General features: G+C 39.3%; 7 protein-coding genes across 12 annotated transcripts; 2 read left to right on the forward strand and 5 right to left on the reverse strand.

Moving 5' to 3' along the window:
- Positions 1-732: 732 nt before the first annotated feature.
- Positions 733-18,863, reverse strand: eif3c (eukaryotic translation initiation factor 3, subunit C). 2 transcript variants are annotated; one of them, XM_084434455.1, is made up of 23 exons: positions 18,682-18,863; positions 17,173-17,288; positions 16,011-16,076; positions 15,737-15,926; positions 13,759-13,884; positions 12,735-12,786; positions 12,481-12,608; positions 12,241-12,365; positions 10,959-11,204; positions 9,935-10,076; positions 9,038-9,163; positions 8,548-8,641; positions 8,280-8,467; positions 6,488-6,712; positions 6,215-6,406; positions 5,088-5,259; positions 4,839-4,998; positions 4,689-4,754; positions 4,463-4,550; positions 4,211-4,376; positions 3,242-3,283; positions 1,420-1,470; positions 733-1,156 (listed from the first exon to the last, which is right to left on the reverse strand). In XM_084434455.1, exons 2-23 carry the CDS (start codon positions 17,268-17,270, stop codon positions 1,080-1,082), a joined length of 2,820 nt encoding a protein of 939 aa, XP_084290581.1. In that variant the 5' UTR covers positions 17,271-17,288; positions 18,682-18,863; the 3' UTR covers positions 733-1,079. The 2 variants fall into 2 exon arrangements, with proteins under 2 accessions (XP_084290581.1, XP_084290582.1); XM_084434456.1 differs by lacking the exon at positions 1,420-1,470 and having other exon boundaries at positions 18,682-18,838.
- A 782-nt stretch (positions 18,864-19,645) lies between these two features.
- On the reverse strand, positions 19,646-29,987 carry ppp4cb (protein phosphatase 4, catalytic subunit b). The gene is made up of 9 exons (XM_084434469.1): positions 29,835-29,987; positions 27,437-27,718; positions 27,284-27,335; positions 26,833-26,883; positions 22,932-23,033; positions 22,657-22,830; positions 22,416-22,542; positions 22,146-22,335; positions 19,646-20,533 (listed from the first exon to the last, which is right to left on the reverse strand). Exons 2-9 carry the CDS (start codon positions 27,532-27,534, stop codon positions 20,404-20,406), a joined length of 924 nt encoding a protein of 307 aa, XP_084290595.1. The 5' UTR covers positions 27,535-27,718; positions 29,835-29,987; the 3' UTR covers positions 19,646-20,403.
- A 2,803-nt stretch (positions 29,988-32,790) lies between these two features.
- LOC311306181 (uncharacterized protein) lies at positions 32,791-39,630 on the reverse strand. The gene is made up of 6 exons (XM_084434442.1): positions 39,094-39,630; positions 34,783-38,898; positions 34,316-34,505; positions 34,146-34,234; positions 33,220-33,305; positions 32,791-33,124 (listed from the first exon to the last, which is right to left on the reverse strand). The coding sequence occupies exons 1-6, from the start codon at positions 39,148-39,150 to the stop codon at positions 33,061-33,063; spliced, it is 4,602 nt and encodes a 1,533-aa protein (XP_084290568.1). The 5' UTR covers positions 39,151-39,630; the 3' UTR covers positions 32,791-33,060.
- Positions 39,631-40,053: 423 nt separating this feature from the next.
- Positions 40,054-59,889, reverse strand: LOC311306191 (uncharacterized protein). Of its 4 annotated transcripts, none has more exons than XM_084434458.1 (13): positions 59,722-59,889; positions 56,758-57,054; positions 56,297-56,596; positions 53,859-54,164; positions 52,945-53,055; positions 52,251-52,412; positions 51,530-51,820; positions 50,385-50,435; positions 50,042-50,296; positions 47,395-47,742; positions 41,158-41,415; positions 40,803-41,057; positions 40,054-40,286 (listed from the first exon to the last, which is right to left on the reverse strand). In XM_084434458.1, the coding sequence occupies exons 1-13, from the start codon at positions 59,771-59,773 to the stop codon at positions 40,261-40,263; spliced, it is 2,712 nt and encodes a 903-aa protein (XP_084290584.1). In that variant the 5' UTR covers positions 59,774-59,889; the 3' UTR covers positions 40,054-40,260. The 4 variants fall into 4 exon arrangements, with proteins under 4 accessions (XP_084290584.1, XP_084290583.1, XP_084290585.1 ...); XM_084434457.1 differs by having other exon boundaries at positions 50,042-50,299; XM_084434459.1 differs by lacking the exon at positions 51,530-51,820 and having other exon boundaries at positions 50,042-50,299.
- A 2,376-nt stretch (positions 59,890-62,265) lies between these two features.
- LOC311306197 (chymotrypsin-like protease CTRL-1) lies at positions 62,266-82,168 on the forward strand. Its single transcript, XM_084434466.1, has 6 exons — positions 62,266-62,435; positions 62,688-62,711; positions 63,062-63,224; positions 68,144-68,424; positions 69,934-70,082; positions 81,604-82,168. The coding sequence occupies exons 1-6, from the start codon at positions 62,384-62,386 to the stop codon at positions 81,913-81,915; spliced, it is 981 nt and encodes a 326-aa protein (XP_084290592.1). The 5' UTR covers positions 62,266-62,383; the 3' UTR covers positions 81,916-82,168.
- A 278-nt stretch (positions 82,169-82,446) lies between these two features.
- On the reverse strand, positions 82,447-90,794 carry aldoab (aldolase a, fructose-bisphosphate, b). Its single transcript, XM_084434463.1, has 7 exons — positions 90,510-90,794; positions 87,715-87,831; positions 87,360-87,626; positions 87,113-87,273; positions 86,212-86,470; positions 85,668-85,867; positions 82,447-82,845 (listed from the first exon to the last, which is right to left on the reverse strand). Exons 2-7 carry the CDS (start codon positions 87,824-87,826, stop codon positions 82,750-82,752), a joined length of 1,095 nt encoding a protein of 364 aa, XP_084290589.1. The 5' UTR covers positions 87,827-87,831; positions 90,510-90,794; the 3' UTR covers positions 82,447-82,749.
- A 13,715-nt stretch (positions 90,795-104,509) lies between these two features.
- Positions 104,510-126,105, forward strand: LOC311306188 (integrin alpha-X). Of its 2 annotated transcripts, XM_084434452.1 has the most exons (30): positions 104,510-104,629; positions 108,154-108,262; positions 108,398-108,501; positions 108,590-108,660; positions 109,416-109,530; positions 109,619-109,746; positions 109,875-110,020; positions 110,714-110,864; positions 115,250-115,397; positions 115,634-115,707; positions 116,123-116,240; positions 116,546-116,682; positions 116,875-117,021; positions 117,116-117,316; positions 117,454-117,587; positions 118,067-118,209; positions 118,299-118,447; positions 118,760-118,888; positions 122,039-122,112; positions 122,264-122,405; positions 122,622-122,723; positions 123,856-123,935; positions 124,068-124,154; positions 124,253-124,331; positions 124,424-124,519; positions 124,770-124,850; positions 124,970-125,080; positions 125,165-125,272; positions 125,398-125,508; positions 125,593-126,105. In XM_084434452.1, exons 1-30 carry the CDS (start codon positions 104,584-104,586, stop codon positions 125,629-125,631), a joined length of 3,360 nt encoding a protein of 1,119 aa, XP_084290578.1. In that variant the 5' UTR covers positions 104,510-104,583; the 3' UTR covers positions 125,632-126,105. The 2 variants fall into 2 exon arrangements, with proteins under 2 accessions (XP_084290578.1, XP_084290579.1); XM_084434453.1 differs by lacking the exons at positions 104,510-104,629; positions 108,154-108,262 and having other exon boundaries at positions 108,637-108,660.
- The last annotated feature ends 7,286 nt before the right edge of the window (positions 126,106-133,391 follow it).

A 133,391-nucleotide genomic window follows, 5' to 3' on the forward strand; every position in this document is an offset into this window, starting at 1 on the left:
GTGGATTTTGTGTGGGACAGTGTTATACACAGAAAATGTGTTTGTTTGAACACCTGCCTTCAGAAAACAGATTTCCCACAAAGCCTGCCACGATCATGAGTTTTGCGCTGATGATTGTCATGCAAATAATTGCAATTAATTTTATTCTGTTGCATTCACGTTACTTGCAGTGTAAGCCTAAGTCAAAATTGAGATAAAAAGTCCACATAATGACATCGCAATTTTGTCAATTTGACTTAATCTCATAAATATGACTTTGTATGTCGACTACAATTTACAAATGCATTTTTTTTTTCTTGTGGCAGAAATGGACTTCCATAGACTGACAGGTGACTTTTTCAAGCAACGGTAGAGTGGTTTCTTCCAATACTTCATGTTTGCTTTATCAAAGCATTTATTGCAAATGAACATTCTTAAACAGGTTTACAGATCATTTTCATCTGAAACGGTACACACGATGCTTGAAATATATGCCAATGTTCTGTGAATATTTGCATGCGAAATCCAGTCATTTCAACAGGAATCATCGCATTGACCAACATTAAACTGCTTGGCTTGAAAGTGAATTCTGTGCGAGCTGTGCTTCATATATAGCTACACATATACAAGAGACCTTTCATGCTAATGTGACGCACCTTAATTCAGCATACTGAAGAATGAAAGATAATATTGTTGCAATAAACCAGTGCATGAGATTGAAACCTCAACACAAATGACTGACGGAAACTCTACTTCGTTTTGACTGAATAATGTTTATTAATTCAACAATTCACCACAAAAAAACTTGATATTTCATATTATCTCCATAACTGCTACTCCAGAACCCTCGACACTGTAAACTCAAGTACTCAAATAATACTCAAGTACACAGAAAAACATGGTAATTGTGGTGCCACTTTATGCGCTGACAATAAAAGCGGGTTTATATGTTTTGGTGTTATCTGCACTGTAAAACAAGTCTGAGGCTGCAATAAGGCTGATGTAATGCAACAGATCTGGAGTTGTGGATGAAGAGCAAAGCAGAGGAACCCGCAGTCTGGTTCTGGAATGAAGCCGTGTTTGAACAGGCTGCACTGGGATCAGTATGAGCTCTGGTTCTGGTTCCTGTATCCTCCTCGCTGGTAGTTCTGTTTCTGCTGGTAACCTCCTTTCTGATCTATAGCAGTGACAGAGAGCAGAAAGAGACGGCGATATTGAACTTCAGAAGTGATATATGTGGCATTTACTGTTCATATCACTTGTTTACACTAAAGCTGCTTTGAGTTTCTCAAGGAAGAACAAGATAGTGAGCAAGAAAAAGTAAAGGGGGCCTTAGAACAACCAGATGGAGAGTTGCCACCGCATTCATTGGTGAAGGTAGAAATGAGTGAACAGGTGAGTAAGATGAAGAGATTAATGATTTAACATGTTCATAACCACCTCGTTGGTAACCACCTTGCTTCTGTTGGTAACCTCCCCTCTGGTCTCCAGCTGCATAGTGAAAAGTGTTTAGAGGACAAGCACTTTCACCCACAAAAGCACTTCAACACACTTTTTCAGCAACATTTCACAGCAGCCGCGTCAAGTGACCACAATCGACAAGCACGAGTGTGTATGGATTGTCATTAGGGGTGTAACGGTACACAAGTCACAAGACCTTTTGGGGTCACATGTTTGATAAGAGTTTGGTACAAGAAAAAGCAACAAATACCCAATGCTAGGTTTCTTTTTGCAAATCACAGTTTGTCCAACTACAGGCATTACATCTCCCCTGAGGTAGTTGCTACAGAACAGCCTTTAGTGTATTAAACGTACAGTATGTAATCTTTTTCGTCGCTAACCTCTTACAATAACAAAGGCGTAGTTTGATGACGCGACATTTGCTAAGAATTATGGATCTTGTCGTCAACGTCAAGCCGACCGATCTAATAATGTTTATGGATGAGTGAATGTTTTTATCATGACTGTGATATGAAGCAGGTCGGGATTGCTAAATGACAGCTATCAGCTCCACACGCGACGCGAGTCCCGCGGATATAAAAGGAATAAGGACATTTCATTCTACCGAACTACACGCAAGTGCAGAATTACTACTCACAGGTCAGTTTATTAGACAAATTAAACTTGTGAGGTAACGCAGCGCTGTTTCACTTGGTGTTAGTTTGTCTGTATGAGACTAGCAGTAAGCTAGATCAACATTAGAATAACATACAGATCATATTCTAACATTTTAACATTGTTGAACTATATAACATTGATTAGTTTTATGTAAATGTGCTCACCTGTTTAATAAAGTACATGTAGGAGCGGTCGAAGTCTCGGACGTGGAGCTCTCGTTTATATACTGTCTATGGGAGCTCTCGGCATCTCGAAAACACCGCGCTGACACTGATTCTCGTTTTAGTTATCCAAAGTCTGCTTGCCATGGTCCATAATGTTTGAACGAAACAACAGCGTGCAAATAGACATTGCGAACTACACAGTTGTCCACGTCAGTCGCCTTGGTTACTATCAGAGGGCTCTGGTTGCTATGGCAGTACGAGCGGAAAGCAGGGACAACGCAGATATGCCGCCATTGACGGCGACAAAACGGAAATAAAGAAACGTGACGTGTCTTCGAATTAAATTACAAATTTCTCCTGGTTTGAAAGTTGTTGGAAACAGTCGGGATAATGTAAGTACACAACTAAAAAAACATATATAACATAGATATAGTGATTTTTGCTATTTTTAAAGCAAAAAAAGTTGCATATTGTACCTTTAAGCACTAAGCAGTAAACAGAATGTGTGCACTCTTGCTTAGGTCATATTTTTGTTATTTGGTCACGATCAGCTTCAAAACTGAAAAGCATCACGTGTTATAAAATTACAAAGTTTAGTTTAGTTTTTGCACACTTGTCGTCTTTTTCTGCCTAGCTCCAGTGACTGGCACATTTGGATGATGTCCACCACCCCCCCTCATTATAACAGCAGAAATCAGCGTGTAGACTACTAGCAAGCTCTCGCGTGTCATCTGAACTCTAGTTTTGTGTTGGTGAGTAGATCGTCTCTTCTTCTCTTGCTCTTATTTCTGTTGTGGCGGTTAGCAAACAGCGTTGCATTTCTGCGGGCACCTGCTTCTGGATTGTAGTGTGGATCACCTGTGACTGACTGTATTCATCGCCTGACTGTATGCCCCAAACTGTGACGGTACCGTTACACCCCTAAACTGACATATTCTTTCATGGTTGAGTGTTCAAATGGCTTCGTAAATGATAATTACCTCTCTGGTAGCCTTGTTTCTGTTGGTAACCACCTTTCTGATCTGTGTGCGAGAAAGAGAGGTTTAAGTCATGTGAAATTATGGTGGGATAAATATATATATATATATATATATATATCAAAAATGTTTCAACATATTTAATATATTTCAAAATGTAATTTATTTATTTGATGGTGAAGCTGAATTTTTAGCATCATTACTCTGATTAAAAATTCAGTCTATTTGAATATATTTATTAAAGGCAGCCATTGTGAGCACAAGAGGCTTTTTTCAAAACAAAACAAATCTTAATTTATTAAACCTGAATAAACCCTAATTAAATATTATATTATTATGTACAAATAATAAAAATTCCTTATAATTATCAGTAAATAATATATTATTTTTCTATAATTCATCGACTGTTTACATGTGGACCAATAATGCGTTTTAAATCATTTTTACAATAAACATTCCTGTTTACATGCAATTTTCATAATTCTGATGATTTGCCAAGAAGTGTGGTTATTGTTACCGCCATTATTCGCATACCCCAAAGCACAAAAGATACAGTAGGTGTTACTGGCCAGTTTTAATCCACTTAAATCAAATGCAAAACACATTTCTATGGACGTATTGGATATTATTCTGCGCTCTGATAAACATGGCAAACACAGCAAATAACATAGGCGTACGCCACATGGTTTGATGCGATTATTGATATACGATTATGAGCTTAATCACATTAGTGTTGTTTACACGAGGTAAAGTTTAATCTCAATATTGCCAAAATCCCATTATAATCGCATTATGAGGACGCATGTAAATGTAGTCATCATTACTAATTAAATTATAACAAAATTACATTAAATTTAAAGAAATAAGTTGTCACTTATTCCTTACATATGGTAATTTTAACATAAAATGATCTTTATATGAACATGATCTTTAATCAAGTCTTGTTTTTCCTGAAACGAGCATGTCATGTACCTCTGTTGAAGTAGCCTCCATAGACGCCCTGTTTGAGGTCGAAGACACGCTCGTTGTTCTCCATCAAGCCGCCCAGCTTCTCGGCGAGCTGCAGGGCCATGTTCTGCAGGGATGTGGGCTCCGTCCTGTGCATCACCACTGTCTGAGTCGGCTGGTCTAGAGATGCCTGACAGACGACACACATATGAATAAAGGTGCCAGTATGGATAGCGGATGGAATAGTGAGGGTGAAACTGGTTGTTTTTCTTTTACCATGAGTTCTTCATTGATGATCATCTTGCTGATAATGCTGTGCACTGTGGGTAACTCCAACTCAAACATCTCTGACAGAGTCGCCATACTGTAGAACAGAGAGAAAGAAAGTGATGAAGAGCTGCAAAATCAGTTCAGGCAGAAATAAAAAAACTGACATCTTTTGTAAATGATAGCCAATACTGGTCATGAATATAGCACTAGGCTGTGTGTTGATCACATGTACCTGATTGAGTCATACACACTACTGTAGGTGAAAAGGTAAGTGCGCAGCGACTCCTCCTGGATCTTCCTGTAGGTTCAGAAAACACAACCAAAAGTTAATTGAGTTTAAATGTGAATGATGCTAAAATGACGTCAAGCATCAAGTCTGTACCTGACGAGCATTTCCCGCACACACTGGGTTTCTGGGAACAGATCCCACACTTTGCTGTTCATCTTCTCGTTGATGATGAAGGAATGGCAGGTTTTCCAGTCGCCCATCTTCATGGCCTTGCTGGCGGCCACAACGTGCTCCCTCATGCTCTCAGGGGGACCTGAGGAGGACATGGAGATAGAGAGGTTATTCGCATTACTGAGATTAAAAGCTGATTCCCATCTCTCCTCTCTTCTTTCTCTCACTCACCCAGCAGTGGCTGTCTCTCGCCCACCCTCAGCTGGTGGTGGAACTGTTTGCTGATCATCCTGCGGCGGGCATCAAACTCGTGCGCCGCCATGTAAGGGATCTCCAGCAGCATGGCTGACACCAGGTACACACACTCCAAGAGCTCCAGATTAATGTGCATGTGGAACGGCACCTTAAAAAAAAACAATACGACAAACATTGAAGTCACAGTTCATCCATAAATGAAAACTTTAATCACTTGGTAACCCTCATATCCATTTTCCATATTTGATGTGCTCCATGCATGTGTATTGATGAATGTCCATTTGTGAATAAAACTTGAAACTTGGATTATTATTATTATTTTGCAAAGTCTTTAGGTACTTTTTGAAGACTGAATATATCAATTATTTGGATTTTCAATTGATGTACAAACCTATCCTCCAACATAACCTCGATCTCATCAAATTTACCCAGCTACAAGCATCAAAATTGGGGATGAATGATATTGGTAAGTTTGATTATTTTGATGAGTTTAATACGTCTAAAAGAATTTTGGTTATAATGGAATTTTGACAATAATTACTTACATAAATGTATACTTCAGGTGTTTTGCCATTTTAGGGCAGTGTTGTGGGCTTTTTAAGCAGGCAAAATGGTATATAATATATGTTCATAATATCAGCCACAACCAAAGAGCATATTTTCACTACAGCTACTAAATTTAATTACTGGCTAAACTTTCTATATAGAACCTAGAGCTGGTTATTGTCTGGTTTCACAAACCGATTTGGAAGATCTTGATTCGATTATATTCCAAACTTGATGCAATATTGATTTGTTTTCTCAGGTACAGCACAATTTTTCTAAAGAAAGAAAATCCCAACTAAAACTTTACTCTATACAGGGAACCCTGTCAGTTTGTACATTATTATACATGTTAAAATTAACAGTCCAAACTATTAAATACAAAATGTTACAGCCCTTGTAGAAACCCTTACAACTGCCCTTACAAAAAAAGAAAAAAAAAAGTCAGCCCTTGTAGGATGTCAGGCATTAAAGTAAACAAATTCAATCATATATTGACCATGAGCCACTGCAGTGATTGATTTCATAAGAGCGAACTGTCAGGTGTGATGTGGCAGTACCTGTCGCCTCTTCTCGATCTTCTCCTGCTCAGCGTTTCTCTCCTGCATGTTCCTCATGAGGAGTCCCTGTCCCAGCAGCTCCTTGGCTCTGCCGCTGGACTGGATGTCCAGGAGGGCGTTGTGGGCGTCTTTGATCATGCCCTGACGGAAAGCACAGATGCCCAGCTGCACCATGGTCCTGTTGTACAGGATCTAAGAGATGAGACAAGTTCAGTGAGGAAACTCTCAAATCACACAAACCAACTGTTCTTCAGAGAGAAAGCGTGTGTGAACCTGGACAGGAGGGTCGGCGTGCTGGATGTTGTCCTGTAAGTGGCTCATGAGCATGAGGTCTCTGGCCTGGTACCAGCGGCTGTGCAGGGCATGATGGTAGATGTGGCACAGGATGGCGCAGGTACGGATGCGGTCCGTGCGGTCTTTGGAGTAGATAAACTTACACAAACGGTCCATGATGATTGCACTGTCCTCTCCCTCGCTCTCCTCCTGATCCTGCTCAGACTAATGGACAAAGAGACCTGAGGTTAGGAGTCTGAATGAGTGGACCAGTTAGCTGGAACCATCTGGTTCCTAGGGGTGTGTGATACTGACAAAATAAATCTCTATTTCTGGGCTTTTGTCTATAGCGAGACTCCTGAGGCTTGTCATATTCTTTCTATTCTGTGCGGTGGTCAGTTCCCAGCACTGACAGAAACATAGTTTTTTATTACTGTCACCTTAAATTTATTTCCAGGGGCATTTTTATAAGAGCAATGCTCTTAGACATATGCATAATCTAATGTGTTCAATTCTTACAATTAATCAAATTCATATAGAATAAGACACTATAGGTTGTTACCAATCAAATAAAACAAAAAAGTGGCAGAGAAGCTGCTTCTAAAGCAGTATTTAGATGTTTTTACACTGCAAGTACAATAATATTTTGAATACTGAAAAGGATTTTTTTTTTAAATTAAAGGATCACTGTAATTTATTCAACCTATTAGTTCAAACACCTGATTAATTTGAGGAACAAAGCAAGTGACTTGCTGAATTCGGAGCCGCATACTAGCGTATTACTGCCATAGAAAGATAGGGTAAATGTTGTGCGAGTAGTATACTAATGCCGTTCTGAATTCAGGAACTGTGAATCATACAATTTGTTCAAAAATGCTGATTCATTCTGTAACAATGATATAATGATAATGATAAGCAAACACAATAAATACCAGTTTGCAATAAAAAGCAGCATTTGCACAAGTAACATGGAAGTGAATGGTACCCAGAGTGAAGTTGCAAATGTCCACGCATGCCTACATCAAAAATAAGATGGATTTCACATAGAAGTAGGGGTGTAACAATATATCGTGTCACAATATATTGCAATACAAAAATGCAACAATATGTATTGTGGATAGTTCACCCAAAATAAAAATTACCCTGTGAGAAAAAAATTGAAGTTTTCAGAGTCAGTACTACATTAAACTACAATATATTATGTTGAATATAATGTATAATAATGGGGGAATATTAGTGGGTCCTGATAAGTCTTATGTTACCAGTAAAAGTGACCTACATTATTTTAAATATATCTAGTCAGTGACAGAGTGCAAGCATATTCGTGTAAAATAATTCTGTATTTTCAGGTTCAGAATCATGAATATATTTATTCTGGTGTCTCTATTGTCCAAACCTACTCATTTACACCCACAATGTTATATCAACTGTAGCATTTAATCAACAGTAAAAAATTTCTTAACCTTTTATTATATGTCTTGGAGTATCGCAATAATATCGTATCGTGAGTTCAGTATCGTGATATGTATCGAATCGTGAAATTAGGGTATCGTTACACCCCTACATAGAAGTATAAAACGAAAACTCATAAACGGACATTATTGCTGTATCTTTGTAACGGCATTCTTCTAGGCTACATAATGTTTTTGTTTGTTTTTTGCAGGTGCGAGACATACACAACATTGTCATCCTCCACATTGTTAAAACAACAATTATGATATTATCTTAGATGATACATATCACACACCCCTACTGGCTCCACATCTTTCTCCATCGATGGCGTGACACTCACCTTTGTCTCTCCCTGTAGGCCCAGGCTTCGACGGTGGGCTTTGTAGTCGAACTTGTAGTACGTGTGCATGATTCTGCGCAGGTAGACGCGACACACTTCCTCCGTGCTGCCTTTAGTCTCCAGATACTGCAGCAGGCGGTCAATGATGCCACACACACGGCCCTCGTCCTTCAGGTTATCAACATACTCTGCAAGAGTGTGAGAGGAAGCTTTATCACGACACACGCGGTCCTAAGGAGCGCAGAGGTTGAAATCTGTCTGTACTCACCCTGAGAGTGAGGGTCTGTGTTCTGCATGATTTTGGTGAACTCCTCATCCATCCGCTCCACCAGAGTCAGGATACAGCCACGTACTCGGAACGGCTGAAGAGAGGAAACGCAGTTCATAAACAGCCTTACTGGTCACATCAACTAAATTACACAAGCTAAAAAGGCCCATTGTCAAAAGTGTAGCAGTGTATAAAGCACTGCTTGAAATGTGGGGAAAACATTCTCCCTCATGTGAAAGTCCCAATTAGGGCTGCAAAATTAATCGAAATAAAACCAAAATAGTGACATGGCTTAGTGCAATTATCAAACCGCAAATGCTGCGATAGGTTAAAGTTTGAAAATGAAGAAATTAAAGACTAAAATTACAAAAATTAAAATTATTTTTTACCAATTGCAAAAGTAATGTAAACTAAAATATTAGTTTACATTACATTTGTAATTGGTAAAAAATTTGCATGAAATTCTGTTCATGTGACATGTAATACTAACCTGGTCAGAAATGGCCAGGTTCTCGCTGTCCTCGATGATGTTTTCTCCGATGAAGATGTTGTTGTTGTTGAACAGGATGTCCAGCAGCTCGTCGATGCAGTCCAGACACTTCTTCCACATATCCACCTAAAGAAGGGTGAAACGGGGCATAATGTAAAGACTGGAATACACTAGGCCACTTTTGCACATATTCTTGCCCCGATTTGCAGTCAGTCTGCAGATTTTGGCCACATTTCGCATAAAATCGTGTAGTGTATGATGGGCACATACTCTGATTTTTACGTACTGCTGATATTTACGCTACACCATGACGCGCTACGCTACTTCCGACATCACAAGTTGCGCTTTAGGCGCAAGTAGACTGCGTACAGACGTAAGCTGGAATTTCACTTTGTAACGTGTTAAATATGAATATTTTTCTTACAAAAACTCCATCGCTTCGCTTCAGAAGGGTTTTATTAACCCCGTAGAGCCCTGTGGAGTTTGTTTATGATGGATGGATGCACTTTTTTTTAGCTTAAAACTGATGGTTGCAATCCACTGCCATTATAAAGCTCGGAAGCGTCAGGGTGTTTATTAATATAACTCCGATTGTATTCGTCTGAAAGAAGAAAGTCATATACACCTAGGATGGCTTGAGGGCGAGTAAATCATGGGCTAATTTTAATTTTAAAGTGAATTACTCCTTTAAAGTTGAAAAAAAAAACATTTTCCCACATATATTGCAGCACCTCTCTTCACAGTCTGTCAGGATCGCTCTGTTTAGTTCCTGTCTCTATGAAGCTCCTCATCCCTAAAAGCGCAGTGTACTTTTTCATGTTCAAAGAGCAACATCACACACTAAAGAAATCAGAAAATTCTAATGTAATACCGTCAGCACGCCAGAGAGCTTCTCACCTTCATGAAGGCGGCTAGGTTTGGGTTGTAGTCGTATAGGGAGGCGATGATGTTGAACTTAATCTTGACGAGGATGCCTTCACCGAGGTTATTCTCATTAGAAATGCCAGCTAAAGCATGAAGGAGCTCGATCTGAGCAGCTCTGCATGACAAGAGAACAAATACATTTTTGTTGTGTTTATGTCCGTTAATTTTTTTACCATGTAAAAATGACAAGCTGAGGAGCTAAACGACCTTTCAAAAGTTTGCGGTCAGTAAGAATTTCTTTCCAAAGAAAAACACACTTTTATGCAACAAGGACACATTCAATTGATCAGAAGTGAGAGTAAATTATTTATAATGTTACAAAATATTTATATATCAAATTAAAGCTATTCTTTTGAACTTTCGATTAAAAGAATCCAAAGGAAAAAAATTGTGAAGCAGCACAACATTTTTAACATTCATAATAATAAGAAATGTTTCTTGAGCAACAAATCAGCATATTAATGAATTCTGAAGGATCATGTGACCCTGAAGACTGGAGTTATTAAGTTTTGCATCACAGGAATAAATTACATTTTAAAATATACTAATATAAAAAACGGTTATGTTTCAAAATATTACTGTTTTTACTGTATTTTTGATAAAAATCAATGCAGCCTCTGTGGGCATAAGATACTTTTTAAAAACACACAGAAAAAAAATTCTTACCAGCCGTCATTCTTTTGAACAGTCGCGTATATTAAAAGTTCTATATATTTAAAATGAGTTCTTAGAAATTTACTTTTATTATATAAAATAATATAAAATATAAAATTTCTCTTGAATGCACGAGTGCATAAACTTGATAAAACTGTACTTTTTAGAACATGATTATTTCATTAATCATGAATATTGAGTGGTCCTACCATCTGAAAACTTTGGAGTCCACGTAAAAGATTAAATTATATGATTGTTTTCAATATGAAATGATTACTGACCTGGACACTGACATGAGGGTCTAGCAGCTCAACTCATTAACAGACTGATGATGTTTTCATACCTGTCTGTTCCTTTCTTTCCTCTGGCCTGCAGGATCTCGCTGAGCTTCTTGACCACGACAGCAGTGTTGATCTCTGTGCCTTTGGCGAACATCTTGGGCTTCTCCTTCACAAGCGGCGCGCCACCCTTCACAGTCTCCCATCCTCCTTCCTCTCCATCTCCCTCCTCCTCTGCTCGCTCCTTAATCTTGTGTCTCTTCTTTCTTTCCTCCCTTTTGGTGTCGGCCGGCTTGTCGCCGTCTTGAGCTCTGTGCGGGCAAATGATTATGAAGTCTCGGTGGAGTTTAAAAGACACTTGATGCCATTAAGGCACAAAGAGAAAAACAGTACAGGTGTGTGATAGACAATTTTTTTTTTTTATCTCGATTCCGTCAAGGATTTTGGCAATAACTATAACATGCCCAGTGTGTTTAGTGATATTAGATAAATAAGACACTGTTACCAATCAAATTAAATCAGTATGTACAGAATCCATAAGTGGCACAGAACCTGCATCTGAAGTGAGATTTAGATGTATTTACACAGACCGTTTAATATAGCTCAGAGGTTACTTCAATGGATTTACACTGCATTTTCAAAAGATTTTTTTTTTTTAAATTGAACAATTATGAAATTATTTGTTAAAAATAAAATGATATTTTAAATATGAAACTAAAACAACAGTTGGTATCGGTAAAGGAATAATTCACCCATAATTTACTCACCCTCAAGTTATCATAAAAGTATATAACTTTCTTCTTTCAATCGAACAAAATTGGAGAAATTTAAATAATATCCTGGCTCTTCCCAGCTTTGCAATGCCATTGAATAGAGCAATAGAGCCATTGAATAGAGCGAAAGCACACCCACCAGGGCTCCAGACTAACTTTTCCACTGGTTGCACGATTTGGTCACAATCTTTTTTTGTTGCTATGACAGAATTAATCAGTGTATGCTGATGAATAGTTGTCTTAATCTGCATACCCTAGTTTTGCACTGATGTAAAAATAATGACCGTGACACGAGACCTCATGTTCGCAAAATGTTTTCATCATTTAACTATCAATTAAAAACCATTAAAAAAAAGTCTTAATTTGCACGTGTTCATGACTTATAATAGGGACTTTAAGCAGCAGCTGATGATGATGATGATGATGCAAAGACGTTCAGATGCGAATCTCAAATTTTTCACTTCAAATTTTAACTCGTACATTCTCAAAAAATGGTTGCCTATGTCCACCATTTTGGTTGCAGTCTAGAGGATACACATCACACACCCCTACTCAACAGCTCTGAAGCACATACTTTTTGAGGAAAACCGTAGCCAGTGATGCTGCAGTTCCTTCATTGTCTTCACTCTCACTGCCACTGTCCACTGTTTCAGAGGCCCAGTCTTCAGTGTCATTATCTTCACTGTCTGACTCTTCATCCTGATACAAAGACAAAGTGGTGAATCGTAAACACATGTTCATGCTAGTCACACAGAACATTTCAAAAAGTCGTTTTGGAGTAACTGATTGACAAACGTGGAGTGTTTGGACTTACAGGAGCACCCTTGAGGAACTTGCTGGCCTCTGGTGCTTTCTTCTCCTCTTCTTGAGGCTTCTTCTTCATAAAGCTCTTGGCAGTGACATCATCATCGTCATCATCATCATCATCACTGTCCGAGGATCCTACACGTCACAGGAGAAAAAAAAAGAGTAAATGAACAAAGACATAAGACACACCATTATACACTATTTCATAATACAACTTTATGGAAACTTGACGGCAGCTCAAGGATAAACAAGAAGGCTAACCACTGCCAATGTCATCCTTCTCCTCCTCTTCTTCAGCTGACTGCTCAGGGTTCTGCAATAAAAACAAAGCAAACATGAGACTGACAGCAAAGTGTTATTTTAACATCAGTGTAATCCACGGGGTTTAGGGTTTTAGGTTATCCTACATTAGGTTTATTTCACAACAGAAACTGAATAATCAATAATCAAATGTAAAACTAAAACATTCGTTTTCACTGTATGAATTAAATATATATTGATTCTTATTAAAGCTACAAAAGTTATTCAGCCAAGAGCAGTGAATGATTTTCTCTTTGTCTTTTGTACATGACCCCAGTTATTGCAAGCCGTCGACATTTCGATATACATTTGCGATATTTCGATATATTGTGCAGCCCTACTCCAAACAATCTCAAAGTAAATCATATATCTCAGATTATTTTACCTAATTATATAGGCTGGTAATTCACATTCAACTGCAAATCAAGTTTCAAAAACTCAAGACGTTTTAGTCAATACATTCATAAAATTGGTTCATGCACTAATATATTAATGCGCACCAATTAGAGGTTGATCAATATAGTATTTTGCTGATAAATCAAGAAAAACAGATTTAGACAAAAAGACTAACTGTGTTGAGCTATAGAACAATGATTCGTTTTCTGTCGATGAATGTATACAAACAGTTGCTCACCCGTCTAAAAAAACACATAATATATTAAAGCGTCTTTGGTGTTTCCATGGTTTCTACAAAATAAAACCAGAAATCGAGGGTAACGCGGGTATGATGTCATTGATTGGCGACGCACGGTCCGTGTCCTGGTTAAAACTGCTTATTTCTCTGGATTTAAACTTTCTTAGAAACATTTAGGATAATGGAAGTACACAAATCAACAAAATATATAACATTGTTCTAGTGGTTTTTGAATATTTTGATCTAAGAGTCCTACATAGTGTGCCTTTAAGACTTAAGGACCGGCTGAAACCCAGTAAAAATTCATAAACATGCTCATATACAAATAACATTTTGGCTACAGTTCAGTACCTCTTTATAGCTGACAATCTCGGTTTCAAAGTCCCTGTTGTATTTGCGGATCTTCTGGCGCAGTGTGCTCAAGGCTTTGGCATTGTTTTTGTTCATCTTCTTCTTCCCCTCCTTGTCCTCCCATAGCTATAATGAAAGCAAACACTGTTGAATGCTCATGGAGAAGCATTAAAGGGATAGTTCACCCACAAATGAAAGCTCTGTCATCATTTACTCATCCTCAAGTTGTTCCAAACCTGTATGAATTTCTCTCTTCTGCTGAACACAAAAGAAGATGAAGAATGTCAGTAACCAAACTAGGGCTGTAGTCAAGACCACCTTTGTCGAGTCCAAGACAAGTCCAAGACCAGGACTAGACGAGTCCAAGTCAAGACCAAGACCAGGACTAGTCGAGTCCAAGTCAAGACCAAGACCAAAGAGGTTTGAGTCCAAGACAAGACCGAGTCCAAAAAGGTTAGAGTCCGAGTCAAGACCAAGTCCAGGAAAAAAAAAAAGTCTGCTAAAAAATATAGCCTATAGAAATTAAATCATTATGTAATAAAGAAATAATGAATGATTTTAATTTTATTTAAAATAATTGACTAATTCAAAGAACAACAAAATTTTTATTATATAGGCCTAAAGGAGCACACACATTCGTTTCGACTGTCTGATCAGCCTCACATTCTGTTTAAACTGCATGAGGGAGGGCCGAGCCAACTCACACACACACACACACACACACACTAGAGATGCGGATAACCCGCGGATCGGGCAGATGACGTGACGAAAAATAATATTTTATTTTTTTCTAGGGCGGGTGGCGGTTGAACCAATCAAATGAAAAAAGTTTGCCACTAAGAAAACCTGCAAGCTATGAGCCCAGCTGTCAGTAGGCTACTATTGGAGGAGGCCTAAACGTCTCGTAGATGAGACTGCCTGGATTATTTTGTTTCGATATTAGCTATATTTTAAAACAGCCAGTCATTGGAGCCTACCACTCGTGGAATAGGCATTTAGGTACTATGCGGTTATCCGGACCATATGTGATAACCTACCCCAACCCCGCCCCTAAACCTACCCGTCACTGGGGTTACGACCAACCAAGAGCAGTTGTGGTCAACGTGTGGTCAGGCAGATTATGGAGATTATGGAGTCAGAAATTACACCGGGCAATGTTCAGATGTCATTCAGCGAGATGTTCTGAAGAACGCAAGAGCTAAACTTCTACAAGCTCAATAACATCCACACACACACACACACACACACACACACACACACACACACACACAAAAAAAGGTACGAAAAAAAAGTCGGAAAACTTTGCCCATTAATTAGATGTGCAAGGCAAGCAGGCAAGTTTTTGGGTTGTTATGGACAATTAAAAATGTGAATATTCACGTTGCACTAGCGGTGGACTTTCAGCGAGTTTATTTAAACATTTATTTTTTAAAGAGCCGTTTGTGAGTCAAAAGAGCCGGCTCTTTTCAGTGAGCTGAGTCAAACGAGCCGGCTCACGAAAAAGAGCCGAAATGCCCATCGCTAGTTATTAGGTGGCCACTGGTCAGTGTTTCACTTTCCCTCCAATAATATTTTGTTTTAATATCGCGGCGACGTATGTGTGCTTACTGGGAACATAATAAAGACACCTGGACTCGGTCAAGACCAAAAGCCATATTTGGCAAGACCAGTGGCCGAGACCGAGACATGTCCGAGTCCGAATGCCAGCGAGTCCGAGTCAAGTCCGAGACCGTTTTCCTATTCTAGTCCGGACTACAGCCCTAAACCAAACAGTGGATGGAGCGCATTAACTATGGAAGTCAATGGAGCGCATCAACTTTTTGGTTACCGAGATTCTTTCAAATATCTTCCTTTGTGTTCAGCAAAAGAAAGAAATGTACACAGGTTTGGAACAAGTAAATGATGACAGAAATTATATTTCTGGGCCTTTAATCATGTGACTTTAGATTTCCTGCTGGCTCCAGTATGATCTACAGACCTGGTTGAGATAGTCCTCCAGATCCGCTAGCAGGCGGATGTAAAACTGCGGCACGCCCTCTTTGTCCACGATGGCTTTGCTTTTGATGAACGCTCGACACAGCTGCTCAAATTCCTCCAGACATTTGGATATGTCTCGGATCTTCATGGCATTGCGGATCGTCTTGATAAAGTTGGTGAGCTCCTCAAACCTGAAATGCGTTTATAAATGAGGTCAGTGTGAACGCTCCTTAAGTCTCGAGTCTTGACGTTGTACGTTGGCATCCCACACTCACCTCTTGTCCTTGGCACTGCGTACCACTCTTTTGGTGTCCTCCTCATCATCGCTCAGCAACAGGGACCTAAAGAGACACCAGCAGAGTCACTACTGCGTCACAACTGATCACACAACGACCCCTTTTCACATTTCCTTGCTTTTCAGACCCAGAAGACATCATTGGTGGGTAAACTTGTATAGCGGGAAAGCGGAGAGTACGACAAACTTGTTTTTTCAATGCTATTTGTCCATCGTAATGAAAACATTCCATGATTGCGCATTAGAAGTTTTGTTTTTTACCGATTAATCGGCACCAATAACAGTTGCTTTGTGGAACTATCGGCAATAGTTTTTAATAAATCCATTGAAGACAATTACTTTGTTTATAACTAATTGCGGCACTTTAGAATTGCAATGATGAATTCTGCGCTGATGATCATAAAAATAAGTAATTATTTCAATCTGTTTTGCTCTCGTCAAAGTTAGATTTTTTTCTTGGAATTTTGTAATATATAACAATTTATACTAAAAAAATAGGTCAACGTGATTTACTTTAACAGTGTGTGAAAATATAGAGAATAATTATGTAAATATAATTTCCCTTGTTTGGATAGGAAAATGTGGCTGAAATTTATACAGCACAATTATTGCAGTTCTCTCAAGCAATTGTGAAGAGATTGAATAACCGCAATCAGACGATTAATCAATAACTACGAAACCAAAACCAAAATAAAGTCATCTTTGTTATGATACTTAGCAATTTTTTTATGCATTTGAATTGCCACATCATCTCAATATATGTTTTAAATGTCAAAAAAATTCAATAAAATAAGGTAGTCAAGTGGTCAGTAGTGATAATCCTTAGATAATGTTTTTGTATTTTAATTTATTTTTGGTAACTACAAAACATTCTTAAAGTTAGTAGTCAACACTGTTCATTTGCACTATCTAATATTAAGAGATTATTTATTTATTCATATTTATTTTTAAAGCTACCAGCCAAACAATAGGTTATCTGACATATTTTACCATTTTAGTTACTGGTATCAGCAAATCAAAAACAGACAATCTCTAGTTTCCACAACTTTACAAAAAGAAGAAGAAGAAAAAAAAGAGATGGAAGTCAGATACTACTATATATTCAGTGTGTGAAAAGGGTCCGTAAAGAAACGCAGACTCACTGCTTATTGAAAGCAGTCCCGGTGGCTTTGGGGGTGATCTCATCGGCGGACGAGGATTCCTCCGACTCACTGTCGGATTTAGCGAAGAAACGTGACATAACAGACGGCTGCTAAAACTGAAATGAGAAATACAGAAATGAGAGAGTGGTCAATAATACTTTCTCAAACCTACAACAAGGCTTTGTTTAGAAGCAATTAGGCTAACCCTATAATAAAGCCTACAGTTTCATATTTGATACATGAATTGCAAAGGGCTCTAAATGATCAAAACCATCAAAATTATGGTGAAAAACCTGTCGCACACAATGTTGTCCGTGCCTAATTTAGTCTGATTGATAGTTTACACAAATAAAAGGCCTTTTAGTATGATTGTAAACATGTCTTTCTGCTGGGAAATGTGTACTGATTTTTCTAAAGTAAATGTAAGAATAACTTTTATAATGTAATTAAAACTTGAGTTGACTTCATCCATCAGGCTTTTGAGGAAGGTTTATTTGTACATGATCTCAATAATCCTCCTTGTATTGAATTGTATAATATAACAAACCACAGAGCTTTGATCATATAAAACTAAGCATTTAGATATAATCTGACTAAGACATATTGTTGACAGAAATAGCGACGACTTAAATGTATATGCATATTACGCAAGTAGTTTGTTTAATATAAATATAATAACATCAAAATCCGCATCACATTGGATATTTAAGCAAATGAGGTGTTTTTTTTTCTCATCGAGATTGAGCTCCATATTTTTACTGTATCATAAAAGTCACAATTATATGTATCAAATATAATACAAAACACATACAGAATTAAAGTTTCACTTCATTTCAATAAACTGGAAGAGAAATTATTACTTATTCTTCAGGCTTTACAGGTTTAACGGCATAAATTACAAAATGACTAGGAAGTTTAAAACAAAATCCTTATGTAGTTGCTAAAATAAAAAATGAATATTTAATAAAAACTCTAATCCAGAAACATAAAGTCAGAATTGCGTGTTATAAAGTCAGAATTCTGACTTTTTTTCTCGCAATTGCGTGTTATAGAGTCAGAATTGCCTGATGTAAAGTCGCAATTGCGAGAAAAAAAGTCAGAATTCTGACTTTACAAGACGCAATTGCGACTTTATTTCACGCAATTCTGACTTCATATCTAAAAATTCTGAGAAATAAAGTCAGAATTGCGAGATGTAAACTCGCAATTGTGAGATAAAAAGTCGTAATTATCTCTTAAAATGTTTTATTCTGTGGCGGAAACAAGCTTCCATAGATTAAAGACCAAATATCTGAGCATTAATGGAAATAAACTATAACCAATAGGTCATTTAGTGCGAAAAGAAACATATGTGGCGGATAATAAACGATTGCCGTGTAGTTACATCAGTAATCGTGTGGACATCGAGGAAAGCGTGTCGCGACCGGCTGTTTGAGGCCTAAAAGGACCGCAACTGCATGTGTACGCAAGTCCTACAGAACCGACAGATCAAGTAATGACAGACCGTACCTGTTACGTGCTAGAAACGTAAGATTCCTCGTTTGTAATGTCCCTTTGTGTAGATTTTAGATCCAGATTTGCAATTTAGTCAGCACAATTGACGGCGTGCGTCAAAGCCCTGTACTTCCAGAGAGAGAGGAAGCGAATCGATAGACGCGCCAAACCTACAGGTCACGTGCTCGACCGCCACCGGGTGGCCTGGAGCAGAACTACACCTACTATACCTCACCATCTACTGATGTATTCCACAGAATTAATGAAGCTACGTGGGATATTTCGCGGTAAAATATTTTCATATTTTTAAATGGTTTTATTACTTGACCCTTCAGACATCGTTATAATACTATCATTCTATATATATGGTGCTCAAGAAACATTTAAAAGTTGTGCTGCTTAATGTTTGTGGAAACCTTTTGTTTTTTAAAAAAAATACAGAATATATCTGACTTGTACCACGTGACCGCTGCAATATAATAGAACACCACGTGCTGACATCTCGAAATTACAGTAATGACGACATGGCGTGAACACAGCAAAAGTTTAACGTACAGCATTTACTTAAAATAGAATTTTTAGTAACATTATAAATGTCTTTACTGTCACTTTTAATCAATTTCATGCATCCTTGCTGATTAAAAGTAACGTTAAGTATTACTTAAATTCTTACCAATCTCAAACTTTTGAAACATAGTATTGAATATGCTACACAAATGCATAAACTATATAGCATCTTTAAGGTTCATTAACTAATAGCAGAATAACACAGACGCCGTTTTTAATTAACTTGTCACTTTTGGCACATTTGCTTAAGTTGTGTCCCAAAGTGATCTAAAACTAATTATTTTTTTACACACATTGTGTAACTCCTAATTTTGAATTAGAAAAATATTTGATAGAGTGGATGAAATAAGTGGACGAGTTGATCAGGCAGAACATCTGACAAATTGATGAGGAAAACCAGAAAAATCACATCTTAAATTCATACAAAAGTACATTTTATTTTCACAAATTAAAAATAAAAATCAACAATAAGTCCTATAGAGAAAACAGTCAAGAGGGGAAAAGCAAATTTTCTAAATCCAGTTTGGTTTGTGTGTTTGTGTCGTGTTCATGTTTTCCAGTGTAGTTAATGTCCATATATATACTGCAGTGTTGGGAGCTCAGCATCTGCAGTCGTTTCCTTCACAAAACTCAAAAGCTGTGAAACTGTGATGACTCGGTGAAAACAGATAACTGTAAACTATAATCAAAGCAGGAAATGTGTCATACCCCATTCTCTTACACATTTACAACTTGCGTGAGAAGAGAACGTACAGGAAGAAAATGAATAAAAAGTAAAATGTCCAACAACCTGTTTTAACCTGCCGTTTCAAAACGCAGCTTTCTGAGGAACACGTGAAACGCCACCTTCCACCTTCCCTTACTGCTATTCACATACATAATAAACGTCTACATCTACAGCATACAATGAGTCTGAGAGCAAGAGATTTCACAGCAGTGGGTGAGAATAAAATGCCAATGTGTGTCTTGATGGCAAAGTTGAAGAATGTGAAAGTGGATGGAAAGTAGAAAAAGAAACGGAATATTATAGAGAAAGTAAAAAAAAAAAGAAAAAAAAGGAAGCACAATTAAGACAGTTGGGCAGGGAAAGGGAAACAGAAAGAGAAATACAAGTACACACAGGGCACCACTTCCTGTTGAGAGTGCTTGCATCCTAAGGACACAGGAAGCTCACAGGAAGTAGTCAGCAACTGGCTTTTTGGAGGGAATGCCTCTCGTTTCTTGTGGAGCAGCTTCGAATATGATGAATTCTTTCTGCAGGTGCTCGTCAAGCTCCAAGATTGCCGCCACATTACCACATCTGTGACAAAGAAAAGGGGACATCACTATGTTAAATAATTACCAATAATATTTTTTGTGAATTATTAGTCATTTTTCTTAATAATATCTCTTACAGCAAAGGTGCGCGCTCTTACGTTTGCTGGCGCTGAGCCAGAGACAGGCGCGCTCAGTGCTGTTCATACACAACTATTCAGTGTTTTTAGCCACATAATGTTTATTTGAGGTTTCAGAGATTTAAATGAAGTACTATATCTATATATCTATATCTATATCTATCTGTCTATCTATCTATCTATCTATATCTATATCTATCTATATATATATATATATATATATATATATATAGTAAAAAAGACATTTATAGTTTAATTCAAATTCCAAACAATGATGTCTGTGGAAACTGCAATAGTAATCCTTTCAATTATAATTTGATGTGTTTTATTCATATCAGATGCACATTGTGTATGAAACAAAGTTTATTCTTCTCCCATGTTCACTGGCCACTTATGCATTTCGGGAAAAATGGATGAATTTTCATGATATAAATCCATCAGATCCTCTGAATTGCGGTGCAAACTCATCATGCTTTATATCAACTAACATTATTAAGGTGTTTAAACGATAAAACATTCACTTCCACAAATTTGACAATAGGAATATATCATAATTCATGATATGGTAAACAAGTTTGTGAATATTTTGAATAAACAAGGAAAAACAAACGCGATACATGTGTGGCTTCATGACGCTTCGACACGGAAATAGTATGTTCTAGTATGGTCCCTCTGCCATAGTTAATCGAGTGTGTACAGTAGAAGCCTCCGTGTCTCTGAGAAACACGGCACAACTTTGTTTTCGTTTTGTGCAAGTTGCAACAGTTCCGTTCCGTGCAACAGAAACACACGGTGCAGTGGAGCCTTTACGATTAATTAACCGTGACGTTTTAAAATCACTGTTAATAGTGGAATCGGTTAATCGCTGCATCCCTAATGTAGACTAGATTTAAAATAATTGATGTTTATTGTTTGTAACTGAAGTAAAATATAAAAAACATGTTTTATTTCAGCTATAACATTACTCAAACTTCATCTTCTTTAGTTTAACTTGCTGTCAAAAAAACAAAAAACTTGAAATAAAAAATAAAACCACAAAAAACACTGAGAGAGACTCAAAAACAGTACTTATTTTCAAGGATTTCATTAATGTACTAAAAGTCAATAAATAAAATAAAACAAAAACTATAGCGAAAAAGACATTAGAAAAAAACAAAAAAAATGATTGAATTAAAAAATAATTTGTTTTTTTGCAATAAAATAAAAGTTAACATTTAAATACAGTAAAAAAAAAATACTTTTTCATTTCAGCAAGTAGCCTAGAAAATGTTTCTCATTTTCAGTTAGTTTAACTTGATGTACAAAAAAAAATAATTTTTTTTTAACTATTTACTATGAAACAATTACTAAAACTTTAAAATAAAACTTTAAAATAAAAACTAATTCAAAATATCAATAAACACTGTAATGGTAACTTAGATACTAAAAATACCGATAGTTCCAACAATAACAATGACTATACTTTTCTTTTTCTACATGGACCCATCTCGTAACCCAGCAGCTGTGACACAAACCCACCTGTAGCAGTAATTCGGAGCGGACCACACAGTGAGGACAGTCTCGTTGAAGTGCCACTTGTAACCTTCCATGACAAGCTGGTGCGCCCTGCAAATCATGTCGATGTCGTTGGCGGCGTTGAACTGGGCCACGACGTCACTGCCGAACAGATATCCAGCACCTCGCGGACTAACGCCCCAGCCGGTGGTGTCTGAGTCAGACAGGGGGTACATTCATATGAGATACTGATGATGAAGAACATATCTGCGGTATTCCAGAAATCAGAATTACCTTCAGGATCAGACCACAAAAGATCACACATGGGCCCGTCATGAGGCACTTCCTGTTTCCTGTCGATGGTTCTGATCTGGTCCAGAGTCTGGATTGAGGGCGACAGGCCTCCATGTACACAGAAGATCTGAAAAACAAATCCAAGTCAGGCCAGTGTTGAGGAAACAAGAGATAAAGGGCTAGTTTACCCAAAAATTCAATTCTATTAGAATTTTTTGGTTAAACAAACAAACAGACTCACTTTTCCGTCAATGATGGCGGAGAGGGACAGGTAGTCGAAGATCTCCGTGCAGTACCTCCATACCGTGACCGAGCCGTATTTTCTCAAACACTCATCGTAAAAGCCGTACACCTGCGTGATCTGTCTGGACTCGTGATTTCCCCGAATCAGGGTGATTCTGTCTGGATAACGCACCTGCGAGGAGCCATTAACCATACGTTAATTATGTCCAATTATAACAACGACAAGCGTCACATTTCATTACAGACGTCCTATGAATAACACAATGACAGTACCTTGAGGGCAAGAAGCAGCAGAAAGGTCTCGACACTGTAAAACCCTCTGTCCACAAAATCTCCCATGAAGAGGTAGTTTGTTTCTGGAACATCGCCTCCCACCTGAAGGAGAACAGATTTTTAAACACTCATTTATGAATCAATTACTAATAGATTAGTCAGTATATTCCAGTTAAATAACCAGTACGCTTGTTTCCTAAATATGCAGCTCAATAACACATCTAGCATGTATTTAAGTAAATAACTGCAACACTGTTTTGATTCCAACTAAGGGTACATTTACACAACAACGATGTACTAAAAACTGAAAAAAATTGTCTTTTGTATTTTTTGACAATGCTGTCAAAATGATCCCGTTCACACGGATTCGTGAAAACAACTACAACCGCTGTATTTTGCTGCCAGGCCAGTAGTTGGCACTGTCCCTTTGCAAAGAAATGCTTGGGGACTTAGGTGCTGAACATGCTGATTGGTTGAGTTCATGCCGCATTTTGATTGGTTGAGTCCACGCAGCATTTCATCTGCAGTTTGCTATTCAAATCAACAATGGAGTTTAAAAAATACGACCGATGGACCGATGATGAGGTTCAGGCTTTATTACGCTTAAATTCAGAGGATGAAATCCAGTGGGAACTGTAAAGTAGCACACAGTCCTACGTCACCGGACTATTTGCCTGATCTTCACGGTACTTTAGGACAGCAACAGGTCTGGGGGAAAAAAGGTCCTGGGACAAATTGTTCCGGGTAATTCCTGTGGAAACCGAAGGCAGCGTTTGCACACAGAGGTACTGAAACTGATTTTGGACAGACTTCTGGGGCAGCGTATTAAACGGTTTAAAGATCTACAGCAAAATAGAGCGAGCTTTGATGAAAACTAAGCAAATATTTAATAATTAATATTTAATGAGATCATTAGTGGAAAACGTTGGTCTAAAACATACAATTACACACAAATCGCAACTTTTAGACGCCATCTTTATTTTTCTAGCTCAACCGTCACAGAATGGAACGCACAGGATTGTGGGATATCAAAGACAGTGAAGGATACATCTCTGCTGCCTTCAAAAATCCATCAGATGAAGGCATCTCAGGAGGCAGGAAGAGTAGCCAACACTGGATTCAGACGCGTCTTGATGCCTTCCTACCTTGAAATGCATCCTCAGAAGGCAGCATTAAAGGGACAATGTGTAACTTTTTAGGTATTTTATTATCTAAAATGAATATTTTTATTCATAAATATGTCCTCAATGGTGTACAAATACCTCTAATTATCAGACTAATCCTCGTAAACGAAGAATTTATTATCTTTATATACATGGGACGGGTAGGTCCCATAGACAGTAAAAGAAAGGTAGGTCCACGGAGGCTTCCATGTAGTTCCGCCATCTTGAAAAACTATAATAGCAGAGAGGGACAAAAAGAACTAGGCCAACGCGTTTCCACAACGCGTTTTCAGAGCCAGCGTCACATGACTGAAACCAGCAGAAGCGGAGGCGCAGAGCAGTGAGAGGCGCTTGTCACTGCCCCGGCAAGTTTAAAAGGCTGCACTGCACGGTTATTTATAATGGAGGAGTCCATCCATACATATGCTGAGTCACAGGATAAGGAGTCCTCGTCGTTGAAAAAGTCCAAAATAGACCGTAAAAGGAAACGTGAACGGAGATAACAAAAAAACAAAAAACAAGGGTTAATGTCGGGATAGCTTTTTCCAGGTGGACAGAGCTAATGCAGGAGAAAGCTTTCAAAAGAGACGCTGAAGTTGCCTGCTTTCTTCTCGACAGGCAAGTCAATGTTACGTTAATTACAAGCTTTTTTTCATTGCTTGGTTGTGTACTTTATTATATAATACAGGGCCGCGGGAAGTGGGGTGCAGCACTCCCTGTTTTCACAGAATTGTAAACGCAACGCATATGTTTGTTCATTAACATTTATTCATTTTTAGCATTTAGTCATTTATTTGTATTTAACACTTTAAGTGGGCTATTTAAAAAGTGTGAATTTATATGTTAGATTATGTTTTTAAAACATACGCGCAGAGTGTTACGTAATATTGTGTGTGCGTCGAAAGAATTTGTCCGCAGCTGCTCAAAAAAAAAAACAAACAAACCCAGAGCTATGAGCGCAAGTCCACTGCCAGCGTTGTGTAAGGTTAGCACTAGGCAGTTTTTGTGTTCATTTCTATTTCCTGTAGCCGTGTAGCCTCTTTTATTGTATATGACACTGTAAACAGCCCAATAACCCTTTTCTTTAAACTAAAGGATTAATTTATGTCCCGTTGACCGGTCCATTGCATTACGAATAAAAGCAGAATCAATAAAGTCAAAAAATGTGATGTGAAGTTTGAGTGTGTACGCTGTTTGAACGAGTGTTCTCACTGATAGGGATGGGATTTGTTTGAACAAGTGTTCTCACTGATAGGGATGGGATTTTGTCAAGTGATGTGAACTTAAACAGATATATCGTGCTCAGGGAGTAGGAAGCAGTGAACACTTCATAGGGACCGTCAACTGGAACGCACCCGGTTCACAGAGCTCTCGTCTAACAAGCTGTTGATCTGTCAGATAAGAGAGACATTAGGGGTGGGAATCTCTAGGCACCTCACGATTCGATTACGATTCAGAGGGTAACGATTATCAATGCATCTTTTTTTTTGTGACGACTTGGTACTTTTAAAGCAAAGTATTTATGATGACCCATAAAGAATTTACTTCCAATATTTCCTATATTAATTTTATTAATAAAACAAATGGAAGTGATTTGGCAAGTCAACTGTAAGGTTACATTTGCCAGCATATGTCCCAACATTGCAAAGAACCAACAGGAAAATAAATGTGTGCCTGTACTAGCAGTATACTTCAATGAATACAAACTTCAGCATATTCTGAATCTCTAGCATTTAACAATAGACTTCTAACCAACATTCTCTTGTTATTTCCAATGAACATTTTGCTGTAGCAAAATCACAAACAGTTTTCGTTCAAAAATGTAGAATGATGTACCAGCAGCTCTCATACTAACATAATGCTTGTGGACTTGCGCATATTCTGAATAATCAGTAACATACAAAGCCGCTCTTATACACAACTAAATAATAAAGAGTTATGACTTGAAATGTTTGCTGTATACCACAATCAAAAAATACAAAAAAAGTAAATGAACATCTGCAGAGAGCACAGTCAAAATGTAACTTTTTGTGACTGGCATTGCGCTGATACACATTACACACTGTAACTGGAGGGCAGTATAACGTACGTATAAAAGATCGGTTTACAGCATATTGATCTGAAAACTAAACAATACAGAAAGCAGCTCTCATACAAAAAAGAAAAAAGCCAAATAGGTCACAATGAAATTGCCAATTTTCCATACGTTGGCTTTTAACGAAGAGGGTGCCGTTCGAATTTGGCGCTCAGCCATCATGCGTCTCTATTATATACGCATCTCTGTTGTGTGCACACCACAGACTGAGTGTCCGCGCACTGCACGTCCGCTTTAGAGTTCCGTCAATATTACGTTTTTTTTTTTTTTTTTATCGATTTTTTACATTTGTGAATCGATTCAGAATCGTCCACGTCCGCATCGCGATGCATCTAAGAATCTATTTTTTCCCCCACCCCTAAGAGACATACAAACTTTGCAGAGCAGGGAGACTTGAGGACTGGAATAGGGAACTTTAGAACTATATTAATCACCCAACTCTAATCTGCTAAATCAACACAACTCATAAACAATAACACCAGGATTTTCTGTAAAGCTGCTTTCAAATAATGTGAATTGCCAAAGCGCTCTGCAAATAATACTGACTTGACATTCGGTGTGAAGCACTGCTCATTATATAAGAAATCCTTTCCATGCACCGCTTTACCAGTTTGTATTTACTTTCCATGAAAAAATAACTTACCCTAAACAATTCTTTCAGGTCATAAAACTGCCCATGGATGTCACCACACACCTGAAGAGAAGAAAGCGCTTTTTACTTCTCATTTTTAATCTTGAAGAAATGACTTGCTTTCTTGTGTGAAACATTAAAGAAGATACTTTGAGAAATATCCCTGTGTTTGTTTTGTGGAAGTCAATAGTCACCAAAACGGTTAGGTTACTAACATTACTCAAAATATCTTCTTTCGAGTTTTGCAGAAGAAAGCTTGGTACAATGAGCAATATATTTGTTATAGGCATGTGACCGTAACAAATCTTTTGATTTGAATAATGTATTAGTAAGTGTTGAAATTAACATTAAATGTTGATAAATGCCTTAGAAGTACTTTTCATTGTTAGTTAATGTTAACAAAAGGAAACCTGCTGTAAAGTGTTACCGGAAGCTCCTCTAAGCACCGTTTGCGGATACTTACTGTTACAGGCGAGTCCACCCTCTGTACGTTACTCTCTTCTACAAGAATCTCTCTGGAACACACACACACACACATCGGTGTTGTATGAGCTTCTGATCAACATTAAAATGCTTTTTAAAGCGACTGATTTAGTTTTCTACTGGTTGTAATCACCTGGCTTTGGCACACAGGGCTTTGACCTCATTTTCCTTGATGAGCTCACACCTCCTCAGCTGGTCGATCTGTCTGTCCAGATCACTCATGTCACCCATGGTGGATCGCCGAGAGCGTCTAGCTGTTTCCCCCTCACACGAGACCCGTGAATACAGCTACTGTAGGACTAACAGTGTCTCTCTGTGCAATCCAAACACAGACACATGCAAACAGACACACACACACACACACACCAGATGAAGAGACGTGGAGAGGTGGCGGGACCAATCTGGGCACAGCAACCTGTAAGGAGTAAAGAAAACAGAACAGAAAAAACTATTTTAATACGGTCAATTTAACTATCCTATATATTTCTCTTATTCCAGTGATGAAAAGACTGATGTAGTGATGAAGTTCATTCAAAATTTTTAAATATTAAAACAGCCTTAGAAGCTTTTTCAATGGGCTTGGTTTCAGAAGTATTCATTTTAAAAGTTTAAAGAGTTGTAAGCCATGAACCAAACCAACCAGCTACGAGGAGGATCTCTACATTATAAACTTTGATTTGAAGCAACAACAAAAAAAAAGAAAAGAAAATTGGACAAAAAAGACAAAGGTGAACAAGACTGTGAACTTAATGAGGGGAAAGAACTACAATACCATGAAGCAAGGCAAATGGCAATTGAAGGATGGAGAAATATAAAACTATTGATTTAAAGATGTTGGCTATATTGAAAAAAAAAATTGTGCAGAATCATGGGTAATGTAGTTTTTCCAGAAATTCTGCTGTCATGTAGTAGTATTTGAGTTTATTTCCATATCAGCATCACCGGCTATTACATTACATATTAAACATTTAACAACATAATGTCATTATACAGCATACTGAAAACAAACATTTTATGAAATTCAACTAAGCCAAAAAACGAACAAACAAACATTAGTACGTACAATCCTATAAAATATTCTTTAGATGTACTTGTGCAAAAAAAGTAGCCTAAAAGTTTTTCTGGATCCATAAGTCCTTAAAAGTTTGTCCTGATAAAAAGCGCCGTCTCATAATATAAAAAATTGGGCAGTCCAAAAGTATACGTTTTATAGACAAGCTGCTGGTATTTGGTACAGTCCTGACATTTTGGTGCTTCTTCATCCTTCAATAAATGCCAATGGGTCAGTGGAGTATGACCTATCCCACACCTTGGAATGCCATTCATTCTGACATTCTAACCATTGTGCTCGTCATTTTTCTAATAAATAGCCTATTGGTTGATTAAGGGATTTATGTCCGAGGGTGGGATTTAATTCTGCTCTCAAAAAAATAAAATAATAATGCGCACTGACGGCTTCAACACAAGCTACACCATTGGTTAACAAACTCGTAGATCACATTTTAACTGTTGCGATCGATTGCTTAAACCAATCGCGTGCGTTGGAGGCGGGACTAACTTGTTTGTTCGACCAATAGCAAACGGGGGACTGTTTGAAAACGTGTCTAGTTATTTTGCCATTCCGTCCGTGTGGTGATAGTAGTGACGCAGAAATTGCACACTTGTTTTAGCTTTAATTGGCTTCTAACCGCGAGTAAAACATTAGTCAACGCAAACGACGTCACAGTATGACGTCATGATGAGGAGAGGCCAACAAAACGCTGTTTACAGTCATTTTAGGCTCTCTGAAAACAGTCACAAATGTTTAATGAGGATGTAAAATCTGAATATTGTATGGCAGTAAGCATCGTAATGAACAACGTCATGAGAGGAACAATTATTAGCGAATGAGGTCAATGGCCTTTGGTAAAGAACCTGCTGACTATGCAGCACAACTCAAGTTAAACAAGTTCTCATTTCAGACATACACGACCTTAATTTAAAAGTCAAACGAGTAAAACTAATCTAAAACGGGTAACGTTGCATTCAAATCACAATAGGATGACAGTTCAGTTTGGTTTCTAATTTAGCCGAGCGTAATTGAGACAGCTCTGTTTAAAATAAAAGCAGAAACATCATTTTAAAAAATCGAAAGCCTTTCTCTTCGTTGTCAAAATTATTATAGGGTCTAACTTACATAACATGTAATAACTACTTGGCTTGGTTCGCTTACCCAATGTGACGGTGAATTAGACTGGCACAACTTTCCTGAAAACTCCCTGATTAATTAAAAAGCCTCTAGACAAACATGATAAACACACCAGCGATAATTATTAGTCATCACGATGTTCTAATGTCAAACTCGACCTCAGTTTCCAGCAGCAGGCGAATCAATCCGGAATTAGCTGAGCTAACTAGCCTGAGCAGCTAACGTTAAAGGCCTGAGAAAATGAGCTCATCTGCCTAGACATCTGCTCAAATACACGGCCAGCTTATGCTTCTTTACCGCTTAAACCACAACAGAGTTCAAGAAATACACGAGTGTGACCTACCTTTAATCACTCCGAACAGACCTGTAAAAAATAGAGCAATCAAAGGAATATAACGTCAGTTCGCTTTTTAGGGCTTCCACCCGGCTCGTCGGTCTTTTTCTTCCACCACCCGGCGTCAAGCGCCTCCCTTTTGGAAAGCCACACATATGTGACGTCTGCTGCTCCTAGTGGCGTACTTACATATATTACAGCTAATGACTCTCTGCTGCCTTCTAGTGGCGTACTTACATAATTACAGCTAAAGACTCTCTGCTGCGCTCTAGTGGCGTACTTACATATATTACAGCTAATGACTCTCTGCTGCCTTCTAGTGGCGTACTTACATAATTACAGCTAAAGACTCTCTACTGCGCTCTAGTGGCGTACTTACATATATTACAGCTAAAGGCTCTCTGCTGCGCTCTAGTGGCGTACTTACATATATTACAGCTAAAGACTCTCTACTGCGCTCTAGTGGCGTACTTACATATATTACAGCTAAAGGCTCTCTGCTGCGCTCTAGTGGCGTACTTACATATATTACAGCTAATGACTCTCTGCTGCCTTCTAGTGGCGTACTTACATAATTACAGCTAATGACTCTCTGCTGCTCCTAGTGGCGTACTTACATAATTACAGCTAAAGACTCTCTGCTGCTCTCTAGTGGCGTACTTTCATAATTACAGCTAATGACTCTCTGCTGCTCCTAGTGGCGTACTTACATAATTACAGCTAAAGACTCTCTGCTGCGCTCTAGTGGCGTACTTTCATAATTACAGCTAATGACTCTCTGCTGCTCCTTGTGGCGTACTTACATAATTACAGCTAATGACTCTCTGCTGCTCCTTGTGGCGTACTTACATAATTACAGCTAAAGACTCTCTGCTGCGCTCTAGTGGCGTACTTACATAATTACAGCTAATGACTCTCTGCTGCCTTCTAGTGGCGTACTTATATATATATTGCAGCTAATGACTCTTTGCTGCCTTCTAGTGGCATACTTATTACAGCTAATGACTCTTTGCTGCCTTCTAGTGGCGTACTTACATATATTGCAGCTAAAGAGAGCTGCTGCGCTCTAGTGACAGAGTTATATATGGCAGCTAATCAATGACTCTATGCTGTCCTCTGGTGGCACACTGACATACTACTGTTTATGACAGCCAATGACTCTTCTTTTTATTAGAGCTTTCAACATTTAACAATAGCCAGGTGGTATATAAAGACAGTAAAAAAAAAAATAAAAAAAAAAAACTACAATAAAAATTTTTTTTAGATTACAACAATAAAAATAGTGCTTCATGACCACCATACTTACATTTATGTCAACTAAATTTTGCCATCCGAAGTAACAAATTAATCAAATAATATTTCTTCTGGACAGACATGTCATAAGTAAAAAAAGAAAAGAAAAAAAGAAGCCAAATAAAACATTTTCAAAACAAAGTTGAAAGCTGGGCATGATAGGATCTCTAACAAATGAGCAGAAATCTGTTTGAATAAGGACAACTCCAAAATAAGTAAAAAATGTTTATGCATGTAGATCACAAAATGTACAAAGTATATCAATATCACAACTGAATCCAATGACTCTCTGCTGCCCTCTAGTGGCGGCGTGATGTATATAACAGCCAGAGACTTTCATTCCAAAAAACAACTTCTGCCTTGATCAACATAATCAAAGACCATAACTGTACACATATTAAAGCATTTTTTTCTTCATGTTTTTATTATTCCACACAAACACACACACACATATACATATATATATATTACATTTTTTAAATCTTATTTTATGAATAACTTTGCAGCTTATTCTTGTACTATTTTTATTGTTATTCGTTATACTGTACATTTTGTATTATTTGTTTTGTGTATAATGCTTTGGTAATACTGCACGTTAACACAATCATGCCAATTAAGTAAGTACTTTAAAGGGATACTCCACTTTTTTCGGAAATAAGCTCATTTTACATCTCCCCCAGAGTTAAACAGTTGAGTTTTACCGTTTTAGAATCCATTCAGCCGAACTCCGGGTCTGACGGTACCACTTTTAGCATAGCTTAGCACAGATCATTGATTCTGATTAGTCCAGTAGCATTTCTTTCAAAATGACCAAAGAGTTTCAATATTTTTCCTATTTAAAACTTGACTCTTCTGTAGTTAAACCGTGTACTAAGATCGACGGGAAATGAAAAGTTGCGATTTTCTAAGCCTATATGACTAGGAACTACTCTCATTCCGGCGTAATAATCAAGGAACTGTGCGGCTGTACCATGAGTGCAGCAGGCGTAGTGATATGACGCAGCGCCTGAAAATAGGTCTAATAGGTTAGACAAACTTAGTCCCGGTCACGTTGGAAGAAGTTACCGAGCTGGGGACTATTTTCAGGCGCTGCGTCATATCATTACGCCTGCTGCACCCATGGTACAGACACACAGTTCCTTGATTATTACGCTGGAATGAGAGTAGTTCCTAGCCATATCAGCCTAGAAAATCGCAACTTTTCATTTTCCGTCGATCTTAGTACACGGTTTAACTACAGAAGAGTCAAGTTTTAAATAGGAAAAATATTGAAACTTTTTGGTCATTTTGAAAGAAATGCTACTGGACTAATCAGAATCAATGATCTGTGCTAAGCTATGCTAAAAGTGGTACCGTCAGAACCGGAGTTCGGCTGAATGGATTCTAAAACGGTAAAACTCAACTGTTTAACTCTGGGGGAGATGTAAAATGAGCTTATTTCCGAAAAAAGTGGAGTATCCCTTTAAATTAAAATATTTAAATGGACTCTTCTGCCCTCTAGTGGCATTGTGATGAATAACCAGCGGCTCTCCTCTGCCCTCTAGTGGCAAACAGATATTCGTGACCGGCAGAGGCTCTCTCACTCCCACCTTATTATGAGGGCTGACAGTTTTTTGTACAACTCTCACAGAAACTAAATGCTGAAATGAAAAAGTGTATGCTTTTTTTTTTTGTATGCTTACAACATTTTTTTCCTCATACTTGTTTTTCTTCCAATATAAATAAATACAGACACAAATAAAGAGTTACAAGCTCAGTTAAACGGTTGAGAAAAATAAATGAAATGAAGTAAAATGAAACGTTGTGCTACAGCTGCATACTTGTGTAATATAATAATTTCATACAATATTTACCAGGCTGCATAGTGCTTGAATACGACAACAGCTGACAAATAAAGAATAGATGAAGAATGCCTTTGAAAATCATGAAGTAATGAAATGTATTACTCCTTCACAGGCTTTTTGAGTTTGTTTTTGAGTTCCGCCATCATCAAGGGACTCCCCATGCTGCACAAAACAAAATAAAGAAAAAAACATTAGTTCTTTATTTGTGAACAAAATAAAATAAAATTAAGAATTCAGATTGATATTTCAGGCCATACCCAGGAAGCTTCGGGGGTGTCCATTTGGGTTTAGCTGACGCCTGCTCTTGTTTGACAGAATCCTCTGTTACTGCGACTGACTTTTGCTGAGAAAGACACAGTTAAAATACTACAAATCAACACCTAAAATAACCACCTGGATACAAACATTTTAGGCCTAAATTTAATATTTATGCAATTGAATTGTATAAATAATGTCCACTCATTTGGATAAAAATGTAATGCACAATACAAATAACAAACTAATACACTTAATATGACACATGTTTGTCAGTCATACATACATGAAACGGGTAAGATTTCTGTAGTAGTACTAATAAATTAAATGCGTTTCAAATACACAATAACCAGGTTTACATATTTATCATCAATAAATCCAATTTCTTTCAATCTCATACATTTTAACTAACTAAATGTTGCTTGTTCCACAGCTAGCCATATTTTACCCATGTTCATACTTTTTAACTTAATAATTTGAATAAATAAATTTTGAAAATTGTATCATTTAAATAAAATCAAATAGATAATAAACTATGCAATCATTGTTTTTGCACGCAGAAATCTTGCGGTTTCTTACTTGTTTCATTTATCTACGACTGGCAAATATGCATCACATTAAGTTTCTCACTTTTTGTTAAAAACTGTGTAATCCAAATGGGCAGAAATTTTATATGCAATTCAAATACATAAATCTTAAATATAATCTTGCTGTTTCTTACTTGTTTCATTTATCTACGACTGGCAAATATGCATCACATTAAGTTTCTCACTTTATGTTAAAAACTGTGTAATCCAAATGGGCAGACATTTAATATGCAATTCAAATACATAAATCTTAAATATAGGCCTAAATATTTTTGAGTGTAATACTGTGCTTAGATCCTACAGTAACATCGGCATGTTTCCACGAGGACTCTGTTATGTACCTGTGGATGTAGTGTGCGCTCTGCTTCTCCTGCTCTCACTTGCTTCCCAAATTCAGTTTTTCTCAGAGCCGGCAGCCCTGCGCCCAGTCCTAAAAATATATAATGGACTGATTTAATGCACTGATAAAATTGTAATGCACTTCTCATGAAGGTTTTATTGAGGTAAATACCTGGGAGTTTAAATCCAACCCCCCCTTTACTTGGAACAGAGACTTCACATGGTGGAGGCTTTGGGAGAAGCGGTTCGACGGAGATCTTGTAAAGGAGCTTTCTGGGGTCTTTGGGTGGCCGAACTAGGGGATTCTTCACAGCAATTCTAGACTTCTGAACGGTAAAGTCCAAAGATGAGTCCTCAAATGCCTGTGGATAAAAAGTCATGATAGGTTTAACTTTATTGATGTAGGATCAGACTTTAACTTCTATAATATAAATGCAGTAATCCTTATGTCTGCTTAACTGAATAGATGATGTTTACGAACCACATAACTTGTATTATCTTATCACTGCCATATAAACATTACTATGACTGATTCCTGATCGTAACATTGAAAACATGCATTGAAACAAAAAGTATTGTGAAAAGCACAAAAAAAATGAATATAATAGTAGAGCTTTTACTCAAAATATTTAATATTACCTGTAGATCCAAATCAAATGTTCCTTTTATCTTCACCACTGGAAGGTCTTTGCTCACACTATCAAATCCTCTTTTCATCCCAGGTCTGCTGATTTCCATGAAGTCTTCATGACCGCTCGACTCTGTTTCTCCAGCAATGGCTTTCGGTATCTGATCATGACGTCCATCAGCTTCATTTGTTTCACACTCTGGTGAACTTTGTGGCTGGATTTGTTTAACAGCTTCACGACTTGCATTTTCCACCTCCATTGTCTCACCTAATAACTTCCTTCCTTCTTCAAAGACAAATGCATCAGCTGGCACTTGTAATTCAGGTCCTTGGTCTTCATTAATCTCAGTTTTCTCTTGATCATTCTGGTCAACAATATTTTTCTCCTTTTCATCAATAAGATGTTCAGCTGCATGTCTAAAACCTCCACTGCTTTCTGTCTCTCCATGGTCCATCGTGTTCATCTGCTTTCCCTGTTCTGCGTTATCTGGATCTTCGCTCTTCATTTCACGCTTTTCATCCTCATGATTCTGATCACATTCTTTGTCGTTATCATCTTTTTGTTCAATCTGCCCAGTTTTATCTAACTCTAGTGCCGTTTCACTCTCCTTACATTCACTGTTTGCATGTACCCTTTCAGTCTGACCCTCATTGGATGAAACTGCTTCATTCTCAACATGTGTGTCGCTTTCTGTGTCACATGAACTGCTCCCTCCATGATCTGTCCGAGCACAAAGATAAGTTTGTTGATCAGCTTCAGTTGTTTCACACTCTGGTGAACTTTGTAGCTCAATTTGTTTAACAGCTTCACGACTTGCATTTTCCACCTCCATTGTCTCACCGAATAACTTCCTTCCTTCAAGGACAAATGCATCAGCTGGCACTTGTAATTCAGATCCTTGGTCTTCATAAATCTCAGTTTTCTCTTGATCATTCTGGTCAACAATATTTTTCTCCTTTTCATCAATAAGATGTTCAGCTGCATGTCTAAAACCTCCACTGCTTTCTGTCTCTCCATGGTCCATCATGTTCATCTGCTTTCCCTGTTCTACATCTTGTCCATAAAGCTCAGATTGGACAATTACTTCTGCGTTATCTGGATCTTCGCTCTTCATTCCACATGTTTCATCCTCATGATTCTGATCACGTTCTTCATCCTTATCATCTTTTTGTTCAATCTGCCCAGTTTTATCTAACTCTAGTGCCGTTTCACTCTCCTTACATTCACTGTTTGCATGCACTCTTTCAGTCTGACCCTCATTGGATGAAACTGCTTCATTCTCAACATGTGTGTCGCTTTCTGTGTCACATGAACTGCTCCCTCCATGATCTGTCCGAGCACAAAGATAAGTTTGTTGATCAGCTTCAGTTGTTTCACACTCTGGTGAACTTTGTAGCTCAATTTGTTTAACAGCTTCACGACTTGCATTTTCCACCTCCATTGTCTCACCTAATAACTTCCTTCCTTTTTCAAGGACAAATGCATCAGCTGGGACTTGTAATTCAGATCCTTGGTCTTCATCAATCTCAGTTTTCTCGTGATCATTCTGGTCAACAATATTTTTCTCCTTTTCATCAATAAGATGTTCAGCTGCATGTCTAAAACCTCTACTGCTTTCTGTCTCTCCATGGTCCATCATGTTCATCTGCTTTCCCTGTTCTACATCTTGTCCATAAAGCTCAGATTGGACAATTACTTCTGCGTTATCTGGATCTTCGCTCTTCATTCCACATGTTTCATCCTCATGATTCTGATCACGTTCTTCATCCTTATCATCTTTTTGTTCAATCTGCCCAGTTTTATCTAACTCTAGTGCCGTTTCACTCTCCTTACATCCACTGTCTGCATGCACTCTTTCAGTCTGACCCTCATTGGATGAAACTGCTTCATTCTCAACATGTGTGTCACATGAACTGCTCCCTCCATGATCTGTCCCAGCACTAAGATGAGTTTGTTGATCAGCTTCATTTGTTTCACACTCTTGTGAAATAATATCTTGCTCATTTTGTTTAGCAACTTCCCTGCTTGTGGGTTCCACCTCCATTATACTTCCCATTGTTTCACCCAATAACTTCCCTTCTTCTTCCAGAACAAATGCACCAACTGACACACAATCTTCAGGTCCTTGATATTCTGCATCACCAAGTTCTTCTGTTGAAAGTCCTTCCAAAGTTTCTGTTTCTTTTACCAAGTTCATTTCCATTTCTGTCATTTCCTTCAAGACTTGATTCGTTATTTCTTCTACATACTGTAAAGCGATCTTCGCCACATCTGTGTCCAGAGTCTCCTGCTCCTCAATGCATTGCTCTGATTCACCTTGCAGATGTGCAAGGTGGGCTGGGCTCAAAGTCCTTGTTAATACAGGTTTGGCATCTGTTTGGTCCTCTGCAACATGTTGTATCTCTGCAGTTCCAGTGATTTCAGAAACACTTGAATTTCCCAGTGATTCACTGAAAGTGTCCATTGTTTCTTGAGATGATTTGCTTTCTCTTTCTGTGAACTCAAGAAGCTCATGTGTCTGTGAAGTGATATTTCTGATGTTTGATGATTGACTTTGTGTCTCAAATGGCTCTGCTTCCTCGTCTTCGGAACTGATCTTTATTTCTGTTGTTTCAACAATCAGCTCAGTTTTTAATTCAACGTGTTTTTTAAGAGAGAACTTGGTGTCGTCTATTTCCTGATGTGTCTGACTTTCTGTTGCACTCAAGGATTCGATTGGAGTTTCAATGGCTTGTTCAATCTCCACAGCTTCCTCACCTGCTTTCGGTGTCTCGGGATGCTCAACAAAGCGTGCGATAAAAGTTTCTTTTTCTGTTTGCTCTTCTGCAAGACTTTGAGGCTCAGTTTTGATCTCCTCAAAACATCCCAAGGCAGTCTCTGGCCTTTTCCTCGATTCTCCAGGGAACTCACAAACAATAGGATTTGAAAACATGCCTTCAGTTTTTATGGCCACCACAGGCAAGCCAGTTCCTGTTTCTGAAGTATTTTCTGGAGTATCCTGTTTTGAATCTAACTGCAGGGAGTCTTCTGTTGTATTAACGGTTTCAAAAAACTCATCCAATACTGAAGTCATTTTCAGTTCGGTTTCAATGTTTAATATATGTTTTTCTTTGGACACTTTTTGCAGTGTTTCTGCTGACTCCTGTAACTCAGATTTAATCGTGTCTTGTTCACTCTCGGTTGCACCCCTATTTTCTGTTATCATCTCCTCAACCTCATCTTTACAGAATTCTGCAATTTCATCATAATATTTTTCCAGTACTTTCAGCCTTTCAGGCTTTGAAAGGCCATCAGCTTCCTCTGCAGAATATTCCAACTCTGGTAGCAAATCTTGCACTGCAAGGACAAATGCATCAGCCGGCACTTGTAAGTCAGGTCCTTGGTCTTCATCAATCTCAGTTTCCACCCGATCCTTCAGGCCAACAGGTTTTTTCTCCATTTCATCAATAAAATCTTCATGTTTCAAACCTCCAAAGCATTCTGTCTCTCCATGGTCCATCATGTTCATCTCCATTTCCTGTTCTACATCTTGTCTATGAAGCTCAGATCGGAAAGTTACATCTGCACTATCTGGATCCTCTCTCTTCTTTGAACACTTTTCATCCTCATATTTCTGATCATATTCTTCATTTTTACCATCCTTTTGTTCAATCCGCCCAGTTTCATCCAACTCCTGAACAATTTCACTGTCCTTACTGTAATGTACTCTTTCAGCCTGACCCTCATTGGATGAAACTGCTTCTTTCTCAACATGCATACCACTCTTGCATCCTCTGCTTTCTGAATCACCTGAAATGCTCCCTTCATGATCGGTCTCAGCTGACCACGTTGCACAATGGTAAGTTTGTTTTCTTGCAGTGTCAACATTCTTGTCGTCTTTGACCACATCAGTGTTTTCCCACTGTACCGAGGCCACTTGCACTCTGACTTCAGGCAGGGAACACTTGACCTCCCCAGTGCTTTTGTCATTATAATTTGATTTATTCTCTTCCTTCTCACTACTATTTGCCTTTACTTCTCTGTTGATCTTTTTTGCTGCACTCAAGTCAATCTCATCTGATCTTTGGTTTCCTACATCTGTGACTTCCGGTCTCAGATATTTTGCAACAGCCCCTGACAGATAACCCTAAATCAGCAAAACATAAAACATATATTTTTTTTTAATTACTCATTAAGATACAAATATATAGAATTGTCTGATACATACAGACTAAGCATTCTATACATTACAAACTGATCGTGATCACACAGATTAGTCATCATTATTCATAACTCAATCAGTGAAACTCGTTGATTGTAAAAGGGTGCTGCATTTACTCACCCAAACAGTCCAAATAGTGCGACCAATGCGGTTCCCCGAGGATTCAGGCGCATCCATAGCCGATTAAATGAAAAATTATGAAGTGCTGACAGATCAATGAAGCTCCTTCGTAGTTTGATTTGATTGCGAATGTTTCTTCACAACATTCAGACCATTACAAGCACATGTCCTTTTTGTAAGTTAAGTTCTTTAAAAGAAGTTATATGGTGACTGACTGACGGAGTTCGCATTTGTTTAGTTCGTGATGCTCATATGTCCGGCGTTTAAATGAGGAAGACGCGTAGTGTGAAGCTGCATTAACACCAGCCAACGCGCAAGCACAAACACTCACACGGAGTTGGTTTGTGGTGAGAAAAACATAAGAGTCATTGAGCCAGTCATGTCCAACCACACATCATTTCTGTGAACACTTCTCTAAAGTTTACCGGCTGCGTGTCAAATCCTAGTGAGCTGCCTAAATAGACGGCATTTTGGGCTGGCGCGTTGTGCACTTTTTGGCGCTACAGGCGCGCCTATTTTAGACGCGTACAGCATTCGTACGTCATGGTTGAAATCATAATATTTAAGCACCTCGGACTCGAGTCAGAAAGCACCAAAATGCTGTCTATGAAGGAATCTCATTAGATCTTGAAACACAAACGTAGTTTTCTGATGCAACAGTTATAGCTGTGCAACAAGTGCAAGTAGCTCCCAAAACTTCCGTCAAGATAGTTCATCATATTAGCTTTAAAATGTAGCAAATTATGTGTTTGGACAATTATGAATTAAAAACGAAAGCATTAAGTGAAGGTTTAATACAATTTCATGTGCACTGTTTGAATATGCACAAGTGTTGTGGTTGAGGTTTGACAGGCTAGCCTATATGCTTCTTTGGACAGAATTAGTCACAGTGGTGCAGTCATTCTTTCTTTCTCACATACAGTTTCTTTTTTCTTTTTAAACAAACACATAGCTTAGGCCTAATTTTAAAGAGTTTATTTAATGAAAATGGATGGTAATTCAAAAGTGTGAAGTGAATGCTAAAAATTCTTGTTTTATGCCTCATATTAGTAGTAAAAGAAATACTTTTTTTTTCAAAGAAAAAATAAATATAACAACAAAAGTATAAAGAAAGAGTTGGGTGAACGTCCAGAAAAGATGTAGATTTCTTAATAATCTCGATGGCTATCAAGATGACACTTCCTCTGCAGGCTCTGCAAAACACAACACTGAGAAGTAAAATTCATCTTCTAATCTCGGCCACAGATTGCAGCCTTCATCTCATGACAGTGGACATAATTTTAAACATATTTGTCAACAACAGTGCATGCACTGGAGTTCAAATGTGTGGAATAATTATGTTTTTTTTTATGTTTTTGAAAGGAGTCTATTCAGTTTTTGCTGCATGCTTAATATTATTTTAGATTTTTAAAATAGAAATATTTTGTAACATTATACATGTCTTTACTGTCACTTGAAATGCATCCTTGTTGAATACATTTAAAACATTTTTTAAAAATGGTATTTCTGAAGGATCATGTGACACTGAAGACTGGAGTAATAGGCTATATAATATGTATTATATATAATTGAGTCTTTATACAAAAGTGGAAATGCTAAACATATTTAGGATATTTGTGACTTAATTTGACAGTATCCTGTAAAATTACTAACTTTACACATGCACAACATCTTGTACCTCAACAACAAGCAAGAAACACATTATTCACCTGTCCAGGTAAGGTACGCTGGCGAGCTTAGTGCAGGATGGGTAATCTCCACAGTAACTCTCAGACGCTCTCTCTTCTCTTTCCTCAATCTAACAGTGTTTATAAATGATGGATCTATGTCCTCATCCTCATCGTTCTCTTCCACGTGCTCATTCGGCTCAGGCTGTTTTTCCTCTTGCACTGATTTCATTCCTTCCACGCTTTCATTTATCTTTTCATTTTCTGCATTATGGTCCACACTAGGTGGCTTGATTTCTGTAGAATAAGCCACAACTTTATTTTCAAGGTTGTTCTAGATGCTGAGAATTTTTCAGTCTACTCACCATATTATTCTAAGAAATATAGGCATACTTACTGCGTGCATGTCCTCCTCTGCGACTGCCACTTTCCTGTCGTCCTGTAGTCCTCACCAAAGCACAAACGCTCTTGAGCACGAGTTTTCCCTCACTGTTTTCTCTCTCTCTCTCTTTTGACAAAAGCTTGGAGAGAGTTGTGCCACCAGCTGCCCAGAGCAGTTCAGCCACAGGCTTTCCTCCAGAGAGAAGAACAGAGAATATTCCCACACCATCTCTGCTCCAGTGAACCGACAAAGAACGAGGGATTGAGGGAGCAACTGAGAAAAAAAGACAGAGAAAGAAAGAGGTGTGAACAACAAAATGTGTGCAGTGCTTGCATGTGCAAAACTCAGATGCTCTAAGTCATTGTGGGTGGTTGTCAGAGTGTTGCTTAATGGTTAAGGGGTTTTCTTAGTTGTTTTGAGTATGTTGCTTTGTGGTTGCTAGAGCTTTGCTAGGTGATTGTGTCAAAAGTCTCTATGATATTCTGGTCTTTAGATATGGTCTTCCTTAGTTTTATCATCCAGGAGGTGAAAGTCTGATTATTCGAAAGTTAAAGGTCCCGTATTATGCCCCTTTTCACAAGATGTAAAATAAGTCTCTGATGTCCCCAGAGTGTGTATGTGAAGTTTGAGCTCAAAATACCCAACAGATCATTTTTTACAGCATGTTTAAATTGACATTTTTTGGGGCTCAGAAAAACGAGCTGTTTCAGTGTGTGCCCTTTAAATGCAAATGAGGTGCTGCTGGACGACACAGGGGGCGGAGCTTCATGAGCTCGCGCTCAGTCTCTCAGGACAATTTCATCTCACGGAATGATGATAATATCAGAAACTCTCAGTAACGGCGTTCATTTCGAGTCGGACAATAATGCCTACAGAGTCAGAGTGCTGTATAGAGATGAAACAGGTATGGTTTAGTAGTTTAATTACGGTTATTATAACGTATTTGTCATCTGCTTGTAGGCTAGGCTATGTATCCATTATTTATTAATAGCCTACAAGTCTGCTGTCTGAATGATGATCAAACATGTGAGTTTAATAAAGTTTATTGTACATCACACAAAAGATGAAGCGTCAGTTTTACTTCAGAAAATCACCGTAAGAGCTGAGTAAACACAGTAGCCTAAGTTATAAGAAGTGCGCAAGTAGCCAGTAGAGTTGAGGGAGCATTCCTGTGGGCGGAGGTTAGTCAAGAAACGGTTCTGGTGATGTCACTAATGCAGGATGTAGAGGGGTGTAGTCCAATCGAGCCGTTTTTTGTAGTCAACTTCTGTTAAATAAAATATCTCGCTTGGCATTGAACTTTGAGCTTTATAATTTTACAGATATTATTTATGCTCTAACAGCAACATTACACACTAACTAAAGTTTGAAACATGGGATCACGTAGAACGGGACCTTTAAAGGTAGTAAGAGATTTCTGAGAAACGCTGTTGCGGATTGGACAGAGCAGCACAAGACACTTGTAGCCAATCAGCAGTAGGGGGCGTATCCACTTATGATGGGGGAGGAGAGAGAGAGAGAAAGAAGGAGATTTGAAGAAAGACTGTAGAAAGAGAGATGGCTGAGAGACATTACAAAATAGAAAAGCTCAGAGTAATATCACTGGAAAAAGTAGGGTTATGATCAGGCAAGAGGTTTAGGACCTACGTTAATATTATAAAAGCTTTCCAGCGCTGGAGAGAACTAAGCAGGAAGGCCTGAAAACAAAGATTGTGTTGTTTCTGCTCCATGCGGGAGTAACATTGGTTTTGCTGTGTTTCACAGAATCAAGCTTTGCTGTTGTTGTAATGTAAGCTATAGTAACAGGACAGTTCTGAGTGTCATTGTTTGTCTGGCGCTGCTGGCGACTAACAACCAACTTCTGCTTGTACAGTGGTGGACAGAATTAATGGCACCACTGGTAAATATGATCAAAAATGGCTGTAAAAAAATTAATCTGCATTGTATATCCTTTTGAAATCCTTTTGCAAAAAATTTGCAAAAATCTAACCTTTCATTGAAGTAAAAGAAAAAAGGGGGGGGGGGGGGGGGGGGGGGGGAAATCACATTATGAAATAAATGTTTTTCTCCAAAACACGTCGGCCACAATTATTGGCACCCCTAGAATTTTTTACGAGTAAAATATCTCTGAAGTAAATTCCCATTAATATTTACCTGTATTTAGCACACCAGGGTGACTAGGAACATGAAATTGTCTAGCTATGACTTCTTGTTTCACAGGAGTTTAAATATGAGGAAACACAAAGGCCAAATTCCCTTGCTCATCCATCACAATGAGCAAAACCAAAGAATATAGTTCTGATGTGCAGCAAAATATTGTTGAGCATCACAAAATAGAAAGTGGCTGTAAGAAAATAGCTAAAGAATTGAAAATCCCCATTTTGACAATCAGGGTTTATAATTAAGAAGTTCCAATCACCTAAATATGTTATGAATCTGCCAGGAAGAGGACGTGTGTCTATATTGTCTTAATGGACGGTGAGGATGAAAGTTTGAGTGCCCAAAGACTCTCCAAGGATCACAGATGGAAAATTGCAGAGATTACTTGAGTCTTGGGGGTCAGAAAGCCAAAAAAAAAAAAAAAATCAAATAACCCTTACACAACCACATGTTGTTTGGGAGGGTTTCAAGAAAAATCCTCCTCGCTCCTCCAAAAATAAACTCCAGCATATTCAGTTGTCAGACATGACTGGATCTTCAAAAGGGACCGGATTCTGTGGTCAGATGAAACAAAAAAAGGACTTTTTGGCAGCAAACCCACCAGATGAGTTTGGTGCAAACAGGGATAAAAAAAGTACCCCATGCCTACGGTTAAATATACTGTTTGATCTTATATGTTTTGGGCCTATTTTTTTGCTGGACGTCCTGGACATCTTGTTCAGATACATGGTATCATGGATTCTAGCAAATACCAACAGATAAAAAATCAAAACCTGACGGCCTCTGCTAGAAATCTTATAATGGGCCGTGGTTGAATCTTCCATCAGGACAACGGTCCAAAACAAACATCAAAATCAACACAAAAATGGGCAACTGAGCACAAAATGAAGCTTCTGCCATGACCGTCCCAGTCCCCTAAACTGAACCCTATAGAAAATGAGTGGGGTGAACTGAAGAGAAGAAGCCCCAACATGAACTTGTGAGTGTGACGTGATAACTAAGAAAACTAAGTGAAGACTCAAGTGCAGAAAGAATGATTTATTAACAAAAGAACAAAGTAAAACAAACACCCACGAGGGGGAAAACCATATATAAACACCACAACAACTACAAAATGAACATACCACTGGGTCACAGGAGAACAGGAGACGTAAACAATACAACGATCCGACAAAGACTGCAAACACAAAGGAGCTTATAAAAGGGACAAATCAGGCAGATAATGAGGGAACAACAGGTGGGACAAATAAAACCAATAATGAGATAACAAGGAGGGTGGGGTCAAAACAGAGACAGGAACACAAACACCACATGTGCTACACGAGACAGGACAGGCATGTGACATTACCCCCTCCTTAAGGAGTGGCTACCAGACGCTCCACTAGGGACGGGAGGGACAGACCAGGGAGGGACGGGAGGGACGGGAGGGACGGGAGGGACGGGAGGGACGGACCAGGACGGGACAGGAGGGACAGACCAGGGCGGGGCAGGGGAAATGGACAGTTCGGGAGGCCAGGGCGGAAATGTCAGTCCATCTGGCGGCCAGGGCGGAGACTTTCCCTCGGGCGGCCAGGGCGGAGATGACCCGTCGGGCGGCCAGGGCGGAGACGACCCCTCGGGTGGCCACGACCGTTCGGGCGACCACGGCGGAGACGACCCCTCGGGCGGCCAAGGAACAGGCACCGGCTCAGGAACAGACACCACTGGCTCAGACGCCACCGGCTCAGGAACAGATACCACCGGCTCAGGAACAGACACCACCGGCTCAGACGCCACCGGCTCAGGAACAGACGCCACCGGCCACCGGCTCAGGAACAGACGCCACCGGCCACTGGTTCAGGAACAGACGCCACCGGCTCAGGAACAGACGCCACCAGCTCAGGAACAGACGCCACCGGCTCAGGAACAGACGCCGGCTTGGTGGTGGCCATCTTGTCCGAAGACACAGGTTCGGCGGTGGCCATTTTGTCCGAAGACACAGGCTCAGCAGACGTGACGTGAACAGGCTCGGCGGCGGCCATCTTGTCCGAAGACACAGGCTCGGCAGACGTGACGTGAATAGTCTCTGTGGCGGCCATCTTGTCCGAAGACACAGGCTTGGCAGACGTGACGTGAACAGTCTCTGGATCAGCAGACGTGACGCGAACAGCCCCCGGATCGGCAGACGCGACGCGAACAGTCTCTGGATCGGCAGACGTGACCGGTCGCTGGGGTGGCGCCGGCAGGGCGAGCAGCTTGGGCGGGGCCGGCAGGGCGGGCGGCGCGGGCAGAGCAGGACGCCTGGGCGGCGCGGGCAGAGCAGGACGCCTGGGCGGTGCGTCAGTGACGGCAGTCACCTCCGGGATGGTCTCCGTGTTAGGAGCCACCGGACAATCAGCTGAAGAGGCCCTTTTCCTCCTCCGTCTCCGGACCACCGGAGTCGAACTGGGACCACCGGACTCGAACTGGGACCACCGGACTCGGGACCACTGGACTCGGGACCACCGGACTCGGGACCACCGGAACTGGGACCACTGGACTCGGGACCACCGGAACTGGGACAACTGGACTCGGGACCACCGGAACTGAGGCCACCGGAACTGGGACCACCGGGACAGTCACGGAGGGAGTCTTCCTTCTCCTCCTCCGTTTCGGGACCACTGGACTCGGGACCACCGGACTCGGGACCACCGGAACTGGGACCACTGGACTCGGGACCACCGGAACTGGGACAACTGGACTCGGGACCACCGGAACTGAGGCCACCGGAACTGGGACCACCGGGACAGTCACGGAGGGAGTCTTCCTTCTCCTCCTCCGTTTCGGGACCACCGGAACTGGGTCCACCGGAACAGGGACCACTGGACTCGGGACCACCGGAACTGGGACCACCGGAACTGGGACCACTGGAACTGGGACCACCGGAACTGAGGCCACCGGAACTGGGACCACCGGGACAGTCACGGAGGGAGTCTTCCTTCTCCTCCTCCGTTTCGGGACCACCGGAACTGGGGCCACCGGAACTGGGACCACTGGACTCAGGACCACCGGAACAGGGACCACCGGAACTGGGACCCTCTTCCTGGACTCTCGCTCCTGAAAGCGAGCGAGACCCTCCACCATAGCCACAAAAGTACTCCTGTCATATGCCCTTCTGAGCACCCAATCCATGGGCTCGTCAAGGGCGTAAAAGAAAAGGTCCTTGAGAGGCTCTTCATTTAGTTACTCTTGTGTTCTGTTTGTTCATTTTTTGTTCTTTCTTGTTGATCATTAGTCATCTTTGCTTTATTTTTCGTGAAGCATTATTTTGCTTTGCTTTTGCTATGATAAAGGGACATCCACTCTTGCATTGTGTGTTCGTGCATTTTGGGGGCGGAGCAATGAAGGGAGGGCTGTGCTTGTTTGGGTTGGTTTCAAATATCAACAGTGTTTCTCAGAAATCGCTTACTGCACCTTTAATAACACTCACTTATATAGCATAGAGTCCTTAACAAGCCACACGATTGGCATACCTTAGCAAGTCATATTAAACATAAGACGTATTAAACATAAAAATTGACATAAATCAATTTATCTCTACGTATAATATGCATTTACATTTCTTTTTAAAATTAGAAACATCCTTATTTCTTTCTTAGTGATGATGGACAGTTAAATATTTACACACTACCGTTCAAAACTTTGCGGTCAGTAAGATAAAAAAAAAAAAGAATAGATTATTATTTTTAAATTGATTCAAATGACAGTAAATACATTTATAATGTTCCAAAAGATTTCTGTTTCAAATAAATGCTGTTCTTTGAACTTTCTATTCATATATTTCTTTATATAAAAAAAAATCCCCGTTTCCTCAAAAATATGAAGCAGCGCAACTGTTTTCAACATAGCCAATGATAAGAAATGTTTCTTTAGCAGCAAATCAGCATATTATAATGATTTCTGAAGGATCATGTGACACTGAAGACTGGAGTAATGGAATTTTAAATTGTAATAATAATGATATACTGTATTTGATCAAATAAATGCACTGGTGAGCATACAAGACTTCTTTCAAAACCATGAAAAAGATTATTAATTTTCAGAAATCTATTATTTTTGAGTGTGTCCTTTTACCTATATGATCATTTCTCCAGAATCTCTCAACAGGCTTCAGGAGGGAGCAGTGTGCCACTCTGCAGACGATCTCCCCTCCTCTCGCTGGATCATCCAGCGCTTTAAGTAATGCTTTTGCTCGAAATGTCCTCGGCAGAGTTTGCAAAGGGCCCCAAAGCTCAGCTCCCTCTTTGATTTCCCCTTCGCTGTCCTCTCCCTCCTCAATCTCATTTCCTTTTAGATGCAGCCATTTAACAGAGATTTCAGGGGGGTAGAAACCAGTTATGTCACAGGCCAGGGTCAAAGGTCCCTCCTCAGCAGATGGAAGGGGAGAGATGATTTCTGAAACGGTGGGCTTTTTTATGAATCCTAAAAAAGAAAAAAGTCAGTTATTTGATCAAACATTTGTTTTTGTTGTTAATGTACTTCCAGCATTGGAATGGACTGCTATGATACTGCTTACTACATATTATCACTTTACGTGATTGATTGTACTGTATGTTTGCAAATAAAGTTCGATATAATATATATATAACTATATATAAAGAGCTTGGCGATAATATAATAAAATTTTGCGACAATATAAACAATCGCAGCTGAGATTTGCTTTAAAGTATACATTGCTTTATGTGAGTATACTGTAAGTATGCAAGTAGAATGTATGTTACACTTTATGTACAAAAAAACAACAGTATTATGGGTATTTTGCTTCAAGTTTGTTGTTTAAATGTCTCAACTCTTGGCATTCTGGATAAAATATTCCATACAGTGTGCTCTGGTTGTGCTGTATACTGAACATTTTGGTTAATGAAGTAGGCCATCCAGCTATTTAAAAAAATTCACATACTGTGCTAAGTATATACTCCAGAAATACTGTAGTATGTGTGTAATATGGAAGTTTCCTATATAGACCTTATGTAGCTCCGCCCCTTTTCAGCGCTGCGCTCTTTGTCTTTTGACTTCCGGTCTGTTGACTTTTCACAGCGATCTTGCGTATAATGAATGAACGGCTCGTTTTAAAATCTTCCCGGACTACTGACATTTGTTAAGACATCTGCTTTAAACATACAATCCTCATGATAACTTTCGTTAACTTTACATTAAGTAAATCCACTTCAAGAGCTAATTGCTCCTGGACAGCAATGCCATAGGAATATACAGAGCGACCGCAAAAACGGAAGTTCAAAGACAATATTCTTAAGATGGCGGCGCTCTCGTTTCTCTGGCGCATAAGAATGCAACAGTTGTGTCCGGAAGTAAAAAATACACATTCATTTTCTCCATAGGGAAATACATTTTTAATAATAACATATAAACTTTTAAAGATAGACCTGACCGAGGTTGTTATGGTATATGCTTTTGTTGAAGCTGTCAGTCTGCATGATTTCAACTTATTTTTTAAAGGATTATGTTTAACAGCAGAAGTCCTGGTGAAGACTACATTATGCTGTAGGCTAAGTAGACAAAGTTCCACCAATCAGAGAGTTATCCTTTCAAAATACCTACATTTTATTTATACCATAGTCTGTCTTAATACTTGAATGGCTGGAAGGTGTGCATATACCATATTTTTTTATTTCGACTATGTCGTCCGCAATGCTTCATGGGATTGTAGTTCTTTCCTTCACTATAGCTGTTAGGTTCACAGTCTTGTCTTTCTGTATGATTTTCAAATACTTGTTTGCTTCTAATCAAACCCAATTGTGATTCTCCTCGTAGCTGTTTGGTTTGTTTCATTGCTTATAACTCTTAAATGAAGACTTTTTAAAAATCCCTATGGAAAAAATTAATGGGAAAAATATTGCGGAAGCAAGACTGCTGAAAAAGTGGGTGGCCACTAATGCACTCTAAACACAGCCTTAAAGGGATAGTTTACCCCAAATTTTTTATTCTGTAGGCTAATTAATTACTCACCCTCTCGTCGTTTCAAACCCATTAGACTTTCGTTCATCTTCAGAACACAATTGAAGATTTCTTTGTGAAATCTGAGAGCTTTCTGTCCCTCCATTGACAGCTACACAACTACTTTCAAGCCCCAGAAAGGTAGTAAAGACATTATTAAAGGTTGTATCAGTGATTTCAGGCCCCCCCCAAAAAAGATCACATTCATCTAATCTTTCCTAACGATCCGCTAGCTGCCCGCCCCATAAGCATGCCGTAAAAAAACCTCACAACAGGTTTTGTGCTCCTGCACGGCTGCATGCGAAGTCGGAGCTGAAGAAGAAGCTGGCTCAAAACCTCACAACACCCTCCCCCTGTCGGTGATTGGTTGGAACACTATTTGTTTTGGTTTTGAGTGGTTGGTGAAACCAATTGTTTTTGTGTGCAGATCTCAGAGCCTAGGCTGCCTACAGAGACGCGGTTTTTTGACGGCATGCTTATGGGGCGGGCAGCTAGCGGATCGTTAGGAAAGATTAGATGAATGTGATCTTTTTTTTGGGGGGCCTGAAATCACTGATACAACCTTTAAAGTAATCCATGTGACGGTTTAACCTCAATTTTATAATCAGCCATCACAAAATAATAGTCTCCAACATGCATTCTCGCAACAACATCCGAAGATGAACAAAAGTGAGGGTGAGTAATTAATGCCAGAATTTAAATTTTTGTGTGAACTAATCCTTTAATCTTATTCACAAGAATTCAGTTATTTCAATCCAGTGTTCACCTCGGGTTTCTCGTGTGATGGGTTGTTTTAGGGCCATGTGGTGAATGGTGACCCACACCCTGGCTTCTCCTCGCTCCAGCTCTGCTTTGGGCAGCCTGCACTGGCTCATGGCTGAGAAGAAGCCTTCAGCATCAGGCCGAGGAGCTGCCAGCGCTGGCGGGACGGACACCGGGCTCAGCTCGCCTCCCTCACAGAACCAGCGGAAGGTGATGACGTCCGGATGAAAGTGAGAGGCCTGGGCTACCATTGTCACAACTCCTGGGGAGAGGGTCCGTTACTGACAGCCTTTCATGCTGCATTTAAATAGTTTGAAATATTTTAATGTGTGTGCTGTATGTTATACCTCCTTCCTCATTTGGCTCTGAGAACTGGATCTCTGAAACTTCCGGTGGTGCTAAACCAAAAAAACCAATACTAATGTCAACAAATGTTAACATGATGATATGAAAATAGATGTAAACCTGCATCTTGTTTTATATGTTAAAAGAGAACAAAAATTAAACAGGAACCAGTAGCTGAAACCAACTGGAAGTGAACCTCGCCAAGCCTGGGTCAACATGTCTGGGTCATATTTCACTCTAAAATCAATCTACAAATAACCTTTTTTTAATTCGATTCTCATAACTGTAATGTAAAAAAAAAGGAAAAAAAAGAAAGAAATATATATATATATTTTTTATTTTTTTATTTTTTTATTTAATAGCCTATATATTTATAGAAATATTTATAATTCATTGTAGAATTTGCATTTATTATATTATATTTAAAAAAAATATTGAATTATTAATAAATCACCCTTTTAGAATAATTGGAGTTAAAAATTTAAATAAATAAAAAAAACGTCAAAAGCGCATGTCTAAACACATTACAATAATGATATTGAGGGAAAATGTGATTAATTGTCATGAAAATAATGTCTACTGCAAAAATCTTAACTTTGATAAACAGGCTTGAATTTCTTTGTGCAAAATATATTTTCTTCCAATTCTTCATTTTGGGGTGATATGAGACCTGGACATGTTTTTTTTTTTAGATTTCCCCAATAGCTTCGAAGAAAATCAAGCAAGCTGCAGGTAAATCATGAGGTTAATGCATGGTGCGTTGAAGTCACATAGGAAAGATCATATTTATGAGTTGAACGCAAATTCAACGTCACCACAAAGTCGTAATTACGAGTGGGAAACTCAGAATTTTTGAGGTGGGGGTGTGTCAGTGACAAAACATGTTGAATGCAATGGATGCAGCTTCTATAATGGTAGATTTGTTAAAATTTGTGACTTTCTCATTAACATTAAAACTAAAAAAGCAAAAAAACCTGATGCACTTTTTTATTCATCATTTAGTAGATGCAGATTTTTTAAATCTTTAAATTTTATGTAGAAACGGTATCACTATATTTGTATCACATAATTACGACTTCCCAACTTGTAAATACCAACTTCCCAGGAGGACTTGAACGCATCAATACACCTCAACATGCCCTCTGACCTAGAATAGTAAACTTGTCGGACACTCTCTCGGCCACAATCTTGTCTTTCCCCTTATACGAGATGTGGCATTTGAAGACTGCGCCCTTGTGAATGGACAGGTTGGGTATAAATGTGACAGAGGAGAACAGTTGTTTGTTTAGGCTGGAGGACGAGCGCGGTGGCATCTGTGTGTGTATCTTGTAATATCCTGAGGCAGTAGAGGGCAGCAGAGGGCCTTTCTCTGACACCACAGACACACGAGAGTTACGAGGCGTGTAGGATGCTGAGTGAAAAGGACCATATTTTTTCTCTGTGTGTGAGAGAACGAGAGGATGAAACACTTATACAGACAAACAGCCAGTTTGAATTAATAATGCACGTTAATAATTTGAATAAGTTAAGAAATATCTCATGTGAAAATCCACCACTTTCATCTCAACTTCATTTCAACTACTTCTTTTGTCCATTTGACTTAATAAAAGCAGTGTGAAAACAATGCATTTAAATGTCAGTTTCAAACATCATGGAGGTTTCGTTTCTACTATTCTGTGGTGGCTAGTTCCGAATAACATGACTTAATTTGCAATTGTTTTATACAAATTCACAGCAAAATTCCTCTATCCATAATCATTTTATGTGTCATTAGATTTGATTAATAAACTGTAATGGCCAAATATATAATGGACCGCTTGATAGTAAAGGATGAAGGTGAATAAGTTGTGGTCTTAGTTGGCGGATACCTTTGTATGCAGTGTCTATGATGGGCACGTCATTCAGAAACCATGTCGTTTGCACTCTCTCTGCCAACCTGCCTTCCACACTGACAGTGACTCTGCCTTTCTTACCCACAATCACCCTGGGTGGCAGAACAATCGCTGAGATGTTCAGAGACTTCAGCTTCTCTGAGAAAAAGGGGGTTAAATGTGTTAGCATTTCCATTTAGCTCACTAGCATTCTGCCATCATTTGTTCATAGTCACTAGTAACTATCCTGACCTGTTACATTAAACATGAAATGGACTTTTTTCATGCTTTTAAGGGCTTGAACAAATCTAGTATACTATGATGAAATATTTGCAATTTTTATGTCGCTTTCCACAAATTTTATTTCATCAGAATGCACAGCTTCTTTTGAATACCCGCCAATGGAGAAATATGCTTTTTTTTGCTCCAGAATAGTGCAGATTAAGCTTTTACATCCAGGGCTAGCACTAGCCGGCCCATGCTAACAAAGAAAAGCTTGATACCTTGCTTCTATAGAGACAAGTCACATTTACAGCTTAGTTTATTGGCTCAAAATGTTTCCAGATTGGCAAAGATGTCACATACTTTTTAGGTATGAATCAAGCAACTCCCATTAGCCTAAAATCAATGGGATTGCTAACAGAAAGCTTTGTAATCATATTTTAATTCATTGGTGTGTTACCAGTCTTACCATCCCTTCTCTTCCAAGAAAATCCCAAGCAGAGCAATAAAACAAGGGTGAGTGAAATGACCATCATCGCTACCGAAGCCTTGGCTGACTTATTCAGACCTGGGTTTTGCACTGAAAGAGATTAGAGCAGTAAATGTATAAAATATATTTTTCTCCATGTACTTGTTTTCTATAACATTTAACACACTTCACCTTTAATCCAATTAAAACACAACACTAGTCGAATGATGTGTTCAAGTCATGCCGGAAAGATTATATTTACGAGTTGAACACACTTGAATGTCAACACAAGTTCATAATTGGGAGTGGAAAATGTAGGATTTTCTTTAAGCCCAGAAGGTTTAAGGTGTGGGTGAGTCAGTCTCGGACATAATGGATGCATCATCTGTATTAATGGCAAATTTGTTAAAAAATGTTTTTTTTCATTTCTCATAAAATGCCATGGGATTGTACATTACAACATAATCTATAATGATTCAATTTACCACTTTCAGAAACTGAATAAAAACATAACAAAACGCACCCAGTGCACATTCTTCACCATTTGCTAGATGTAGCGTTAAAAAAATCTTGTTAAATTTTATGTAGAAATGGTACATCGCCATATTGCTCTGACCAAAGTGATTTCAATACAGCTGACATCATAATTATGACTTCAACTCACAAATATAAACTTCTCACGAGAACTTGATTGCAACAAAAGTAGGCTAATGGTGTCCAATCCTCCTCCTGAAGGGCCACATTCCAGCAGAAATCAAGTCTAGCCCTAAATAAGCACACCTTAACCAGCTAATCAAGGTATTCCAGATCACTAAAACTTCCAGGCAGGTGTGTTGTGAGATATGCTCTGCAGGAATGTGGTCCTCCAGGAGCAGTGAAGTGCAAGAAGGCAAGTGAAGTCCTTTCTCCCATACCACGTGGGTCATCAGTGGAAAGGTCAATGGTTCCATAGGCAGGTTCTTGCACATTGTGTTGCTGGGCCACACATTTCACCTCTCCTCCTCTGCTCCTCTCCTCCACGCTCAAGGTGTGATACTGATGTGTCATATACATTCCATCCTCATTCTGGATGGACAAGGGAAGCTCAGGAAGAACCTTTCCATTCTGGATCCATAGAATGGAAAGGTTGTTAGGGTAGAATCCACTGATGTCACAGGAGAGGGTGAGTGGAGATGAGTGGGAAGATGAGGGAACAGTTGAGAGAGTGACCTTCGGGAGAACTAAAAAAGAGATAAAAAAGAATGAAATATACTACAAGTACCAGTAATCAAGCGTAGCGTTAGTTCTGGCAGGTCACGTTAGTCAAGCTTGCATCAGCTGACTCTCAGCTGATCCACATCTACCTATAGGAATACGACGCCTATCACCATATACATATATAAGCTCCTTCAGTATTATCAGCAGCTATCACGTTTCTCAGGCGCTAATGAGCCTCGTCCCTCCCCAGCTCCTCTCGTTTCTCAGGAGCGAATTACCCTCCTCCCTCCCCAGCTCCTCTCGTTTCTCAGGAGCGAATTACCCTCCTCCATCCCCAGCTCCTCCTCTCGCCCAGTCAGGATTTGACGTTCTGATTCCCCTTGAATCAGAATAAATTCTCGAATTATGTTGTACTTAAAAATCTTGAATTAAATATATTTGCAAACATTCATGTTGGTTCTGTTCTGTTTACCCCAAGGGGGGTTATTGCTGCTCTCCCTGCTCTTATCCATGCTAGGCCAATCCAAACTGTATGCTAATTGTCAATTGTATATGACGGTAGTGGTCCTGACAGAAATTAATCTTAACCACATATTATCAGTAGTCCATTAAAACCACATTATCTTTATATGAGTATGTTGCTTTCCCAGATGAATAAACGTCCATGAATGAGTAGTAAAATTTCGGCCTTGAATGGCCTGCAAGATTTTGGAAAGCAACGATTGCCTAGTCTAGGGGTGTCCAATCCTGCTCCTGAAGGGCCACTGTCCTGCAGAGTTAATCTCCAAACTTAATTAAACAGCCCTAATGATCCAGCTAACCATTGTGTTCACGATTATTACAAATTCCCAAGCAGGTAAGCTGGAGCAGGTTGGAGTCAAACTCGGCTGAAGCAGGAGTGGACACTTCTGGCCTAGTCTGACTTCAGTCAATGAACATGTATTTGCAAAGTATTCTTAGACATCAGAGAATGAAACAACTGCTTCATAGGCATAAGGGCCAGCACAGATGAGTGAACCATCTTGAGACAGCATTGCATACTTGCATTCTGTCCCAAATGATTCCAATTGATGTTCATGAAGTCTACAATACAATAGGGCAGAGTTCTTCAACTCTAATCCTGTGGGCCTATGTCCTGCAGACTTTAGTACCAATCCCAATTTAACCCACCTTTAATTTGCAAGTAATTCTGAACATCTTGATTAGCTTGTTTGAGTGTGAGTGCTAAACTCAGCAAAACACTGACCATCCAGGACTGGAGTTGAAGTGCCCTACCATAGGTTGTCCCATTTGTCAATTTATGATTCAGGAGGATGCTTATGAGCACCCACTTTAAGCCCTCAATGCATCCTTTTACAGAAAGCACTGATGTAGACTTCTACCCGACAATCTTTAGGGCTTCTCACACTGTCCTTAACCCGGTTTATTGTCATTCAAAATCCTGCTTTTAACCCCGGGTAAAGGAACGCTTCACACCCTGCTCCGGAGCAGGGTTAGCACTTTTGCGGTGTTAGCCCCGCATTGCGGTGCCAAACATGTACAGTGTGAAACAAAGTGGTGTTAGAATATAACAGCTCGATGCATGCTTTCTTTTAGAGCCTTATATGTTAACAGGTTGCGTGCTGTGTTCGTCCAATCAATGACACTGACATCGCAAATACTTTGTATTTAGTATAATACATGGCAAATACCCTTAGAATAAAGTACTAAGGACTTTAACTATTTCAAGTGTGAAAACCCTAAGCGTCAAGAACCAAAAGGCCGGTGTTTGGATCTACTAGTCTTGGATAAAGTGGACTGATTATTTAGAAATGGAAGTTCATGTATGTCAAAGAAGAACCACCATAATCTGTTCATTATATCCTGATAGTTTTTCCCCAATTCAGACTTGCAGAGCAAAACTGACAACATCAAGAAGTTATTTCCTTCATCAATTGCAATTGATGCCTGAGACAAATCCCACAGCATAAGTTGTACTATTCTGCAAAAAAACTTGCAACATGAACTGATGAAGCCACTTGATTGAGTGGTGAAATGCGTGTAACTAATGTTAAATAAGCTGAAAGAACTTGTACATGTTGTACTGTTACAGCAAAAGTTGCATCCTGCTTCAAATGAATGACATCTTCCAATCAAATGTGTAAATTCTGAATACCTATAATGTAAGGTGTGAACTCTTCAAGGATAGGTTTCACCAGGGCTGTATGTTGCACCTTACAGCCAAAGCTTGTGTTCTGGTCAGAGATTTCAGGGATCAAGGTTAGCCAGCTGACTGCATCGTACAGCCCGTCCTCTGTACGGTTCACTTGCAGCTTTTGGGGTTCTTGGATTTTTTTCCCTGCTCGTGTCCAGGTAAACATGATTTGTGGAGGACTAAAGCTCCTTGCCCAACATTCGAACACACTTTTTCTTTTCAGGAATACTTCAGGTACGATGATGGAAACCAGTGGAGGAACTGTAAAAGATTTAGAATGCAACTCCAAGGTTTAGCTTGCCTGGGATATGTATCTGATATTATATTTATTTATATTAATAAGTTGGACATTGGTCCTGTGTTTTTCAACAACAGCCACTATTTCATACAAGTGACCTATGTGAGATCCACTTAAGACTTACCTAGTATTGTCAGAGTCACATCTGTGAAGTAATCGGTTTCATTATAGTTCACCCTGCACTCATACACCCCTTGCTGGTCCGGAGTGGCATTGTAAACAGTCAGTGGGAAGGAGCCAATGAAGGAAGCAGTTGTGTTCAAGAAGAAGCCTGGTTGAGTGTGATTCCGTGAGGCAATGACTAAACCACCGAAGGACCAGGTGATGTTTAAGAGTGAATCATCAACTAGAGGCGGCAGTGTAAAGGAGCAGTTGAGGACAGCTGAGGAGCCCGGAGACACAGAGACATCTGCCGAGGAGCCTAAGTTTAAGAGAAGGCCAGAAAAATATGAAAGGAAAAGCATTTCAATTTTCAGACTCTTGAAGTGGCCCTATTATGCTTTTTTGAACAAAAGTTTTAAAGATCAAAGTACACAACAAATTAAATTATTGTTTCTTAAAAGAAAGAATCGATTCTGAACTGCCGAAACGAGTTTCAGTCTCACTTCCTGTTGCATATAACAATGTAACATATTTGCTTATACTACAGGGCCATTGAATACTTGTATCTGACTGGTTGACGAACGTTCTAAGGTGTGCAATTATTTTCAGGGTATTTTCAAGTAGTTCCAGGCAGTTCTTGACCGCATTACAGTTCCATATCACTTCGTGTAGTTAACTGTAATAACGGAAAATAGGATACAATTCATAACAAGAAAAAAAATTACAGACAATTTAGATTTTCTGGAAGTAAATTTTAATATTTATAGTAAACATGAACATTTTAACAACTGGGCAATAACCCAGATGAAAAAGCAAATAAACGGAAGAGGACATCAAAAGCAGCAGGCAACAACAAAAGACAATCAGCGGAGAACAGCTAGACAGACTCGAGGGCGAAAAACATGAAGAAAACACCAAAAAAACAACAGCTTGGGCTGTCAATGTGTTTAACGACTGGCTTAAGGCCAAAAATACGTCTGTGGACAAAGAAGAGAGAGACGGGGCAGACGCTTTAAATACCCAGCTGCGGGCTTTCTATGCCACTGTCCGAAACAGATCTGCCATTTTCGCTGTCTAACTTCACAATCAATGGAAATGTGCAGTTTAATTTTAATAAATAAAGTATATAGTCCTATCTATAATCAATAGAACATTGAACTGAATATACATAAATAGATAGTCCTGCTGCATGGGTTTTCGTTACAGCCTACTGTCAATAATAGAAAAATAAAATTAACGAATGAATTAATAAATAAATAAAATAATATTGACGCACATGCTTTTCTGTCTCATTATTGCAACCTCTCTCTCTCTATCTGTCTATCTAATAACTGCATTAGTCTGCTATCAGTGGCTCAAACCTCAGTTACTAACTCTTAAATGACGTTTTGGAATTAGCAACGAAGGCATGGGAATTGATGCGTAAGAAATTAGTCCTACATACAAGAGCGTTTTGATGACAAAAACTTGACAGACGTCTTGAAATACATCATCTGAACAATGTTTCGAGGTGTGGTAACTGTAGTATAAGCGGAATAATTGACTCCAGGCCGTTGAATTATTAGAAAAATAATGCACAGCCGGGTGTGCATTATTTTTCCAATAATTCAACGACCTGGAGTCAATTATTCCTTACATAATGCCAGCCTATGGTCTTCACTGGCTGCCTGCGAACAAGGTCTACTTTGACCCGCCCTCAGACACTGTAGTTGTAGCTGAGAAGATGCTGTTTTCAGTGCTGCGAATCTACTTTGCATGCACTTAAAAAGGATGGGGACTCGCGCTGTAGTTGATTTAGTAAAACCGACGCCATTGTTAAAGTTCATATTCAAATTCAGATATCGGTAGCCTCATAGCATAGCTAAGTCATTTAAAAAAAAAAAATTACTTAGGCAATTATGCTATGAGGCTAACGATATGGTAGTAGTGATGTAAGCGGTAGACCAATCACAACAGACTGGCCCATCTGACCAATCAGAGCAGAGTAGGTTCGCGGAAAGGAGGGGTTTAGACTGAATCTTTGAACAAACCTTTTTCATACTCTTTGAGAAATTAGGTGATGTTCAATGTATATTATGAGAACATTCATGTGTTTTTGACCTTAGATACATGTAAACCTGTATGAGACCTCCAAAACAAAGTAGGAACCTTTAAAATAGCATAATAGGGGCACTTTAATCCAAAAACAAGAGCAGTAGCCTGGTTTAAGAAAAACACTTAAATTCAGGTGAACTGTCACTCGATTAAGTGCATATGCGAGTTGTTTTGGATAAAACTCATTGCTTTATAATAATTAACTAGGTCTTCTTTCTAGTCCTCTTTATATGGACTATGCATGACATTATTATTCCCATGACTGGATAACACAAACTAATACCATTCTTGGCTTTTGTCTATCATTCTAAGTTCAAATGTTCTTCTTTGCATTTCTGATTTCAAAGATGGCATGCTGTATTGACAATAAGTGTGCTAAATAAACATTTACAATAAAAAGAGGAAATAAAAAATTGAATTTTAAATAGGAGACAAAGTCAACTTTAGCGGGCTATTTATAACAACAAAAATTATTATTATTAATAAACACTTATGCCATTGTGAAATGTTTGTCAGTTTATTTAATGACTATTCATATTTTCCATTTACGAAAGGAGGCTGTGGTAACAAACAACTTGGACATTTCTGGTATTAAAAATTTGAATCACACAGTTATTGTTCATCTTTGGTCAAACTTTCCCTCATTCAGGTTTTGGTTATCTTCAATAATGTAGAAAATACAAAGCATTCAAAAACAACAACACTGTACTGCAAAACATTGTAAGCATAGTAACACACGTCCAGTTTTAAACTTTAAAATTCAGTTCAGGACAATTACAAAATATATATCAAACATTAAATCACTTTTTGTCTTGGCAATGCCTTTAGAGAACCTTAACAATAGATGTAGTGTTGTTTCTGTAATGATACGCATGGGCTATAGTATACTCACCTGGCTTTATTAGGCCCATCAGCCATAAATAGAACAGGACTTTAAACTTCATGCCGATTTACTGGAGCGCGAACATACTCCTTATCGTTACTCTATTTGTTTCTTTCATTGCTTTTGCTCTTTGTATTGCATACTGAAAAACACACTTATATAGGGACAGGGGACAGTAGGCGGGGATCAAGTGGGCAAAGGAAAAGATACTGAGTGCTTGTGAAAAGGGGGTGTACCAACTTTATATCTACTGTTCAATGCAGTCATTCAGTTTGATCACTAAGAGAGAGAGAGAGAGAGAGAGAAAGTTAAATGCTGTGAAGAGGGTAAACGCAGGGTACTAAGAGAGGGAGAGAGAGAGAGAGAGAGATGTTCAAAGGCACATTTAGGACAGTGGTCACTTAAAATTCAATCTGGCCTACATCCAATGTTCTGGACTACTTTACATTCATGCTGTATAGTGACCCAACTCAAAATGGGGTTCACCAGTAATCTTGGGCCTCTGTTAAAATAACTGTACTTCCATTTGGAGGACATAGAGGAGACACCTTTTGCCATTCAACTTCATCTAGTTCTGTCTGTCTCCACCTGTGGTGAAACATTAACATAATAAAGAGTTTTAGAAGCTAGCACTGTACAATATTTATAGCTGTGACCACACGATAACCAGCTTTATTAGTGGATCGGAGTATTATTGTCCAATCAGGTGAATCTATAAAGATACAGTCATTTGTGTTCAGTTGAATCAGTCATATATCAAAGTCTGTCGTATCTCAAAGCGCAACGCCACAGATTAGATAAATATAGATATCACTGCATAACACAAAGCTTGCTTGTTGTCTTTTCAACTAATACTTTTCTCATTTACTTTTCAGATCATTTGTTTTATTCCAGTGAAATGATGTGAAAGCCATTTACAAATATTGTAAATATTAAACCATGCGAATAAAGCTCTGTTGATTCTGACTATCCATTCTCTTTCTCAAGGTCAGTTTAGAGAATTTTTGACAATTTCTCAGTAAGAAACTAGAGGATAGGGAAAGTGAGGATGGATGGTTGTGAAAGAGAGAAAAAGAAGATTTACAGTGACAGAAGGAATGAAAGAGAGAGAATATAAGGAACACAGGGCCCCTCAGAAAGGAATAAAGGGGTCACTGTTTCAAAGCTAATTTTAACACGGTTGAATGTTAGTTTGGCTCTAATATGATGAAGAATGAACACATTATTGCTGCAAGACTAAATTGTTTGACCAACTGAATTTGGGAAGACATTAATTACAGGGTTCGCGAAACTTAAAGCCTAAAAAAAAACGAATTTCTTATTAACTTACTCAGAATTCAAACCTGATCTTTGGTTTACTAGAAATTGCTTGCACAAATAATTACAAAGAAATGGCAAATACCACATTAAATGAAATATTACATTATGATAGACTGAAATTGTAGGCTATTTTCTATTATGTAAAACATTTTCCAATAAACTTTGAAAAATCTTTTGTACAGTGTATGCTCCTTTAATAATAACACATGAGTGGTTTCATAACTCTCAGTCATGTCCTGATTTTGCAGTTAGATGCGTTACTGGGTCAACATAATTTGTTGATCCAGGAACAGCATTCCTTTCCGAAAATTGAATCACAACCAAATCCCTACCCCTAAACCTAATGATAGGTGAAGGATAGGTGAATTACACTGACGTAGAAGCACCAAACCCCTTTTTTAAGTCTAAACTTGACATAAACTGTAAACTTGCCCCACAAATGTGATTTTGATGGTCGATTGGAATGTTGTTCCAGGATCAACAAGGATGTTGATCCAGGAAAAAGTATTTAGTGAAATCAGGTTCTGATACACGATGTGAAAAGAGTCTGACTTGTAGAAGTCACATCCAGTCATTTATAGTTTAAATGAATTTATTTATTAGATGTTTATCCAAAGCCATTTATAAATGAGAATACACACATAAGCAATGTAACCAAGTCAAAGGTACACACAATACAACTATACACTGTATATATGTTCTTTTTAGAGGTACAAAGTATAAAATCTTTATGTTTCCAAATCAGAAATCAAACACAAGCATTGCTATAATGTGACATCAAATTGCATTGGCATTGTGTGCATAAACCTAGATCAAATATTCTTAAAAGAGTGAATGCACCGGACTCATAACACAACTTGTAACTCATAAATATGGACATTATGTCCCAGGGGTTGATTCTTAACTTCAACATCAAATCTAAATCTAAATGTTAAAATGAATCACAAAAATATTAAACTTTTAAACCTATTAAATCTAGAATAAGAGTGAAAGTAATATAAAACATTTAAATAACTGTTAAAATTATTGATATGTTTTCCACCACAAATTATCACAATATATAATATATTAAATAGAATATTATAAAACTATTTGAAATCAAACTCAAAACTAGTTTTGTCAAGTTGTGAAAGTGTTAATTCTGTGTATTTATAGGATAAAGGATATAGATTATGTTTGAGCTATTATAAGCATCACGTCATTATGCAAATATGTACAGGAAGGAATGAGACGAGTCAAACCTGTTTTATTATGAAACGTTTGTTATTTACCAGAAATACACGTCAAACTGAGGATTAAAAGATCATACAAGAGGCAAGACACCTCTCTTTCACAACACTTCCCTTCAGCCATGGAGTTATCAGGGATCTTGATCAGCTTTATCGCCATGATGAGCATGGAGGGTACGTTTTATATATACAGTAGGCAGTGTGTTTGCTGAGTCAGATGTTAATGTGAGTTGATTTCCTTGAGATTCACTACAGAACATAATTTTCTTAATCACTATTTTGCTTTCCATGAATATCAAAACATGCGTTTATTTGAAAAGTTTCATGTCTAGAATTTCATGTCTTTCTTCTTTTCTATTGAACTGTCGTTTAGGATTTTTTTTTTTTTTTGTGAAAGTTTGAAATTGTTTGCTTTTTTCTCCGCAGGTTCAAATGCACAGCCGACATACGGTAAGATAAATCATACACAAGTTATATTGTGGTCATAGTGCTGCATGATTTGGGGGAAAAGATTAATTGAAATTTTCTGATTGTGATTATAATTAAAATGTGATATGGCAAAAATAGGTTTGCTGTGTTTATTTGTATAAACACAGCAAATATGCGGATTTCCATTACACATGTAAAATGACAATACTAATATATTTGACCTTCTTAATTCCAGGCTTTTCTCTGAAACATGCAATCTACACAAATATTTAAATAGCAGTTTTTGCGGTTTGATAATCGCACTAAGCCATATCACGATTTCGGTTATATTGTGCTGCCCTAATTTGTGATTTATAATTTATTGTCTGCAGATTGTGGGGTAGCTCCCCTAAACACACGCATAGTGGGCGGCACAGACGCCCCTGCGGGTAACTGGCCCTGGCAGGTCAGTATACATTTCAATGGCAGACACATCTGTGGGGGAACCCTGATCAGCAACCAATGGGTGATGACGGCTGCTCACTGCATCCTCTCGTAAGATAGAACGCACGATTTTTTAATATTTCTTAACTTATGAACTGTTTCCATAAGCCTGCTTACAAAAGTACTGAAGCCTTTCTGTAGCGCAAAGTGTCATGGGATGTGGAGGAGATGAACCCAGAAGCAGACGAGGTGCAGACACTCAAGATTTATTAATAAACAAAAACAGAAAACAAAACCCACGAGGGGGTAAAACAAGACAGGATGAACTATTAAGACAGAAAACACTAGACTAACACTCAGACGATAAACTTAGACAATAAAGACAGGATCAAATACTTCTAACAAGACAAGGCTTTCTTCAGGTAACTCACGGAGGGTATCAGACAAGGATAGACAATGTACCGACACAGGACAGCAAACACAAGGGGATTAAATAGGGAGCAAACTAATCAGGAACAGGTGACACAGGTAAAGCAATAATCTAATGATGACGAGATGAGATAACAAGGGGGCGGGGTTACATGACGAGACAACGCAAGCACACAGCCAAACAAATGGCCATGTGCTTACACACAAAACATGGTTCTGTCATGATCCTGCCTCAAAACAAGAAAGATCTAGGACATGAAGGCAGAATCATGACAGAACCCTCCCCCCAAGGAGCGGCTTCCAGACGCTCCCTAGAGGGAACAAGAAACACGGGACAAGACCGACTGAGACATAGACACAAACCAACAATACATGACAAAAACTAATAAAGGCAGACATGAATACACAATGACAGGATTGGGGTGACATAATAAAAATAAAAAACAAGGAAGAGGAGGCGGAGACAACACAGAGTTCATGGGGGAATGTCCAGGGTGGGTGGGTGGGACTGTGGTCTTGGGTGGACAGAACGATGGCTGAGGGCGAGGGGACTGGGCAGACTTGGCTGGGGACACACGAGGAACAGTCTTGGGGGAAACAGTCCGGGGTGAAGTGGTGACAGAGGGAACAGCTACAGTCGGCAGCGGAGCGAAGACAATGGGTGAGGCAGGTGGTAAGGGAGTGGAGAAAGATGTAGACTGTGATGCTGGGACAGGGCTGGACACAAAATTAGGGACAGGGCTGAACACATTAGCTGGGACAGGACTGGACACAGACATCCTCCTGTCAGCTGGGACAGGACTGGACCCATCTGCTGGAACAGGGCTGGACACATTAGTTGGGACAGGGCTGGACACATCAGCTGGGACAGGGCTGGACACATCAGCTGGGACAGGGCTGGACACATCAGCTGGGACAGGGCTGGACACATCAGCTGGGACAGGGCTGGACACATCAGCTGGGACAGGGCTGGACACATCAGCTGGGACAGGGCTGGACACATCAGCTGGGACAGGGCTGGACACATCAGCTGGGACAGGGCTGGACACATCAGCTGGGACAGGGCTGGACACATCAGCTGGGACAGGGCTGGACACATCAGCTGGGACAGGGCTGGACACATCAGCTGGGACAGGGCTGGACACATCAGCTGGGACAGGACTCTCCAGAATCTTGGCTAGACTGGACAGGTACTCGGACAAGGCTCTTGCAGCGATGACAATCGGCATCTCGTGACTCGCAGCAACCGACCGCAAAACAGCCTTAGCAGCTGAATCGGCCGCTGCTCGCTCTGCAGCCCTCATGACTGCAGACTCTGGAACAGCGCTTGCAGGAGCGGGCTCTGGAACAGCGCTTGCAGGAGCGGGCTCTGGAACAGCGCTTGCAGGAGCGGGCTCTGGAACAGCGCTTGCAGGAGCGGGCTCTGGAACAGCGCTTGCAGGAGCGGGCTCTGGAACAGCGCTTGCAGGAGCGGGCTCTGGAACAGCGCTTGCAGGAGCGGGCTCTGGAACAGCGCTTGCAGGAGCGGGCTCTGGAACAGCGCTTGCAGGAGCGGGCTCTGGAACAGCGCTTGCAGGAGCGGGCTCTGGAACAGCGCTTGCAGGAGCGGGCTCTGGAACAGCGCTTGCAGGAGCGGGCTCTGGAACAGCGCTTGCAGGAGCGGGCTCTGGAACAGCGCTTGCAGGAGCGGGCTCTGGAACAGCGCTTGCAGGAGCGGGCTCTGGAACAGCGCTTGCAGGAGCGGGCTCTGGAACAGCGCTTGCAGGAGCGGGCTCTGGAACAGCGCTTGCAGGAGCGGGCTCTGGAACAGCGCTTGCAGGAGCGGGCTCTGGAACAGCGCTTGCAGGAGCGGGCTCTGGAACAGCGCTTGCAGGAGCGGGCTCTGGAACAGCGCTTGCAGGAGCGGGCTCTGGAACAGCGCTTGCAGGAGCGGGCTCTGGAACAGCGCTTGCAGGAGCGGGCTCTGGAACAGCGCTTGCAGGAGCGGGCTCTGGAACAGCGCTTGCAGGAGCGGGCTCTGGAACAGCGCTTGCAGGAGCGGGCTCTGGAACAGCGCTTGCAGGAGCGGGCTCTGGAACAGCGCTTGCAGGAGCGGGCTCTGGAACAGCGCTTGCAGGAGCGGGCTCTGGAACAGCGCTTGCAGGAGCGGGCTCTGGAACAGCGCTTGCAGGAGCGGGCTCTGGAACAGCGCTTGCAGGAGCGGGCTCTGGAACAGCGCTTGCAGGAGCGGGCTCTGGAACAGCGCTTGCAGGAGCGGGCTCTGGAACAGCGCTTGCAGGAGCGGGCTCTGGAACAGCGCTTGCAGGAGCGGGCTCTGGAACAGCGCTTGCAGGAGCGGGCTCTGGAACAGCGCTTGCAGGAGCGGGCTCTGGAACAGCGCTTGCAGGAGCGGGCTCTGGAACAGCGCTTGCAGGAGCGGGCTCTGGAACAGCGCTTGCAGGAGCGGGCTCTGGAACAGCGCTTGCAGGAGCGGGCTCTGGAACAGCGCTTGCAGGAGCGGGCTCTGGAACAGCGCTTGCAGGAGCGGGCTCTGGAACAGCGCTTGCAGGAGCGGGCTCTGGAACAGCGCTTGCAGGAGCGGGCTCTGGAACAGCGCTTGCAGGAGCGGGCTCTGGAACAGCGCTTGCAGGAGCGGGCTCTGGAACAGCGCTTGCAGGAGCGGGCTCTGGAACAGCGCTTGCAGGAGCGGGCTCTGGAACAGCGCTTGCAGGAGCGGGCTCTGGAACAGCGCTTGCAGGAGCGGGCTCTGGAACAGCGCTTGCAGGAGCGGGCTCTGGAACAGCGCTTGCAGGAGCGGGCTCTGGAACAGCGCTTGCAGGAGCGGGCTCTGGAACAGCGCTTGCAGGAGCGGGCTCTGGAACAGCGCTTGCAGGAGCGGGCTCTGGAACAGCGCTTGCAGGAGCGGGCTCTGGAACAGCGCTTGCAGGAGCGGGCTCTGGAACAGCGCTTGCAGGAGCGGGCTCTGGAACAGCGCTTGCAGGAGCGGGCTCTGGAACAGCGCTTGCAGGAGCGGGCTCTGGAACAGCGCTTGCAGGAGCGGGCTCTGGAACAGCGCTTGCAGGAGCGGGCTCTGGAACAGCGCTTGCAGGAGCGGGCTCTGGAACAGCGCTTGCAGGAGCGGGCTCTGGAACAGCGCTTGCAGGAGCGGGCTCTGGAACAGCGCTTGCAGGAGCGGGCTCTGGAACAGCGCTTGCAGGAGCGGGCTCTGGAACAGCGCTTGCAGGAGCGGGCTCTGGAACAGCGCTTGCAGGAGCGGGCTCTGGAACAGCGCTTGCAGGAGCGGGCTCTGGAACAGCGCTTGCAGGAGCGGGCTCTGGAACAGCGCTTGCAGGAGCGGGCTCTGGAACAGCGCTTGCAGGAGCGGGCTCTGGAACAGCGCTTGCAGGAGCGGGCTCTGGAACAGCGCTTGCAGGAGCGGGCTGAGATGAAGAACTAGAGGCTCCCCTTCTCCTCTTCTTCCTCCTAGGTCGCGGTGCCGAGGCCGTAGACGGACTAGTGACCGGTTGAAGAAGCTCAGCAGGGACCGTAACTGGAGCTGGGATGGCGTTCTCGGGCAGCGCTGACTCGGTCGAGGAAGACTCAGACGGGGAATCCCAAGAAACCCGTCTCCCTCGTTTACCACGGAGCTCATTAGGTGCAGAAGAGACCTCAGGAGAAGTGGAACCTGCCGGATCACCATGGGTAACAACGGCCAGAACGCGATCCTCCGGGACCACTGGCAGCGAGGCAGGTGTAGACAAGGAGCCCCGCATCTCCCTTCGAGATAAACAGTCCACCATGTCCATAAACGGCCGGTCTACCAACCTCTCTCGTTCAGCAAGAGGGGGAGGAGCGTTGAGACCCGCAATGAAGTAGCGGTTGAGAAGGATGTCAGGAAGGAAGAGTCTCTTCTCATGAGCGACCCGAGCGTACTCCTTAATGGACCTTTCTCCCTGAGGAGGAATCGGCAGCTTGCCGATTCTGACGTCAGAGCTCGTCTTGTGCCACCACTCTATTAGAAGGTCTTCTTGGGACTCGACGGGCGAGGACCTTCTGTCTGCTGGGTTCTCTTTTGGTCGGTACATTCTGTCATGGGATGTGGAGGAGATGAACCCAGAAGCAGACGAGGTGCAGACACTCAAGATTTATTAATAAACAAAAACAGAAAACAAAACCCACGAGGGGGTAAAACAAGACAGGATGAACTATTAAGACAGAAAACACTAGACTAACACTCAGACGATAAACTTAGACAATAAAGACAGGATCAAATACTTCTAACAAGACAAGGCTTTCTTCAGGTAACTCACGGAGGGTATCAGACAAGGATAGACAATGTACCGACACAGGACAGCAAACACAAGGGGATTAAATAGGGAGCAAACTAATCAGGAACAGGTGACACAGGTAAAGCAATAATCTAATGATGACGAGATGAGATAACAAGGGGGCGGGGTTACATGACGAGACAACGCAAGCACACAGCCAAACAAATGGCCATGTGCTTACACACAAAACATGGTTCTGTCATGATCCTGCCTCAAAACAAGAAAGATCTAGGACATGAAGGCAGAATCATGACAGCAAAGCAAATGTTTATTTCCAACTGTCTATTGCAACAGGACTAACATCAACAGCTGGACATTGTACTTGGGAAGAGAAACCCAGAGCACGTCTGTTGCCAATCCCAACACAAATGAAGTGAGTATTGGTGTTCAGTCCATCATTGTACATCCAAAGTACAACAACAGCCTTTACAATAATGACATCTCCCTGATGAAACTGAGTCAACCTGTGAGCTTCACTCCATACATTCGTCCGGTCTGCCTGGCATCTAAAGGAAGTGTCTTTCACAACGCCACAACTTGCTGGGCTACAGGTTGGGGAAACATTGGCAAAAACCGTGAGTGTCCCAAAACTATAATCCTCAACTTTAAGATATGTATTTTATGCAGTGTTTATTTATATGGTTATAGTAGTTAGGTATATATGTTAATCTTTGTATTATTGTTTTGTTTTATTGTTGTTTTATTAATTTATTTTAAATATTGCTATTTACTTTTAATTTATTTTTATTTCTGCTTTATAGTTTTAGTTAATTACATGTTTTTTTTCTTTCCAGTTAATAATTTTAGTAATAACTAGTCAACATTTCTTCAGTTTTTCAACTAATATTTTTTTAGCTTGTAAATTATTGTAATTAACAGAAATGTTGCTAACACTTTACAATAAGGTTCATTATTTAACATTAGTTAATGTATTAACTAACATGAACTAATCATGAGCAATACATACTTTATTTGTTCATCTTTGTTGATGTTAGTTAATAAAAATAAAGCTGTTCATTGTTTGTTCATGTTCACAGTGCATTAACTAATGTTAACAAGATTTTAGTAAATGTTGAAATTAACATTAACAAAGATTAATAAATGCTGTAGTTCATTATTAGTTCATGCTAACTAATGTAACTAATGTTAACTAATGAACCTTATTGTAAAGTGTTACATAAATGTTTTTTAGTTTTCTGTTTGTGTGTAGTTTGATGCAGGACTTTTCAAGTTCCAACATAGAAAAACAACTCTGCTGTAATTAATTACCCTGCATCCCTATAGATTTCATATTTTAATATCCATGCATATGAAGATTTTAAATTATGTGACTGCCTGAGAACACCAGTGAATCTCACAAAACTTAGGAATTTACCAGGGCACTTTTCACCCCAAATGAAAACCAAAGAAGTACAATTATAAGAAAACCATTTATTCAGAACCATTTTCATCACTGTAATAAAAATGCAAAGTATTTATAAATCATGTTAGGATTTATTTTACCCCATTTAATGCTGATTGAAAACTTATCAGAAACTTATGAAAAGCATAAAACTGCAAGTTACTTGTGTAGAAATCACTGATCTTTGAATTAGATCTTTGAATTAGATCTTTGTATTGTGTTGCAGAACATTCTTTTGGTAATTATGTGAGATGGGCTTCAGCTCTGTTCATTTGCATGGATGAATCGGATGCTTTAAAGGATGTAGCCATGGTTACAGAGGTAATCATCTTAGAGTTAATGTCACTAACGACATCAAAACTCTCCCAAATAAGTATATAAATAACAAAAGAAGGGGAAAAAGATGATTCTCCTCAAAAATATGTCTAAGAACACATGAGCAGCCAAGATATTAATGTCTTAGTGTGATGGTGGAATGAAACCTCCATTAATGGAGTTTCTGTATTTTGGTCTTAGCTGGTTTAAGCTGCTCAAACTGGTCTCCCAGCCTGGCCAAGCTGGTGTTCAGCTGGTTTTAGTTAGCTATTACCAGGAAGACCAGCCAACCAGCTTAGGCTGGATATTTTTTTCAGCATGGGTAAACATGTCATTCACACACAAACAATGTCTCTGTGTATGACAGAGGCTTTGCCGGTTCCTAAGACACTGCAGGAAGTGGAAATCCCAGTCGTGGGCAGCTCACAATGTAGCTGCCAGTATAAGAATGTGAATGGTATTACAATCACACCACAGATGATTTGTGCAGGGAGAACAAGCAAAGGAATCTGTCAGGTGAGTCAAACAAAAAAGTAAAATTCAAAAGTTGGCACGAAACAGAAGTTGCGATAGACTTTATTTTCACTATTGTGACATGTATATCCAAGTGAAAGGACTTCTTGGAGAGAAAAAAAAGTAGGGCAGGACTAGATGTTGTCCATAGGGAATTTATTCAGCCTAGGCTCATTCGAAAAACCTGTGGCAACATTTTTGCACAACGCAAAATACGTGCACGTTTTGCAGCAGTTTCAAACTGAAATGTCCAGTGAGTGGCGCTAAAAGCATGTTTAGTTTTTTTCCCGAACAGATGAACGTGAATATGGCAACGTTTTATTATGTCGCAGTTTGTACATATCACTGCAGTTCCCTTTCAGTTCGGTCACGTTCAACGTAGTCTGATTGCTTAGGGAGCCTGTCATCTTCGAGTACTGTTAAAACGAGCCAATGCACATTGGCGTGCGAGATTTGCATCCACGCTCCGCCATGCAGCGCGGGTATAAATACGGAAGTGGATGCACGAACCACTTGTCTTTCGCTTCGGAGCCGATCGGTCTTCATGTCGATGTCTCTGAAGAGTGTTATACTTCAACGAGCGAGTGTGTCGGTGCTTCTTCAGGAAGTCTCTCCCGGTGCTGGTGGTTCTACAGCGCGAGTGCAGCGGTGGTCGCGAATCTTCTGGGCTCTCAAATTATGTTTTAACAGCATCACATTTCTGTGTTTGTTTGTCTTACGGCCGGTTGAGGGCGAAGAAAGTGAGTGATTCACTGGTACAGGCAGCACCATCCCTGTCACTGTTGCCGCGATCATTCCCCTGTGTGCACTGGTGAGAGTTTTCAAATCCTGAAAGAGCAACACGGGTACGTTTGTGTCTTTTTCAAGATGTCATTCCACCGTGCGTTTCTGGATGCGGTCATTCTCTGTCCCCCTCTGACGGCCACAATTGTTGCATCACGTGTTTGGGCTTACAGCACGCTGAAGCAGCTTTTGTGGATGGCTCATGTTCCCATTGCGGGAATATGACTGTCTCGGTGTTGAGATCGAGACTCGCCTTTGTCCGCGAAGGTGGAGGCCCCATTACCATGCCCCACCCAAGGGTGCCATGTGGGATGGGTGATCGGAGGATAGTGATAAAATACCCGCCCGGTAACCATTCCCTGTGGGCTCCTCACTCCTCCATCACACCACAGCCGGTGGAGTCCCCTGTTGAGCGCGCTGGTCCCTCTGTAATGGACCGAACAGCAGTTTCATTCGTGGCCCCTCCTGAGGTCAGGCTGCCGATTGCAGCATTGGAGGGTGAGCTGAGCTCTGGAGATGACGAATCGGCTGTGTTATCCCCTTCAGGTAGTGTAACGCCTCCCTCCAGTGGAGCGGTCTGTCGCGGCACACCTGTTTCCGGCAGCCGCTGCCTCTTGGACGGGGGATCCTCGTCTCCCCTTTCAGGCCTGTGAGTTCTCATCTGTTCTTACGGGCAGAGCTTACAAAGCCTGTGGGCAAGCCACTTTCTTTTTTTGCCATGGCGTTGCTACTGGTCTATGAGGCCATGGCACTCATGGACATGCACAAGGGTAGCCTAGACCATGCGCTCATGAGTGAGCTCTGCACTGCAACTGACTTGGCCCTCCGGGGCACGAGCGTTGCGGCTTGCACGATCGGTCTAGCGATGTACACCCTGGCGGTCCAGGAGCGCCATCGTTGACTCAGCCTGGTTGATATGGCGGATGCGGACAAGGTTCGGTTCCTCTACTCCCCAATTTCCCAGTTTGGGCTATTCGGTGATGCGGTGGAGAACTGCGCCCAACAGTTCTCTGCTGCCTAAGTGAAGATGGAGGCCATCCTGCCTCGGCGGCCCCACTGCTGCCACCACCCCGCTGCTGGTGGCAGTTCCTCCGCCTACTCGTCGCCGAGGGCATCCCCCTGCCACCGCTTCCGTTCCCACTGGGCCACCACAGCAGCCTTCACCCAGGCCTCAGCGTGGAGCCAGCCGCAGGCAGGCCGCCCAGCCTGTGTCAGACGCTGTCAAGCAAGGTGGCAAGCATAAGACACAGGCCAATCTTGGACCTGCAAGTCTTGAATCGAGCCCTTCACAAGCTTCCATTCAAGATGCTAATGCAGAAACTCATTTTCAAATGCATCCGTCCCTGAGATTGGTTTGCAGCGATCGACCAAAAGGACGCGTACTTTCATGTCTCCATCCTGCCGCGACACAGGCCATTCCTGCGCTTTGCGTTCGAGGGTTGAGCGTATCAGAACAAAGTCCTACCCTTCGGGCTGGCACTGGCCATTGCTCCCATGAGAGAGCGTGGTGTTCGTGTCCTCAACTATCTTGACGACTGGCTGATACTAGCTCAGTCTCGGGAACAGTTGTGCGAACACAGGGACTTGTTGCTCCAACATATCAGCCAGTTGGGTCTTCAGGTCAACTGGGAAAAGAGCAAACTCGCCCCCGTGCAGAGGATCTCTTTTCTTGGGATGGAGCTGGACTAGGTCCAACAGATGGCACACCTCACAGAGGAACTGGTCCGGTCGGTGCTGAACTGCCTGAATACTGTCAAGAGCAGAACAGTGGTCGCACTGAAACTTTTTCAGAGGCTCCTGGGGCATATGGCAGCCGCAGTAACGCCGCTCAGCTTGCTCCATATGAGACTGCTTCAGCACTGGCTTCGCGGCCGAGTAGCAGGGGATCTGGACGGGCCCCAACTGCATTGGCACATCAATTGCCTCAAGTTGTTTGCAGTACACCTTGCTTTGAGACGCCTCAAAACACCGCTGCTCGGCAAGTATGTACTGGTCTGTACGGACAACACTGCAACCATTGCGTACATCAACCATCAAGGTGGTCTACGCTCCCATCGCATGTCGCAACTCGCCTGCCACCTCCTCCTATGGAGTCAGAAGCATCTGAGGTCGTTTCATGCCACGTATATTCCCGGCCTGCTCAATCGTGCCGCCGACGAGCTCTCACAACAGCTTGTGGCCCTGGGAGAGTGGAGACTTGCTGATCTGGGACCACTTCGGGGCCACACAGATAGATCTGTTGCCTCTCCGGACTCGTCCCATTGACAGTTGTCCACAAGTATGCATTTCCCCCAGTGAGCCTTCTTGCACAGACACTGTGCAAAGTCAGGGAGAAAGAGGAGCAGGTCTTGCTAGTTGCCCCTTATTGGCCCAACCGGACCTGGTTCCCCGAACTTATGCTCCTCTCGACAGCCCCTCCCTGGCCCAGACCTTCTCTGTCAGGGATGGGGCACCGTATGGCACCCACGTCAAGACTTCTGGAAACTCCATGTCTGGTCCCTGGACGGGACGCGGAGGTTCTAGGTGATCTACCACAATCAGTCGCATTCTTACACTTATGCTTCCTGGGCGTTGGCGCAGGGTGCCTCAATGACAGATGTTTGTAGAGCTGCGGGCTGGGCGACACCTAACATGTTTGCTAGATTCTATAGATTACGTGTTGAGCCGGTTGCTTCCCATGTGTTCTCTTCACATTGAAGCCAGTTCCGTAAGCCCCGCTCGAAGTGTCGGCTTGCTCCGCCATTCCCCTTTTATGGACTGGATACGTGCGCCATTCTTGCTCCAGTTGAGTTCCTCTTTAGCCGAAACCCTGTTGAGTTCCTCCACACCCCTTCGGCATTGGACGTGGCGGAGCGTCCAATGCTTGGCCTTCCAACTCGTATGCACCGGTGGAACTTGTGCTAGGCTGGGTCCCTGTGGAGATCCCATATGTGCATTCTTCCAAGGTATGGCTCCCTGCGGCGAGCCCGTGTCTTTCCCTTGGCAGAGTTTGCTCTGCCGTCACTGACGGTTGAGTTTCCCCCCTGTTATAGGCTGGAGCCACCGCAGTGACATTCCATATGTTGTACTGCCCGGTAATTCGTCCAATCCGTATGTGTATCCTCCACATGAAACCTCCCTGCGGGCTAGATGTAGCTTCCGTAGCGTCCCTTCTTCCATCGAAAGGCCACGCTTTACCAGTGTTATCCAAGTCTAACTGAGTGGGTCTTGCAGAACAGCAGTGACTTCCCTGGCCTAAGCCCTGTCCTATCTCCGCCTCAATAATGCGGGGGGTCAGGAGGCTTTTGTCTAGGCACTGGAAGGTGGCAGCACTAGTGGCGTTTTAATGGGGATCCCAATCAGTCGACAACTACGTTGAACGTGACCGAACTGAAAGGGAACGCCTCGGTTACATATGTAACCCTCGTTCCCTGAACTATTGCTGGACCACTGCAGACTCTGGGCTCCGCTTGGCTCCTCAGCAAAAAACAAGCGGTGCGTGCATCCATTTCCATATTTATACCCGCGCTTCGGGGCAGAGCGTGGATGCAAATCTCACACGCCAATGTACATTGGCTTGTTTTAACAGTACTCGAAGATGACAGGCTCCCTATTCGTGATCCCAATCAGTCGGTACGTCCAACTACGTCTCCGTTCCCTCCTTCAGGGAACGAGGGTTACATATGTAACCGAGACGTTCTGAATTGAAATGTCCAGTGAGTGGCGCCCGATAGTGTTAACAAAAGCAAATGTGACATAAAAACGTAATTGTAACCATGGCATTTTAGCTTGTTTTTGAACTTTGAGTTCATATATCGTGACTTGTCTTTCAAGCTCTCCGCGTCTCAAGTACAATTCTGTACCAGCTGAGCTACCGAGCAAGCTCATTATATTTGTAAAACCGAACATATGGAGCTGGTTAAGTGATGCAAACTCCAAAATATATTAGTTTACAAATCATACACTATGGTAAAAAGTGTTTTGAGGTAATAACATAGCCTAATTGCACAAGGAGCCGCGTGAAAACAAGTCTTTATTAAACCATAGGGGAAGACCCCGAATAGTCGAAGATTCGATGCTTCGATAGGAGGAGCCTGATTCGACTACCGATCTCACGGTCGAATCTTCGCAGAAGTGTTATGAAACAAGGAGGATATGCCACTTTGGCTATATGAGGGCACTCAATGTCTGATTTCACATAAAAGTACCGGTTTTCTGTCAATACGTTAATATTCAGCCTATTATGATAATGCTGTAGGCTATATAAAAATATGCAAAGAAAGAAGCTTTTAATAAATATTTTTTAACTTGCGTGAATAAATCCAAACACCCCGTGACAGATTTAAGTTTCACTTTCAATCCGTGACCAACAGAGGAGCGTCTTGGCGGAAAGGATTTAAATCTTTAACAATGTCTGGGATAAGAAAATCTAAAGTGTGAATCTACACAATCAGAAAGGATATTCTCCAAGGCTGGATTTAGCATCAGGAAAACCATGATCGCACTTCTGCCGTCCAACGTTAACAAGTTGGTTTTCCACAGGACATTCTAAAATGCTTAACGTGAAAAAAGCTTTTAAAACGCTTAAAAGGCACTTTAACGTGGCTTAATGTACACAGTACACACTTTATTAAGAAACCATACTATGTGCAGATAAGCAGATGAACCCAGAATATGAAAGCAATGCGTTCCTCCTATAGTAGCCTAAAGCGTTTTCTTTACATAATTTGATATTTTAATTCGTCGTTAAACGTTTTTCACGTTAAGTGTTTTAGAGTGTATTTTATCCGCGCGCACAAAAGACTCCAACAGACACAGACAGAGTGAAAGACTGGATTTGTTCTCTCGATCAGGTAGGGTGCAAGTGATTTCAAAACTTTTCAGCCGGTTCTAATTGATTTTTGGATACTGTGAACATTTTTAGCTAAAAAGACTGCCACTCCAGTTTAGCATTTATTGTTGTTTCTGCAGTTAAAAAGACAAAGTTGTTATTCGTTTGTAATTATAAAACGAAAATACAGTTTTTCTGTTTTTTGTTTCAAAACGAAAAACCAAATAACCGTTTTTGGTGTCAGAATAAAAAAACGAAAAACCAATTAAAAACGGCCCGGTTTTCGTTTTTGGCAATCATTTTATAGTTATTCCTTTTTGAACAAAGAATGAAGAGAGTCTTTGAACTTCAGCAGAGCCCGTCTACGGAGAGCCTTGGCACTTCCTATTAGCCCCATTGTATCGATCTTGGTTGCAGTTCCATTAGAATTCCACTGGAGGTGATCGCGGGCGAGTGCAGACTGAATGGGAGTCTATGGGGCTAGACGGCTAAATGTGTCTCTTTCACCCGATTGCCGTTGAGAAATCTCAGATTTTATTGTAGGTTTTGCAAGTTCAACATGGGTTATAGGTCGAAAGTTGAATGAACGAGTACTTATTTCTTTTCGATTTCTTACAGGTTGAGTTGTTTTTGCCCATAACACGCTAGCATTCTGCTAATGACGTCAGCATTCTGACATCATTGACATTTTCAAAGACTTTTTAAACCAAATAAGTGACTCTAAAAAATCTAACACCCAGCAATGTGTAATTTCTTTGCATCTCCTTTCGAATACAACATTCAAATTACTAGACAAAAAATTATATCCTGAGAAAAGTGGATTTTGAGGGTTTTTCGCCATAGACCTCCATTCATTCTGCACTTGCCTGCGAGCGCCCCCGCATGGACAGAGACGTGTTACTGCAGCCAGTCCAGAAACCGGAAGTAAGCAGAGAGTGCCAATTCTCTTCCTATTAGACATTCTCTGACTTCAGTCAATTCGTTTTTCGTTTATAAACCAAAAACGGAAGTCACGTGGTCTATTCCTTTTTTGGAAGCGAAAGTAACCGGTAACACTTTCAAAATAAAAGTAGTTAGCGAGGTGATTGTAGACTAAAACTGAACTAATATAACGTTTTTTTAGTACAACTAAAGTAGCACTGGGTGTGAAAAAAACCCTTTAGTTAACTGAAATAAAAATTAAAACTAATAAAATAATAACTCTGGCTGTTAGGGAGAATTAAACATTTGTAAGACCATTGGTGACCTGTAACTTCAGATTAAGACAAGTGAACTAATTTTATATGTAGCTTAGGATAGCAGGTAGCCTATTTATTTATAAGTTTCTATTATTTAATTCACATTTTAGTTTTGTAACATATTTATAGCCCTTCTTGCTATGTGGAAGCTCAACCAGCAGAGGTCACTCTACCCCCTTCTGTGCACCGACTCTTTCTGTGGCGACAACAGGCAACAAGGGTTTGACCTTTTGACTTGTGTTTATATCAAAGAGAAGGCAAGCACTGCTACCAACAGAAGCTAATCACTGAGTTTAAAGGGTGTGCAGAACTTCACCTGCCTTCCAGCTCCTCTTTCTATGGCACTATCTTTATAAAAAAATGGGTGAACATTATTTATTTTCTATAACTTTAGTAAAGCAGATTTAAAACACTACAAGGGGAATGGGTTGCTCTCAGGAGGAGGTTGTATTGGCACAATGACATCCTGGCTCTGGCTAAATCTACATCTGTCCACTGCAGAGGCTATAACCACAACCTAGAGGAGGAACTAGTATAAATGTATAAAAGTATAATATAACCTTAACATTATAACATTTACAGTAGGTTTTAGTCTTCACTTACCGACTATGAAAAACGAATTGACTGAAGTTCAAAGACTCTCTTCATTCTTTGTTCAAAAAGGAATAACGATAAAATGATCGCCAAAAACGAAAACCGAGCCGTTTTTAATTGGTTTTTCGTTTTTTTGATTCTGACACCAAAAACGGTTATTTGGTTTTTCGTTTTTAAACAAAAAACAGAAAAACTGTATTTTCGTTTTATAATTACATAATTATCCAGAGATCCCCTGGTCCTACTATCGTTATTTTAATATATATATATATATATTTTTTTTTATTGATCTGTCAGGGTTATCTAATCTAACTATGTTTGGCTTGTGTTTTGAATATATGTTCCCCTGCACTTTAGGCATTTTGGGTCCGTGTACTTTTTGATCATTTCATTTCCTGTTTGGAATGGAATAACGAGAAATGAAAACCAGCTCGTTTATTCGTTTTTTAGTTTCGTTTAAAAAACGAAAAATGAGATTTTGGCTCGATTTTTCATTTTTCGTTTGTCGTTTACAAATCGGTTTATGAGTTCGATATTTCATTTGCACACGTGGGCGGCGCTGAAACGCCCCTTTCATCTGATTGGTCAAAACGCTCCGCCTTCAGTAAGCTACGAGCTTTTCTTTCTGTCAGCCAGAATAAGAGTCAGTACGAGTGTGGCACTGACAAATGCACTTTTTCTCACTGTTAACTAGGCACAATATTTGAAGCAGAAATATGTTGCTGGTCACGTAATTCGTGCTGCTGCTTCTTCCAAGCGACCCCAATAATGTGAGCCACAGTATATGACAGACAGATTAGTTTAGCATGATGTATTTCCCATTGATAAATACAGTGCAAATAGTTCAAATATCTCTTTGGATAAAAGTCAATAATAGGCTGAACTGTACCATGATAATATGTCCGTAACATTAGATGTCCGTAGATGACCTACCCATAACTGTTACATTAGAGTTAGGGGATAACACAGTTTGTACAGTATAAAAATCATTATGTCTAAAGTTCCCATTAAACATGAAAACCCAACAACCCAATGGGAATATATGCTTGTTGTGTAAAACATCCAGAGGTGGACAGTAACAAAGTACATTTACTTGAGTACTGTACTTAAGTACACTTTTTTAGTATCTGTAATCTTTGCTTGATTTTACTGTACTTGAAACTGATTTTCATTTTCAACGTTGGGTTTGGTCTTCTAAATGCGAATTTTGTCATTGTTTTGGTGCACACTAGCTTATAGATAACAGTAAGGCTAACATATTCATGCTAAAAGCCAAAAAACTGAAAAATATGGCACTATTTGAGGGAACAGCATTTGTGTGAAAGAAACCACTGTGGACGTTATTGAGTGCACTTATTCAATCTCACATTCAATCCCACTACTGGAACTGTGTTCTTGAAATAAATTTGATACTGATATGAGGAAGGCAGGCATAGTTTCAGACGCATAAGGTACTGTATTACACACAACAATGCAACAATAATAAAACAATGCATCGACATTTACTTTTGATACTTAAGTACTTTTAAAAACGAGTACTTCTGTACTTTTACTTACAGTTTTTCTCAGTCGCTTTGGTGCATTTCTCAAATCACTATTTACATTTGCACAACAGGTAATGCAGTTCTCAAAACAATTAGTACAAACTGCAAAACCTAGTTGATAACCTGCAAAAGCATGTCACTTTCTCAAAATGGATAGCTCATTCCTCAAAAGCAAGTATTCACGTCAATGAAAGTGTCAGTGTCATCAAGATGAAAAGTCCTGACACCATTGTTTATGAACAAGATAGTCAAATGGCTTTGTCATGTCTTCATTATGACAGTTTACTCTGTAAATGTTTTCCAATGCAAAAAAGTCAGATCTTGGTGACACTACCTGAAAATGCTCAAGACAGCACTATATACTATTTGCACAGCCATTTGAAAAATACAGTAAATTTACACATTACTGTATTTAGTGAGGTACCTGAGTACAAGACACTGAATATGTATGTTTCACATTTTTACTGCATATGCTCTTTGCAGTTCTAATTTGTTCACAGCATTATGCAAAAGAAAAAATACACCCTTATTTACAACAAACATAAACTCCCTTTGCGTAGAGCTGTGCACAACTGTAAACAATATTGCAGTACATACTGGAACATACGACATACATAGTACTGTAATCACTCATGCACATCCAGACGTTCCTCATCAGTGAAAGCTGAGATTCACCTGAGAGAAATTGTTCAATTTAGGAGACATTTTCAGGAAAAAAAAATATTTAAAAAAATGTGTAAAATTTGCTTGACAGATTTTGACAACTAGTTCAACATTTTTGTATGTAACGACTCAAGCAATGAAATGAGGACTATTAGTTTTATATGGAGTGACTATTCAGCATTCACAAGTATAGTTAATTTTGACTGACATGACATAAGCAAATGATAATGTTATAAAACAGCAGAGAGTTGTATGAAAGCAATTGATGCATGTCCAAAAGCATTTGCAATTTGTTGGAAGGAATGAGAAACTGCTACTATGATGTGCACAAATGACTAAATGTTGTGGAGGTTGAACTAACTGTTGTGCAAATGTAAATGATGTGAGAAATGCACCAAAGCGACTGAGAAAAACTGTAAGTAAAAATCGGTCTTTACAACTTTTACTTGTAACGGAGTAATATTTGATCAGTATTATCTGTACTTTCACTCAAGTAAGGAAGTTGTGTACTTTGTCCACCTCTGAAAACATCTGTTCATAATCTGTGATTACACAATTCCAATACGAACAGCACCGTGAGGTGTCTGGAATAACTCTGCACTAATCAATCCGCATTTTTAAGCCAGTTAATTTTACAGTAGGCTCATATTCAAAATGTCCTTCTCGTATAACGCCACCGACCGCACAAATGGGCTTCCTTTGTGAAATATAGCTGACCACCGTTTTAAATAACAGTTTAAAAAAGGTGATCTGCTATTTTTCTCAAAATAAGCTCAGTCAGTCAGATAGATAGATAGATAGATAGATAGATAGATAGATAAAAATAGATTGGCGAGTAAAAATAGAGTTTGTGTTGTTGAATCATTTTTTTTTTTCTAGTAGGCTACATCTTAAAATATAGAGCTTATGACAAATAAAAGTTCCAGATGGACAAACATTAAATGCAAAAACCAGTGTGAATAACAATATCTTAAAATAAACTAGAGAGTGGATACACAGATATGGCCTATTTATGAATGAAATTTATGCATTTATTTGTCATTTAAGCTGATGCAAACAGGGAAAGAGAGTAGAAAAGACGTATTATCCTGTCGCCCCCTCTAGTGGACAGCATTAAGTATTACGGCCTTCATTGCTCAGATAAAGTCAATGGATTTTTTGGGAAAGTAAGTCTGACCAGTTAGAAAAAATATAAGCGAGTCAGACCAGTCTTAAGGTCTGAGCTGAGTTTGGTGAAGCATTAAAGTTCTAGGCGAGTCAATTTCTCGTCTATAATAATGTAATGTTCAAATATGATGGCTTTCTTAAGCCAACATAATAAAGAAAACTCAGAGAAACATTGACCAATTCAGTATGTAATAAAATTTTATTAGTTTTATAATAAAACTAATAACATTTTAAAGGTATGCCGTGCTCTTCAACCCACATGATTTTAATTAATCCCAAACCTGGTAATTTTGTCAGTATTAATGTACGTTCACTGATTCTAGCTTCTCTCTTTTCTGTCTCTTTCTTTTCATGTGAGGCTACACATGCTTACATTCTTAAATATAAATTTTATTTCTATTAAATTTTCTAAATTATTTATAGCCTACATATGTCACACACGCCTACCTGCCTTTTGATGTAAATAAAAAGATGAGAGTGGTACATGTTACGGACATATTATCATGGTACAGTTCAGCCTATTATTTTTATTTCCACTTCCCTTTTATCCAAAGAGACGGAACTATTTGCACTGTATTTATCAATGGGAAATACATCATGCTTAGTTACGTGACCAGCAACATATTTCTGCTTCAAATATTGTGCGTAGTTACAGTTTTTCTCAGTCGCTTTGGTTCATGTTCACTTGTGTTGATTCTCTGTCTGCTCTCTGCTTCCCTCTGCAGGGAGATTCTGGAGGTCCGATACAGTGCAAACAGGGTTCTGTGTGGGTCCAGGCTGGGATCTCGAGTTTTGGGACGAGCCTGGGCTGTGCCATTAAAGATTTTCCAGAGGTGTTTTCACGTGTCTCAGAGTTCAACACTTGGGTCACAGACAACGTGGAGGGAGCCACCATTGGCCTTGTGAACTTTACATCCAAAGGCACAGACGGCAGCTTCACATGCTCAGCCACACTTCACTTTTCACTCTACTCTATTTTTATCATTCTCTTCACTGCACTCATCTCAAACTTCCTCACACATTCATTAGTCACTTAGTCACTTAGTCACTTACAACAGACTCAGACATGCATGCAGCTCTGAACTAACGGGTTAAGGGGAAAATGAATGTGTGACAGAGAAAACTTGAAAAAAGTTTCTGGAACAAACTTTTCCAGGTTTTTCAGATACATTGGACATACGTTTTCCTGTTGTCCTACACTGAAAAAAATAAATAAATGTTTAGTCAGATCAACTTGCAAAAATGTACTTTGTTGGGTTTGTTGAAGTGAAATAAATGATTTAAGATGACTGATTATAAATGAATTCAACCAACCTGAAAAACAAGGTTTTACTGAAGCATAGCTGTCAGTAGATATATAACCTGATTTCTCCAGCTAAACTTAATACGCTGTTATCTTCTGGGCAGGTTTATAATCATTAAATTAGTCAGTCTGTGATCTGAAACAGCTCAAATACAGAACTTAATTAAATAGTTAATAAAATACATTTAATATATACACTAATACAAATTGCAACATTCAAGGTTGAGAACACAAACTTGTGCAGGCAATCAAACACTACTGTATGTGTTGGTAGGTTGGTTCTTTATTCTTTTGCCAAATAAAGAAAATATAGTGAAAAAGAAAACAACAGATGCAAAACTGTCAGGGTTGCAGCCACAGAAACAGGACAGAGAAGAATGACAGCATTAAATGGGGGCGATCTGGAGGATTTTATCTGCTTGGTCAGTTACAATGATACTTATTTTCTTTAACATCATTGTCAAATGACAGTGTAAAAATGACTACAGGAATAACAGCGAGTCACAGAAATGATTGATCACACTGTGTACGTGACAGAACAGAAAGATGATCCAGTGGATGTGCTTCTTTAATAAGCGTGGTTGGCCACAAACAGAGACTCTCCCGCTGCAGCTCCAGTGTCTCCTTTGGAGACATATTTACCGATGGATGCTGCGCTGTTGTTCTGTAGAGGAAATCAACACACAAGTTTAGTAAAATACAGGAACAGTGAGCTGCGTGTCAGAAATGTTTGCAAATAATGTCACTTCGTTCATGCTGAAAAGCGAAAATTCTGTGTGACGCAACTAATTAACACCTAATGTTTAATAGAGTGTAAAGGCCTGTTCACACCGGGACGAATTTCGCGCGCGATATTCGCCGACGTTTAACGCCTCGTGACTAAACAAAGGGCGCCAATGTGAGTGTGCACACCGGCGCGAAAAACGGCACGCGTAAAAGCGTCATTTTTTAAAAAACGCCTCGGGTTCGTTTTTTTGGTTTGACGCGCCGCGTCAAAAACTATCCGACCAATGAGATTTGCGTTTTTGCTCACGTGTCTGGAGCTTCTGAAGTTACAGTAAAACACAACTTGGGGGCGCTCAAACACAAACGGTCTTGCCGTGCACACGTACGTAACGGCGAAGAAGATATACACCAAGTACAGGGGGGCAGCGTTTCATATTATGTTGAAGCTTCCCCGGGCGCCGCCATTGGCTATCAGACCATCACCTGCTGTTAGCATCCCATTGACTCCCATTCATTTTGGCGTCACTTTGACAGCGAATAACTTTACATCTGAGGCGTTTAAAGACTCAATTTGTCCATTATTTATTTCTAAAGAAACACGAAAATGTATAAAAGGCTCCATTACCTTGTATCTTACGTTATGGCCCCGTAGAAGCAGTTTTTGTAAAAATAGGCTAACGATTACGTCGTCAAGCTCAGTGTGAGACTGCGCAGTACGCTCGACCATCAGGAAGTTAGTGCTTCTAATTGACTTCACTTGCCTCCGTTGAATCCAATGGGGTCGCTGTGTCCAGTTTATATACTGTCTATGACCAAGTAGCGTCTACACTGCCGGGAAAAAAATAAGACGAGGAAGATGCAAGGCAAGATGAGTGTAGAGCTGCTGGTCTCGTTGGTGTCGGAACATAAAGAACTATATGACAAACGCGATAGCGACTACACAAATCTTGATAAAAGAGAATTGTTATGGAGTGGTTTCTGTTTTACATTAAGCGCCATCTAATGTCAGGGAATGAATTTGCATGTTCACTCGGCTCATCGTCAGCGAAAATCGCTTGGGTGTGAACACAAAAAACGCGTTGAAAAACGCTGGCGAATAACACGCGCCGATATTCGTCCCGGTGTGTAGGGCCCTTAACAGTCCCATTCATTTTTTCCAAAGGGGATTAGATTTTTAACAATAATTTATAACTGCCCCTTTTAGGCTATTTTAAAGGCTCCTAATTTTGTATTGCAGGTCTCCTACAATAGGTTTACATTCATCCAAGGACAAAAAACACTTTAATTTTCTCATACTATCCATTGCAGCATCACCTCCTTTCTCACAGTGTCTGAAATGGTTTGATAAAGGATTAAGTCTCTCTTAACCCCTCCTTTCCGAGAGCCTACTCTGCTCTGATTGGTCAGACGGCCCAGTCAGTTGTGATTGTTCTAATGCTTACAGCCTGTGTTGGGAAAAAAACTAATCTGAATTTCATCTCTGGCTTCCTCAGCACTTAAATTCCTGTGCGAGTCCTCATCCTTAGTAGTGGATTTCCTTTCGCAGCAAAGAACCAACATGAACCAAACTATTCCAGTCTCAGCTACAACTTCAGCGTTTGATGGCGGGTCAAAGTAAACATCATTCACGGGCAGCCAATGAAGACCATAGGCTGGTATTATGCATTTTTTTGTTCCATTATGTAGGTTTGTGCAGAAATTAAGACTGGAATTACTGACGATTGGTTTAAGGCAGTTTAGAATCTGTTCTTTCTTTTGTGAGACAGTAAATCCAGTTATCATGTACTTTGATCTTTGAAACTTTGCAAAGCTTTCAACTTCACAAAAAGCTATATTACACTATATATTAAAGGTAATATCTGAAAAAGCATAATAGGGGCTCTTTAAAAACCAACCTACTGTGATCTACAAAGTTGTGAATTGATGGTATATGCTTTTGTTGAAGCCATCAAACCACATTATTTCAATTAATTAGGTAAATAATCGTGTTTAACTACATTACCCATGATTCTGCAAAATCTCCTCCAATCGAAATCACCAACAAATCATGCCAAAAGAACAGTTTAGTGCCCATCTACATCCATGAGGCACTACGAATGAATGAAGTTAGTCTCCCTATGCTCTCAAACTACTTAAATCCATGCATTAAATGGAAGTTGCGGTAATATTTTCTTCCATATTGAGACGTACAGTATATCCAAATGAATTGACTTTTTGACCAAGAAAAAATGTAGGGCATCTATAGATAACGAACATCTTTAAATCAATAGCTTTTTCTTTATAATGGTTCATACTCCATACCTTCTAATCACAATTTGTAATGTTATCAGCTTGTAACTGGTTGGTTTTGTGCATGTCTTTGTTCACTCTCTCAAGAAGGCTTAAAATGCCTTTGAGAAAAATGAATGGGGCAAACCCTTCCGGATCTAAGGCAGCTGAAAAAGCGGGCAGGACCTGTTTCACTCTCTATACAGCTGTGTACAGGGGGATTTTTTTAAACCAAACAGTTGGGTTTGTCTATATTTGAACCAAACAACAGAACAACCCTGCATTTTTTAGAGTGGTCGGTGATTAATAATGACATTATGTAGAGTGTGGTTCAAACTGTAGGTGGGGATATTTGACAGCTGCTATTAGTGGTCTGTCATACTTTACTATGCTATGGGGTCTAAACATGCACAAACCTCAAATCATTTATAATAAGAGGAACTGCAACACTGATCATAACTGTTAAGTGGAATTGTAAGGTTGTTTACGCACTAAGGCTCTTTTGACAAATTCCTCCTGGCAGGCCTTGCCATTCTCCTTCTTGCCCCCCCAGGCTTTGAGCGCGGAGGCTTGCAGGGCACGGCCGTAAGAGAAAGTGAGGGCCCAGGGTTTGTTCAGGGGACACTGGTTCATGGTGCTCAGATTGATTGAGGCCTCCTCCTCACTCTGGCCTCCGGACAGGAAGGTGATGCCTTTCGGGGAAGAAGATAATAACGGTTTGAGTTGTGCCTCTTTGTTACGCAACAAATGGATACAAATGGATTCAGATATTGTGGCATGTTTTGAGGTATCTGCAAATATCGTATCGCTGGCTAAGAGAATCCAATTTACAGCCCTAATATAGTCACATTTAATTCAATTTGCATTCAATTCATAGCTTAGTACATGAGGGTAAATTCCTATTTTAACGATCTAAGCGCATGATCTAAAGCACACAGCGCAAGTGCACTTAGGGCGTGTCCGAATCCACTTTTGCTAGTTTTGGCGCACCCAGCGCATGGTCTAAAAGGGTTGTCCATATTCTGCCGGGACTCACCGGGAACTGCAGGGGGAACAGTGCGACGCAAGGCGGTGACGGTTGCCATGGCAATTTCCTGAGGGGCGTACTTGTGGGAGCAAGAGTGACCAGCGGTCACCATGTTGGGTTTCAGCAGGGTTCCCTCCAGGTACACGTGGTGGTCTGACAGAGCCTTGTACACTGCAGCCAGAACCTTCTCTGTCACATACTGGCATCTCTTCAAGTCGTGGTCACCATCAGGCAGGATCTCAGGCTCCACAATGGGCACGATACCATGCTGGCAGAGACAACAGCAATGAATATTAATAAATCGTGAAGAAAAAAAAGTCAACAAATTTAATGTAACAAAAATTACATCAACAAAAGGTGCATTCATTAGTTTGGGGATAATTAAAAGTGAAGTCATCTGAATGTTCTATTACTCACATGAGATAAAGACTTTTCATAAAATGTGTTTTAATTTTATATGGTGTGAAACATGAACTAAACAAACTCACCAACAGCAGTTACCGTACATGGAACAAAGCAAGACAACTGAACAATGAAACACAAGGGCTATTTTTATACACAAATGCTGCATTCCAGTTCGCATACTGCAACCGGAACTGGGCCGATGCGATGCTATGTTGTTGTCTGGGAAACCATTAAAGAAAAGGCTTAAAGGATCAACTTCACTATACCCAGATTAATGCAACACACACATTTTCGTGTTCAGTGTTTTGTTTTCCAATTAAAAAATTATAACACAAAATGTAGCTCATTTAGCACAACTGGGCTCATCTACTTGTGTGTATACAGCACATGTATCATCAATAAGGTGTATATTTTATTTGATGCGCCAGTTACAGAACTGAAAACTATGAATTGCGTTATGTCGCTACTTGATGTTCGAAGCAAAAGTGGTTGTAAAGTGTCTTACCATCTGGCAGATGCTGGCATAGCGGGCGAGCACATTGGCATTCTCAATAATGGCAAGACGGGAGGGAGTAGTGGGAGTGATCTTCAAAACACAGCGCCATTTAGCAAAGTCAGCACCGTCTTTTTTATACTGCGCACACCGCTCATACAGCCCATCCAGACCTGAGATGGACATTAATATTAAAGTGTGAACATTAGTGAAGAGAGAGAATAAAATGAACAAATTAAAGTTAAAAGAGTGAGGTTACCCTGTGTGGTTGTCTCTCCGTTGGTGCCGGCCAGAGGTACAACACCCTTGTCCACTTTGATTCCTACCACCATTCCTCTCTCTTTAATCAACTCAGAGAAAAGCTTGCCATCATCAGTCTTCTGATAGAGAGTCTCATGGAAAAGGATGACTCCACCGATGCAGGGCTTGATGCGGTCGTCAGCAGTGAAAAGCAATTGACGGTACAACCTTCTGTTCTCCTCGGTGTTCTCAGCGTTGATGCTCTGGAAGCGCTTTGCAACGCTGCCTAGAAAAAAGAAAGCCACGAAAATAAAGTAAGAATTCCTCATGTGGGTAAACTATCATTTTGGAAGCATGTTGAGTCTAAAGTGTACCTGTGGACTCATCAGCTGCAAGAATTCCCTTGCCGGGAGCAACGATCCTCTGAGCAATATCGCTCAGCTCTTTCTTCTGATCAGGGCTCAGGAATGGATACGCGTGAGGCATCTTTACTGAAAGGGTGAAGGTGAAATTGGATACAAAGTTCATAGCCAAATAAAAAGTGCTGTGTTAGGACTGTACTACACTGATGGGATCAGTCGGTAATGTTGTGGAACTTTAAAAGTAAAATACTAACTATCAAATGGATGGTTGTTTTCAAACAGGTTTCATGAACATCTACCAATGGTTGTTCAAACAGATCATTTCACCCAAGATTCACTTCATTAGTTGAGTCAATGTTGGGCTAGAAAAATAGCCTATTTATAGACCTCAGCAGTCATGATGCATTTTGTAGGCCAACCCTGAAGTTAGCGACAAAAAACGAATAGATTTTTCCATTGGCTTTTGGGTTATCACAGAAAATAAGCTGCATGACAAATAAAAGTTTATGATTCCTACATGTGTTGGTCATCAAGATAATCTGCACAAATGCACACACTTTTGAAGCCTAAATACAGTCACCAGAAGTAAAAAGTTAAACAAACTTTATCACATTAAAGTGCCCACTCTGACCCCGTGGCCAGATGACGTAGCCCAGACGTGTTGGCTGGGTATTAGTGACTCAAAGGGATGTTGTGGTGAGGAAGTAAACTAAATACAGAGGAATGTTTTTTTTTTTTTTTTTTTTTTTTTTTACATATTAAAAATATGTCTGCTATTGTCAGAGTTGTTTCCTTTTACCTATTCCTTCTCTATTTATAAGACTTCTGCTTTTTTTTCTTTTTTTTGATGTACAGGGAAGTATACTGTGACGATATGCTTAACTCGCTCGACTTCATCTTTCTTTTCTTTCCTCACAACGACTGTCACTTGCTTTCTCTTTCTGTCTCCCTCAAGAGTTATATAAGTGTAAAGCCTTGCTTGAGGAGGCCTACTCTCATTGTTGACCTTTATGTGAAGTATGTGGGACAAGCTCTTTTCCTGTCACCCCCTCCATCCTATCGCTGCCCTTTTTGACACTACTGCCTAACAGTTCAGACTATAAATAAACTAGCAACTACCAGCTGCACTGCTGCTGACCAGCTGCTCTTGCATGAGGGTGATTGCATAAAAAAAAAGAAAAAAAAAAAAGAAGAAGTATATTACATTTTGTTTTATTTGAGACTGGAGTTAATTAAAATCAGATTACCAAAACAAACAAGCAAATAACACTGCATGCCTGCAACCCATAGAGTAATTTCTTATTTCTTATAAGTAACCCTCAGAGACCCAAGCATTGATATCGATGATATATTATTCTATTTTTAAATGGTTAAAATAATACAATGTAAAATAATATTACAAATTAAATTAAATCTATTCCTACTAGTGCTGTCAATCATTAAAGAAAATAACTAATCAATCATAACATTTTCTGTAATCAATTGCTATTAATTCTGTAATTAATTGATCGCACCTATCATTAAACTAGTGATTCACAGTTAATCTACAAATTAATGCAGAAACAACATGTTTCAACTGTATTTATAAAAACAACATAAAGACAGTATTTTTAAATATTTGATCTAACAGATAAGAAATATAAAAAAATGAATAAAGTTATCAAACACTTCACAGACTTAACTGCGTAAATAATTATTTAAATATGGATTAATCCTTATTAGATTCACAGACAGTGCGCCAGTGCAGATTTAAGCTCTTTTTTTTTTGCCTTTTATCTTGCATGCATGGTTTAATAGCAGTTGAATGAATGATAGTGTGATCACACCGCAGTGCAGGCAAACCATGACAGAAAGAAAAAAAAAGATTCTGTGTTAATTGCGTTAATATTTAAGGCCTTAATTTTGGTCTTCTGTAGAATACGTTAAATTGCATATTTAAAGGCCTACAGTACAGTTGCATTGACCTTTATAACAGCAGGCTGAAGGATGCATGCCAGACCAATCTTCTGACACTTTAGACTATTTTGAATCATTCCGAATAACATTAAATATATTTAAAATCTATATTAAAATCCCATATTTAGATGGAGATTTATATATTTATATATTAGGAATATTGCCATTTTTGTCATTAAATGTGGATCATATTTGATCTAAAACAGTCAGTATAGGTAGTGACCATATTGCTGGGAGATTCAAATTGTACATATTTTCCAACTAAAAATGATATATTCCTAAAAATATATGAAAAATCAATAGTTTAATTGCTTTGAACCAGTGTTAAGTAGATCTTGCACCAAAAGTCACAAGATATGTAGTCAGACTTTTGCAATATTTAGCACTAGTGCATGATAACATTTATTATAGTTGATCTGGTAAGATGCTTTGTTGCAGTTATGATGACACTTTAGACACTCTACAGTAACTTTGCAAATACATGCCAACTAACTTTCATTTGACGGTCTTGCAAAGCTACAGATATTAGCAGATATTAAGCAGACAGTCTACTAATACTTTAATGACTGCTAGTTGACATGTAGTTGCAAAGCAACTTATAGTTAGTAGAATGTAGACCATCGAAATAAAGTGTTACCAAAAAGGTTCTGTCTGTTTTCAAAGTAAACGTTTTGTAATCAGGAAGGAAGTAAATATAACTCTGGGTTCCTCCACCTCTTACAAGTGTTTTGCACTGATAAAGCCACCACAGTGTCCTATTTTTATTGTTATCTTAATTATGCTAATTAGAACTGTGGTAGACTTCAATGTCTTCTCAAGACTTTAGATGTGTTTGCAAATAATATTCTTACCTCTCTTGCTGAAAGGAGAACAGACAAAATGGAGTGGCCCTTGAAGCGAGGGAGAGAGAAAGAGAGAGGTGAAGAAAAAAGACCTGGCTCAGACCACGACCAACCGACTGGGACTGAATTTATCCAGCATTATGACCCCTCACATTCAGCTGTCCTGCTAAAAATAGCTCCTCCTGACACTGGAGAAGAGTGGCAACATTCCCAAGCATGAAAGAAAGCGAGGGAGACAGATAAAAGAGAGGGGAATGAAGTGTGTGTAGGGTCAAAAGACTTACAGTTGAGTGTGTTCTTGTGGAAAAAAGTTAAAGGCTGCAGGGAGACATCTAAAGAGGGAGAGATATGAATAAGTTGGGTAATACAAACAAGTGTCAGAATCTACAGCATGCACTTTTGTTAGAAACTTAATCTGACAATAGCAGCATGGTGACCCTTGACCTTTCACTGGCTTTTGAACAGCTGCAGGTCAGAGCAGTGGAGTAGGTTGACCCTGGCTGAGGCTCTGGATCTTTTGCCAGTAGCCTGATTTTATTTTTTTTTGTAATGAAAAAAATGTGATCTAGCATTAACATTTTAGCGGCACTTACTGGACATTTCACTTTGAAAGTGTCAAGAAGACACGAATCGTGGAAGAAACAACGTAATATAATTTTGTAAAAATGTTGCCAGTTGCCACAGGCATGTTTTTCCAGTGTTGGTATTAAAACTAACTCTTTCCCCGTCAGTGTTTTTTTTATTTATTATAGCTGGCAACCACTGCCAGCATTTTTAACATCATTCTCACAAACACTTTCATGGCCCCCAGAATATGTTGTTGAATGAACGAACAAAACATTAATCTAGCTTCGTGCATTTTTTTATCAGCACTTGAACTGTGGGTAAGTGTAATTAAAAAAGCAACATTTTGAACAAAATCATGTTTTTATCAAATACTACAATGATCAAGTCCATCAACAAAGTGTTCACAGTCCTATACCTCATCCTGGTTCAACATTTCATTCGGTTACGTTAGGCAGTTTTGATTTATATGCTGTTTAATGTTTGATGATTGTGTTATTTTACATGTGCATTAAGCAATGCTTATTTAGGGTAAATTCCAATCAGAATTTAAAATCCCTATTACTCTGAAGGGCAGAGCCCTTGGGTGCAGGGAACTTGTGTGTCATAATGAAGTCATTTGGAACGCACTTGGTGAAGGGATCAATGAAAGATTATGTAATTTCCTCATCCGCTTTGCATGGAATGTTACCATGACAAAGCTAGGCAGCAACAACAGGAGCATCTTATTATTGCTGTAAATATAACACAAATAAATGCACATTTACAATAAAGTTTTTAAAGGGGTGGTATAAGGCCCTTTTCACAAGATGTAAAATAAATCTCTGATGTCCCCAGAATGTGTGAAGTTTTAGCTCAAAATACCCCACAGATATTTTTATATATAATGTTAAAAGTGTCACTTTTTGAGGGTGAGCAAAAACGCACAGTTTTTTGTCTGTCCCTTTAAATGCAAATGAGCTGCAGCTCCCGGCACAGGGGGTGGAGCTTCAACAGCTCTTTCTTAGCAGCTTCGATTACCTCACACAGACATGCACTGAACGTTTTAGCCTTTTATGTTCAAACTGGAGTCAGACAAAGATGGAGAGACTCAAGAAGTGACAACATGTAGACAACATTTTTGAATGGTTAGTTGTTGAATTTATGTAGCTTATGTGTCATGTTATGTTATGTGTATCTTTTAGTCATTGATTAGCATATTCTGTCTTGATAATCTATAAATGTGTTTGGGGCGGGGTTTATGTAAATTCTAGGGTTTGTGATGTCACTAACCCGGGAGGAATGTCATGTAGTCCCCACCAGCCGTTATTTGTAGTCCTTAAAAAACGATTTCTTTAAAAGAAAATATCTCCCTTTGCTTTTAACTTTGAGCGTCGTAACTTTGCAGATGTTGCTTATGCTCAAACAGCAACATTACACACTAACTAAAGTTAGAAAAGTGAAATCATAGTCAACCACCCCTTTAAAATATTCTTTATGTGTATGGTTGTGTGTGTTTTCCTGATCTGCTCTTAACTTTATAAGCATTAAACACATAAAGCATTAAACACATTTCTTACATAATAAACTTTTTTAAACTTAATTTTGTATGACAAAAATGTGTCTAATAAAGCACAACAAAACAAAACAACTTGAGTTATTCGTTTTATACATTAACTCCAACTCTCCTGCCATCTAGATTTAAAATGGGTAACACTTTAAAATACGGATCCTTCGTTAATGAATAACTACACAGGAACAAATGAGTAACACAATGTTAACAATCTAGTAACTACAATTAACTAACAAGTAACTCTGATTAACCAATTAGTAAGTAATAGCACACAGATTTAAGTGGTAGTTCACTATTAACTAATCAATAACTACTATTTTTTTACTTCCCAGAGAACTACTGAATTTTTTACAGATTTAAGTGGTAGTTCACTAATAACTAATCAATAACTACAATTTTTTAATACTTCCCAGAGAAATAATGAAAAAAATTCACAATTCATGCAAAACTTAATAACTAATGCAGGAAAAATTACTAGCACTAGATTAACATTACTGCTAGATACTGTACACTAATTATCAATATGTAATAGCGTAGCAGACTTATGATTTGGGAAAGCTGTCAAGAATTAGCCTATGCACTGCTGTCTTTTAGATAACTATTCATAAACTAAATAATTTTTAAGAATTGTTTTTATAAAAGCACTTGTCTGGAACACTTACCCTGTGGCCGATTTTCCGGCATTCCTCTGGACTGGCTTTGAATAACTTGACTCATCATGGTGAGTACTGGAACATACTGAGTCATCAGCCATCCAGTGGTGTAGTCTAGTTTTTTGTAGTGGGTATACTGTAATATAACCCCCCCCCCCCCCACCTCATACTCACCCATCCCAGAGCGTCACCCCCACCTCATACTCACCCATCCCAGAGCGTCACCCCCCCCATAAGCACCACCACACTCACTAATGCATACAGTATTCATCCATTGAGAGCATTATGAAATATTAGGTGTAATCAACATGTCAGATTATTATAAGCAACACAAGACTTTAACAGCCAATGACATTTACAGCTGGGGAGACTGGACTGATTTTCTACTGTTTAGTGTTAATCACCATCTAATTTAGCCAGTTAAGAGCTACATTTAGCCTTAGATGTTATATGAATGGTCCCTGAAGCACAGGCTGACCATTTTCACAAAAAAGAAAAGAAAAAGAAAAAGAAACATTATAGGCACAAATACAAATTTACTTTTAGAAATGGTGTTTTAAAAAAAAAAAGAAAAAAAATTGTTATTGTTTTTGGCAAGTTTACTGTTTAAAATTAAAACATGTATGAAAATTTGTGTAATATTCCCTTAAAATAACGTTTTAATAGATTTTATTATTATTATTATTATTTTAAAATTAATTTTACTGTGCAAATTCTTTCTAATTTCTTTGAGTTAGACCGAACTTTTATTTTGGTGGGTTGTAGACATTTGAGTTTCTGTGTGTTTTAATAAACTATTATTATTATTATTATTAGGCCTACTTGAAGTATACTCTGTGCAATAGTAATATATTTCTGTTATAATTTCTTCAAGTTATACCGAACTTTTATTTTGACAGGTTGTTGTGAAGACATTACAGTTTCTATGTGTAGGCTAACTTATGAAACTATAAAATTGAATGACGATAGTTTTATCAAATGAAATGGTGAAATTCTCGTGCAGTGACTCTCATAGCAGCTCTGCGATGAAAGTGCACATCCTACATCATGTCTCAATACAGTGAAACGCTGAAAAAACCACGAGCGTGAGTCACGCGTGCTTCAGTGTGTGTGTCAGTGTGTGTGTGTGTGTGTGTGTGTGCAACTGTGCGAGTGCATAGTGGAGCACACATTGAGCGCTCATTCCCAGAGACGCGTAGAACAATTGCAGTCTCTTTTAACTTCAATATTCACAGACGTTAGTCCATATCGAGATTTGATTCATTGTACAGCCCTACTTTTGATTTATTTCAAAAATAGCAAAATTCCGTGACGGTCTGCTTAGCAAGCTCCATTTGTGACTGGATTCCGCGATTCAGTGTCGCTTCACAAACACTGACGGGGTGAATTTATGAATGAAAGTGAAAGTTCTGACACAAAACGAAGTTGTTACGTATCCTCACGATTTTTTAAGTGGGTATACGGAAATCCTTGGCCTTTTCTAGTGGGTATACGGCGTATACCTGCGTATCACGTAGACTACACCACTGCAGCCATCCAAATACATCCTGTGAATGATTAGATGATTCTACCCTTTCGGGTTGGCTCTTCATTAGTAACTACAGCATGGAATCATGATAACTAGTAATGACTCAAGTGTTAATGCATACTTTTATAGGACTTACAAATTATTTGGATCGGTATTCTAAAGTGAAGATCATGTTAACTAACTAGTAATGACTCAAGTGTTAATGCATACTTTTATAGGACTTACAAATTATTTGGATCCGTATTCTAAAGTGAAGATCATGTTAACTAACTAGTAATGACTCAAGTGTTACTACATACCTCTATAGGAACTACTAATTATTTGGATCCGTATTCTAAAGTGAAGATCATGTTAACTAACTAGTGTTAACTAGTTAACACCACTAACTGGTGGTGGTTGAGGAGAGATCCCCTGACATGATTGTAAAGCGCTTTGGGTGTACAGTAGTACATATGAAAGCGCTATATAAATGCCCGATTCTATTCTATTCTATTCTGTTCTATTCTATTCTATTCTATTCTGTTCTATTCTATTCTATTCTATTCTATTCTATTCTATTCTATTCTATTCTATTCTATTCTAACTAACTAGTAATGACTCAAGTGTTACTACATACCCCTATAGGAACTACTAATTATTTGGATCCGTATTCTAAAGTGAAGATCATGTTAACTAACTAGTGTTAACTAGTTAACACCACTAACTGGTGGTGGTTGAGGAGAGATCCCCTGACATTATTGTAAAGCGCTTTGGGTGTACAGTAGTACATATGAAAGCGCTATATAAATGCCTGATTCTATTCTATTCTATTCTGTTCTATTCTATTCTATTCTATTCTATTCTATTCTATTCTATTCTATTCTATTCTATTCTATTCTATTCTATTCTATTCTAACTAACTAGTAATGACTCAAGTGTTACTACATACCCCTAGGAACTACTAATTATTTGGATCCGTATTCTAAAGTGAAGATCATGTTAACTAACTAGTAATGACTCAAGTGTCTCAAATGACTCAAGCTATAATAAAATAACTGGTATTTGGATGGCTGATGACTCAGTATGTTCCAGTACTCACCATGATGAGTCAAGTTATTCAAAGCCAGTCCAGAGGAATGCCGGAAAATCGGCCACAGGGTAAGTGTTCCAGACAAGTGCATTTATAAAAACAATTCTTAAAAATTATTTAGTTTATGAATAGTTCTCTAAAAGACAGCAGTGCATAGGCTAATTATTGACAGCTTTCCCAAATCATAAGTCTGCTACGCTATTACATATTTATAATTAGTGTACAGTATCTAGCAGTAATGTTAATCTAGTGCTAGTAATTTGTCCTGCATTAGTTATTAATTAGTTTTGCATGAATTGTGAATTTTTTTCATTATTTCTCTGGGAAGTATTGAAAAATAGTAGTTATTGATTAGTTATTAGTGAACTACCACTTAAATCTGTAAAAAAAATCAGTAGTTCTCTGTGAAGTATTAAAAAATAGTAGTTATTGATTAGTTAATAGTGAACTACCACTTAAATCTGTGTGCTATTACTTACTAATTCGTTAATCAGAGTTACTTGTTAGTTAATTGTAGTTACTAGATTGTTAATATTGTGTTACTCATTTGTTCCTGTGTAGTTATTCATTAACGAAGGATCCGTATTTTAAAGTGTTACCTTAAAAGGAATTGCAATGCGTGTGACTGTATCAACAAAAGCACATGACGGAGTAGTCAAAAAGTCTTTTAATAAACAAAGAGAACACACAGGAGAATTAGCGTAACAACCACTTAGCACAAACATTGATGACACGAAACAAATAACAGAATGAACTGAGGGCTTAAATACATAACTTGCATAACTTCAATGACCATAAAAAAAATAATAAAATGAAATCAATGGCCATGGAGACAAATCAGCATGGGAAACACAGGCAAACAGGAACTGAACACAAAACCAAAACTGACTGTACATGTCATGTAGCATTATGCCCCCCCTAGGTGTGTCCTTGCGCCGTAACCAGTGTTGGGCAAGTTACTTTTAAAAAGTAATTAGTTACAGTTACTAGTTACTTCTTCCAAAAAGTAACCAAATTAGTTACTCAGTTACAAATTATAAAAGTAACTACTTTCAAGTAAATTTTTAAATGCTCAAATGTGACCCCACCTCCACTCCTCTTTAACGGAACTTAAAATACATGTGCATGTTCAATTATTTATGATAAATCTGAATATTATCATGAAATGGACACTTAATAAAATACATTATTAACAGAAACAATGTACATAAATCTAAACTATTTTAATGTTGCTGTGGGACAAAGTGAGACTAGCCTCCAATCAAATGCGTAAACAGCGCAGGAGCAGTGCGTATGGTGAGCGGGAGCAGGACACGCGCGTTTTGCTTTCACACTAGCAGCGTTTGTCACGCGCGGCTGAACCGCGGCGTGTGTAGCCTATGACATAGTACTAGGCTACTCTATAATGGGTAAGTTGGCATTGCTTTATTTAGTTTTCAAAAGCATTTAAGAGAAAAGACTTGCCAAGAAGCTTATTTTATTAATAATTTCATTTATATAACTTTTGGTTCATCTTTGTTTTTATTGTTCGGGCAACAAAGTTTGTTTTTGGACATTTGTTTTCTTTTTAAATTGCTGTTGGTCATTTGATTGACTGTTTAAAACACAATAGATATCATCAGACCGCTTTTTGGGTAAAACTGCGGTGTATTTTGGCCATGATCAATGCATTGTCACTTTAATTCAGCGTAAGCGGCGCAGCAAAAATAGACTGGGCGCCGAAACTATCGCGGCACTGCTGCTCCTGCTCTGCTCCTGCTACCGCCTCTGCGTGCGGTGTGAATGCTCTAATCTGTTAACACTCTGCTTACGCTCGTGCAGTGTGAATCCGGCGTAACGCAGCAGAGCTTCAGCAGCGCATATTTTTTTCGCTGCCCATGTTAACAGATTAGAGCATTCACACCGCACGCAGAGGCTGCGTGGCAGTGCATATAGCAGGGGCAGAGCAGAAGCAGCAGTGCCGCGATCGTTTCGACACGAGTCTATTTTTGCCTCCGGGACCATAAATAGACCAAACGCTAACGCATGCAGTGTGAAACCGGCGTCAGAGATCTAGTTGGTCTGATGAAAAAAAACAGCTTCAATTATAGTAATGCACATTTTTTGGCAGTAGCCTAAGGGTAACAGCGTTATTAAGATGGGAAGAGTAATCAATTAGATTACTCGTTACTGAAGAAAGTAACGCCGTTAATAGGCTAACGCTGTTATTTATAACGCCGTTATTCCCATCATTGGCCGTAACAGTACAACTGAGGAGGCAGGGTGGATGCTCTGGAGGCGGACGCAGAGCCGGCAGAGGATAGGGAGCCAGGGATGATGATAGAGGGAAAGACCAAGGTGGCAAAGATGGTGGGAGGAACTAGGAGTTCAGCCAGGAAGGAAGTCCATGGTGGCATTGAGGGAAGGAGAAGCCGTTATGGAGAAGCCCACAATGATCCCATGGGCACGGACAATGGAGACGTATGAAGGTAAATCAGTAGCAAAACTCGAGAGCACGTAGATTTGAATTTGAGAACTTGTACAATAAATATTGGTACTTGTACATGAACATTTACACTCACAGCTCCAATGTGAAAACCTGTAAAATAAAAATCTGAAGTTGAATGTTGAAATTTGCACTCGCATACAGTAGTCACAAACCTGTATTCTGAATCTGAAGCTGCAGACAAGTAGACACAAATGTGTAAAATGCCATTCACAGAAATACAACGACAGACACAAACTTGTAATATATATTTTGCGTTTAATCTTACATTCACATTCGCGGTACTTCCTCAATTAGGCACTTGCAACTTCTCAAATCTGTCACTGCAATTTCAAATTTCGCGCCTTGACTTTTGCTACTCTTTTCGCGATTTATTAGGTGCAAAACTAACTTGTGCACTTGAAACTCAGAGGCGGTGAGAGAGAAAGGGGGGCGGGAGGAGGGGGGGGTCAAAGGAGCCGTTTTATTGGTTGGCACCTAGCCAATGAAATGGGACTTCGATGATGTCACGAAACCCGCGTGCACTGAAACGCTAACATGGCTTAATGCAATGCATTAGACTGATATTAAAAGAAATAAACGATATTATCAAACTCAGTAAACACAATGCTAATAATGCATACTACAGAAAAGCAATTGAGCACAGAATATGATCGCAACGCGTTTAATTGTTCGTTTTCCTCCCATAGAAAACCAAGAAAACGCTTAGTGAGGCTTAATGGACCAACAGTTATAAAATAAAAAAACGATAACAAAAAACACATAATTCGTTACATTATTAATAAAACACAGGCAGCAAGTTTATTTGCACTGAACACACATTTGCTTTCTTTCGTCATATTCTGTGTTCATCTGCTTTTCTGTAGTATGCATTATTAGCATTGTGTTTACTGAGTTTGATAATATCGTTTATTTCTTTTAATATCAGTCTAATGCATTGCATTAAGCCATGTTAGCGTTTCAGTGCACGCGGGTTTCGTGACATCATCGAAGTCCCATTTCATTGGCTAGGTGCCAACCAATAAAACGGCTCCTTTGACCCCCCCTCCTCCCGCCCCCCTTTCTCTCTCACCGCCTCTGAGTTTCAAGTGCACAAGTTAGTTTTGCACCTAATAAATCGCGAAAAGAGTAGCAAAAGTCAAGGCGCGAAATTTGAAATTGCAGTGACAGATTTGAGAAGTTGCAAGTGCCTAATTGAGGAAGTACCGCGAATGTGAATGTAAGATTAAACGCAAAATATATATTACAAGTTTGTGTCTGTCGTTGTATTTCTGTGAATGGCATTTTACACATTTGTGTCTACTTGTCTGCAGCTTCAGATTCAGAATACAGGTTTGTGACTACTGTATGCGAGTGCAAATTTCAACATTCAACTTCAGATTTTTATTTTACAGGTTTTCACATTGGAGCTGTGAGTGTAAATGTTCATGTACAAGTACCAATATTTATTGTACAAGTTCTCAAATTCAAATCTACGTGCTCTCGAGTTTTGCTACTGATTTACCTTCATAGAGACGGAGCCAAAGGAGCCCTGGGCGCAGACGGCGAACAGATGGAACCGTGCGACACCACTGATCCTGGAGGCCACGATGGAGCCACACTGACGACCCTCAAAGGAGTAACCAGGGTATCAGAGGCCAGAGGCAGCTCACACTCATGGCGGGATTGTGGGCGGGGCTGCAATCCATACCCTCGATCTCCAAGAGCATTCGCACTGTGTTGCCGGCTCTCACACCTGGTCAGGCATCTTGCATCTCAGGCTCGCTCCGCTCTATTCTCCAGCATAGGCTTGTGCATCGCGGCAGGCTTCGGCTTACTGTCTGTGGTGGGCTTAGGCGTTTCGTCTGAAAGAGGCAGCTGGCTAGACTGGCAGGCTGTGAAAAAGAATCCTTCGTGATGGAGATTCTGAAACAAATACCAATAATGGCCTTGGTTCTGGGAGGAGGAGGCGAGGTATTGCTGGTGAGTTCATACTCTTTTGAGGGCTCATCATTAAAGTGTCCATCGCATGTTCCCTGCGCTTATGGACTTGTGGAAGGGCCCTTCGCAAAGGGGTTCAGTTGTTGTCCCCTTTCCAAAGTGCCTTTCAAGAGTGCAAAAATGGCGTTTGGAATTCGCCCATCGCTTGTTTCTGCTTCTTTTTCACCTGTGTTTTGATCTGGAGATTCTGGTCTCTTTCCGAAGATGTGTAATAGTGCCCCCTAACATATTACAGTGAAAACATGAATTGCCAGAAATTTCCGTCAATGGCGAGGAAGCATTGTGTCATAAAAACTGAAAATTCTGTCAATGGTGGGGAAAGAGTTCATTTTAACTATAAAGTGACATGCATTTATCAAATTTATTGATAAAAAGTGACTTTATTAACGATGTTTCACAGAGCTAAATATTAGGAAATTGACCCACTGGTCTTGCTCACTTATTAAAGCTATATTTTATGTTTAGGTAAGGTATTTGCCTATAAAAGGGGAGCATGAAGAAACATGCCTTACAACATGCAGTTTTACCTCAACAAATAAGCCTTCAGTTGGGAAGTATTTGTAATAGACAGTATTGAGAAAGACTTTCAGATGTTTAGGGCAACCTCTCCATGCTGAGCCTTATTCATCTGTATTTTGAGGAATAGATTTGTTTTTAGCTGTATTTTCAACCAACTGGTGACATTGTCATTTCATTGTATACAGTACTTTTCTCTAGAATTCAAAGTGCCCAATTTTTTGCAAAGGTGTATAAAGTGAATTACCATTATAAGGTTTTTGGAATTCCCGTAAGCCTATTAGAGCACATACGTGGGCTGCATGTATTTGATTCACACTTCATATATGCTTAAGATTTCCAAGCTGCGAGTGTATTTGTATAAGATAAGAAAATGTGAACGATTCAGTGTTTGACACAGTGGGCAGAAAAAAGAAAGAAAGAAAAAAACAATCAGCTAGGCCATTAGACAGGAAGACATATGTAAAAGACAAAGTGTGAAAAACTGCTGCTGTGTTTGCAAGGTTAAAAATTGCAACACCTCATCTAATATATTTACACATCCATGGTATGACAAAATAGTGCATCTCTTCTATGGTAATGTCTTTTAAGCAACAAAGATCAATAAACTCTTGCTATGTGAGTGTCAGTGACATTTATATTTTCATCATGAAACTTTCCACTGATCAAAGAGATGTATTTGCTTTTTCTCTCATCTTTGCAGAAGTACAAAGGGCAATTTCTGTTTACCACCAAAGAGTTTCCACTTTGCTGTGGTCATCTCATCCCCCAAGACAATGCAATAATTTTTATGTCTTACACTACATTTACAATTTGTATGCCTCAAACACAAATTCATTATTAATAGTTATGACTAATGAGATAAGACAAAAGGCTTCACTGAGAAATATTAAGGAGTAACATGGGCAGTTTGAGATTGTTTGATTGTGCTGATGTTAAGATAAATGAAAGCATAACTGTCATGAACCCATGGGAAATTGAATTGCGTTGAGAGCTGAGATCATAATTAATCAATTCTGATGTAATGGGAAATAAACATTTATGTCAAAAGGACACTTTTTAATGTATACACATCTAAAAGGCATTCCAAAAAAATGTGAGTAGACTAAGTATAATATTTAAGGAACTAGAAATGAAAATACACAGATAGAGGAAGTGGCCTTGTAGTTATTAATAATGAGAGAAAAATCTTAACTCAGCTACATGCCATTAATGTTCCTTTTATGCACATTCGAGTTTGCTAAACGTTTTTAAGCAGCACCCAATTTAAAAATGTAATCTGATAAGACTTTAAGGAGTGTGTGAATGTATCTTGCTTCTCTCATTTCAAAACAACATTGTCATTATGACTAGTGTATAATGTAAGTCTTTATTAATAATTCTGGTTATTTCCCGGTAGTGAGATGAAAACATAATGTCAGTTGTTTCACTGGCAAGGCTTAAGCCTATAGTCCCAGACTAAAATGCATGTTTGAGCTGTTTGAACTGAATTTGTTTCTGAATTCTGAATTTATTTCTCAGAATTTTGAGATATAAAGTCAGAATTGCGTGAAATAAAGTCGCAATTGCGTGTTATAAAGTCAGAATTGTGAGATAAACTATTCTGAGGTAAAAAAAAAAAAAAAAAAAAATCCGTCTCCCCCCCCCCCCCCCCCCCTTAGAATTGGACTTTATATCTCACAATTGTGAGTTTATATCTCACAATTCTGAGAAAATATGTCAGAATTGCGAGATATAAACTCGCAATTGCGTGTTATAAAGTCAGAATTGCGTGATATAAAGTCGCAATTGCGAGAAAAAAGTCAGAATTCTGACTTTATAACACGCAATTGTGACTTTATTTCACGTAATTCTGACTTTGTATCTCGCAATTCTGACTTTATAACACGCAATTGCGACTTTATTTCACGCAATTCTGACTTTGTATCTCGCAATTCTGAGAAATAAAGTCAGAATTGCGAGATGTAAACTCGCAATTGTGAGATAAAAAGTCGCAACAATCATTTATTTTTTTTCATTTGTGGCGGAAACAAGCTTCCATACTATACTGTGAAGTCGCTTGTGGGTGTTGGTAGTGCTGTCGCTCTAATGTTATTGGTAGACTGCTCAACTATATTATTTTAATTTGACTAGGAATTAGGCTCAAAAGAAACAGTATGCTGTTGGGAGAGTGTTTTTATATTACCACACAGCAGTGTTCAGTGGATTAAATAGTTTACTCGACAGTTTATTTTCCATGCATCATTTTATTATATCCATGTTTGTGGTTAGTTACAGTCAAATCATATAAAACAGTGAAATCTCCCTCGAACTCTTCTGTCTTGCCTGCACTGCACTTGAGACGGTGACGGGAGCTGAGCTCCACTGAAAGGCTTCTTTCCTATTGGTTGTCGCTCGCGAAAATCGCTTCTCATTTGCAAAAAGTTGAAATTTCTCAACTGTGATGTAGATTACCTAGATATTACACTTTTTTTAAAATGAGACTCTATAAATCGAGGGGATGGTGGGCCTACAAAACCTCTCAGCCCCGGGGCCTAACATTAGGTTAAGGCATGCTCTAAGGGGGCCCCCACCCATGCAGGCGCAGGTGCAGATGATGGCTGAGTATGTGCAGGTGGAGCAGGAGGAATGCTGCATGGGAATTGTAGTTTAGAGTGTGAGCGAGGGAGTGCAGTGGTAAGGAAGGATTGTGTACTTGTGACAGTAGGCACATTATAAATAGACATACAGTTTAATATGTTTGAAAGCAACTTATTATTAATTAAATGTCGCTTTGCTGTTAAGTGCGTATGTTACACCATCTACATAATGCTTCGGCAGACAGTGGCATATGTCACTATGCATTGTCACAACATTTTTTTTTCTTCATAGGGCAACATGCTCTGCAACAATGTCAGTGGCACATGACGCAATCTGCACGTCACAAGTTTTAGTGGCACCTACCAATCACAACTGGATGTGCCAATGTCTTCTGTGCATAATAGGCTATGCCATGCCACTTAATGTTAATACCACTTCTTCATAATCGGGTTAATGTAAACGTGCTCATTGATCAAGAACACATTTTGTGCAATTATAACCTTTGACCACTCCACATGAAACCAACTAAATAGATTTTTAACGCATTTTTAACTGAACGTTTTTTGGAATTCTCAGTGACATTTAGCGCAGGTTACATTATAACCTGTAGGTGGCAACAAGAGACTGTCTTTATGAGTGAATCACTGAGTCATTCATTCAACTGATTCATTTAAACAGAGCCATTCAGGAATAGAAGTTGCTCGGATATGCGCAACGTTTATTTTTCTTTGGTCCCATTTGGAGCAATTTAGTGTATTTACAATGTAAGTTGTTCAATATTAACTTCTTGTTTATTGTACTGTTGCATAAAAGCAACATTACAGAGTCGCAGCCATGTTGTTGAATATCGTCACACGTCGTGACACCGCAGTCTAAGAACACATTCAGAACATCAACACTCTTGCTCGTGTGGTATTGATATCGGTATTGCTTAAATAAACTATTTCTTGAAGTTTAAGGTCATTTCCTGGTTCATTGTAATCTTTGATTTTTATCTTTGCTTTGCTCAGATCCGTTATGTACACATCATCTGCGATATTTGCTGTTCCTCCTTAGTCATAGGCATCTTTCTCAATAAATATTCTTGTGCTATGTTTGCTTTGCATATATCAGGCAGTTGGCACCATTCCTACCATCCCTGTCTCGTGACCCTGATATGACCATGGATTGGGATTTCTGCACCTGGTTGTACCTGTTTTGTGGTAAGATCAAACAGTGAAACAGTATGCCTGTTTTGATGTTCATCAAGATTTTTCAAATTGTCATGAAACTGCACAAGTATACGGGAGCGTCTGTTGTGGAAATATGAATAATCAAAATGTATAATGTGTCGTTAAAATTCGAAATAAATTAAGGGTTGAATGTAGTTTTGATAACATTTATTCGTTAAAAATGAGGTGAAAGACTGCTTCAAATTTGGTGATGTGTAGAGCAGGGTGTGCGAGTGAGCTCTTTATTAGCCATGAAGATGTGGGCTTGCAATTTAGTACCTTTCTGAGACAAAGAAAAACACCCATAAATAGGGACAAAAAGTGCTGACCACCCATACAGAAAAAAAAAAATATTGAAATATATTTTAAAGTGTCAAAAATATATGTGGCATATATTCCAAATACATTGAAATATATTTGCATTGTTGGCCACTTATATTTATCATTTTGAAATATATTCTGAAATATAACAAAATATATGATGTTAAGTGTGAAATATATTTACATGTATAACATGTAATGTAAAATATATGACAAAATATATGGTCATAAAATGTTTAGCTTGCTAAAGAAGGGTCGAAAATGTATTTTGATCATAGTAATTCCTCTACCTTTTCCCCTATACACATACTATAAATATCCGGCTACCATATTTCACTACTGTATTATGACACACAGCTATAATAAATACTGTACTTACATTTAAATGACTGCAATGTAAAATGACAGATAGTTGCTTTCCTAGGACTATTAGGCCATATTAGGTGGCACGTACCTACTGTAACACTAAGTGCAATTATTAGATTTATTGTTTTATTTGACATCTTTCCTGAAGTCATTTAAATATTGAAAATATGCACAATATTTATGATGCAAGTATAACAGTGACACTCCAACAGTGAAGTGCACTTAAACAATAGATAGAACTCAGTGTCTAACACTGCATACACACACTATTAGGCAAGTTTGGCAAGGCAAGTTTATTTATATAGCACATTTCATACACAATGGCAATTCAAAGTGCTTTACATAGAGATATTAAATAACTGTATTCAATTCTGTAAAAATAGGGGAAAAAACTCTGCATTCTGTGTGTTATTTCCTACGTAAAATGGTCATTTTAGGCCAATAAGTCAGTAAAGGGGCAGCCGTGGCTTACTGGTTAGGGCTTCGGGCTTGTAACCGAAGGGTTGCTGGTTCGTTCCCTGACCATTAGGAAAAATGTGGGCGGGGGAAGTGGTAGAGCACTGCTCTCCCATGCCCACATCCATGGATTAAGTGGTCTATCTAAAAAAGAAACTGAGAATGTGTTGTTTGTTTGTGAAAATGTTAACTTTTTACATTTCAAATGAAACTATTTACATATATTTAACTAAAATATATTTATTGGGCCAATTTCAAATATTTGCATATATTCCAAAAATATATTCTGAAAATATATTTCAAATACATTTCTTTTGTGTGTGCGTAAACAGTAGATGGTTGTTCACCAGCACAAGTCGTCCATGTTCTCAGTCTGATGCAGTGGCTGCAGATCTACATGGAGCTGTATTGATATCTGTATAGGTGACATTTACCAATGGTCTCTCTTGCCAAAAGTCGCTAACTATAATTAGTTTGCAACAGGCACCAACCGTCTTTCCCATCCGATTTTTGCAAGATTAATCCCAAATTAGTAATATAATTAGTAATATAAATTAGTAATCCCAAATTAAATTTCCTAGAAAATGAATATGTCATTGCAAACATGATGTTTGCAGGTCAAGAGGGGACCGGAGCAAGGCCGGTAGCACGAGTGATAATGAGTGCGTCCCTCCTGTGTTTCAGCACCAATGTAACAAAGTTTGTTGATGAGGGAAGAAAGAGGCGGGGAACGGCAAACATTGAACATAACTTTAATTCTAAAATAAACAACAAAATGAAATTAAGGCGGCAGTACCTCTCGGATGACTGCCACATAAACTAAAATAAAGCACCAACATAAAGTCCAGGCCTGGTCCTCTCTCGTCTTCCTCTGTCGCCACTCCTCGTTTTATCCTTCTGTGGGACTCGAGACCACAGTGACTCATTAACACTCGTGTCATCGGACTTGCTCCGTTCCCACAGCTATCGGCCCTGCCCCGCTTGCCACATGTGTTAAAGATTAGCACCCTGACAATCAGTTTATTCAGTGCGCTGATGCATCTTCTCCATTGACTTTCATTTAAACTCTCTCCTTTGTTGATCATTTCAAGATGGCGCTGTATAGTGAGTTTAGAGCAGCCAAATGTTTATCAATACACATGCTTGTTGTATTCACAGTCGGAAAGTCATGATTAAGTATCTGAAAATAGCATATTAAAACATTCTCAGTAAAAAATTCTAAGTCACATTTACTAGAAACTTATTTCACAGCATTGGTTTGGCAACTTCCTTATCTGAGTTACCAGTCTTCCTCTTCGCCTCTCTCTTTCATTCTGTCATCTGAGAAGCCAAACAGTCTTTTTCTGTTTGTTTCCAATGCCAGTTAATCAAACAACATGTTTTCTTTATAAAACCACTAGGACAGGATAATTATTTGCACCTAAAATGATTTATTATGATTAATAATTTAAATAGTAAGATGAATCAATTAAAATATTCACAGCCCCAAAGATCACACTTAATATTTTTTCAAACCGAATAAATAATTGTTTGTACATGAAAAGGATTATATTTGGGGATCGAAATCCTGGGCATCAAAAAGTGTGAAAAGCTCTGAAATAACATATATCTAAAAAGATATGACAAATAAAACAAACAAACTGTAAAATTCCCATTTAAAAGGGAACCTATATTTAAAGAGGTTGTTCTGCATAATTACGCAAGTCACAGCTCTCATGCAATATGGGGAGGATGAAAGATCTTTCTGGAAATGAAAAGCATGGTGCAATCGCTTTCAAAATGCATGAAAATAACTAATATTTTGTGAAAACTGAATAGAGATTATTTAACTGTCCATCCATTTAGACCATCCATTGTAGTACAGCATTCATCAGTGAATAAACCTAATTAAAAATCCGTCTTGTATTTCTAAACCCACTGTAAACGTCTCTTTTTGTGAGCTTTGGTTTGGGGTGTTTGAAATGCACAACTGTTTAACAGATCTGTCAGATTGATATCAGTTATCTAAAAAGATATGAGAACAAACAAACACTTTCTTTGAGAAACTAAAATCTGAATGTTTATTTTACTGACATCCTACTGATATAATAATTTGGAACACACACATTGGGAAAACAATATAGTATAGGTTGGGTAAGGGGTTGTTTCCCCTCCACAAGTTTAGCGAAAAGTGCCAGAAAGCTCTAGTGAAATGCAGCCTGCTGGCGTCTCTCCTCTGCAGCTACTTCCCTTTTCTCAGCCAATTGATTTGTTTAGCTTAAAAATGTTGAGATATTACTGAAAAACAGGACAAGGAGACCAAATAATCATATGTATTTGTTTTTTAAAACATTGGCAGTCTAAGCTGACTGGTCTTAATTTGCATCATTTAGCATTTCAGTCAGTGCTGATGTTCAACATTGACCCTGTGACCTGGAAATACTTCACAAGAAATAATGATGTTGGCTTTGGCTACAGAGTCATACAGAGAGATACATCTAGGTGAGAGAAACACAGATTATGTATATATATAGCTTGGGAGGTTTGATTGTTAAATTGATTTAAATCAACCCAATGCAATTTAAACATTAAATATATTTGAAACCTAACACATGTTTTTTCTTTCTTTTTCCGTAGTTTGCTTGTGAGTGATCCTTTAGTACAATACAGCAGCGATGCAAGAGGACAAGTTTATAGTTGTGCCATTTCACAGGAAACTTGCCTGCCGGTGACAATTAATGGTATTTAACTTTTCATATCACACATTTTACACATAATAAGTCTGATTTGACATGTAAAATCTAACCGATTTTATCTATGCAATGAAAGTGCCTTCTGAAGCTGTTAACATGTCTCTTGGGCTTTTTATGACTAAGGACACACAATCTTCTAATTCAGTGGTAAGTGATATGCTCATCCTGACACGAAAAAACAACACATATACACTATACAGATTTTTTAGGCTAATGTTAGGCTGAGAATATTACAATTAATATGATTTAAATACTTATGGGGCTATGTGTAGAATTCCAAAACCCTTGTTTTTAGCGATAAGCTGAACTGAAGTAAAGTATTTAGATATACAAAGATGGTGCACTCATATTACTAATGGAAAAAGTGCAACACGCAATATAAACAAAAGACTCGATTGCAGATTGATAAAGTCGGTACTGCAGCTGCCGTTAGTAGCTCTGTATGCTATAGAAACGGTCATTGTTATGAGTCACGTGCTTAGGACTGCACATGCGCATTGGCTGGTCTAGCCTGAAAAATAAGCTTCTTAACGCTATTTGAGCATAATGAACAACATTTATGAGACAGTTGTTGTAAGATTTCACTGGTAATTTCAAATATGAAATTTAATCGTAAGCTTGGTGAACAACTTTGGAGGATTTGATGTTTCCCCATTCCAAGATATAGGAGCTGCACTTGCATGACTGAAATAGCTGCCAGAGAAGCGTTTCGTTACAAGCTCTTTACACATTAGCAATAAAAAAAGTAATTATTAAATGAAAATTCTTACATATAGCCCCTTTAGTTTATGCTTATATTAATTGTATATATTGATCTTCGCAGAACAGGGAAAATGGCTTCATAAATACTTCAGTGTTTGATGTGCGTATCGATAAAATTAAAAACTCGTACTCTCCCTCAGGTTTGTGGTTCAACCATTCCTAAGGACTGCAAAACAATTACTACCCTTAATGGTATGTGCTTTACTATCAGTGGAAACAATGTAGTGAGTGCACCGATACCAAGTGCTTTGAGAAGTAAGTCAAATGAAAAAGTACCTAAATCCCTGTCCTTTTCTATTGCTTTTTCGATAATCTAATCATATGCTAAACTCCTCATTCACAGGCTGCCCTCTAGAAATAGATATTGCTTTTCTAATGGACGGCTCTGCGAGCGTAGAAGGCCCAGATTTCATTAAAATGAAAACTTTTGTTTTAACCATAATTCAGAGTTTTTCAAAGTGCAATTCTCAGGTATGATTATATGTTTTGATTATTTCAGAAGGCCTTTAGAGACCCATAAAGTGTGGTTCACATTGCAGCCAACCACCAGTTTAGACAGGAACAGGACTGACATGTGTGAATGTTTTCTTGTCTTTTAGTTTGCTGTTGCCCAGTTCTCCACTGGTTATGAAATTCACTCCAAGTTTGAAACAGTTAAAGACATTAATTCATGGAGGACAAGAATAGGAGAGATAAAACAGCAAGAAGGATGGACCTACACTGCGAAGGCTATAAATAAACTTATGTACGACACCCCTAATGTCATCAGCATTCTAGTATCTCAAAATTCCTCTTCAAAATGTATTAGTGCAAAGTTCATTTTCAAATCTAACATTTACAGTTGTAATCGAAATTATTCCACCCCCATTGCAAATCCGGTTTATTTGCATGGCACAATTTACAGACTTTCAGCTGTTTGCAATGAACAAATCAAACAAAAGTAATTGAAATAGCTCAACACAACAAATGGTTCAAGTGGTTTCCGCAAATATGCAACTTTTAATGACTTAATTTCGATTACAACTGTTCTTTTCTGTGTTCAAATATAAGCACATTAAGGGGATGTTTGGGTGGTTTGGAGAGAAAAACAGTATTGCGTTTCTGAGTTTGAAGCGGCAATACCTATAAGAAATACAGTATAGTGCATAAACAACTTTACCTCTGCTGTACACTGAAAAAAACAAACAAAAAAACATTTGGTGTAGAAACAGTTTTCAACTAGAAATTGCTAGTACATTTTACAATTAATTGCAAAGAAACAGCAAGTAATACATTGAATTAAATGTGAAATTTTGAAGTAGAAAGACTGAAATAGATTGCTACAGTACTTTTTATAAGAAAATACTGTTTTATTTACAACTTTGTGTATGCATATGTAACTTATAATAGCAATCCTGATTTGTCATCTTCAAATGCTTTTCTTATTTTCAATGTACAGGGATGAGCTCTTCATAACTGAAGGAGGGGTGAGGCAATCAGCAATTAAAATCTTAATTGTTATCACTGATGGTAGATCAAATGATGAACCTCATCTCAGAGGTGCTGTTGAAAAGGCAGAAAAGAAGAATATCATCCGATTTGCTGTTGGGGTAAGATCCATGCATTTTGTCAACAAATCACTCTTTTAAGTCAGGTCTTTTCAATGAATCTGTTGATCCAGTACAAAATACTTGTGTATTACAAGAAGGTCCAATTATACTTAACATTAACGGTTCACCTAACATTATAACAATGAGCAATACGTTTGTTACATTATTTATTAATCTTTGTTCATGTTAGTTCATTATAGCTCAGTTCCATTTAATAATATAAAATGTTGACCAAGAACTTAGGGCACTAGGAAACATGAACAGAACAACCAAACATAACGCAACGAGAAGTGACAAAGAACTGAATGAAACACAGAGCTTAAATAGACAGAGCAAACCAATCAACGAAAAGAATAACAGGTGAACTTAGGAATATTCACGTCACATTACTCCCCCCCTCCTGGAAGGCGCAGCCCTGTGCCGTAAAAATTGTCCAACTGAGCAGGGAGGTTTAGGGCTTAAGTGGGAGACGGAGAGCGGGGATATGGGATAGGCAGGGCCAGGGTAGAGATGAAGGTGGGAGGAGCCAGGGTGGAATCCCCAGCAGAAGGGCCAGGATGCAGGCCCATAGCGGAGTTGTAAGGAGTCGTCATGGAGGAGGCTTGACAGATGGATCCGATGGTAGTGGAGACCCGGGGCGAAGCTGAAGAGTTGACGGGACCGGCGACATCGAAGGTCCTGGAGGGCAGGACGGAGCCGCAGTGATGAGCAACCGGGGCAGAGCCAGGGCTCTGGAGGACTGAGGAGAAAGCGGAGCAACCTAAGACCAAGGTGGAGCTGGAGAGAAGGAGGAGCCCGCAAGACCCATAAGGGTGGAGGGATGAGGTGCAGCCGAAGGTCCGGAAGTCCATGGCGATGATAGAGTGACAACTGACCAAGGTGGAGACAGAGGGACGAAGAACCCCACTGGAGTTGCAGGGACAAAGGTCCCAGGTGGAGCCGAGAAGGGCGAGAAGCCAAGGTGGCACCGACTGCTCGACAGGCCGAGGCAGAGTTACAGGCCCGGAGGTCCTGGGCAGAGCTGTGGTCGACACTCCAGGGCTGAACTGGCTAACATAATGTTAAAGCTGAAGGGCAGTGCAGAGAAGACAATGCAGGCAGGACATAAAGACTGGGAAGTGCAGACAGGAATTTCACAATTAACTCTTTAGGAAGACACAGAACAGACAAATCTCTCGTGAATGACACTCTTGGCTGACACAGAACAGGAAGGTATCTTCTGAACGACCCTCTTGACTAACACAGAACAGGCATACAATTCTTATAAGGCAGACTCGACTCGGTGACAACACAGGCTCAGTGCACGGGGAAACAGGTGTTGCACACTCACTTGCAAAGTCAATAGGCTACGTGCACAAGCGTCGTGACGAACTTCCGCTATTGTCAGAAGTCGGCATATCAGTTTCCGGTTTACGACTGTCTTCATCGGCATCCGCTATGCAAGATGAGTGCTGCTGTTGTACGAAACAAAGAGTTATAATGTGCGTGACACATCTAAGTTTATAAGAACTGTAGGTGGATCTAACGCCCGTTTCACACATACTCCGTGTGTGTGTGTGGTGCAGGAGCAGCACGCGCTATAGTGCTTCACATATGATGCGTTTGCAGTGAATGACTGATTCACGGCTGTACCACAAACACTTACTTACTATTTTTATTTCAAATCCAGAAGTTATGCTGCAAAAAAAGTTTTGTCAGCATTGCGATTCTCTTTGTACACATATACACTCTTTAATGAACGCATGCACGTTTAAACACAATTTAAACAACGTAGGCCTATTATTCCATGCATTACTTATATTAAATTGCTCAAGCAAGTGGTCAAATATTTAACTGTAAATTGACAAAAACAGCCGACTCTCATGCCTTTTCTTTTGCATTTAAATTTTAATAAAATAAATCTTGCATGTCACAAAGAACTTGTTTTTCCACCTCCACGAATGAGACGAGTGTTGTTCATTATGTCGCCTTGTTGAAGTAAATTGTAGTTTAGAGATCAGAGATCGTTTCCGCACCGAGTCTATTTTTGCTGTGCTGCAAACGCTGAATTAAAGTGACAGCGCATGTTTCGTGTGGTCAAAATGAACAAAGATTGACCTGAAAATGTATTATTTCACCATAAATGCGTTTAATTAAATAAAATGTAGTAATCTCACCATAAATGCATTTAATTATATACTACTATTTTTCACAGTCATCTTTTTACTTTTAGAAGACCGGGGTAAAGCAAGGAAAACTACAATTTACTTCAGCAAGGCGACATTATGAACAACACTCGTCTCATTCGATTAAATTTAAATGCAAAAGAAAAGGCATGAGAGTCGGCTGTTTTTGTCAATTTACAGTTAAATATTTGACCACTTGCTTGAGCAATTTAATATAAGTAATGCATGGAATAATAGGCCTACGTTGTTTAAATTGTGTTTAAACGTGCATGCGTCCATTAAAGAGTGTATATGTGTACAAAGAGAAACGCAATGCCGACAAAACTTTTTTTTTTAAATAAAAGTTGCAGCGTAACTTCTGGATTTGAAATAAAAATGGTAAGTAAGTGTTTGTGGTACAGCCGTGAATCAGTTATTCACTGCAAACGCATCATATGTGAAGCACAATAGCGCCTGCACCACACACACACTGCACACGGAGTATGTGTGAAACGGGCGTTAGATCCACCTACAGTTCTTATAAACTTAGATGTGTCACGCACATTATAACTCTTTGTTTCGTAGCCTACAACAGCAGCACTCATCTTGTTCGTTTACAGCGGATGCCGATATAGACAGTCGTAAACCGGAAACTGATATGCCGACTTCTGACAATAGCGGAAGTTCGTCACGACGCTTGTGCACGTAGCCTATTAGCAGCTCTTTCTCTGCCGCAGTAGAGAGGGTAGGGCTCCACTCCATCCCCTCCACCAAAATACCTTCAGGGACTGATGATGTGGCCGGCTCACACATCTTGTCAGATGTTTCTTCGGGCTCAGGCTCCAGGACGATTTCTCACTCAGGCATCCGCTTTGGCACTGGTATCGCGGCATTCTTGGACTCCACATCTGTGGTAGGCTCAGGTTTGTCCGTCGCTGGGGTGGTGGCAGTGGCTAGCACACTGTTTTCCTCCTCAGTCTCTCAGATTGTGAATGGGGAACCGTTGGAGAGGAGTACCCACTCCACGTTGTCAATAGTTTCCGGGCAAGCACGCTCTCATCTCCACATTGAGGCTTGTCCGGAAAAGCACACTCTGGCAGTCGTAATCATATGAGACGCGATGGCAAAGGTCCAGAAATTCCAGTCTATGCCTCTCTAGGGACTAGCTCCCCTGCGAGAGGAGGATGATTCTTTTCGCTGCTGTATCCATTTTGAGGTCAGTTCTTCTGTCACAGTTGGGTTGCAGTAAATGAGGGGTAAACAATCTTAACTTTTATTAAAACTAAGAACTCAGGGCACTAGAAAACATGAAAAGAACAGCCAAGCATAACGAAACGAGAACTGCCGAAGAACTTAAGTAAACACAGAGCTTACTGTAAACAGACACACCAAACCAATCAATTGAATGAATGAATGAATGGCATTTATATGGCGCTTTCATATGTACTACTGTACACCCAAAGCACTTTATGAAGTTTTATGTAACAAAGTTCGGGAGGAGCATGTTCAGGTAATCATCCAATCAGCACAAGAAGAAGCCAGAATAAATAAAGCCTTCCCTTACCTCCTGTCTCATGACAAATTTCTCAGCATCCCGCCACCACCCCATCACCTCACATTCGGCTGGGTCTACTCATAGATACCTACGATCTATACATTCATAGGGGGGAGTACTCTGGGGTCGGCCCGAATTCCGAGCTCGGAGCCCTCCCCCCGGACAGCAAGCCAAATACGCATTATAAATTTTATATCAGATTTCATTAACATGTGAACTCGTGAAATAATCATATCAGGGAATCTCTCCTCAACCGCCACCAGTGTGCAGCTGGATACAATTAATTAAAAACAGGTGAAATTAATTTGCCTAACTGGCACACACAAAGAAACTAGGTCAACATACACAAGCATGGAACAGAAACAGAAAAGAACCAAACCAAAACAGAATATACACGTTTCAACTTTATTGTAAAGCATTACCAAAACTTGGTTAATTTTATAATATTATAAGCTTGAAACTCTAGTCCCAATTCATTAACAGTGACCATTACAGCGTTCACAATGTCAGAGTAAATGATGACAAAGATGTTGTTTTGGGGTTAACTAATCAGTCAAGAAAGTTTAATCTTCAGATGATTTTTAAATGTTTTATCCTTTATCTTTGCACCATACTAAACAAGGTATAATAAGATGAAATGTTTAAATGGCCCTAAAATGACTGTCTTGTCTTTTCAATTGTCAAAGATCGGTGAAGCCTTTGATGATCCCCGCACAAAGCAACAGTTAGAAATTATTGCATCTGCTCCTGTTGCTGAACATGTGTTTAACGTGACTGACTTCAACGCATTGGACAGTATCCGTGAACAACTGGAAGAGAACATTGCAATCGAAGGTGTGTTTACTGATAAGAGCAAAACAAATGAGAAAATTGTTGATGAAATTTAATTGGAAAATTAGTGTTACAAGAGTGCTGAACAAAATAGACTTGCTATGCTTGCATTTGCCATGACCAAATTACAGCCAAGCTGAAATTCATTATAAAAGCATTGTGATTTCACTTCTTCTTCTTCTTCTTCTTCTTTTTATTATTATTATTATTATTTAATGTAATAATGTATTTTCTTCCAGGAGTCCAGTCCACTGGTGATTCTGCTACAATGGAGTTTGCACAAGATGGATTTAGTGCAGTGTTTACATCGAATGTAACTAAAAAGCTTTTCATTTAAGCAATCATTTAGGCAGCCAACAATGCAATGGATACTAAGTATCACTCACCTGAGATTCAAGAGTGAAAATTATTTAAATATAAACATAGATTGCATGTAATAGTTCAATGTTATTGGATAGGTCAACAAGAGTTTGAAATAATTAAGATTTTTAAAATATTTTTGAAAGAAATCTCTTCTGCTCACCAAAGCTGCACTTATTTGATCAAAATATAGTAAAACAATAATATTTTGAAATATTATTACAATCTAAAATAATTGTTTTATGTTTTAATATTTTAATAAATACAATTTATTTAATTTTCAGCATCATTATTTTAGTCTTCAGTGTCACATGATGCGAGGGAGGTAAAAAAGGGAAAACAATACAAATACAAACCTCTTTATTTAGGTAAGCCTGATCATGAGTTCTGTGGGAGCTTTCCAAGGGAAGGGCGGATATCAAGAACAGTATCAAAATGACCAGTCATCAGACTTCCATGTGGGAAGTGAGCAAGATAGTTACTTAGGTAAGACCTTGCTCAAACACAGACTACAAATACATCAAATTGACCAATGACCATACATTTATTGAGGTCATCTACAATCTAAATAAAAGGATACTGTAGTTCACCCAAAAGAATTACTCACTTCCAAGCCCATATCAATACAAACAAGTATATTCTAAGGGATATCTTAGTTCCTTTTTCCATATAATGAAAACATGTTGTGACCAGTGGTTGTCTGATGGTGAGTAAATTATGGCTGTTATCTTTTTTCTTTTTTTGAGTGCACTATTTCTTTAAAGATTTGATTATCTAATGTTTTTTAAAAGGTTATTCAATGACAGTAGCAACACGGTCTAAAAAAAAGTTTGTGATTCTGGGAGCACCAAGATACAGGCATAAAGGACAAGTGAGCATTTCAATAATTGGAGTTAACAAAACAAACCTGCTGGTGGAGTCACCCAAGGTAGATGAACATTTCACCAGTGTCATATTTGTTTAATTTGTTTGATAAAGGTACTTGAATCTTAACTCAGTTTTGTCTATTTTGCAATGTATTGGCCGTTGCATTTTGTTGTACTATTATCAGGTGTTCTTATAGCATATTAGGCATAGGATTTAATTCTGAAGAGACCTTTTATTTTTTATTTTTTCACAGTCTCAGATTGGTTCATACTTTGGGGCTGAGGTCTGTGTGGTTGATCTGAACTCTGACACAAAAACAGATCTTCTATTAATATCTGCACCAACGTATATAGACTACCATTCTGAAGGCAGAGTTTTTGTGTACTTTTATTCTCGGCAGGTAGGTTAAAATATCAATTCCAGATTCTAAATTCCAGATTCCTTTAGACTTTATTTTGTCTATTAAAAGTTTTGGGCTTTTTCTGGTTTTGCAGCCATACTTCACTTTTTCTGAGGTGCTGGAGGGCATGGCAGGTCAGAGGGGTCGGTTTGGCTCTTCTCTGGCCAGTCCAGCAGATCTGAATGGTGATGGGTTCATGGATGTGGTGGTTGGAGCTCCTTTAGAGGAGGATGGACAAGGCAGCATCTACATCTTCAATGGCGGAATAGATGAAATAAATCCCAAATATTCACAGGTCTGCCAATTTAAGTACCTAGCGTTGTAACCTTTTGTGGACTGCCACTTATATAGTTTTTTATGTTTTTTTATGACCTTTGGCTTGCTTTTTTCCTAAAACAGTTCCACTTTCTCTTATTCTTTGTGTTACGTTAGAGAATTACTGGATCAGCTGTGCGCTCAGGTTTACAGTTTTTTGGACTTGCTCTTAGTCAGTCCTCCCTAGATCACAATGGAGACAGTCTACCCGACATTGCTGTTGGATCAAAAGGAGCCGTTTTGCTTCTTAGGTACAGTACTTCCTGTAACTTCAGTACACACTCTCAAAAATCAGCGATGCCATAAAAAAACCTTGCCTAAAGAATCTTTCAGTAAACAGTTCATAAAAGAACGTCTCGGTTACGTATGTAACCCTCGTTCCCTGAGTTCAGGGAACTCCCCCGACGACACGTCTCCGTTCCCTGAACGAAAGGGAACCATTATTTTTCTTAGTGTAAATAACATTTTAAATATCCCAAAAAAACTTATAAAGAACCTTTTGTGTATTTGGAAGATTTCATGAATGTTTCTACATGGAACCATCAATGCTAATAAAGAACCTTTATTTTTAAGAGTGTATTTACACATACATTCCAATCTAATAAAATGAACTGATTAATAATAGTAAACATCCAATAAATTCACAAACAGTAACATACAGAGCTCATGGTCCACTCTGATCCATTCATTCGTTATGTTTCGCAAATGTGTATTTTCCTACATCATCCAGGTCCAGACCAATAGTGTCTGTGGATGTGAAAGTAACCTACAGCCCATCCAAAATTTCAACCATTGAAGCAAACAGCACCAGGCCACTGGAAAACACCTTGACAGTGTGCTTCAAAATGAGTGGATACAAACATGCTATAACAGGTTCCCCCAAATTTTATGGCAGACTTTGTTATTTTCAATAAATAATTTGAATACAAATATCATAAAATGTTATTCAATGCCATTTCCAGATTTGGCTGCAAGTATTAACTATACGTTAAAGCTGGATGCCACGCGATATAACCACCGTGCATACTTCTTACCCAAAAATAATGTCCTCAGTAATGTTGTAAATGTTACACTAGAGGAGGTGTGCAAAGACCATCCTTTCCTTATAGAGGTAAGTCATGCATTAGTCCCTTTGTAGCAGCAAACAAGCCATTTCTAACAACTTTGAATAGTTTTAGCATGTTAATGGATTTATGGATATGACAATGTTAATGTATTTGGTCATGGCGGACTAAAACTGCTACGCTGCTGCTGTTGCTATGGACTTGCTACTGGCAATAGATACACAGACACACTGCTGTGAGATTGTAAAATTTGCTGCTGCTGCATGATTAGGCATACATAAATCTCATTGCAGCTTGTGCTAGAGTTTCATATGTGTATGTATGTAACAATTAATAAATTGTTCACCTTGTCCATGCAGTCCACAGAGGATCCTCTCAACCCACTGCTTAATGAATTAATATTCACTTTTGAGGGTCTGCCCTCCCAAAGTCTGGAGAACTTAAAGCCTGTTCTCATACCATGGATAAAGAACACTACATTATGGATGGTAAGGGACACATATTTAAAGGTAACCTATATTGTCATAAAGTGAGCCCTTCATGAAGTTGCTTTTCGGTAATATCCTCAGACTTTATAATTTCTATTACACTTATATCATACTGTTATTCAAGACAGAATTAGTTGTCAGTATTAGTAGTAGACCTACTGTGAAACATTAGTTTCTACTGTGAAATAATGTATAGAGAGTAACCATACACTCACCGGCTACTTTATTAGGACCCTCTTTTGCCTTCAGATCTGCCTTGATTCTTTGTGGCCTAGATTCAACAAGGTGCTGGAATCAGAGATTTGGTCCATATTGTCATGATAGCATCCCACAGTTGCTGCAGATTTGTCAGCTGCACATCCATGATGCAAATCTCCCGTTCCAGCACATCCCAACGCTGCTCTATTGGATTTAGACCTGGGGACTGTGGAGGCCATTTGAGTATTGTGAATTCACTGTCATGTTCAAGAAAGCAGGTTGAGAGGATTTGAGCTTTGTGACATGGTGCATTATCCTGTTGAAAGTAAGCATCAGAAGATGGTCCAATGTGGTCATAAAGGGATGGACATGGTCAGCAACAATACTCAGGCTGTGGCATTTAAACAGTGCTCAATTGGTATTAAGGGGCCCAAAGTGTGCCAATAATATATCCCCCAAATCATTATACCACCAGCAGCCTGAACCATTGATACAAGGCAGGGTGGATCCATGCTTTCATGTTGATTACGTCAAATTCGGACCCTACCATCTGAATGTCGCAGCAGAAATCGAGAATCATCAAACCAGTTTTTTCAGTCTTCTACTGTCCAATTTTGGTGTGTCTGTGTGAATTGTAGCCTCAGTTTCCTGTTCTCAGCTGACATGAGAGGCACCGGTGTGTCTTCAGCTGCTGTAGCCTGTCTGCTTCAAGGTTTGACGTGTTGTTCATTCAGAGATGCTGCAGACCTCGGATGTAAAAAGTGGTTATTTGTGTTACTGTTGCCTTTCTATCAGCTCGAACTAGTCCTGCCATTCTCCTTTGACTTGTGGCATCAACCCTAGAGATGGTTGTGCATGAAAATCCCAATAGACTGTAAGGGTGGATTTCTTGCATGGGGTTCGGTCTGCAAGACTGCCGAATGACTAAAACGTTATTAGCAAGATGCTAGAAAACTGTACATTTCTTGTCTTTTACCACCCACTGCTACCCAACAATATAGCTTAATATGTGGGAGAGCGTTGCTATAGAGAGTGACAATATTGTATTGCAACATGTAGCACTTCAAAGTCAATAAAAAACCAAAACTAGTTAGCACATTATTTGTAATTGAAAAGGTTTAATGACAAAATATGGTTATGGTTACACTTAAAATAGTTACAAAATAGATGTGTGAGATGATGATAACTTATACCATTAATCTTACCCAGCATATATGTAAAATGTTACCAGAGAGAGAGAGAGTAAGAGACAAAGAATAGAGGAGGCAAAGGGAGAGAGCCCCAAGAAAGGGACCCAGAGAATCAGAAGCCAGAGCATAAAAAAGAGACAGAGCAACAGTTACAATCTTCTTTAATCCCTTCCGTGACCATGTGACTAAACCCCAAATGTGAGATGTTCAAACTGACCAATCAGATAATTACAACTTCCCCCATTGTACTAAAGGTGTGACAATTCATAGACCCCCAAAGTACACACATCTTGGCCTAGAGGCCTTGATCACTATCAGCCCCTCTGTGCCTTTGGGAACTCCAAATTGTCTTTGTGGTAGAGAGAGGGGTGGAAAACAGTAGAGCAAATGTCTTTGTTTATTTCAAATATCTTGGATTATTTTCAATCCTACAAAACCAGCAGTTTCTGAAATACTCAGACTCAGTGGCGTGGCGTGGGGAAAATTTCTGAGGAAGCCAATTAAGACACAACCTCTAAGCTGTGTGTTTTAAGGGGTGGGGGCAGAAAATCATACGTTACCATTTATATGTTGCTATTTGGATGAACTATTAGAGCGCCCACCATCATCTTACCGGGACTTACGCTTGTTAAAATCCAACACTTTGAGCACGTAGATAACGTTACCTAAAATATGTTGCGCATACAGCTCAACTAACGCGATTGTTATAAAGGTGTTTGAACAACAAAACACATCCTCTTGCACATATTTGACAAACGGAATATCAGATATATCCTGCTATAGCTAATAAATTTGTGAAATTTTGAATAAAAAAAGGAAATAAAAGCTGATCATTCAGCGCTATTGTGCCTGCGGTGTGACAAGCAATGAAAGACGCGTCTCCATGGGAACCATAAAGTGATACTACGATCAATAACGGTCGCCTTGAAAAACTTACGTGTGAAAAGGTTGTTTGTAAGGCTTACATTTAAATGTGTCTTTGTTTTGTTTTGAGTGTATGGTCAATAAATAAAGGAATTAAAAAGATGGGCACAAAACCACAAATCTTCCGCTATTTCATTCATTCATTCATTGACGATGATAACGTGATGTGATTGGCTTGATGCCAACAAGTTCATGGCTTCCCTTGACACTGTCCTGACCAATCACAGGGGAGCAGTGTCATGACAATAGCGTCACCTGATTGGTTAGTCATTCTTTTTTTTTTCTATCAAGGGATGCCAACTCAGCCTGGCCTCCTCACAGACACAGGGTGCAGTACCATGTTTTCAACGCTCATTCACCATGTCACTTTTATAGGGGCGCTGTTTTACACATCATAAAACACTCAGTAATGAACGAAGAGAGACGATGAGGAGATGACAGAAGGATTGCGTAAACTGTGAAAACAAAAGTGTTTATTAAATGACGATTATATTCTGAAAAAGTGAGGAAGCCTGGCTTCCCTTGGCCTCCGCAAGAAAACGCCACTGCTCAGACTAGCTCATTTGGCACCAACAACCATGCCACGTTCAAAGAAACTTTAATCACATCTCTTCCTCATTCTGATGCTTAATTCAAATGTCAGCAGATCGTCTTGACCATGTCTACATGCCTAAATGCATTGAGTTGCTGCAATGAGATTGGCTGATTAGATATTTGTGTTAAAGAATAGTTGAACACGTGTACCTAATAAAGTGGCCGGTGAGCGTATAAGGGAATATATATATATATATATATATATATATATAAATCTTATTTTTATTCTAACCTCATATTACAGTTAAATTATGAGATAAACTGTGGATCAGACAACCTTTGTGTTGACAACCTCAAAGTGGACTTCAGCTTTGATGGGTAAGTTAATGGTGAAGTCACAAGTTAATTTAACTGTCATCAAACATAATTCTTTAACGCTCCACCCACCAGCCATTAGCGGATGGTCGTATAGTCTTGCCCTAAAATTGGTGCAGTTTAACTCTGTGTCTCCTTTGCTTCTGTAATTCAGATCTACAAACATAGAGGTTGGGATAATGCAGGAGCTCAAAGTGACAGTGTTTGTAGAGAACAGAGGAGAAAACTCATACAACACTCTCTTCACCCTCAAATACCCCTTTGGACTTTTCTACAGGAGAATTATGCCTGAAGTGGTAAGGCAAGATGATGTTTATGGCATGTAGGGTTAAAAACAGCAAGTTCATTGTTTTACAAGTTAAAGTGCATGATTTTCTTTAAGGAATATCTATCCATTTTTCAAACTCCTTGTCCAATTTAGGGTTACAGGGATGTCGGAGCCTAAATAAAATATTATACGGTAGGCTGCTACAGTATATGATCAAGAACCCCATTTTTTCCTGTTTGAGCAGGGCAGAGTGGATTGCCGTTCTTTAGATGGCATGGAAGGAGTTTCAGCAGGGGAGACAATAACCTGTCCTGTCAATAACCCTCTATTCGCAGGAAACACTTCTGTGAGTTGAAATCTATGTGAACAAACACACAAACAGATGCAGTGAGGTTCAAAAGTCTGAGACCAAATCTGGGATTTAAAATCTGCTTTAAACATGGAAAAACGTTAAACAAATGTTATGATGTAAAATGGAATAAAGATTCTGTGCTGTTTCTGTAAAGTCATATCAAAGTCATATTCAAAAAACGGTAAGATGAAGTCTTATCAATCGAGCTGCGAGTTCATCCGTCAAATATTTATTAACTGACAGCAGCTTTTATATCTGGGTGGAGAGTGGAGCATTTGAGTTGCGCGTTGAACAGAAAAACTGATGGAAGCAGGTCCAGTGGAGAATAGTGACTGGATCTAAAACCTTCAGATGACACACAGCTCATATCTCTCTTGCTTTATGTTACCGAAAGTGTAACCACACATACAAACCCACAACACATAGTACAGATGCGTTTGTGCAGCGCAGAACAGCTGTCTCACACTGTATGACGTGACGGACAACTAGTTGTCCAGTCTGGTTCCGTTCACACAGCGTGGGTTTTCCGAGAATGTGGTTTTGAGTCCTGAAAATGTACAGGTGTAAGTTCTGTTATAGAATGTCACTCCCATAAATAACCGAACTGTGTGTGAACGGAACCGTATTAAGGACTAAAAAACTACTGACAACCGTGTTCTGTTGCTGTGTGAACGTGGCCTTAATGACTGATTGAGAAACTCAAGGGTTGCTAGAAGACCTCGGCAATGACATATCAGAAAGACCACACCCACCAGTTATAGAACAATTTGATTGGTCAATGCATCAGTCAATCTGAATTGAGATTCTTTGTCGGTTCTATAGTACTAGAGATTTGAAAAAGGTTCTTTAGATCTCATTGCTAGAGATTTGAAATCTCTGTGTCTAAGGGGTGGAGCTCAGACTCCCACTGACCTTGTAAATGTCAATAAATTCTGATTGGTTAAACCTTTCACCACTAGTGGTTTTATATCTAAATTAGTTGACCTATGGTAGAGAGTTAACCACTGGCTCACCGCTGACTTTTAGACCCTAATGAATAGACACACATTGGAAAGTTTTTTTTTAAGCATCCTCTTTGTTTTTTTTTTACAATGTATAATGATTATTTCTTACCTCATTCTTGTAGGTCGTGTTTCACATTATTTACGGTATTAATAAAGAAAGTCATTTTGACCAAAAGGTGACATTCAGTGCATCTGTTACCAGGTATGGTGTTCATTTTTACTTTTATAGTCAAGTGGTCTGTAGTATGTTCAGTGCTAATTGTAATCTATGTCAGATGTATTTTGATTATATTGACGTGTAGTAGCACAAACTAAAATGTTCTGTCATTTCCAGTGGAAATACGAATCACTCTGAAAACAGTGAACTATTAAAAATGAGAAACATCAGTGTAAAACATGCAATCTATGTTGCCTTGTTGAGGTCAGTGCTTTTTTTTTTTTTTTTTTTTTTTGCTGTAGTACGTTTTCTCTAATTTCTATTCATAACCTCATCTACTGTATTCTGTGGTTCTCCTACAGACATACAGATTCCAGCATTTACATAAATTTCACGAGTGGAAAAAACAATCTGGGAAAACCAGTGAAACAGATATTGGAGGTGAAGATGCTTCCTTTATTTCACCTCATATCCATACTGAAACAAAATCAGTTGTGTGTATCAATAAATCTCCTTCTGTTTATATATCTAAGGTGAAGAATGAGTTTAGAGAGCTAAATTTAACAGTTTTCATTAGAGTACCTGTAAAACTGGGAGCTGAGAACATCTGGGCTGACAAAAAGTTGAAGGTAAAAGCATATGCAAAGTATGACTCAAGGAGAAATAAACAAGAACCAAAAGACCTTTATCGCAAATGCTGTGTCATTATTGTAGTCCATATTTTTGTGGTCCAAATGTACATATTTATGTACTTAAATTGTCTGTCAAAGCTGGACAACATACTTTTATGGCCGAAGACATTGGAATGGCATGAAGACAACAATATCTGTGAGTGAACTATCACTTTAAGTGTTACAAATATGTTTTTCTTTGTAAAAGATTCCAGATTGCTTTAGGGAGGAAGATGACCAACCCACCACCAGTGATTTTCTAAAAGTGCTCAAAAAGAAAAATGTATTAGTGAGTAATTTTTCATTTAATTATTTATTTATTAACTTTTTAGTTGAAATTTTGAATAAATGATTTACTTTAAATGTAAATAACTTGTCAAATTAAACTGTAATGTGTTTTTCTGCCAGAACTGCTCTGTGGCGGTGTGTGCAGTGTTCAGGTGTGATGTGAATCTGATGAGAAATGAAAGGAAGTTCTATAATATCTCTAGCAATGTGAGCTCTGGATGGATTGAGCAGGTATCTGAAGTTACAGGGCTTGAAATCTTTATTAGAAAAAAAGATATCTGCCATTTTAATTCACAATATTTATTATCTTTAAAGATCGGGGTTAGGTCTGCTTCTTTTGAGTTGGTCAGTACAGCATCTCTGAATTATGATGAGGACAAATATACGTACTTCTCTGATTCTCTCAGCTCTGCACTTTGCAAGGTAAGGAATTCTTTACTAAAGCCTGTTAGAATTCTCCAGCTGTTAGTGGCATTTATAGCAGACTTTATCATTGTACTTGAGATAGCGTTGGATATTCCATCTGAAATCTTTGTGTGCATGTGAAGGTGAACACTCTGGTGGAGGTCTATGAAGAACCCAGCCTCCTAAAAGAGGGCATTGGAGGAGCTATTGGAGGACTGTTGATCATCTCACTCATCACAGCCGCCCTCTATAAGGTGCAATACACCAGCCTGTTTATTATTCATAAGTAGAGAACTTCAACAAAATATATAATGTTGTCTTTTCTTTTTCTCTTATAGTCTGGGTTTTTCAAAAGAAAGGCCAAGCAGCAGATTTAACACAAGAAGCTGATGAACTGGAATATTAGATGACAATTAATGCAGAATCAAATAATTACTTTTTTTTTTTTTTTTTTACTTCTAATGCTTCCATCAAAATGAATAGATGTACAATTAAATAGTCAATTGATTGAAATAATTATGATTAATTTCATGATTCTTTGTTTCTAACATAGCTAATATAACACACACATCTATTTTTAATATAAACAATAATAGACCATTTCACCTTATTACGTTGCACTATATGTACATAGTTTGCCCATTTGTTTATATAGTTTGCACTTTTGCATCTTTTTAAAATATTTTTTAAATGTTACGAATTCAATGATCGTGCCACATCCTGTCTCATGAGATACCTTCTGATTTGATCTGATCTGATCAATTTTTGAAGGCAGTATTGGTGGATCCTTTGCTGCCTTTGATATCCCACAATCCTGTGCCTAAAAAAATAAAGATGGCGTCTGAAATTTGAGGTTGGTGGTCAGTTTGTGTGTAAAGTGTACATTTTGACACTTTTCTCACTTTTGATGACATTTCAGGCGAAGTCTTTCACAAGTAACTGTGTCTGTGGTCACAAACGAAACGAGTAGGGGTGTAACACGTTGAAAATGAACATAGCACATTTTAGATATATTAGAAACTCTTTGACCATAGATGCATCTAATTTATATCTAAATGCGATGATATTTCCGCACTTTCGTTACTGCATTACGAGTTGGTCACAGGCATGTAAAACATGTATTAAGGCCCCTGGAATCATTGTACAAAAGCTCTCTTAAGGTTCATGACAAGAAATCTCGGTTATTTCACCACTGTCATATTCTTAAAAAACATAGTATATTAAGTTTTGAAAACATAATCATATATTCAAATCTCTGTCTTTTGTTCAAGATAATAAATGGTACTGCAGCTCCTCCGTTAAAAAAGTTTATCTCACTGAGTTCAGAAATTACATCTCGAGCCACTCGGTCGACTGTTCGGGGTGAGTGTAGGATTCCTCAGTGTAAAACAGCATTCGGCAGCTCAGCTTTCTCAAGTATGGCCATCAGACAGTGGAATAAGTTGCCAACAGAGCTGACCACATGTGTAAATTTTAACATTTTTTCACATCGGGCCAAAAAAGGGCTACTTTTAAAACAATCATGTTCACATAATTTATTGTAATTGATGTGTATGTGAGAGTGTATTTGTAAATGAATGCTGAAGAATGAATGAAGGGTGTGTTAATTTTAATGCTGTTCTTGGGATTAATGTATTATTAAGTATCATGTATTATTATAAGATTTTATATGTTAACATCAGCCTGCCCAGGGACTACAGGTGAAAATTAGCACAAGTGCTATAACCTGGTAAAATGCATCTCTCCTTTTTTTTTTAAGGTTAATGTATATTTTACATTGTCCCTGTTTCAAATAAAATAAAGAAATAAAAATAACCCCAGCATCCTGGCCAAATTTGCCCAGTGGCCTCTGTCTATCATGGCCTCCTAATCATCCACACACACACACACACACACACACACACACACACACACACTATATAAATGCGCTATATGAAATGTAATGAATTATTATATATATATATATATATATATATATATATAATAAAAAAAGCAAAGTGCAAAAAGCAAAAAAAAAAAAGCTCTGTTAACACTTACATTTTTTGCAACACTATAGAGTGCCGAAGTTATGACGTAACTTTGTAGGCCAAAACGCGGAAGTGAGTTAGCATTTTAGCACTTCCGGTTCCCTCGCCCTAAAGTCTATGGGTTTTTTGAATGGGTTTTTGCTAAATCGCCTGAAATAAGGTCTGTGGTTAACAAAGCCTCTAAATATTTTCACGTTTTGATCTATGACATAAAACACACCAGTTATAACCTGTTTGTGATTTTATTTTATTTTTTTTACTGTATTGTGTCTTAAAAACGGTGGTTGCTAACAAGTTGCTAAAAGGGACTACATCCTTTGGCGGGGACTTTAGACATCATCATGACAAACAGAAATCTCTCACTAGCCCGCGTTTCAGCCTCACGTTCTTAGAAGTTTACCTTTCAGTTAATATACATAACGTTATATATTTAGTCTTTTCAAATTGTAGTTTTTCCAAATATTGTTGTACACCAAATTCTGTGGTATTAAGGTAACCGATTACCAGTTCTTTATTTCTGTGGAGAGACTGTAGCGTCGTTTCCTGGTCAACTATAATCAATGACTTTTCAACACATTCAGCGATCGCCCGGTAAACCAAATAGCAATGCTTAATCAATCATAAAGATAACTATAGATCAATGTTGTTCTAATATTGTTGCCATCAACATTAATAACATCAGGTTTTCATGGTAATGGTGATTCAACATTTATTTTGCATTGAAATTTCAATATCAACCTTAATGATGATTCAGATGGAAAAACAATGTTTATTCAATGTTGGCTTGCTGTCTGGGTTCATACTCCCTGAGACAGGATAGCGTTGATGTGCCTAAAAATGTTCCACCACCCATGGATGAAGAGGAGGAAATGGCTACACAATTTATGGTTTACTTATTTTATGAAAATAAAGATGTTTACTACAACTCTTGCTGTAAGGTTTCTGTGGCTCAGTGATTAGAGCATTTTGTTAACTGTGCAAAAGGTTGCGAGTTCAATTCCCAGAGAACACGCTGATATGTATAGCCTGAATGCACTGTAAGTCGCCTGTCTGACAAATACCAAGAATTAAATGTTAAACTATTGTATACTACTTGTATACTATTGTATCTCTCACACTGGGGCTTGTGGATTACCAGGTAAAAAATATATAGAAAATGTTAACAAAATGAGTATATATGGTTTATTTAGGGAACATAGCCTATATGGTTTAATTATAATATATTATAATAAGCATTTGTTGATGCTATTGGACAATTCTCTTTAAATTCAACATATATAATTATATACAAGTTAATACAACTATTATATTAAATGTTTGGAATTTAATTGTGTAACTTATGCTTGTTCAGAGATTATTTGTATAGTTATCTTAAATACATATACAGTAGAACACTATTATAACTCCTCTATCTCTCCCTATAATAAACGAATAAATAAAACATTAACAAAAGCTAAAAAAAAAAATCTCAGAGAGGCAAGCTTAAAAAACGAATGGGCAATAATATCTCATGAAAAAGTGGATAAAAAGTGGATAAGTGTTCATACACAGCGCAGATCATAATGAGCGAGCGAGTTTTTTAAATAAAGTTTGAGGAAGCTTGATGATGACGTTGATCCGCGACCATGGTGTGCTGTAGTCCGTTTATAGCCTACCGTTAGCATTTTATATCTGACGGCTTTATTTAGGCTTCAAAATGTATACATTTTGGATTAACTTGTAAAGATTATCTTGATAGACAAAACGTGTAAGGGTCACAACTCTTTGTTGAACACAGATCTTATTTTTTGCGATTTTCCAAAAGTCTATGGGGGAAAATGCATAGCTTTTTGATCGAGGGAACCCATGCGCCGCTAACTTCCGGGTTGTCCTACAAAATGACGTCATAACTTCGGCACTAAGTGTGTCTTATCAGGTAATCAAATGTTCTAGACACACTTGCAGTCTTTACGCCTACTTGAACACTTTGGCCAAATACAGGAAATACATCATGTAAGTAAGTGGTCAAGTGCAAAGACCGCGGGTGCTTCTCAATATCCCTCCTCATTTCCTCGCTCCTCCTTCCTCCATCCTATGACCCGGAAACCGATCGAGCTCAGCCATTTTGAAGGACATCTTAATTCCAGAGAATGTCTAATACGCTGATTTCACGCAGCCGTTATTTTGAAATCGAAAGCGAGGCTCCGGTGGGAAGAAAACCGGAAGTGTCGCCTTTAATCATAGGAGAGTCGTGAATGCGATGGCGTATTGTTGTGTTTAATGATGTTGTGTCAATTCTAAAACTGTACATACATTTCTTTCATACTTTAGACTATATACAGTGAAATTTATTTATATAATTCAGAGAGTAAAAAATGAAGCAGGAATGAACTATAAACATATCCTATATTGAATATTATCTTCCAATAGTGTAAATCGCGGCAGCAGCTTCAGGTTGGTACTAGTCCAAGGCATTGTTGTTTATCTGTACTTCCGGGGTTCTTCCCACCGGAGCCTCACTTTCGAATTCAAAATGGCGGCTGCGTGAAATCAGCGTAGAATTGGCACTCTCTGCTTACTTCCGGTTTCTGGACTGGCTGCAGTAACACGTCTCTGTCCATGCGGGGGCGCTCGCAGGCGAGTGCAGAATGAATGGAGGTCTATACCCATCAAAATCCACTTTTCTCAGGATATAATTTTGTGTCTAGTAATTTGAATGTTGTATTCGAAAGGAGATGCAAAGAAATTACACATTGCTGGGTGTTAGATTTTTTAGAGCCACTTATTTGGTTTAAAAAGTATTTTAAAATAGCAGAATGCTAGCGTGTTATGGGCAACAACAACTCAACCTGTAAGAAATCGAAAAGAAATAAGTACTCGTTCATCCAACTTTCGACCTATAACCCATGTTGAACTTGCAAAACCTACAATAAAATCTGAGATTTCTCAACGGCAATCGGGTGAAAGAGACACATTTAGCCGTCTAGCCCCATAGACTCCCATTCAGTCTGCACTCGCCCGCGATCACCTCCAGTGGAATTCTAATGGAACTGCAACCAAGATCGATACAATGGGGCTAATAGGAAGTGCCAAGGCTCTCCGTAGACGGGCTCTGTTAATTCTCAAATTGCACTGTGAGGAGGCGAGGAATGAGGAGTTTCCACAGGAGTTATGAGCGAGGATGCACAGGTGTATATATGCGGAAGTATTTCTTGTCGAGAAACCTGACGCACATATTCGTCTCCCAGTTCACATCTGTCACAATCATTTTAATTTAAGCTTTGCCTTTGCAGTTTAAATAAATCACAGCCTATATCACACATATATCATCAGGGCATCTTACTTTATCTTTAGTACTTCTTAATTTCTTGAATAACCAAACTTTAACAACACAAGGGCCGATTTTTTTTTAAAGTGACGCTCGAGTGATCGAATATTCTAATAAATAAAATTTACTTTCTTTCCTTGCAGTCTTCCCTCGCATCCTGAAGGGGGTGGAGCTGAGACGCGAGGAAAGAAACGAGGACAGGGCTGTAAGTCGCCTCCAGTAAAGTGCACACTTGTCCAACATATTAGGGGTGCTTCTCAATATCCCTCCTCGTCTCCTCGCTCCTCCGTCCTCCATCCTATGACCCGGAAACCGATCGAGCTCAGCCATCTTGAAGGACATCCCAATTCTCTAATTGCACCGTGAGGAGTCGAGGATCGAGGAGTGAGGAGGCTTCCTGAGGAGTCATGAGCGAGGATACACAGGTGTATCCTATGCGGAAGAGTTTTATCGACTAAAACGTGACGCACGTATAAATTCTCCTCCCCCTTCACATCGGACACAATAATTTTGATTTATACTTTACTTTTGCAGTTTATATAAACCACACACCTCACATATTTCAACAGGGTATCTTTCTTTATTATTATTTATTATGAATTTCTTAAATAAACAAATTTCAACAACATGAGGGCAGATCCTCTGAGCGCTGCTGATGACGCGATGAAGTGACGCTCGAGTGATCAAGGATTCCAATGTATAAAAAAAGCTTTCATTCGATCCCTCCGTCCTCGCGTCTTTTCCTTGCCTTCCCTCGCATCCTACAGGGGGCGGAGCTGAGACGCGAGGAAAGGAAGCGAGGAGAGGAAACGAGGATGCACAAATAAGAATTGAGAAGCACCCTATGACATGGCAGGGCATGTGCCTAAGTTTTCCAACGCAGCCCGGATGTTTTGTACTCGTTTCAATATGTTCATTGTAGCACTGAGCCATTCCACCGAATGGGTGACATTTATGTCCCCAGAACATCATATGTATAAAATTGCTAGGAAATTAACTCTAAAATACATTTGATTAATTTTAAAATGTATAATTAAAAACATTAATAAAAACTACATAGAACACAAAAAATTGCATTTTCTGCATGTCCCAACTCTCTGTCTCTAAATTTTGCCATGAAATATAATGATTAAAATCCTTCAGAAATCTTAAGTTTTGGGGATTGTTGTGTGACTTTATATCCAATCTATTTAAAATGTTTGTTTGTTTTTATGAGAAAAAAATGTTTTATCTAATATTTTACATAAAATACACATTTTAGTCATGTCCCCGCACTGTAAAAAATGAATCATGAGTCTTGTAATTTTCATTAAAAAAATTGAGGTGATCATTAAAAATATTATGTATATTTTATTAAGAAAATTGTGGTTAGGGTTTTATTGAAAATATTGAGAAAATTTCACTAATAACACCAAGAGATGCATTTTCCTATTTTTTTTAAGGAAACATACACAATTTTAAGGCTTGAATTGAGGAACTGATAAACCTCATAAAATTAAGGAAAAGGGGCTACCTATTTATTTTAAGAGAATTAGCTCATTTATGCGGTTTTATTTAGAGACACCATTGTTTGTTCCCAGCATGCTTTGCACATGGCTGGAAATGGAGAGTAAATCTTGAAATTAAGTGTTATTTCATGTGTTTTTGAGTAAAGGGAAACATCTGTTAATGTTTAATGTTCAGGTATGTTTGACATTTGAAAGAGTTTCTATTATGTTAAAGTTTTGATCGTTACCATTGTGCAGAAGAGTAGGGCTTATGGTTACGTTGTGAATAACTGCATTTTTTAAATATTCTGAAGCATATTGTTACATACATGTAGCAATAACTCTGCTAATGATAGTGCAGTAACAAGTTTGATTCTGTGCTGTTCTAGCAGTATACGGTCTCTTTATAAAACAATATATCTCAAAGTTAAATATAAACAGGTCACATCCATTCACTTAACTTCACACAATTTTGAGAATAAAAAATACTTCAAATAAAAAAGCACATTTTAACTAAAAAATTGTGTGTCATAGACTAAATAAATTAGGGCGTTTTACATGATTTATTCAGGTAGATTCCATGAATGAAATTAAGCTTTAACTACTCAAAAATATTATGTGTAATATTGTTACCATAATTTTTTTAAGTAAATAGCAGTAACATTTTTTACAGTGCGGGTTTTCACTCAGTCCTGTTACCCTAACACATTCCCCCTCTGAAAAACTTGGAATATTCCACAAGACACATTTTCAACAGGAAGTTGCATCATCTTGATCTTCTAAAGGCAATGGGAAGACCATAACCAGAGAATGTCTAATATGGCGAGAAGTTTCACTCTCACTACACTTCCGGCTTCTGAACTGGTTGCAGTTCGACTCTGATTCCATATGAGGGCGCTCACAGGACGAGTGCAGAATGAATGGAGGTCAATGGCGGTATACCCCTCAAAATCCACTTTTCTCAGGATATAATTTTTTGTCTAGTAATTTGAATGTTGTATTCGAAAGGAGATGCAAAGAAATTACACATTGCTGGGTGTTAGATTTTTTAGAGTCACTTATTTGATTTAAAAAAGTCTTTCAAAATGTCAATGACGTCAGAATGCTGACGTCATTAGCAGAATGCTAGCGTGTTATGGGCAACAACAACTCAACCTGTAAGAAATCAAAACGACATAAGTACTCGTTCATTCAACTTTCGACCTAAAACCCATGTTGAACTTGCAAAATCTACAATCACATCTGAGATTTCTCAACGGCAATCGGGTGAAAGAGACAAATTTAGCCGTCTAGCCCCATTGACTCCCATTCATTTT

Source organism: Rutilus rutilus, assembly GCF_951802725.1.
Source record: "Rutilus rutilus genome assembly, chromosome: 16".
In the NCBI taxonomy this organism is placed as follows: Eukaryota; Metazoa; Chordata; class Actinopteri; order Cypriniformes; family Leuciscidae; genus Rutilus; species Rutilus rutilus.

Bases quoted from the DNA above. Each gene is read 5' to 3' on its own strand.
- LOC311306188 (XM_084434452.1), top strand. From the start codon at position 104,584: ATGACCATGGATTGGGATTTCTGCACCTGGTTGTACCTGTTTTGTG. The intron at 117,588-118,066 runs GTACAGTACTTC...TACATCATCCAG, and splicing joins GGAGCCGTTTTGCTTCTTAG to GTCCAGACCAATAGTGTCTG. The intron at 125,081-125,164 runs GTATCTGAAGTT...TTATCTTTAAAG, and splicing joins GCTCTGGATGGATTGAGCAG to ATCGGGGTTAGGTCTGCTTC.
- aldoab (XM_084434463.1), bottom strand. From the start codon at position 87,826: ATGCCTCACGCGTATCCATTCCTGAGCCCTGATCAGAAGAAAGAGCTG. The intron at 87,627-87,714 runs GTACACTTTAGA...TCTTTTTTCTAG, and splicing joins TGCAGCTGATGAGTCCACAG to GCAGCGTTGCAAAGCGCTTC. The intron at 85,868-86,211 runs GTGAGTCCCGGC...CTTCCCCGAAAG, and splicing joins TGTTCCCCCTGCAGTTCCCG to GCATCACCTTCCTGTCCGGA.
- LOC311306181 (XM_084434442.1), bottom strand. From the start codon at position 39,150: ATGGATGCGCCTGAATCCTCGGGGAACCGCATTGGTCGCACTATTTGG. The intron at 38,899-39,093 runs GTGAGTAAATGC...TTGCTGATTTAG, and splicing joins GCACTATTTGGACTGTTTGG to GGTTATCTGTCAGGGGCTGT. The intron at 34,235-34,315 runs GTATTTACCTCA...ATATATTTTTAG, and splicing joins GGTTGGATTTAAACTCCCAG to GACTGGGCGCAGGGCTGCCG.
- eif3c (XM_084434455.1), bottom strand. From the start codon at position 17,270: ATGTCACGTTTCTTCGCTAAATCCGACAGTGAGTCGGAGGAATCCTCG. The intron at 12,366-12,480 runs GTAAGTCCAAAC...TCTTTGTATCAG, and splicing joins AGTTCCTCAAGGGTGCTCCT to GATGAAGAGTCAGACAGTGA. The intron at 5,260-6,214 runs GTACTGCCACAT...TTTTTTTTTAAG, and splicing joins AGATCGAGAAGAGGCGACAG to GTGCCGTTCCACATGCACAT.
- LOC311306197 (XM_084434466.1), top strand. From the start codon at position 62,384: ATGGAGTTATCAGGGATCTTGATCAGCTTTATCGCCATGATGAGCATG. The intron at 63,225-68,143 runs GTAAGATAGAAC...CTATTGCAACAG, and splicing joins GCTGCTCACTGCATCCTCTC to GACTAACATCAACAGCTGGA. The intron at 70,083-81,603 runs GTGAGTCAAACA...TTCCCTCTGCAG, and splicing joins CAAGCAAAGGAATCTGTCAG to GGAGATTCTGGAGGTCCGAT.
- ppp4cb (XM_084434469.1), bottom strand. From the start codon at position 27,534: ATGGGTGACATGAGTGATCTGGACAGACAGATCGACCAGCTGAGGAGG. The intron at 22,543-22,656 runs GTGAGTCTGTTT...TTTGTTTTTCAG, and splicing joins CCGCCATCATTGACGGAAAA to ATCTTCTGTGTACATGGAGG. The intron at 20,534-22,145 runs GTGGGTTTGTGT...TCTTTGTCACAG, and splicing joins GCTCCGAATTACTGCTACAG to ATGTGGTAATGTGGCGGCAA.
- LOC311306191 (XM_084434457.1), bottom strand. From the start codon at position 59,773: ATGAAGTTTAAAGTCCTGTTCTATTTATGGCTGATGGGCCTAATAAAG. The intron at 53,056-53,858 runs GTATGGGAGAAA...AATCTCTTTCAG, and splicing joins TTCCACTGATGACCCACGTG to TGCAAAACCCAGGTCTGAAT. The intron at 41,058-41,157 runs GTAAGTATGCCT...CTTATTCTACAG, and splicing joins CAGAGGAGGACATGCACGCA to AAATCAAGCCACCTAGTGTG.